This window comes from Microcaecilia unicolor, chromosome 1 (genome assembly GCF_901765095.1).
Source record: "Microcaecilia unicolor chromosome 1, aMicUni1.1, whole genome shotgun sequence".
In the NCBI taxonomy this organism is placed as follows: domain Eukaryota; kingdom Metazoa; phylum Chordata; class Amphibia; order Gymnophiona; family Siphonopidae; genus Microcaecilia; species Microcaecilia unicolor.
The window spans coordinates 254,364,549-254,508,727 of NC_044031.1; the positions used below are offsets into that span (position 1 = coordinate 254,364,549).

The 144,179-nt window shown below is 42.4% G+C and overlaps 2 protein-coding genes and 1 long non-coding RNA gene across 6 annotated transcripts in view; 1 reads left to right on the forward strand and 2 right to left on the reverse strand.

The window, feature by feature from the left end:
- Positions 1 to 14,379: 14,379 nt before the first annotated feature.
- On the reverse strand, positions 14,380 to 94,959 carry NGLY1 (N-glycanase 1). The gene is made up of 12 exons (XM_030205704.1): positions 94,844 to 94,959; positions 87,533 to 87,647; positions 82,588 to 82,797; positions 75,682 to 75,844; positions 72,188 to 72,407; positions 59,918 to 60,039; positions 59,494 to 59,639; positions 57,971 to 58,081; positions 48,523 to 48,687; positions 30,675 to 30,863; positions 18,331 to 18,508; positions 14,380 to 14,832 (listed from the first exon to the last, which is right to left on the reverse strand). Exons 1-12 carry the CDS (start codon positions 94,948 to 94,950, stop codon positions 14,663 to 14,665), a joined length of 1,896 nt encoding a protein of 631 aa, XP_030061564.1. The 5' UTR covers positions 94,951 to 94,959; the 3' UTR covers positions 14,380 to 14,662.
- Positions 86,989 to 121,135, forward strand: OXSM (3-oxoacyl-ACP synthase, mitochondrial). Of its 4 annotated transcripts, none has more exons than XM_030205716.1 (3): positions 86,989 to 87,038; positions 105,604 to 106,619; positions 120,277 to 121,135. In XM_030205716.1, exons 1-3 carry the CDS (start codon positions 87,009 to 87,011, stop codon positions 120,677 to 120,679), a joined length of 1,449 nt encoding a protein of 482 aa, XP_030061576.1. In that variant the 5' UTR covers positions 86,989 to 87,008; the 3' UTR covers positions 120,680 to 121,135. The 4 variants fall into 4 exon arrangements, with proteins under 4 accessions (XP_030061576.1, XP_030061600.1, XP_030061592.1 ...); XM_030205740.1 differs by lacking the exon at positions 86,989 to 87,038 and adding an exon at positions 94,324 to 94,384; XM_030205732.1 differs by lacking the exon at positions 86,989 to 87,038 and adding an exon at positions 94,691 to 94,738.
- Positions 121,136 to 134,934: 13,799 nt separating this feature from the next.
- Positions 134,935 to 144,179, reverse strand: part of LOC115460761 — a 9,518-nt gene continuing 273 nt past the window's right edge. Inside the window, exons 2-3 of the long non-coding RNA XR_003940556.1 lie at positions 139,860 to 139,866; positions 134,935 to 135,016 (exon numbers count right to left, since the gene is read on the reverse strand). This is a non-coding gene — a long non-coding RNA (uncharacterized LOC115460761). The remainder of the gene's footprint in view (positions 135,017 to 139,859; positions 139,867 to 144,179) is intronic.

A 144,179-nucleotide genomic window follows, 5' to 3' on the forward strand; every position in this document is an offset into this window, starting at 1 on the left:
CAAATCATATGTCTTATAGGGGATTAACTATAGAGTACTCATCTCTGTATCACTTTAGGGAATTGTTTAAGCCTTTCCACCATCAGTCCAACTGTTGTCCCAATATTTTCAAGCTTATATAATACTAGTAAAAAAGCCCCGTTTCTGATGCAAATGAAACGGGGGCTAGCAATGTTTTCTTATGTGGGAGTGTGTGTGTCCCTGCCCTCTGGCCTCTCTCCCCTCCCCCCTCTGAGTCCTTCACTGTTACAGAGCCAGCAATTTGATTTCGTGCTCTGCTGTTTTCCTTCACTGACTGTGTTACAGAGAGGGCGGGGCAGACACTCATAGGGAAACCGGATATCTCGCCCCCTTCACACTTCCGGCTGGAGGCTTCATAGAACATTAGTTTTGCCTTTTATATAGAGAGATGTTCTGTGTCCACCATCACAAAGGCATCAATTACGCCCATATTCTTTTCATCAAATAATAAAACTACTACTACTACTTAACATTTCTAGAGCGCTACTAGGGTTACGCAGCGCTGTACAATTTAACAAAGAGAGACAGTCCCTGCTCAAAGAGCTTACAATCTAATAGAAAAGTGAACGGTCGGTCCGATAGGGGCAGTCAAATTGGGACAGTCTGGAGTCACTGAACGGTAAGGGTTAGGTGCCGAACGCAGCATTGAAGAGGTGGGCTTTAAGCAAAGACTTGAAGACGGGCAGGGAGGGGGCTTGGCGTAAGGGCTCAGGAAGGTTGTTCCAAGCATAGGGTGAGGCGAGGCAGAATGAGCGGAGCCTGGAGTTGGCGGTGGTGGAGAAGGGTACTGAGAGGAGGGATTTATCCTGTGAAACTATGTCACCATATGCTCCATTTGCTCTGCTTCAACCAAATTGGAGCTGTTGATGTTCAATAATGTTGAGTGAAATAGTGACGATTCTCCTGAATTGTTCCTCTTTCTTCTTTTGTAGTCATGCTAATCATCGTATTGAATGGTGTTAAATTTTAGGACATGTCATTTCCACCTGAGCATCTTCAGGGGTCAGTATCTCTAAATGGAACAACAGTAGCGATGACAACTTTTTCTTCACATCATTCCATCTCATACAATGCACAAATACGTAACAATATACACAAAAATGCTTACCAGCTACATCAAGCTGTTGAAATCTCATTCATGCCACCACACGACCGTGGGTACACCCAAAATGGATGCCCACACAGATGTATGGCTCACGTCAGGACAGCGGGGTTTAAATACTTTACATCTTATAGGCTAAGCCATTCGATTTCTTTATTGAGACCATGGGGAATTACCATATTCCATAGGAAAATCAAATGTTGTTCCCTTCTCATCAACATAAGGGGAACATTACCACCCCTTGGCGCTGTTATTTGATTAAATACCACAAATCACAAATCTTGCACAGTGTGATCCTACTGGATCCAATGGGAGACCAAGAGGGCTTCAGCACGAGCGGTACGTAAGTTACTAAAATGCTAAGCAATCTGCACCTTAATTTTTCGCATAGTCTGCCCAACAAACCATAAACCACATGGGCAACATATGCCATAAACACATTGTGAGGAGTTACAATCGGTATGCCTCTGCAGCTTATATAGCTTATCTTGCGAGTGGGGACCCCTATCTCCTTAACTTGAAGAGCATACTGACAATATACGCATAAATGACATGCATAATGCCCTCTATCAGTCTCATTGTTTGTAACTTGAGGTATGTCCGCTCTCTTTGAATTCAGCCATTCACCCAAATTCATGCCCCTAATGAACACAAAAACAGGCATCAATCTAAACTGAGTATGCATACCCAATATTGCCCAATGTTTTAAAATAATTTGTACTACCTTTTTAGACATATGAGTGTACGGCAAAACAAAGAGACAAGGCAAGAAAACACTTCAATAGTATTTAACTTGTCTTCTAAAAACCTTACTCCTTCACAGATTAAGGTGTTAAGTTTGGGTTTAACTTTTGTGCCCACTTGTTTTCATAATCCATTTGTTGTGTGGGTAAATTTACAAAAATGTTTCCGTAAGTTATGTTTAAGATTACACTTTGCAGATGTTCAACCTAATAATAATAGTGGGTCTGACCTATCTGCGACCACATTTTTACAGAACTATCATTTGCCTTCTACTTGGATGCCACAGGGTCCTACTGACCCAGTGATATCTAAGTTTCAACAATGGGTCCTCCGTGGTCTCCGTATGGCTGAACTATGTATGGTCAGAGGTTATAGTAATTTGTCATATGAATATCAACAGGTTTTAAATGATTTACAAAGCGATTAATCAATAGTGATTAGGCGGGCAGATAAGAGTGGTGGTACAGGATAGGTGCAAATATGAGCGAGAAGCCCTAAAACAATTAACAGATGAAACATTTTATAAAATGTTAAGTACAGATCCTACCAAGCGATTTCAACAGCAAGTGTTTAGATTAGGTACATCAGAAGCAGAAAGCCTACGAGGGAATCCATGGGACCGTTAGATCACAAAGGAGCAAAAGGGGCACTCAGGGAGGACAAGGCCATAGTGGAGAAACTGAATGAATTCTTTGCTTCTGTCTTTACGGAAGAAGATGTAAGAGATCTGCCTGTACTGGAAATGGTTTTCAAGAGTTATGATGAATTGGAACTGAAAGAACACGCAGTGAGTGGAGGAGTGGCCTAGTGGTTAGAGCACCGATCTTGCAATCCAGAGGTGGCCGGTTCAAATCCCACTGCTGCTCCTTGTGAACGGACAAGTCACTTAACCCTCCATTGCCTCTGGTACAAACTTAGATTGTGAGCCCTCCTGGGACAGAGAAATATTCAGAGTACCTGAATGTAACTCACCTTGAGCAACTACTAAAAAAGGTGTGAGCAAATTCTAAATAAATAAAATAAATAAAAACCTGGAAGATGTACTGAGCCAAATTGACAAATTAAAGAGTAGTAAATCACCTGGACCAGATGGCATACATCCGAGGGTACTCAAAGAACTCAAGCAAGAAATTGCTGATCTCCTCTTAGCAATATATAGCCTGTAGTTAAAATCGTCCGTAGTACCTGAAGATTGGAGGGTGGACAATGTCATGCTGATTTTTAAAAAGGGTACTAGGACTGATCCAGGAAATTATAGACCGGTAAGCCTGATGTTGGTGCTGGGAAAATAGTGGAAACTATTATAAAGAATAAAATTACAGAACACGTAGACAAACATGGTTTAATTGGACAGAGTCCGCATGGGTTCAGCCAAGGGAAGTCTTGCCTCACCAATTTGATTAATTTCTTTGAAGGCATGACTAAACATGTGGATAAAAGTGAGCTGGTTGATGTAGTATAAAGTTCCATATGAGAGACTCCTGAGAAAATTAAAGAGTCAAGAGATAGGAGGCAATGTTCTGCTGGGGATTAGGAATTGGTTATTGGACAGAAAACAGAGGGTAGAGTTAAATGGTCATTTCTCCAAATGGAGGAGGGTGAACAGTGGATTGCCGCAAGGATCTGTACTGGGACCAGTGCTATTTAACATATATATAAATGAGATGGAAATCAGGACAATGAGTGAGGTAATTAAATTTGCAGATGATACAAAAATATTCAAGGTTGTTAAAACAAAGACCTTAGGAAATTGGACGACTGGGCAGCCAAATGGCAGTTGAAATTTAATGTAGACAAATACAAGGTGATGCACATTGGAAAGAATAATCCAAATCATAGTTACCTGATGTGAGGGTCCACCTTGGGGGTCAACATGCAAGAAAAAGATCTAGGTGTCGTTGTAGATAATATGCTGAAATCTTCTGCTCAGTGTGTGATGGCGGCCAAAAAAGCAAACAGGATAATAGGAATTATTAAGAAAGGGATGGTGAATAAGATCGAAAATACTATAATGCCTTTGCATTGCTCCATGGTGCGTCCGTACCTTGAGTATTGCATTCAGTTCTGATCGTAGTATATCAAAAAAGATATAGCGGAATTAGAAAAGGATCAAAGAAGAGCGACCAAAATGATAAAGGGGATGGAACTCCTCTCATATGAGGAAAGGCTAAAGAGGTTGGGGCTCTTCAGCTTGGAAAAGAGACGAATGAGGGGAGATATGATTGTGGTGTACAAAATCCTCAGTGGTGTGGAATGAGTAGAAGTAAATCGATTTTTACCCGTTCCAAAGTACAAAGACTAGGGGACACTCGAGGAAGTTACTTGGAAATAATTTTAAAACAAGCAGGAGGAAATATTTTTTCACTCAGTGACTAGTTAAGCTCTGGAACTCTTTGCTGGAGGATGTGGTAACAGCAGTTAGCGTATCTGGGTTTAAAAAAGGTTTGGACAAATTCCTGAAGGAAAAGACCATAGTCTGCTATTGAGACAGACATGGGGAAGCAACTGCTTGCCCTGGGATTTGTAGCATAGAATATTGCCACAATTTATGTTTGTAGTAGTGACCTGGCTTGGCCACTGTTTGGCAAACAGGATACTGGCCTAGATGGACCACTGGCCTGACCCAGTATGGCTACTCTTATGTTCTTATAAACTGTGTACAGGTCTTAATTGAAAGGGGTATACATAAGGCTTTTCAACAATTACAATCACAATATTCTCTCCCCTCTAAAGACTTTTAAAAATATATATCTTCAAATACGTCACTTAGTGCATTCTCCACCAGTTCGTGAGTGGTTACAGTGTAAATTAGTGCCTTTTGAAGAGATTCTTTTGTTCGGGGCTTCACAAAAGAAACTTATCTCTAAAATTTATAATTTATTTCTGGGAGACCCTAAAACATCTGTAAAGGGAAGACGAGCGGTGATAGTGGGCAAGAAGATTATCCTAAGCAAGTGGCTGCAACCTGACCATCCCACTATACAACATTTGCAGTCCGGCAAGATCATGTTAAGTGCTTTGGAGCATAAAGATTCATGACTTGTCATCACGGCGGGGAACTTGTTTTCTTCAATGCTGGTCCCCCTTTCGGGATACCTTGACCCCAACTGCTCGCAGTAGAATTTTGAATGGTTAACTGTCCCCTTCTTTGGTGTAGATTTTGATTTGGAAAAGATGAGGTACAGGGGAGGGTGAGTGAAGAGGGATGGGGGTCGTTTTGGGAATATTATGTTCTGTTGCAGATCACGGGATGATGGTCGCTAAAATGTAATAAAAGTAATAATGTTGATATTGTTGAACCTTTTATGTATAAATAGAAGGGAAAAAAATATCTGTAAAGGGACCTGGGAACATCTATCTCAGATGAAGGAATGGTCTGTTTTACATGAGAATATTATTTCTATATCATCTAATTTGACTGAACAAGGTCTCAAAACGTACAGATGGCATTTCTACCCTACTCGTTTGTCTCCGTTTCCCCCAACATGCTCTGACCTTTGCTGGAGAGGCTGTGCGCGTAGGGGCACATATTTTCGTCTATGGTGGGTGTGTCCGTTGATCCAAACTTTCTAGACTGTGTGTTCTCAGAAATGCTACAGGGCTACCGGCCCTGAAGCTTTTCCTATTGCATGGGGGACTGCCTAGTCTCTTGGACTATCATTTTAGGGTGCTAGCAGTATGTGTGGCAATTATGCATAGGGAAGTAGCGAGACACTGGTCAACTGCAATCCTTTCTACTTTGCTTCAAGTCAAACTGACGCTATGGCAAGCTTATTACCTTAGTAAATTGATGTCTATACATAATGGACTTTTGGCAGCTTTTAAAAAGCAATGGGAACCCTTCACCACTTGGTACAAGTTGGATTCTTCTTCTTGTCTGGGACATCTTTTCTTGAGGGGCTATTCTCCTAGGTATTACAACCTTTTGGAGACTTTTGAATTTGTCCATATTTGGGTCCAGTCAGCTAGTAATTTTGTGTGGCTGGTTATTTGTAGATACTATTAATGCATGTTAACTGCAAATGTTAACATACAGTAACTGTACGGGGCACTTGGAGAAAGGCATGTTGCTAACGTGAGGCAATGGCCGCCACCTCTGGAAGTGCAGTTAACTGTTCCATGTTAACAGTTAATATGTGCTATTGAGCACCTGTGTTAACTGCAACATTCTCCGCATCTTCCCACACCCTAACATAAAACTCTGTTTGAGATGTTTAACATGGCAGTTAACGGTCCATCCAGTCTGCCCAACAAGATGGAAATGGGACTTGATATACCGCCTTTCTGAGGTTTTTGCAACTACATTCAAAGCGGTTTACATATATTCAGGTACTTATTTTTGTACCAGGGGCAATGAAGGGTTAAGTGACTTACCCAGAGTCACAAAGAGCTGCAATGGGAATCAAACTCAGTTCCCCAGGATCAAAGTCCACTGCACTAACCACTAGGCTACTAACCAGCAAGCCGCCAATTTTCAGCCCTACTTTAGCGGCTACATTTGGCGGCGTGAATAGGTGGGATATCTCTACCAGTTAGATGATAACCAGCTAAGTTTGAATATCAACATAGCTGGCTATCTTCCAACCGGCCAGAAATAAACCAGATATTTAATGCCGGTCACCGGAAACAGCCCAAACATTTAATATCCGGGATTGTATTGGCCCCACAGTCTTTATTAAGCACCAACTATATACAGATCCGACACAGGGCCCCACCTCAGCGGGAATGACACCCGCCCCAGAGGTCACAATAACCAAGAACAAATCACAAAAGCAACAATGAGATGAACAACATGAAACATCTAATATGCAAAACCAAAGGAAAGAAAAATCCGCACAAATGAGATGCTATGTGACTGTTGTGGACAAAATAAAATAGACATTTACACTGCATATATAGAAGATAATGGAAAAAGATGTGATACAATGTGCTGTATTTGCAGAACATTAGCTGTTTTGGAGATCTGTATAAATGGTCTGTTAAAATCAAATGTGGCTTAACAAATCAGCACTTTAATTGACGATAAACCAACATGTAATAATGAAGGCAATGATTCTGATACAGAAGTAACCTTGGACATTTTCCTCCATATTCTATAATGGGCGCTCAAATTTTGGGTGTGATCCTGAGATGTGCATGCAACTAAATTGGGTAATGAGCCAATTAGCATCAGTAATTGGGTGTTAATTATTGATGCAAATTGGCACCAATTTGGATTTGAACATGCATCTTGCTACGTGCTACTCTATAAAACGTAATGTCCAAATCAAATAGAGTGCAACCCAAAAGGGGTTGTGGCCATGGGAGGGGCAGGCACAGGTCAGGGGAAACTTGCATGCAGTGTTACAGAATACTGCAGATGCACGCCTAAATTGTTCGCCAGGAATTACACCCTGTTTCAGAAGGCATTAAGTCCCAACGCCAAAATGTAGGAATGGAAATCTGTACTATACACTATTCTATAAAGGGCTGTCAACCTGGGGTGCCCTTTATAGAATAGTGCTGGGTGCCAATTCTTTCTGGCAGCCATTTACTGAATCTTGTCCTTTATGTTTAGCATTAGAGAAGAATGGACAGTTTACAGAAGTAATACAAATAAACCTTGGGGTGAGAACCAGTTCTAAAGCACTGGGATAAAAAACACAGTTGAGGATTAAAGTAAATCAGATGGAGGAAGCAGTGAGTTTATTAACTTCTTAGGTCTATTTGTGGTTGCATGTAGACACTTGGAGATAGAAAAAAGTAGTCCTTACAATCAGAAATGAAAACAATTCAGCAGCACAGCAGGTAGCAACATTCTGAACTCAGTAATGTCCTAGAAGTGTGAGAGAGGTTTCACATTCTTTGAGATATCTAGGAAAATAAAAGTCAAAGGAATGTAGTTATTCACATGGGCTACCATTAAGATGCATTATTTTAACACTAACTCCTGCTACTTTAGTCCAGGTCCCATTTTATGCAATAAGACCAAACTATTAATAACAGGGGTTAACAGTAAAATTACTGTTCTTAACGGTAGCCCAAACTGATAACTTCTGCCCAACATCTGGAAACAAAGGTATAAAAAAAAAAGAAAAAAAGACATGAATAAAAACCAGTAACTGTTCCAGCTGTGGCCTTTAAATTTATTTTCATTTAAAGCAGCACAACAACAAGTTAATCAAGGCAACTAAATTAAAATGTACTATCATTCATATATGTATAGTTTAGTAATCGAAGTTGTCAAAAATTTCAAAACATAGGGGGTTGTTTACTAAAGCGTAGCTCAAGCTATCTGCAGCAGGGCCCATAGGAATAAAATGGGCCCTGTTACAGATAACTCAAGCTAAGCTTCAGTAAACAGGGGGGGGATAATGTGCAAAAGAATTTAAAGGTAATAAATATAAATAAATCAAAACATAAAAAAGAAAATAAGATATCTTTTTCTATTGGACTAACTTAATACATTTTTTGATTAGCTTTTGAAGGTAACCCTTCTTCAGATTGGAAAAAGACATTTTGTAAAAAGTAGTTAACAGAAAGAGGGATATTTGAATATTTTTTTGCCCTTAACTAGCTTGAAAACTATAGAACTGATTTCTTTCCTGAAATTTTACATGCTGATAATTATGAGTGTGTTTATTACTGTGACTCCTGACACAGGTGCGGAGCGCCGAAATACGGCCCGTGTCGGGTCTTTTCCAAAGATTGTTTTATACAGATTCCAATTTAATAATTAAAGAATTGTGCCCCTCTTTTTAAGGTCTTTGGTGCTGTTTTTTTGCTGTTAGTACTTCTAAATTCCCAATTTCATTTCCACTACTGTTCCTACTGAATGCATTACTCATTCATTTTTATGCTTTGAAGAGGTTCTCTCTCTAAAAAAACCTTTATAGCATACTTTTTTAAAAGAACCTTTCTGACTCTTTCACCCTGCCATTTTCACTACATGGACCTTTGGGAAAAACTGGTAGGAAAACAGTCTATCGAGAACTTCTGGACTTTGGTATGGTCTTATTCTTTCCACTCTTCTATCTCACTGACTCTAATACTCAACTGAGAGTTCTCTACTGTATTCATGCCACTCCACATCGCATACATATGTGGCAGGTACAGTCCTCTCCATTATGCTGGAGGGGATGCCCCACCAAGGGAGATATGGTACATATGTGGTGGACATGTTCACATGTTCAGTCTTTTTGGAAAATGACAGTTACTTATATTTTCAGTTTACTTCAGATTCACATTCCAATGGACCCAGCTTTCATTCTCCCTGGAATGCCTCCACTCCATTTAGCCTTTTATAAATATTTAGATTTAATCAGACAGTTGTTGCTTATTGCCAAAGTTTGCATTGCACAGAAATGGAAAGATCCAGTATTGCCCTCTAAGGGGTCCTTTAACTAAGGTGCGCTGAAAAATGGCCTGAGGTAGTGTAGATGCATGTTTTGGGCATGCGCAGAATCATTTTTCAGTGCACCTGCAAAAAATGCCCTTTTAAATTTTTTGCTGAAAATAGATGTGCGGCAAAATGAAAATTGCTGCGCATCGATTTTGGGTCTGACACCTTACCGCCAGCCATTGACCTAGTGGTAAAGTCTCACACGGTAACGGGTGGTAATGACCTACGTGTGTCAAATGCCACTTGGCGCATGCCCAATACACGCATCTGAAAATAATTTCGGATGCACGTATTGGACGCGCACCAAAAATGAAATTACCACAAGAGCCATGTGGTAGCCGGGTGGTAACTCCATGATGGCGTGCGTTGAGTTCGAAACTTTGGCCATAGTCGGCCATGGGGTTTGGCTAACACTGGGCATCATGCACAGATAAGTTCAGTTATAAAGCTCAATTAGTAGAACTCTTGAATACTTTTGCATATTGAAATTCTAGAAAAATTAAAAGGAGGATGGAGGTTTTTTGTCGATGATGAGAGTGAATGCTCCCTGATATAGTAGGCTGTGCCACAATTACTATGAGGTCTTTTGAGGCTTTTTCCTCCTCTGTTGAAGGATTGTCAAAAACACACATGTAATATGTGATTTGAAGTCAACGGTTAAAACTGATAATATCTGAAGGGGATTATTGCGATCGTATGACTATATACTGAGTCATTTTCTAAATAACTCAGCATTACATTTTAGCACTGTTCACATACAGTAAGTACATACAAGATATCCAATACATTAGCATTTAACTTTCAAAACAGAGACTATGATAAAATGAAAATGGTAAAAAACAACTTAGAGGAGCAGCTGCAAAGATCAAAAATTTAAATCAGGCAAGGATGCTATTCAAAAATACCATCCTGGAAGCCCAGACCAGATATGTTCAATGCATTAAAAAAGGAGAATGGAAGGCCAAACAACAGCTGGCTGGTTAAAAAAGTGAGGTGAAGTAAGCTAAGAGAAAGTATTTCAGAAAATGGAAGAAGGATCTGACTGAAAATAATAGGAAACAGTATAAGGAATGGCAAGTCAAATGCAAAGTGCTGATAAGGCAGGCACAGAGAGATTTTGGAAAGAAGATTGCGTTGGAGGCAAAAATATAAAGTAAAAACTTTTTTAGGTATATCAGAAGCAAGAAGGCAATAATCAGTTAGACCGCTAGATGACCGAGAGGTAAAAGAAACACTCTGGAAAGACCATAGCAGAGAGATTAAGGGTTCCTTTTACCAAGCCACAATAGTGATTCCCATCGCTGCAAATGCAACTAAGCCCATTTAATTCCAATGGGCTTTGTTGTATTTGCCGCGCGGGAATCACTTCCGCGGCTTTGTAAAAGGAGCCCTTAATGAATTCTTTGCTTTGGTCTTCACTGAGGAAGATGTAGGAGCAACATCAGTACCACAAACGGTATTCAATGCTGCTGAGTCAGAGAAACTAAAACAAATCTCTGTAAACCTGGAAGATGTAATGGGGCAATTTGATAAATAGAAGCGTAGTAAATCACCTGTACTGGATAGTAAACATCCCAGAGTACTGACAGAATTAAAAAAATACACTTGCAGAGTTATTACTGTAATTTATCTTTAAAATCAAGCATGCTACTGGAAGATTGGAAGGTATCAAATGTAACACCAATTTTTAAAAAGTGTTCCAGAGGTGATTTGAAAAATTACAGACCGATGAGCCTGACATCAGTGCCGGGCAAAATAGTAGACACTATTATACAGAACAAAATTACAGAGAATATACGTCAGCAAGGATTAATGAGACAAAGCCAACATGGATTTAGTCAAGGGAAATCTTGCCTCACCAATGTACTACATTTCTTTGAAGGGGTGAATAAAATAAAGGTGAGCAGGTTGATATGGAGGGGCATAATTGAACGCCTATCTCCATGGGCATCTATGTCCGAAAACGGGTACGTGAAGAGGCGGGACAGACCGTATTTTCGAAAAAATGGACGTTTTTCAGCTGGGCATTTGTTTTTTTTAGCGATAATGGAAACTAAAAACGCCTAGCTCAAAAACGTCCTAATCCAAGCCATTTGGTCATGGGAGGGGTCAGGATTCGTAGTACACTCGCCCCCCTGACATGCCAGGACACCAACTGGGCACCCTAGAGGTCAGTGCGGTGGACTTCAGACAACGCTCCCACATGCATAGCTCCCTTACCATGGGTGCTGAGCACCCAACCCCCCTTCCCCAAAACCCACTACCCACAAATGTACAACACTACCATAGCTCTTAGGGGTAAAGGGGGCACCTACATGTGGGTACAGTGGGTTTTGGAGGCCTCCCATTTACCAGCACCAGTGTTACAGGTAGGGGGGATGGGCCTGGGTCCACCTGGCTGAAATGCACTGCGGTACCCACTAAAAGTGCTCCAGGGACCTGCATACACACAGGCCTCTAGGACTTGTTGCTGCTATATAACATTGGCACACCAGTTGACACCTGAAGACTAATCTCTCCGAAAACGTCCTTTATTGGAATAAGCACGCTTACTCACAGTTAACTGCAGATCAGAGGTTGTGCCCCACTGGCAACGAGTCTCCCTGGTACTGAGATGAGCAGTAGGTCAGAGCTGGCAGAATGCTGTACAATGCCCTCTTTCAGCCACATTCAAGGGAAGAACTAAGTTCTGTAACGTGGCTAACACGTGAAAGGGATCTAAAACTGGCTTACAAAAATGGCCACTACCTCATGGACTACCGGAAACAAAACAGGGCACAGTAAGCAGGGGGAAAAGCACCATGGGAGTAGAGCCTACCAACTACCAACATCGTAAGCATTTACCACAAGCTAGTGGAATCACGGAGCCCAATACCCTACACCCACGACAATGCATTGCTGATGTGACTCTGCAGTGCGAATAACAGAAAAGGTGTCACGCTCACCCGAGAGCCACATCAGAACCAGGGAAAGGCTGTCACAGGATAGAACACATTCTGCTGTCATGGAGGTGGGTATGGCATTTGAGGCTGGCATACAGGCTGGAAAAAAAGTTTAAGTGGGTTTTTTTTGGTGGGAGGGGGTTAGTGACCACTGGGGGAGTCCGGGGAGGTCATCCCCGATTCCCTCCAGTGGTCATCTGGTCAGTTGGGGCACTTTTTTGTGACTTGTTCGTGAAAAAAAAGGGTCCACAAAAAGTGACCCAAAATTGCGGTAAAAACGCCTTTTTTTTTCGATTATCAGCTAAAGACGCCCATATCTCCTTGGCTGATAACCACGCCCAAGTTCCGCCTTCACCACACCTCCGACATGCCCCCGTCAACTTTACCCGTTTCCGCGACGGATTGCAGATGGAAACGCCCAAAATCGGCTTTCGATTATACTGATTTGGGCGCCCACGGGAGAAAGACGCCCATCTCCCGATTTGGGTCGCAATATAGGCATTTTTCTCTTTCGATTATAAGCAGGATTGTGTACCTGGATTTTTTAAAGGCATTTGATGAAGTACATCATGAAAAGACTCCTGAGGATAAGAGGTAATGTCCTATTGTGGATTAAAAACTGGTTAAAAGATAGAAAACAGAGTACGTTTAAATGGTAAGTATTCTCAATGGAGAAGGGTAGCTAGTAGGGTTCCCTAGGAGTCTGTGCTGGGACTGCTGTTTTTTAATGAATAAATGATATTGAGATGGGAAAAACTAGTGAGATAATTAAATTTGCTGATGATACAAAGTTATTCAAAGTTCTTAAATCGCAAGAGGATTGTGAAAAACTGGAAGAGGATCTTACGAGACTAGGAGACTGGGCATTCAAATGGCAGATGACGTTTAAAGTAAGCAAGTGCAAAGTGATGCATGTGGGAAAGAGGAACCCAAACTATAGCTACGTGATGCAAGGTTCCACATTAAGAGCCACCACCCAGGAAAAGGATTTAGGTGTTCTCGTTCATGATATGTTGAAATCTTCTGCTCAGTATGCAGTGGTGGCTAAGAAAGCAAATAGAATGTTAGGAATTATAGGAAAGGAATGGAAAACAAAAATGAGAATTTTATAATTCCTTTGTATTACTCCATGGTGCTGCTGCACCTCAAATACTGTGTGCAATTCTGGTCATCGCATCTAAAAAAAGATATAGCAGAATTAGAAAAGGTACTTAGAAAGGTGATGAAAATGATAAAGGGGATGGGGCAACTTCCCTATGAGGAAAGGCTAAAGCGACAGCTTGGAGAAGAGATGGCTCAGGGGAGATATGATAGAGATGTATAAGATAATGAATGGAGTTGAATGGGTAGACTTGAATTGCTTGTTTATTCTTTCCAAAAATACTAGGACTAGGGGGCATGCAAGGAAGCTACTACGTGGTAAAAGCAGTTAGCTTGGCAGGGTTTAAAAAAGGTTTGGATAATTTCCTAAAGTAAAGACTATAAGCCATAATTAAGATGGACTTGGTAAAATCCAATGCTTATTTCTAGGATAAGCAACATAAAATCTGTTTTACTGTTTTGGGATCTTGCCAGATACTTGTGACCTGGATTGATCACTGTTGGAAACAGGCAATAGGCTTGATGGTCCTTCAGTCTGTTCCAGGATCTTATATTCTTATTTCATCTTAGTGACTGCTTTTGTGTTCAATGATTTTTTGCAGCTCCCTAAATCAAAACATGAATATAGCAGTAAGTGGTGGTGCTATAAAAGAAACAGTTTATCATTGGGGAAAAAGGAGCTGGTTACAGACAACACAATATGAGGAGATACTTAACTTGAAAAGTTATATGCACAAAAGTATGAAAAGTTGCACATGCTCCAGCAAAAAAAATAAAAAGGAACACTGATATAGAGGTTCCTAAGATGCCCTTATCTGAATAAAAGGTTACTTTTTGTGGCAAAAAAATTATATTAAAAAAAAGAGCAAATTATCAATCATGAGGACAATTTCAAAAAGCCATTTCTATAGTAAAGCAGTTCTTTACCTGCGGGAATGAATTTCTATAAAACTGCTTACCCTGTATGGGGTAAAGGTATATGCACAATGCCATTCTCTACGCACGGTTATGCTCTGTATGTAGATGTTCGTAGGGACACAGTTGGGACATTGTTTGGAACTACATACATACTTTTGCATTTTCAAAAGTATCCACACAAACTGATACGTGCAAATGTGTGGAGGTACTTTTCTTAGTATCATTTTTAAATTAAAAGTAAGCACACAATTTTACTCTGAAAATCTGGCAAAGTCCACACAGTGAAATATACATAACAATTTTCACCACTGCAGGCAGGTATAAAATAATCCCCCCCCCCCCCCCCCCCCGCTTGAAAGGCAGAAATTTGACAAGGTCTCTAATTTTACAAGAGAACTTCTCTTAGATTCCTTATCCGATTTCACTGCATCTGTAGAACTGTGATGCTTGAAGTCATTTGAAGGTCACCAGTATCTCCAAAGGATTTTCTGTGCTGTTATCTAAATTCTGTCTAAACAGCTGACTGTGCTGCCAGGCTGTTGTACCTTCCCCTCCACTCAGTTCTGCTTCTAAAAAAATTTCTGTTGCATCAGAAAAGTCAGGGTAGGAATGAAGGTCTGAATCTGCGGAGAAAGAGGAAATAACAGAATTGAAAGCATGGTCTACAAAATCACCTTATGCAATGCTGAAGTAATTGAGACCTAGCAGAAGTACAAGGTCTTGAAAAGAAGTCAAAGGCTTACAACTTCACAACAACAAAAGCAGGAATACAAAGAGATGTTACTTGATTTGATATATTACATCAGGATATGGTATAGATTGGTATGCAGTGGCTTGGAATCTGCCTACTTTCTTTCCTATTCTCTTTAGTCTACTATTAGTTTCTATTCTTAATATTTTTCCCTCAATTTCTTCTACGATTCCTCTGTCCTATTGATTTGTAGCTCTTTTCAACCTTTTATACTGTAACTTTAAATTCATTGTAAACCGCCTAGATGGCTTCCATGTGCGGTAGATGAAATTTTAATCAAACTTGGAAACCATTCACAAAGCAACATCACAAGCTCAAACATGGCCATGTTTTGTTCTAAAGCCACATCAGGGATGCAAGCTTAGTTTGAATTTATCCAAACTACTGGTTGATGCTGAACTTGTATAAAGTATAAGAATCCCACATTTTATGAGTTCATTCATAAAATGTGGTGAAACTTCTTAGGCTTGGTGATTTTCTTATAAAAATTAGTTCATGAGCCCATGATGCAGCCTTACAGTAAAACATGGCCATGTTGGGCTTGTAATGTTTTGTGAATGGTTTCCTAACTTTATTCTTTATATAATTAAAAATATAATTAAGTCAAGTGACATCTTTGAATTCCTGTTTTCAATACTGCGCTTCTTTCTGCAGGAATACACCTTGTTTGTTTGTTTGTTTATTTTTAATAGAGACTCAAACCTTCTTGAGACACTATCTGATAAGAAACACCCACTCCAGTGACACACTGTTAATATCAAGAAAAATCACAAAAAAGCGGCTACTACAAAAACTTTTACAATTTGTTTCCTCATGTATCAATATTACAGTGGGTTTGCCATGGCGGCTGCTATAGGAGCAAATTGTGGCCTTCACTTATCTTGGTGGGGGAGACTTGACTCATTAAAAATGATGATAGTTCCCAAAATTACATATACTTTAAGCATGATCCATTTATTATTTCCCAATTCTTTTTATAAGGACTTGGAAAATTAACAACTACATTTCTCTGGAATTCTAACCCCCCCCCCCCCAATTTTTTTAAATAAGTTAAAAGCACCTAAAACACAAGGAGGGGTTCATTTTCCAGACCTTTTGCTTTAGCATAAATCTTTCACCTTGCAATAAGGTCTGGAATGGATCTCCCCTACTGATCCATCTTCACTACCTTGATGGGTTCTATTAGACGAAAAATTGACAGAGCCTCTTCTCCTTTCACGTCTCCTTGGTATGCGCCTTCTCAAGTGCTATGCTACTAACCCTATTATCAGAACAAGCATTCACTACTTACCTGCTTAGAAGAACAGTTATCTAATCAATCCCTTTCCCTACATATTTGGAATAACCTTTGCATATTAATAGATAAACAGTAAGTTCTTGCTCTCAGTGGCAACAATTTGGGCTATAGGTGATTTTACTTACCCACTAACTCACACATGGCTATCTTTTTCAGAAATGCAACATAATTTTTAACTGGATGCATCTCATTTTTTTTCAATGGTTACAATTAAGATCCTTACTTAAAAAGTGAAGTTTTGATGCCAAACATTTTGCACAAAGTACCACTATTATTGATCTGGCCAAATAGCCTCTCACTTATATAGATACTTTAAAAGTAAGCTTCCTAGCAGAACGCTTGGATTGTGCAAATGTTGGGAAGAGGATATTATGTCTTCTGTAACTGACACGAATGGGGACAGATTTGGAGCTCCTTACATAAACGTTCTCGCTCATCCTCTAATGTACAATCTATGTATTCTTTTGTTCATAGATCTTATGGAACTCCCCTAAAATTGTATCTTGCAAACTAACAACTGGATCTTTTAAACATATGGTTTTTGATTGTCCTTCAGAAGTTCTGGCTAGATGTTTGGAATATATTTTATCCATATTTCAGTTATCTGTACCTCTTTGTTATAAAAACTTGCTATTTAAAGACATTTAAAGACTGCCCCAATTTGACCACCCCTATCGGACTGTCCGTTCACTTGTCTCTTAGATTGTAAGCTCCTTGAGCAGGGACCGTCCCTCTATGTTAAATTGTACAGCGCTGCGTAACCCTAGTAGCGCTTTAGAAATGTTAAGTAGTAGTAATGCTTAAAGTGATCATGAATGTTTACTCTTCAATACCATGATAACCACCTGCTTTACAAATTTGTTGTTTCTTGGAGATCCCTTGATCAGGTTAATCATAAGTCATGGTGGAATTTATTCTATTCTACTTTCATATTGATATCTCAAAGAAATTGAAAAACTATATAAACTGTAGTAAGAAATGGTCTCCCTTATTATCACATTTGAATTAATCTTAATATACCTCTATCACGTCATGCTTTGTATTCGTGCAAGACCTTTTGTACATGCTGTCACTAATACTCATGTATTTATATCTGTTATTCTTACATTTCAATAAAAATACTAAGACAAAACAAACAAGCAAGCAAGCAACAAAATAAACAACTATTGGCCTAGGGTAACCTTCTTCAAACTATATAATGGAAAGAAGTGGACAGCACAGGTATCTATTGTAATGAACTCCTCTGATTGAAATCTTTGTGGCCATATTTTGTAGTACATAGTCCCATTGCTATATCAGTAGGTGGATTACTGGTAAAGTGTAATAGAAGTCTAATGTTTCGAGGAAAATCACAACTGAGGCTAAAAAAATCACAATAAAATCTTGAAAAACAAAAATACTGTATGAAAACAAAGTTTGAATGGAAGATGTATCTAGGCATAGACTCACCAGAGTCTGAGAAAAGTTTCCTTGTTATACCTTTAGGGGCCCTTTTACAAAGGCGCGTAAGCACCTACGCGCATCCAACGTGCGTCAAATTGGCACTACTGCCCGGCTACCGTGTGCCCCGGGAGGTAATTCCATTTTGGCACATGCCCACAAAACACGCAGTAGAAAATATTTTCTATTTTCTACCATATGGCACATACCTGGTGGTAATCGGCAGTTGACACGCATTGAATGCTTACTGCCTGGTTAGTGCATGAGACCTTACCAATAAGTCAATGGGTGGCAGTAAGGTCTCAGGCCAAAAATGGACGCGTGCTGGTTTTAATTTTGCTGCACATCCATTTTCCGGCACAAAAAAAAAGAGACTTTTTTCCAGGCGCGCTGAGGAAATGAACCAGTGCGCGTCCAAAACATGCGCCTACACCAGCGCAGGCCACTTTTAGGAGCACCTAAGTAAAAGGGCCCCTTAGTTTATTGACTTTGAACAAATCTTATGTCACTGAGCCTGGATTTGTTGCTGATATTCTTTGCAGTTTATTAGTGGCTCTTGAATTCTATTATCTGGACTCTTCTTCAGATGAAAAGTTTTGTTTACTTAATATATTTAATATAAACTATACTAACCTCCAGACAAGTCAGCTTCTACTGTGGCAGAGCGCAGTTTCCACTTCACTCTTCCACTAAGAAATGTCTGACTGCTTGTTCGGACAGAAACATTTTCTATTTTCAGTCCTACTGAAGCACACTCCAGTTTCCAACTGATAAAAGCAGAGGGCGAGCCTTCTCTTCGTGCTAAATAAACCTGCAAGAAGAGACAGAACACAGTTTATAAAGATATTTCACAAACTACAAGTCAAATAATTTTTTAGCCATTCTTAACTTTATACTATTTATTTCTAAATACATTCATTGATACTGAAGAATGCTTTAACATCACAGAATAAGATACAAGTTATTAATCACCTGGCAATTTCCACATGCTCACAGAGCTTTGGAATTGTAGACTAGCCTCTTAAAGATCATGAAAATTGGACGTTTGAACAAAACTCCTCCATGCCCATAAGGCCATTTATAAAAATTAGTATATGCCATAAAAATTTTGGGACCGCTGATTTTTGTCCAATTTCTAATCTCCCCTTTATATTTAAACTTGCAGAGTCTATTGTGCTTGAACAGTTGGAGGACTTTCACGACCAGACTAACACTTTACATCCTTTTTCAGACCTGGTTCAGGAAAAGGTCTTAGTACGGAAACTGCGCTGATAGGTCTTAAAATTACATTCAGCAACATTTTGCCCAGAATGCATTAGTTATACTTATTTCAGTTGATCTGACAGCGGCTTTTGATACTATTAACCATGACTTGCTTCTTAGCCGTTTACAAGAAATAGGAATTTTGGATACAGATTTTGCTTGGTTTGTTTCCTACTTTACTGGACATATTAATGTAGTGCAATGTAGTGAATAAGAGCAAGATTGAGAGTTGTTCCATTGCACTAAACAACTCTCAATCTTGCTCTTATTCACTACCTTGTGGGGTGGCCCCAGGGCTCCCTGTTGGCCCCTGTACTCTATCTGGCCCAGTCTCTGGGCTTTAATCTATATGTATATGTTGATGACATTCAGGGGTCCTTTTACAAAGCGGCGGTAAGCCCAACATGGGCTTAAAATTTGCTAAAAGGAAAGTACCGCTGGGCTACCGCAGCAGCCCAGTAGTAGTTCCCACCCCCAACATGCGTAATATCTGGTGCTACAAAAATATTTTCATTTTTGTAGCACCAGTGTATACCTGGTGGTAATCGGGCAGTGCTGTGCACTGCCCAGTTACCGCCGAGTTAGTGCAGGAGCCCTTACCGCTACCTCAAATAAGTGCTCCCCCCTCCAAAATGGCTGCGTGGCAAGTGCTTCACATGTCGCATGGCCATTTCCTGAAAAAACCCAAAGACCTGCCATTTATCCGCTGTGGTAAAAGGGGGCCTTGGTCCGCATCAAAAACACGCGCCAGTGCAGGTCCCCTTTGCAGCAACTTCGTACGAGGGGCCCTCAGTTACTACATCCTATTGAGTGGAGGAGTGGCCTAGTGGTTAGGGTGGTGGACTCTGGTCCTGGGGAACTGAGGAACTGAGTTCAATTCCCACTTCAGGCACAGCTCCTTGTGACTCTGGGCAAGTCACTTAACCCTCCATTCCCCAGGTACAAATAAGTAACTGTATCTGTAAGCCGCATTGAGCCTGCCATGAGTGGGAAAGCACGGGGTACAAATGTAACTAAAATAAAAAATAATACTAGTTTGCAGGATATTCAAAGTCTTTCTTCAAAATTAGATAGGCTTGCAAGTTGGCTTAGTGCAAATAATTTAGTCCCGAATTCAGAAAAGTCATTGTACAGCATAATCTTGTTCATGAGAACTGGTTCCCCTGAGCTGAAAGAACACTGTTTATGGTGGGTTGTAAAATAACTTTTGGCCCAATGGTTAAGATTTTAGGAGTGACATTTGACCAAAATTTAACCTTTCATACTCAGATCTCTAATGTAGTTCAGCTGGGTTTTTATAAATTATATCTGATATATTCAGTTTGGAATCTCTTTTCTGTTTCTGCCCTTCGTGTTTTAATACACTCCTTTGTAATCGCTCAACTTGATTATTGCAATGCTCTTTATAACGGTATGCGTACAACAGAAATCAAATGGTTACAGATAGTGCAAAATATGGCACTGGCTCCCTATTACTCATAGGATTCGTCTCAAAATTCTTTGTTTGATTCACAAGATATATCATGTAGACATTCCACTTTATTTAACTAGATTTCCGATTCCTTATACACCTATGCGATCACAGAGATCAAGTTCACAAAACCAACTGGTAGTTCCATCATTTTGGATTTTCAGTTTTGAAAAGGTATGCACTAGGATGTTTAGGGTGGCTAGACTGCTTTTCTGGAATGCAATGCCTTTGTATTTGTGACTGGATGAGTCATTAGTTATGTTTAAAAGAAACTTAAATCTTTTTTGTTTCAGGATGCTTCTGGAGTTAGGGCCTCTTTTACCAAATTGTGCTAGCGATTTCCACATGGCAATGCCGACGAAGACCATTCAAAGCCACTTAAACTGAAATAATATACACACTAGTTGTGAAAGTACAGCCTGGAACATTACAAAATTGGGCCTAGTATGATGGAGTTGGACTTTAGATTCTGCAGGACTGTCTGATCGAATCGGCTGTCCTGTCAGGTATCCTGCTCAAGGCAGTAGTGAGATGTAAGTGTGTGGACTGAAGACCATGTTGTAGCCTTGCAAATCTTCTCTATGGAGGCTGACCTCAAGTGGGCTACTACTGTAGTCGTGGCTCTGACATTATGAGCCTTGACATGACCCTCAAGAGTCAGCCCAGCCTGGACATACGTGAAGGAGATTAAATCTGCTAACCAATTGGAAATTGTGTATTTGCTGACGACTACCCCCCCTCATCTGTTTGGGTCAAAGAAACAAAATGCTGGGTGAGAACAATGTTGAGATCCCATGACAAAGTAGGAGGTTTGAAGAAGGGCTTTGTCAACAGCAAACCTCTCATAAAATGAACAAATTAGAGGCTGTACAGAGATGGGCTTACCTCCTACATGGAGATGGTAAGCACTAATTGCAATGAGGTGAATCCTTGCAGAGTTGGTTTTCAGGAGGTATTAAGCAGTTTTTGTGTAGGACAAGTAAGAGGATGTAGAGCTTTGCCCTCACACCAGATGGCAAACCTCTAGTGGAGTCTTTCCTAGAAGCAAGCAAGATTCTGGAGATACCCTCTGGCAGATTTAAGGATGCAAACTCTATACCCTCAACACCCAGGCCATGAGGGCCAGGGACTGGAGATTGGGACACAGAAGGGATCCCTTGTTCTGAATGATGAGGGTCGGGAAAACACTCCAATTTTCATGGTTCTTCGAAGGACAATTCCAGAAGAAGAGAAAACCAGATCTGGCTTGGCCAATAAGGGTGATTAGGATCATAGTTCCCTGATCTTCTTTGAGTTTCAGCAAACTTTTCTCTATGAGAGGTACTGGAGGATATGCATACAGAAGTCCTATTTCCAAATGTAGAAAAAGGCATCTGACGCTTGACGTGAACCTGGAACAGACCTGGGGGACTTGGAAGATCTCGTGGGCTCTGCTCTTATTGAGAGACCACTCATGAGGTTGCATTACCCTGCTTAGTCTGTCCACCATGGTTGTTGTCCTTTCCCACTAGGTATGTGGCTGGCAAGATCATCCCGTGAAGGAGAGCCCACTGCCACATCCCTATTGCTTCTTGACACAAGGAGTAGGAGCTTGTACCTCTCTGCTTGCTCATAGTACATTGCAACCTGATTATCCATTTGTATGAGGATAATTTGGTTCTGTAACCAATCTCTGAAAGTCTTTAAAGTGTTCCAAATGGCCCTCAGCTCAAGGAGGTTGATATGGAGGTCTGTTTCCAGAGCAGACCATGTTCCTTGGGTGTGAAGCAAATCAGCATGAGCTCCCCATCCCAGGTTGGATGTATCAGTTGTCAACATCTTCTGAGGAAGCAGAATTTGGAATGGTAGTCCCACAGTCAAATTCAACCGAACTGTCTCCCAGAGAAGGGAGTAGAGCTGTAATGAATAGTATATTTTACTATTCGGCCAAATACAAATAATAAAAAATATTATTTAGCCAAATACAAGACACCAGGCATTGAGCTTTAACATAACAAATAATAAAAGAAGCAACGTGAAATCAGAGATCAAGTGTTTATTTCAGTAGGATTTAGCACAGTAGACCACTGGATTATTCATATTTGAATTTAAATCACTATTTGTCCAAATACGAAATGTATTCGTGGACAAAAGAAATCGAACACGAATATTTGGTACAGCCCTAGAAGGGAGTGACCCAACTCTGGAGGGGCCTAGATGACATATGCTAGATTCTCAGCTGCCCGAAACCACTGGGAAGCTAGGGTCCACTGGGCGTTTCTCAAATGGAGACAAGCCATGGGAGTGACATGCACTGCCATGTGGCCTAACAATTGTTGCTGCTTCAGACTTGTGAGGTGATTTTTACCAAGGCATTCACTCTCAGGTGAGGCAGAAAAGTCCGAGCTTGGACTGTATCGAGCAGAGCTCCTTATGTACCCCAATTGCTGTACTGGGAGAAGATGGGACTTGGGGTAGTTTATGATGAATCCTAATAGTTCCAGCACCCAAACAGTTCTCTACATTGACTCTGCACCCCTTCCTGCGAAGTGCTCTTGACCAGCAATTGTCCAGGTAGGGAAACAATCTGTGTAGCAACTACTGTTAGACATCTGGTGAGCAGCCTGGGAGCTGAGGCGAGGCCAAAAGGAAGAACACAATACTGGTAGTGGTATTTCCCTACTCGGAATCTTCCAGTGACTGGGAAGTATAATATGTGGGAATAGGCATCCTTCAAGTCCAGAGAGCATAGCCAATCTTTTTTTCTGAATCATGGGAAGGAGGGTGCTTACGGAAAGCTTTTCTTTGACTAGGAATTTGTTCAGGGCCCTTTGGTCTAGAATGTGACAAAATCCCTGTTTTCTTGGGCACAAGGAAGTACCTGGAATAGAATCCTTTCCCTTCTTCCCCTGGTGGCATTGGTCCAACCATACTGGCCTGTAGAAGGTGGAGATTTCCTGTACAAGTACCTGCTTGTGCGGAGTGCTGAGGTAAGTTGCTCTTGGTGGGGACTCTGGTGGTCGTTGATGCCAATGACATGCGTAACCGAGACAGACTATTTGAAAAACCAACCGGTCAGAGGTTACAAGGGGCTACCTTTGATAAAAAAAAACTGATCCACCCTCCTACCAGAAGGTCATCCGGGATGCTTACTTTGACTGTAGCTATGCTCTCCTGGAGCCAATCAAAAGCTTGTCACTTGCTTTGACTGGGGAGCTGGCTGGGGCTTCTGAAGGCAGGGCTGATGAGGGCAAGAATGCAGGAACTGGGGCTGTGGGCAGAGCGAGAAGGCAGCGGAAACCTACACTTTTGAGAGTAGTAGGTCTGTTGCTTAGGCCTGCTTGAAAATCTTGTAGTAGAGGAGGATGAAGCTGGAGGCTGCCAAGAGAGGGACTGGATGGTGTCAGTGTGCTTCTTGATGAGGTCAGTGAGCTCCTTCACCTTATCCCCAGAAAGAATATCTCCTTGGCAAGATACATCCTCTAATATCTCCTGAACCGCTGGTTCTAGGTCAGAGACACGCAGCAGAGACAGTCTGCACATCCTCACGCCCATGGCGGAGACTCTGGAAGCAACATCAAAAGTGTTATAAGTGCCCATGGCCAGATACTTTCTGTACTCCAGCTGCTTACCGGCCAATTGGCAAAGCTCAGTGTTCTGCTCCTGAGGGAGAGAATCCATGAGACTAAGTGTATTGCATAGCAAAAGACTTCAACTAGATGCATGTGTAGAGTTGATAGGACTGGATATGGACAATAAACGTTGAGGCTTTACAAACTAAACCTTCCTCTTAAACACGTCCAGTGTCTGAGCCGGACTACCTGGGGGAGCTGAGGCATGAGTCATAAGAATATAAGCATTACCATACTAGGACAGACCAAAGCGCCATCAAGCCCACCATCCTGTTTCCAATAGTGGCCAATCCAGGTCACAAGTATCTGGCAAGATCTAAGAACAGCAAAACAGATTTTATGCTGCTTATCCCAAACTATGCAGTGGAGTTTTCCAAGTCCATCTTAATAATGGTTTTTGGACTTTTCTTTTAGGAAATTATCCAAACCTTTTAAAAACCCTGCTAAGCTAACTGCATTTACCACATTCTGTGGCAAGGAATTCCAGAGTTTAATTACTTGTTGAGTGAAGAAATATTTTCTCCAATTCATTTTAAATTTACTACTGAGTAGCTTTGTTGCATGCCCCCTAGTCCTAGTATTTTTGGAAAGAGTAAACAAGTGATTCACATCTACCTGTTCCACTTCAATCAGTATTTTATAAACATCTATCATATCTCCCCTCAGCCATCTCTTCTCCAAGATGAAGAGCCCTAGCTGCTTTAGCCTTTCCTCATAGGGAAGTCACCCCATCCCCTTTATCATTTTCATCGCCCTTCTCTGTACCTTTTCTAATTTTACTGTATCTTTTTTTGAGATGTGGTGATCAGAACTGCATACAGTAATTCGAGGTGTGGTCGCACCACAGAGCGATACAAAGGTATTATAACATTCTCAGTTTTGTTTTCCATTCCTTTCCTAATAAACTCCTAACATTCTATTTGCTTTCTTAGCTGCCGCTGCACATTGAGCATAGAATTTCACGTATCATGAACAATGACACCTAGATCCTTTTCCTGGGTGGAACTCCTAATGTGGAACCTTGCATCACGTTTGGGTTCCTCTTTCCCACATGCATCACTTTGCACTTGCTCACATTAAACGTCATCTACCATTTGGATGCCCAGTCTCCCAAGGTCCTCTTGCAATTTTTCACAATTCTCTTGCAATTTAACAACTTTGAATAAGTTTGTGTCATTATCAAATTTAAGTACCTCGCTAGCTATTCCCATCTATAGATAATTTATAAATATGTTAAAAAGCAGCGATCCCAGCACAGACACCTGAGGAACCCCGCTATCTATCCTTCTCCTTTGAGAATACTAACCATTTAACCCTACTCTCTGTTTTCTAACTTTTAACCAGTTTTTAATCCACAATAGGACATTGTCTCCTATCCCATGACTTTCTAATATCCTCAGGAGTCTTTCATGAGGTACTTTGTCAAATGCCTTTTGAAAATCCAGATACACAATATCGACTGTCTCACCTCTATCCACATGCTTATTTACCCCTTCAAAGAAATGTACAGGACTGGATCAGAAAAAAAAGAAAAACTCACTCTGAATGTACACAACCTATTACAGCCGCATCAATTTTGGAATCACTTTCTGCAGCCTGATAGCAATAGCTTTTGCATAAATCTTGTTAATTATGTTAAGCAGTGAGATAGGCTGATACGAGTCACCCAAAAAGGGGAAGGACACACTTTGGTAATTGCTCTTATTAAGATTTCATTAGATGATGAAGGGAGCGACTCCTTTTCAGTGGCCTCCTCAAACACCACTACCAAAATGGGGACAACATGATGCCCTAACACTTTATAAAATTCTGCCAGAAGGCTGTCCAGCCCTGGGGGTCTTATGATTTGCCATCTGTCCCATAGCTGAGTATTTCCATTCCCCATCAAGGGACTATTTGATTTGTGAAGATCTTCCTCTGATAAGCAGGGCAGGCACAACTGATGAAAAAAGGCCTCCTGACTGAAAAATCTCCTGTCACTGCCCGATATAAATTCTGTTAGTAACTTTAAAACATCTGGTTAATCTCTAAGGGATCCTTTTACCAAGCTGCTAGAAAAAAGGCCCTCCGCTAGCGGCGGGGGGCGTTCTCCCCACGTACCAGGGCCCCTTTTACCACAGCAGGTAAAAAGCCCCCAGACAAACATGGTCATTCGGTAAGAGAACTCTTACCACGTGGCAATTCAGCGGGGAACCCTTACCATCACCCGATGGTGACCAGGCAGCGTGCGGCAATTCCTGATTACCGCCACGCAAGTCATTTCCGGGGGATTCTCTTTTCTCCCTGGAAATGGCGTGCGCTCGGAGCAGAACTACCGCCAGCGGTCACGTTGGGCTGGCAGTAGTTCCAATTTAGCATTCAGTAAGCCCGCGTTGGGCTTACCGACACTTTGTAAAAAAAACCTTTAAATTGGTTTGAACTTGTCGCTTTGCTACATCTTTATTGCAGGAATAAATCTCACACCTTCTGCCATACACAAACATGTCAAGCAAATGCCAGATTTATTTCCATATTGAACAAAATGATGTTTCTCATGCATCACAGGCTTTTGCCCTACGATGTAACAGTTTATTCAAAGTTCTCTGAATATTCAGGAACTGCTCTTTGTTGGTCTCCATCAAACCTCTGGCCACTGCAAGCCTTGCTTGCTTCTGCCCTTTAGTAAGTAAAAAGATCTTCCAATTCAATTTTTTTATTCTTAGCTATCTTATATGTGATACTCTCCCCTTGCATTACTGCTTTAGCAGTTGCCCAGTGTCTCTGTAAGTTACTGATTATTTGCAGAATATTCCTCCCATTTGTGAGCAAGAAATTGTTGAAACGTTGCCTCGTCCTCTCGTCTTCTAGGCATTCTCCATAAAAAAGGAAGGCTTCCATCTGGAAATGTTCCATTGAATCAGAACAAGGGAATAATCTGAGATCATGAGTAGCCCTATTTCTGGCTCCAACATCTGGAGAAAAAGGATGATCTATCATTAGGATATAGTCCGACTGACTTTGCATCGATATACTTTGGATATATGGGTATATTCTCTTTCCAGTGAGTGTTGTACCCTCCATATGTCCAATAAGCAGAACTCCTCAGACAATCTGATACCTCTCCATTCTTCCTTCACGGGTCACTTATGAGTTATGGTTAGTTTTGGGATGGCTTTGGGCCTGTAGGCTATAGGGAAGTTAGGTCAAATTAGGCTTTGCTTCCTAGATGTCCAGACCAGGCTTGAACTGCATTTTTAGGAGAATTACGCTGTCAGTATTATTGATCCAGGCAGGTGTACCAAAGAGCACTAAACCATGGAGCTGGACTGTTCACTCTATATGAGATCATGGAACAGAAGAACCATGGTGCAAGGTCAGTAGGGTCACGATGATCTTAGACAATTATGCCCATTCATGAGACAATTGTGCCCATTCATGAAGGTGATCAGAGGGGTAGATCTGCGGAGATTTCCCTTTGATGGATCTATCAGAGAATGGGTTGTGTATGCTTAAACTGACTAGGTCTTTCAACTCCATGACATAATTCTCATTAAGCTGGACAAATCATGAATTGCCAAGCTCCATTACTTCCATGTTAACCTGTCAACAGCCAATGACAGGATATACCATTAATGGCTATGGAGATAAATGCTATATAATATGTGATTTCCTGGATATCAGCCAGAGTGAGAAGAGGGGAGTGTGAGAGTAAGAGTAAAAGTAAAAGTAGGTGAATTGGAGTATGTGAAAAAAGGTGGTCTACAGCCCAGCAGAGGGACTGGAAAGATGTGTGATGGAGAAAGATGTCTCACTAAAAGAGGGTAGCCAGGAGCTCTCCCTAGAAAGAGGTGAGAAATTCCTATTCAAACTAAGCTAACATCAGAAATGCTGTTACAGTGAAATTCTGTTTTTAAATCAGACTCTTTTTGGAACAGTATTAGCCTGACAGCAGATAACACAGTCTAAATCTATTTGAGCAAACAGAGGGTAAGCTAGACTGGAGGAGTAGCCTAGTGGTTAGTGCAGTGGACTTTGATCTGGGCAAGTCACTTAACTCTCCATTGCCCCTGGTACAAAATAAGTACTTGAATATATGTAAACCGCTTTGAATGTAGTTGCAAAAACCTCAGAAAGACGGTATGACAAGTCCCATTTCCCTTAAATATGTGGTACCATAGGAGCCAACTTTTCAAAATTATTGGGGGTGCTAAGCCTAGTGGAAATAACCCCTCCCTAGACACATACAAGGAATTTTCTCAATACTGGGGGTGCCACCGGCTCCTATGTGTGGTACTGACTGTGTGGAAACATTAAACATAACATCTTATTGAAACACAGAGATTGTAAGTTTCTACATATTTCTTTAATCAGACCTTAATTATAATTGTTAATTACTCTATTAATTTGAGCTAAATAAAAGCCATATTTTAAATTCCCAAAGTTGTATTCACTGAGCATCTCTCACTCATATAAAGCATAGCATTAAGAGCGTATTCATGTAATGCCTAATGAGGTATAAACAGATGGTTTAACAATAATCTGCCATACTATTAAAAATCATCACCTATTACCACCACTTTTCCAGACACTCCCATTACTTTTCACAGCACCTGAGCATAAATTTTCTTGTGGTATATTTGAAGCATACAGTGCCACCAGCACAAGTTGCTCCTCATCAACCTCCCCTTCAAACAACATCCAATGCCACACCTTATCTTTAAGAACTTTTTGTTCCACGTGACAGAACAGTGTGTTTTAAGCCTGTGATAATTATTTTGATATTTTCCTGCAATGTATTTCTCTAGTTTGGCAGCAGGTGGTGCATGTTTATGCTTAAAGCTGTTACAGAGAACTGACCTTTCCTTCTTTAGTTAACACAGAGAAAAGGGAAGTGCCTGCTGTGATGTAGCCAGCTATTTTCAAATGTTGTTGTTCTGGGCTCTGATTGACCTGGAGTTTGAAGTTACCCAGAAGCTACTGGCTTTTGCTCCAGTTTCAGCCCAGGAGAAGAGAGAGAGCTCTTTGCTGAAGCCCTGTAAAAACAGTTATATTTGATAACTGGTGAGCAGCTATATGTCCTGATCTCCCCAGGTACTACTTAGATAGTAAACAAATGTTTAGTTAGTGTTATAATTCATCCATATTTCAGTAACCTGTTATTGTTTTGCTGACTGCACTTTTTCTGTTTCACTGTTCACTTTTTCAGACAACAATATTAGTTTGTTGCCTCTGCCTGTCTGGATTAATAATGAATCCTGGTGGTTTGTGTGTTGGGTTTGTGAGTACTTTCTGGGAACTGTGGGACCACTGGGACTGTGGCCTCTAGTAAACTAGAAATCACTGGGGATAATTTGAGAGTGGGAGACTCGCCCAGAGGCAGTTATGACCAAGTCAGTGGGAGGAGGGTGCTAGTGTAAAGCACAAGTGGCAGGTGCAGGCAGACCTGAGCTGTGCGGGGATAGACTAAGTGGCCGAGGGGTAACACTAGGCGGGTGGCTAGGTTTTTCGTGACACTCCACAAATAGAATATTTCTATGAATCAATATAGCCATCCCTGCTTATTTATTGACTGTGCATGTAGAGTAACATTGTCCCCACCATTCCCTTCTCAATTATATATGTTCAGCACCCAAGAGGTGTGTCTCATGGAGTAGCGCCACTCCTATCTGCATTCTCTGTAGAGCTGTTAATTCTTTCTTTCATTTAATTGAAGAGCACAGACCATCCACATTCCAGGTGATTAATTCATTTGGTCTAATCATTCCCACTAATCAGATATACCATGCACACATGACCAAACAAATATTCCTACCTGCTATCTTTGCATTTTATTGCAAGAGAAACTTCTTCATTCCTTCCCATCTTTTTGACAACTCCATTTAAACAATCAACAACAAACTGCAATATCTCACTGATAATTCTCTTAGACCTTCCCTCAGCCTCTTTTCCCACTTCCACTCCCCATCCTTTGTGCCCCTTGCTCTCCAAACTTTCTCCTCCTTCTCCATACCCTTTCAACCTGAACACTCCATTGCTTCTGAGTTCCAATCTTAGCCATGACTCTTTAGAATGCAATATACTTAGTTATTCCCTTCTTCCACAATCCCAGCTCAATATAAATAGCACAAAACTAATATTAGCACCCCAGCTAATATCCCCACTCATCATATATTTAATCCCCTTCACCTCCTTCTACATCAGCCATGTCCAAAACTCATACCCCAGCTAATATTCCCACTCACCAAATATTTAATCCCTTTCTCCTCCTCCCACCCCAGCCATATCCAATCACACTCACCCTTATCTTACACAATCATCTCCAACTCACACAGTCTCTCACTACACTAACATTTAGGCCTGCTCTCGTGCAGGTGTAGATATCAATGCCCACACTTTACATGCTATATCTGTAGGATCTGTGCTAGCATTTTATAAAAGACACAGAGGCACCTACATGTCTTTATGAAATAGGTGTCCTGCTATAAAATTACTCTCCCCGATGAGATTTTGAAAATTTCTCCTTTATGTCTGGATGAATATCCAAGGTCAATGCTACCTTACTTACTTGGTAATTAATTAATTTTACGAAGAACCTTCCTAGGCTGTGTATTGTTAGTTGAAACAAAAGGATTTTATAAAACATAATGTATTACCATTTTCCAATCAGGTTCAACTTTCCTAAACAGAGACTCCATTTTCCAGACACCATTTTCCCAACCACAAATTACTTCATTATTATTTGAAACCCGTGTGTAGCGATCCTCAGCTGTGTTGTAACAAAGGTGAAAAAGCTTGGAAGTTTTCTCTTTCACAGAAGGGATGAAAACAACATCCTTGTTTTGCTGAAGGAGAAAGGAAAAAAAAAATCAACATTCTTTCAAACAGAGAAAGAGGAGTGCATGGTTTTACTTCATTTCTTTGATAAATTTTTACAAATGTAGTACATGCAAAACTAGTTTGTCAGGCAACAATTTGCATCTGTTTCTATACAGAAGTAGCTCTTGGCCCAGTTCTTGGGACACATACAGTCAAATCGAGTTTGTGGAGTAACCATAATAAATATGTCAGATATCAATTTGGATGCACTGTCTCCACTGTATGTAAAACTATATCATGCATATCCATTGTGGCTATCTTTAAAACCAGACAGGCTCGGTGTCTCTACGTAGACAGGGCTGAGAACCAGTGTTCAACAAAAAAAGTGTATACAATAATGTGGTGGGTCTGCAGCATATATACCCCAAGCAAGATGGTATGAATAATATTTCTACTGTGCTAGTAAAAAAAGGGCACAGTTGCAACGGGTTAGCATAGTATTCATGTTGCGTGCATATTTTAGAATTTCTCTCATTCTGCATCAGCAAAGGCCACACTTCAAAAGTAGTTGCTGTTAGCAGCAACCATACAAGTGCTTTAAAAAAAAAAATCCATGGAACTTCTATTTTAAACTTTGGCTGTTTTGTAGAGCAAGGGTGTGCAAAAAAGATATATATATTCAGTGACAGGTAAATAGCACATTTGCTTAAAGTTAAGAAATCTGTTTAAAGGTATACAAACATTTTCAGTGATGGCACATTATAAATATAGGCCCTCATTTTACAAGCCTTATTCTCATTTGATTCATGTATAAAGCAGCACTTAAACGTTTATCCTGCATAAACGTTTAAGTCCCCATTTTACAAACCAAGTGTGTGCAAATGGCAAGGGGGCGTGGTCTGGGTGTCCTTTGGGCAGGAGAAGAGCATGGCAAGTTCATAGACATTTATTCCCTATTTCAGAAGGAGACTAAACGTCTATGTTATTAAAGATCTATGTGGGGATTACACCTACTACTACTAATCATTTCTATAGTGCTACTAGACGTACACAGTGCTGTAAGCATTATATGCAGGTTATTTCTCTGTCCCTATGAAAAGAGGGAATTCCATGACCACAACAAATTGTCTACATTTTTTGCTACTGATGAGCTGCAAAAAATGAATGGTCTTGAACACAGGATTAATTTTGTTTCTTAACATCAAAATAGGCCAAGGGAGGAAATGGAGAAGTGTTTCACCAGTGAACTTGAAATCAAAGGAAAATTAGGCATCCTTACATACTACATGTACTATCATCATCATTTACCACACTCATACAAAATCAATGCCAAAATATATTGTATTCAATCCAGAAAACACATTTCTATTTTATTTTACAGTATAAACTTTATAAACTCTAAGACCACAGGTAAGTAACCTTGGGATATAGTTAGATATGACACAACTCTGAACCCTCAAATTCAGGTAACCTTCAAAAGCGTATTTAATCATCTGTGGCAGCTACACAGTCTCTCTATATATAATCAAAAAAGCAAGTCTGGTTACTGTGGTCCATGTTTTGATAATGTATAACTGGACTACTGAGGTCTGCACCAGTTTAATTAATTCAGAATGCCACGAGATGATTGATAGAAGGTTACAAGCATCAGGTCAATTGTGAAAGCCAGTGGAGCTTAACAGATGTATAAAGGGGCATTTTTGATATGACATCCAAATCAGATTTTGGACATTTTGCAAAAAACAAAAATGGCAAAAATCCAGTGCCAAAATGGTAATTTTTGAACCAGAAAAATGTCTATCTTTTGGTTCAAAAATCACCCTATTTTAGATGTTTTTGTGCTCAGTGCATTTTTCTTTAAGGACCATTTTAACGTCCAAGGGAAAATGCACAAAAAACATGCCACTGGTATGTCTGGGGGCCAGCAGTCTTACTAGACTGTCCATACAGACATCCTAGCAGAGCAGTGGGGCAGCCTTGGGGACACTGCAGTGAACTTCACATAAAAGGTCCCAGGTACATATCACATCATAATCCCCTTAATATTGTATGGTGAGCCCTCCAGAAATAGCAAAAAAAATGTACTGTACTCAACTGTACACCACTACAACAGTCCTTATGCCTGCAGGTATCAGTAGGTAGTTTTTGGGGCACTCACACTTTCTATCACGTGTACCAGTTAGAATGGGATATGGGCCTGGGCTCCTTCTCTACAGTCCACTGCACCAACCACTAGGCTACTCTAGGGACCAGTTTGCTGCTTGCTGCTCTAAGAGGACTGGCCATTATATCTGCACCTGTCATAGAGCCTGGTGTGTACTGTCACTTCTACCTCTTAGGGGGTTCGGAGGGGGTCAGTGACCATTGGGGAATTAAGGGGAGGTCATGCCTTTATCCTATCTGGTCAATCTGGGCACCTTTTTGGCACTCAGTCGTTATTGAAACAGGTCTAGTTAAAAACGTTCTATATTTTGCCCTGGACATTTTTACAATGTGCCATTATCATAGAAAAAAGTCCAATCGTAAACCTGCCCTAGTCCCACCCAAAGCACAACTCCAACACGCCCCTGTGGAGTGGAGGAGTAGCCTAGTGGTTAACGCTCCATTGCCCCTGGTACAAAATAAGTACCTGAATATATGTAAACCGCTTTGAATGTAGTTGCAAAAACCTCAGAAAGGCGGTATATTAAGTCCCATTTCCCTTTCCCTTCCCTTTGACAGTTAGACAAACTGCATAAAAAAAGACTTTAAAATGAGTTTTGAAAATAGTGATTTGGACGTTTTTGTGAAAAAAAACAACAACACGTCCATCTGCTGCTTTGTGCCATTTTTTGGACATTTTTCTGTTTCAAGAATGAGCTCCATAGTATGATTACCACCAGCAGCTATATAAATAACAGCAATACTCAGCCACTATACATATAAGCTAGGCGGTTTAATTTAGGACTGCTTTTTACAGGCCTAAATTAAACTGTTTAGCTCTATGGACAGTGGCTGAATATAGCCATTTTACACAGACCTAGTTGTTTTGTCCCAACACTATGCAAATAGTACCATAGTGGTTAGAGCACCAGCATTATCTGGATAGTGCCACTGAAAATCCACAGATAAGGGACTTATTGATTTAGGACTAAATTCTGTATGTGGAGCCAATAAAAATTAGAACTTAGCGATATTCTATAAATGGTGCTCAGTGTTGGGCGCTGTTTACAGAATAGCTTTTGGCGCTGGGATCCACACCCAATTTTGGATACAAGGATTTATATCAACTGAAACTTGGTGTAAATTCTTGTGCGTCAACTAGGTGCTGATCTCCCTAGTTCTGTAACATTGCACAACTGATTCACCCATGGCTGCACCCCCTTTGCAGCTCCATGTGTAAAGTTTACACGTGGATCCTAGCGCCTAATGATGCATGTGTAAATTTAAATTAATGCCAATTAGCACTGATAAGGAGAAATTAGGTCTTACCTGATAATTTTCTTTCCGTTAGTCCTTCCCACTATTACAGAACCTGTGGGATAGCTGTTTCCATCAACCAGCAGGTGGAGATAGAGAATTGAAAACTGAGCTGAGATATCTCTCTCTTGGCATCCAGCCCAGCTCCTCAGTATTTATATAGACAAGCAGTAAGGATAAACTCAGAATAAATATAACCTTAAACAAACATACCACTACGGAACTCTCTTCCATTAACCATTAGAGTCGAGCGAAATTATTTTCAAATTTCACAAATTATTAAAAACATATTTTTTCGAATGCTAGTAATGATAATATTTGTTTTTAACTATTTGTTGTATTAAGATTGGGTAATGTGTACATTTAGGGTTATTCCCAATTGTACATCACATTGAACTCTTGTTTTAGAGAAAACTGTGATTAATAAGCACAACATTGACAACTCGCTAAGCTAACACTAATCAAACGAGCAAATATGTGTGGACCTCTCTCATCTCTGGACAACTTGTAGAGAACAAAAGATATGCAGGAAGCACCATGGAAGGAGAAAGTTGTTATTTGACCTATTACTTTGCACTGATTAAACATCTCAGAAACTTCGGGCCTCTGGAATAGTAGGGAAGGACTATGGAAAGAAAATGATCACGTAAGACCTATTTTCTCCTTCCATTACGTAGCTTCCCACTATTCCAGAACCTGTGGAATGTTTAAAAGCAATCCTTAGAGTGGATGGAATCCTAGCACTGTGATGACTGAAGCCCCAAAACTGGCTTCCGAGCGCGCCACAACGTCCACCCTGTAGTACTTGGCAAAACTATGCAGTGTCGATGCCTTGCAAATATCTGCCAGAGACAGTAAGGTAGTCTCAGCCCAGGATGTTGCTGTACGCCTTGTAGAATGAGCCCATAACGCCTAAGGAGCCTGCTTCCCTGCAAGCAAATAAGTTGATGCAATAGTCTCCATCTAGCAATTGTGAGCTTGGAAGCCATGAGGCCAAGCCTCTGCTTACCAAAAAGCACAAACAGTCTGTCTGATTTGCAAAACTCATTTGTGACTTCCAGCTATCTAATGAGGACTCTATGTACACTGAGAAGCTTCAAGGAAGAATACTGAGTCTCTTTATCCTCTCTGGTTGAGATGAAGTGCTGATACCACTTTTGGAAGAAAGGAAGGAACTGTGTACAGGGAGACCCCCACCTCCGAAAAGCAGAGAAAGGGATCCCAACAAGAGCGCCTGAAGCTCCGAAATCCTATGTGCCGACATAACAGCCACCAAGAATGCTGTTTTTAGAATAAGGTCTTTTAAGGAGGCCTTCTGGAGTGGCTCAAAAGGATGCATCTGAAGAGCCCAAAGGACTAAATTAAGGTTCCACTCTGGACAAGGCGTACAAAAGGGAGACCACAAGTGGATGCTCCTCACAAGAATCGAACGATAGCAAGGCGAGCTGCAAGAGATATCTTTTGTAGTCAGCCCCCTGAAACAAGCCAAAGCCAAAGCCACAACCTGAACTTTCAGAGAACACAACGCCAATCCTTTCTGAAGATCTGCGCGATCTGAGCAGAGAAGAGAGAAAATCCTTACTCAGAAAACCCTTGCATACACCATGGACGTAGAGTTTTTCTGAGCCTGAACAAAGGTAGCAATGACTGAACCAAAATAACCTTTTTGTCTCAACCAAGCCCTTTCAATGGCCAAGCTGTAAGACCAAAGGGGCATGGATCCTCAATGAGCACCGGGCCTTGATTCAGTAGACTGTGTACCTGTGGAAGATGGAAAGGATTTCCATCCAGCAGTTGAATCAGGTCTGCATACCATGGCCAATCTGGAGCTATGAGAAATATTCAACCCCAGTGCAATCTAATCCTTTTCAACATGCGACCTACCATGGGCCAAGGAGGGAAGACACATAGCAGTGTGTCTCTGACCAGGGCTGCAGTAGGGGATCAATCCCCATCGAGACTGGTTCTTTCCAACGGTTGAAGAACTTGGGCACTTTGGCATTCCCTTTTTATCACCATCAAGTCCAGAAGCAGAGAACCCCATTGGTCTACTATCAGCTGAAAACACTGGCTGGATAGTTCCCATTCTCCCGGGTCTATGGAGTGCCTGCTGAGAAAGATCATCTCCACATTCAAGGACTCAGCAACTACAATGTAAATACATACACATATTCATAAGTAACATCATCCACCTCAGAACCGAAAATTTTCACTCAAGAAGAAACTTATAAACCCACCCAACCTAACTCCCAACCAAACCTACCCACCATTAATTATAGCTCTGTGAGAAGTGCAATTACAGATTTAATCAGGCATTGAGTAAACAGCTTCTGGCCAGCGGTGTTAAACTAGTCCAAAAGGGCTCCCAAGTACTGCGCTTCTTCTTATGAAAGGACCTCAGTACTTTCGGGTCATCCCCCTCCTCAGGAGGGAGATCTCCCACCTCTAACAGCTACTTCAATGATGGCTCCATGGAACAGACCGAGGCCACATCAGATAAGGAAGCAGAAGCATAGTCCTCCAGGAGGGGGCACATGAGGCTAAACAAGGTTACTTAGGATCCAGAGAGGCAAGAAACTGAAGCAACTATGTCCCTGCTTCAGTAAATAGGCCTGGTGTGTGAGAAATATTAACTCCAGAGACAACAAATATCCCAATTCTGCTGAATGTTCTGTTAGGCCCTGAGTTGTAAAATAGTGGCTGTGTTCTGCGCCTGATCACACCAGGCTTATCACTGCTAGTCGGTCCCGACAAAATGGCATCCTTTCCCATGCTTTCTTCCATTAAAGAGAACCTGAAGTCCCCGGAATATTCAGATGCTGTGCCAAATCCAAAGATGTGCTGCTGCAGATCGTTTCCCTCACATTCCATGGAATTCCACGACAATGCCCCAACGCTGGCCAGCGGGTCCCACAGCAGGAAAACCGCTTAACTGCCTCTGCAGGAGTCGCCATTCACACTAACTGGCACAAGTGCAGCACAGCGCAGTCCCAAGCGGCAAGTCAGGTTCCTTCCCTGCATAAAGTAGAACTTGAAGTCCTCAAAGCAGTTCTGAATCAAACTTTAGTTAGACTTACCACTGCCAGCTGCTGCACCCAAGCTCAAAGTCTCCACAAGTCTTACCCCAGAGAAGAAAGGATCAGGAGTGATACTCTGTCCCATCCTCTCTAATAAACCTCTTTCCGTCTCCTTTCTTTTTTTTTTTTTTGGTTGTTGTGCTGGAAAGAGAGAGCTCCACAGGAAACAAGGGAGAGGTGAAGGGAGGGAAAAAAATAAATTTTGTGGGGCACCAGACACAGGGATCTGAAGACCTCCAGATATGACTCTGCAGACTCAAGCCACCCCCAAAGCTCAACTGGAACCCAGTTGACCAAATGAACCAGGAGCAAATCGCTCAGAACAAGAGGCTGAGAAGTGTGTCCATCTACCTGCTGGAGATACAAAATAGCTCAGTTTCCAGTTCTCTGTCTCCACCTGCTGATTGCCCCATGTACCTGTTTTGCCTCATTGATATTTTAGATGTCTATTTTTCTGAAATGGATGTCCATGCCGCATGTAACCAGTGTATGAACTTCCATTTCTTCATGTATTTCAGGGCAGGCCCTACATCGTCAGATCCTGTTCTAAAATACTAGTGGAACTTCAAACATCCTGACTTGGATGTCTAATTTCTGATTTCAGCATCCTTTCTAAAATGGGCTCCACATCTGAAGGAATGATACATAAGATGAATATGGCTATAACCTGTATAAAGGAACTACCTATTGATATCATAGAAATAAATTAGATACAGTGAGAATTATTACTGGGAGACTGCAACCAACGTGGATAAAAGGCCAGAAGAAAAGAAAATAATTCCTCGCTGGAAAAAAATTAAGAGAATATAAAATCATTACATGCAGGGGTATTGCTGAGGAAGGATAAAAACATGAGAAAAATTCAAAATCTGAAACTGATACATGCTACACTAAAAGATGAAGACCTTGAATTTATATCCTCTTATCACATAATAAAAATGACACCTGCAGCTTTTATGCAAAGACAACCTTCCATAATGGAAAACTAAGACAAACTGAAAACAATCTCTCTGACAGAAGACTGTAGTATAAAAGAACTTGAGCAAAAAAGTATATATAAATATGTAGAAGAAGAAGCAACAACAACAACAGTACCGCACAAATTGCGAGAAAGGATCGGTAAAGAATACTACAAAGACTGAAACAGGAAAATGCTTTAACAGTACAGAAACTATTAATCAGCTTGCAGTCGCAGTACTATCGTACAGCTTTGGAAATGTGGGCTGGCCTCAAAGATCATGAAAAAATTGGATGTAAGAACAAGAAAACTCCTACGTGCTCATGAAGCAATCTATAAGAATTGGTGTATACTGAATTTATACATTCCAAGAGTCAAGGAATGAGTGAGCTTTATAGAAATAGATTATACATCTAGAACTAATATCATAGGCCTTCAAGAACACTTAAGAGCATCAGCAGCACCAAATATTCAAAATGTCCTGAAATACAAACGGAAATCGTTTATTTATTTACTAGACCGTTTCTTATTACAGACTAAATCAGAACGGTTTACAATCAAATATAACATTAAAACAATTAAAATACACAAATCGAAAATCCATATGTGATAGAAAAGCACAGCAAACCATCAAAACTAAAAATATACAATTAACAAAAACATTCATATATATCAAAACCAGCAAGGGGCATTAATCCCCCCCCTTTTTTTTCCAGTTTGATTCTAAGCAGTGTTTCCAAAAGATTCTTGAAAAAAATGTGTTTTAAGAATTTTACAAAAATGAATGTAAGAATCCTCAAGCCTAAGTTCTTTAGGAAGGCAGTTCCAAAGTGTTGGAGCCAGAAAAAAAAATGCAGATTTTCGAGTACATTCCCATCTAGCTTTATATGGTGGCGGAATTACCAATCTGTTATCTGTTAATGATCGAAGAGTCCGAGTTGGCGTATAGGGTATAATAAATGGCCAGAGTCTGTCTTCATCCTTTAACCTGGACAGGCATTCCAATAAATGAAAGGAATGAATGAGTGTCAATCAGTACATGGAGGGAAAGAACTAATGGAATTTGCAAAACGAGAAAAAAATATTTACAGAATTAGACCAGCAATCAAGAAAAAACAACTAGCGAAACTACCAATATAGCAGGAAATATAGAGGGGCATAATGGAACAGAAACGCCTATCTCCATGGGCGTTTATCTCCGAGAACGGGTCCGTGAAGGGGCGGGGCGGATCGTATTTTTTAAAAGAAAAAGACGCCCATGTTTTATTCGTCAAGGTGTGAGCTGGGCGTTTTTGCTTTTCAGCGATAATGGAATATGAAATCGCCCAGCTCAAAAACGAATAAATCCAAGGCATTTGTTTGTGGGAGGGGCCAGGATTCATAGTGCACTGGTCCCCCTCACATGCCAGGACACCAACCGGGCACCCTAGGGGGCACTTTTACAAAAACCAAATAAAAGGTAAAAGAGCTCCCAGGTGCATAGCACCCTTCCCTTGGGTGTTGAGCCCCCCAAATCCCCCTCAAAACCCACTGCCCACAAGTCTACATCATTACTATAGCCCTAAGAGGTGAAGGGGGGCACCTACATGTGGGTACAGTGGGTTTGGGGGGGTTGGACGACTAGTAGCATTAAGCAGCACAATTGTAACAGGTAGGGGGGGGATGGGCCTGGGTCCACCTGCCTGACGTCCACTGCACCCCCTAACAACTGCTCCAGGGACCTGCATACTGCTGCTTGGGAGGAGGGTATGACATTTGAGGGTGAAAGTAAAAAGTTGTGAAACATCATTTGTTGTGGTGGGAGGGGGTTAGTGACCACTGGGGGAGTCAGGGGAGGTCATCCCCGACTCCCTCTGGGGGTCATCTGGTCATTTAGGGCACTTTTGGGGGCCTTATTCGTCAAAAAACAGGGTCCAGGAAAAGTGTCCTAAATTCTAGCTCAAAACTGTTCCATTATCGGCGAAGGGCGCCCATCTCTGTTCGCCCGATAACCACGCCCCAGTTCCGCCTTCGACACGCCTTCGATACGCCCCCGTCAACTTTGTCCGCATCCGCGACGGAGTGCAGTTGAAAGCGTCCAAAGTTCGGCTTTCGATTATACCGCTTTATTTGTTTTTGTGAGAAGAACGCCCATCTCCCGATTTAGGTCGGAACTTGGGCGTTATTCTCGTTCGATTATAAGCTGGATAGTAACATAGTAGATGACGGCAAAAAAAGACCTGCACGGTCCATCCAGTCTGCCCAACAAGATAAACTCATATGTGCTACTTCTTGTGTATACCTTACCTTGATTTGTATCTGCCATTTTCAGGGCACAGACCGTAGAAGTCTTGCCCAGCACTAGCCCCGCCTCCCCAAACCCCAGCCCCGCCTCCCAATCTCGGCTAAGCTTCTGAGGATCCATTCTTTCTGAACAGGATTCTTTTATGTTTATCCCACACGTTTGAATTCCGTTACCGTTTTCATCTCCATCACCTCCCGCAGGAGGGCATCCACCACTCTCTCCGTGAAAAAATACTTCCTGACATTTTTCTTGAGTCTTCCCCCCCCCCAATCTCATTTCATGTCCTCTAGTTCTACCGCCTTCCCATCTACGGAAAAGGTTCGTTTGCGGATTAATACCTTTCAAATATTTGAACATCTGTATCATATCACCCCTGTTTCTCCTTTCCTCCAGGGCATACATGTTCAGGTCAGCAAGTCTCTCCTCATACGTCTTGTAACGCAAATCCCATACCATTCTCGTAGCTTTTCTTTGCACCGCTTCAATTCTTTTTACATCCTTAGCAAGATATGGCCTCCAAAACTGAACACAGTACTCCAGGTGGGGCCTCACCAATGACTTATACAGGGGCATTAAAACCTCTTTTCTTCTGCTGGTCACACCTCTCTCTATACAGCCTAGCAACCTTCTCGCTACGGCTACCGCCTTGTCACAACTGTTTCATCGCCTTCAGATCCTCAGATACTATCACCCCAAGATCCCTCTCCCCGTCCGTACCTATCAGACTCTCCCCGCCTAACACATACGTCTCCCTTGGATGTCTACTCCCTAAGTGCATCACTTTGCATTTCTTTGCATTGAATTTTAATTGCCAAACCTTAGACCATTCTTCTAGCTTCCGCAGATCTTTTTTCACGTTTTCCACTCCCTCCCTGGTGTCCACTCTGTTACAAATCTTAGTATCGTCCGCAAAAAGGCAAACTTTACTTTCTAACCCTTTGGCAATGTCACTCACAAATATACTGAACAGAATCGGCCCCAGCACCGATCCCTGAGGCACTCCACTACTCACCTTTCCCTCCTCCGAGCGAATTCCATTTACCACCACCCTCTGGCTTCTGTCTGTCAACCAGTTCCTAATCCAGTTAACCACTTCAGGTCCCTTTTACTAAGCTGTGCGGGTACAGTGCACCTTGACACGAGACTTTCCTCCAGGCTAAGTCCATTTCTAGCACGGCCGTGATATAGGCATTTTCCTATTTGCATTAGCACATTTTAAAAAAATGAACACAGGTGATGGTAAGGTCTCCCACGTTATAGTGTGCTAATCAGTTAATGCGCCAGTAATATCCAGCATGCTAGCTGAATAATGTTTCCAATCCATTCTCCGCTCCTGACATGCCTCCTCCAAAAAATTAAATAAATAAATACTATGCGCTTAGTGTGCGCAAATGACAAAACTAACACAGAATGCTTTAGTGCGACCTGCATTAGGCCATTTTTCCTGTATTAAACATATGTTAGTGCTTAACACAGCTTAGTACAAGGGCTCCACAGAGAGTTAACTTCAGAATTGCAAGTAGATCAAAACCAGACATATGAGCGAGGGCACTCTCTCAAGTCAACAGTGTCCCTGTTTCTAGCAGCCCAGCACTAGCTTCCTGTTGCATATCATTTTAGGATGAAAGCAGAATCTTGAACTGATTGGGCCTTACACCCAGAACAGACCCTTTAGTTGGCAAACTGTCATCTTCCCTATGTTCCATCACATAATTTGTGCCTATCTCAGGCTGCCTTGCTTAGTATACCACCTCCCTCAACAGTTCGACTTTGTGCTCAGCTTTTGCAGTTCTGGCCTCTTCTTTGTGGAATACTCTTCCTTTGGATCTTCAGTTGAAAGCATTGCTACAGAAATTTAAAGAAAGGACTAAAAACTCTATTCTTTCAGTGGGCTTCTGACGAAACTATCGGTTGAACGGGTGCAGGGAACACTGCAGATTTTTATTTTTGTGTTGTCCTCTTTTATGTGTGTTTTTATTTTTGTTGAGGTGGAATTTAATACATTTTAAGGAGACAAGAGAAGATCCTGAAGTAACAAATGCAATCAGAGACCAAGAAAAGGTGTCCGAAAAACATACTTGGAGGGGCATAATCGAACGGAAACGCCTATCTCTATGGGCGTTTATCTCCGAGAACGGGTCCGTGAAGGGGCGAGCCGAACCGTATTTTCGAAAAAATGGATGTTTTTCAGCTGGGCGTTTGTTTTTTTTAGCGATAATGGAAACTAAAAATGCCCAGCTCAAAAACGTCCTAATCCGAGCCATTTGGTCGTGGGAGGGGCCAGGATTGGTAGTACACTCGCCCCCCTGATATGCCAGGACACCAACTGGGCACCCTAGGTCAGTGCGGTGGACTTCAGAAAAAGCTCCCACATGCATAGCTCCCTTACCACGGGTGCTGAGCACCCAACCCCCTCCCCCAAAACCCACTACTCACAAATGTACAACACTACCATAGCTCTTAGGGGTGAAGGGGGCACATACATGTGGGTACAGTGGGTTTTGGAGGCCTCCCATTTACCAACACAAGTGTTACAGGTTGGGGGGGGGGATGGGCCTGGGGCCACCTGGCTGAAGTGCACTGCAGTACCCACTAAAAGTGCTCCAGGGACCTGCATACACGCAGGCCTCTAGGACTTGTTACTGCTGTATAACATTGGCACACCAGTTGACACCTGAAGACTAATCTCTCCGAAAACATCCTTTATTGGAATACTCACAGTTAACTGCAGATCAGAGGTTGTGCCCCACCACTGGCAACGGGTCTCCCTGGTACTGAGATTAGCAGGTCAGAGCTGGCAGAATGCTGTACAATGCCCTCTTTCAGCCACATTCAAGGGAAGAACTAAGTTGTCTAACGTGGCTAACACAGGAAAGGGAACTAAAACTGGCTTACAAAAATGGCCACTACCGCATGGACTACAACAGGAAACACTCTGACCCAGTAGGCAGGGGGAAAAGCACCATGGGAGAAGAGCCTACCAACTACCAACATCGTGAGACTGTAACACAAGCTAATAAAATCACGGAGCCCAATACACTACACTCACCACAATGCAATGCTGATGTGACCCTGTAGTGCACCCGAGAGTCACATCTGACCCAGGGAAAGGCTGTGACAGGATCAAACACATTCTGCTGTCATGGAGGTGGGTACGGCATTTGAGGCTGGCATACAGGCTGGAAAAAAAGTTTTTAAAGTGGGGTTTTTTTGGTGGGAGGGGGTTAGTGACCACTGGGGGAGTCCGGGGAGGTCATCCCCGATTCCCTCCAGTGGTCATCTGGGCAGTTGGAGCACTTTTTTGGGACTTGTTTGTGAAAAAAAAAGGGTAAAAAAAAGTGACCCAAAATCGCGGTAAAAACGCCTTTTTTTCCCCGATTATCAGCTAAAGACGCCCATCTCTCCTCAGCTGATAACCACGCCCCAGTTCCGCCTCCACCACGCCTCCGACACGCCCCCGTCACTTTATTCATTTCCGCGACGGAGTGCAGTTGGAAACGCCCAAAATCGGCTTTCGATTATACCGAGTTGGACGCCTTTGCGAGACAAACGTCTATCTCCCGATTTAGGTTGCACTATAGGCGTTTTTCTCTTTCGAAAATAAGCTGGATAGTAACATAATAAATGATGGCAGATAAAGACCTGTACGGTCCATCCAGTCTGCCCAACAAGATAACTCATTTTACAAGTATTCCAGTCATATTGGATACCATGGCCTGATTTAAAAGGAATTTCCAAGCACAGTTTGATATTTTGTTTGTGCATATTATACTTTATGATCCCCAGAAGGAAGTTCTCTTTGTAGCAATGCAGGTGTTGAGGCGAACATTTAGCAGTAATACTGAGACTGAGATTAATCTTAGTATATCCTGGCATGAGTGAGGTTCATTTCTGTTATAGTATGCACAAAATTAACCCATTTGAAGACATTACTCCTAGACAGCATTTTGCTTAAGTTCCTTTAAATCCAGAAAAGGCTAGAAAATATTAAAGAATGGATCCTTGAGGATGGTCAAAAGAGGAGAGCTTTATGTGCTTAATTTTTCTTCTACTAACGTGTACAAGGGGGAATTTCAGATCTCCTACAATCTCCCCTAACAATAAGTCAGATAGCTAAAGGACAGCATGTTGAAAAACACATACTAAAAATAGTCCTTTTTTCTACTCTGCATTGAAACGCTAGGTGCAGCAAGACAATGAACTGGAGTCTTCATCACATCTTGAAATCACCAAGACAAACAATACATACATTCTTTGACTGACTCTAATTGAGAGCAGCAGTTCTGTTTGGGGATTTTGACCTCTTGCACAGTGTTTCATAATCTGAGTCTTTCTTTGATTGGTTTAGGTCAGAGCTGAAGTTGATGAGCTGGCGTGCCCTAAATGAATGTGTATACCAAGCAGCGACAGTATGAACTAAACTGCAGCCTAAATGGGTGACTTGCATGAAACACTTCTCCCATGACTACATTTTGCTACATTGGGGTGAAAGCAAAAGATTTGTTTTACATGTTGTTTTGCTTATTGTACATTCAGTAAATGGGTTGAAAAACATCATTTTATGGTCATGAATTACAGTTTTGGAGTAATGTTATTGCTTTTTCTTTTGTTGTTGAATTAGGTGGAAATTGGTAGGCGATTAATAAGGAACTTTATCACAGCTTAATTTTTAATTGTTTGGCAAATATGTAGTAGTAACTTTTACTGTTAAACTAAGTTGTGGATGGTATTATATAGAACATGTGTAAAATGATACGATGTATTGTAGAAAAGCATTAGCATCATATCTATGTTATTTTAATGTTCTAATGTGTGCTTATTAGATGTTTTATTAGTATTAGTCCTTTTAATTGGGTTTTACTTTGCTGTTTTCAAGTTTACCTCATTTATTGTATTTATATCTGGTAATTTTTTCCTACATAAGCACAAAACTGTGGAACACACTACCAAAAGCCTTGAAAACGACATACGACCACCCAAACTTCCGGAAATCACTAAAAACCAACCAAAAGGCATACCCTACCGATCCAACTGAAATGCCTAATCTCTGCAACACAACCAAACTAAAGCACGTAATGGACATAACACAACTCTTCCGTTCTCCGATTCCCTAATGTGGCTATGCCACATGAACTTGATCTTACCACAACATCACCCTGTATTTGTTCACACCGGAGCCTGCAAAGGACTCTCCGGTACTATGTAAGTAAGCCACATTGAGCCTACAAATAGGTGGGAAAATGTTGGATACAAATGTAACAAATAAATAAATAAAATAATTTTAACTTGTTATGCTGTTAACAAAATTGTAAAGTTTTATGTTAAACTGTAACTGCACTACACCGCTTTGGGTGAATCTCTTCATAAAGGTGTTTAATAAATCCCAATAACTAAAATAAACAAACAATCCCACATGTTCTGGAATAGGGGGAAGCTACATAATGGAATTGATTATTAGCGCCAATTGGCTTGTTTTTCAATTAAATTGCGCAGGCAAACTGGGTGCATGCTCAAATTTGCACGCATAATTTTAAGCTAGACTGTCATTGAAATGCTTTGATGCTTCACTTATATATACTATCAACTAACACATTTGCTTATTTCCGATCTGACGAAGAAGGGCAACCTTCAAAAGCTAATCAAGAAATGTATTATGTCCAATAAAAAAGGTATCTTATTTTCTTTTCCATGTTTTATTTTGTTTGATTTCTATTGATAATCTTTAAGAGTGGACTAACACGGCTACCACACCTCTCTACTTAAGCACCATATATAAAATTAGGGTGTTACCCTTCAATTAGAGGCTGACAATTTCAATTTCGGCATAAAAAATGACCCATAATTCGGGTTCAGGTTTCCCCAAAAAATGCCTGTGCATTTTCAACTGAAACTGTAGCCCTTCCCTCCACTACCACAAGCCAGCTTCCCCCACCCCCTTGACAGAAAGCACATCACTCCCTCCCCATGGGCCACCCACCACTCCTCCTCCCTCACCTCTCGGGCCTACCTTGTAAAGGCCCTGGTGGTGTAGAGGTGTTTTCAGGGCAGGAGGATCCCAAGTTTCCCCTGCCCCCTTCTGCTGCTCTAAAAAAGTGGCGGCTAAGACTGCCGCAGGAGGTCATGGCTGCCATTTTGGAATTGGGAATGGCGTGAGCAGGAGTTGCTGCTCAGGCCATTCCCAATTTCAAAATGGCAGCCACGAACTCCTGTGGACAGGAGCAATTCGGTTTGTTCCTGCACCAAAGACTCCATTAGACCACCAGGTCCTTTACAAGGTAGGCCTAGGAAGGGTCTACCACTGGGGGGGAGGGGGGGGGGATGCAGAGAGGAGGGCGGAGTGGTGGCCAGCCCAGGAGGGTGGGGAATTTGTTTTTTGTCAGGGTGGTGGGGGGAGGCTTGCCTGCTGCAGTGGCAGCAGCAGGGCCACAGTTCCAGTTTTGGTTCCAGTTCCTGCTGAAACCGAGCTGCGGATTTGGTTTTGGTCGGCCTTTACCCCTAATTCCATAAACTTGGGTACACAATTTTGCAACTAGCGCATAAAACTAACCACGTAAGTTATAGAATAGCTCCTAACTTATATGCTTAGTGGATGCTAATTGGCTTTAACTGCCAATAATGACCCTTAAGAGGCAATAACTAATGCCAATTTGCAGTTCTGCATGCAAATGCACTTAGGCACTATTCCATAAACTCTCAAGTACTGACTTACGCTAGCATTCTATAATGGCTTCATTGTCCCAACTTTGCTGCTATAAAATACTTGTTCGCATGCATGAACTGAGCATTTGCGAGGAGTGTCGACGTCAGCTGCTAGAAAGCATGCTGCCAACTTCTTCACATCACGGGAGGTTTGGGCTGTGGAGCTCTTTGGCATCCCCATCAGCAAAGATAAACGTTTTTAATGGGGGTGGGGGAGTCAGGGAGAGAGCAGAAAGGAATGGGTGGGCCTCAGTCTCCCTCCAATAAAATAGGCTGCTGGCTACGCCCCTGCTTTGCATGTGACTGATGGTGTGGCAGTAGCGGGGAAGCCTAAAACTGTTTGTCCCAGGCCCGGCTTTGTCTCTCGGCAGCCCTGCCCTTTCTTCAATCTACCCCTTAGTGCTGGCTACTAAACATATAAATATGTTTGAATATCGAACCTACTATGAACACATCACACCATTCCTGCAAAAGCCATGCTGGCTATTTGTACTCCAAAGGGCAAATTTAAAATGCTATCTCCGATTTTCAAGGCCCTTAGAAGAAATGGACCAGAGTACTTCAAGGTCTTTACACCCACAAGCAAGTCATTGGAGCAGAGCTTAACCTAACATAAGATACCACTACTGCCAGAAGCAAGTGAAAGCTTTCTCTTCTCATAAGCCCTTAACTGAGCGAGGAATCTCACAAGATGGCCAGACACCTTGATTGAGATCAGCTGCATATATCACAGCAAGTCTACGGGATACACTTTTACTGATATTGATTGTACAAACTTGTACATGGAGTTTATTTTGAAGTTAAGTCACCCACTTTTATCTGTCCTTAACTCCATTATTATACCCTATCTTATTTGTCTATACGTTCTTCGTCCACTTGTCTATTAAGAAATTTTCCTTTGTATTGTGTTGACATAAGTATTATGCCTTTGTTACATGAATGTTACTGTATCAATTTACTATGATTTAATACGCCTGTTTCCAAGTTTATCTTGTTATTCTAATTGTGTACTTTGCTGACATTTGAGCATTGTCACAACTCTACATTTCCTGTGCTCAGTTAATTTGCAGAACACTGCTTTGGGAAATGTCTTTAAAAAGGACAGTAAATCTTAATGAATAAATGAAATCAATACCAGATTGGAATAAGGCAACCAATATATACAGTAATCCTTGACAAAGAACATCCCTGGTTAATGAATTTAATACCTCTAAATTAAGTTCACCTCGGGCTACTCTCCAAGCTACTGATCCAGATGTCCTTCCACCAAGTTCTCCAGGTTTAGGTGTTTTGGGGGAGATGAATTCAACTAGTTCTACAATTAATCTGCTTTGAAGTTCATTCTTTCGGGATTCTGGTATAGACTGTTGTCTCTGTAACAAACGATAGAAAAAACAACAAAAACCTTACAGATTAATTTTGTCTCCTCTACAAATCCTCATTTTTTTAATTCAATTTTGATTCCTACTGATAAGCTGTCTTTGCACTGTCAATTTTTTGTCTTTAGGGTATGGATGGTAAGGTATTTATATTAATAGTACACTACTGCAGTCAAGTAATTCAAAGGAAAGTGAAAAATAGCCACTTTACAGAGAAAGCAAAGAAGATAAGATAGCCCTTCACAAATCCAAGAAGAAACAAAAGAGTGAGGGAAGCCTGGTGACAGTAGCCAACAGCCAGTTGGTGTAGTGAAACAGTATTTTACTGAGTAAAGACTTGTAAAATCCCAGTTAAATGTCCATAGTCAGATTCCAAATAACCTACGATGACCATGTTTTATCTATCTATATTTATTGTAGTATCATATTGATATTTCTTTAAACAAGAATAAAATCAGCCCATGATAATATTTTATTTCAATGTACAAAAGAGTCCCGATTAACTGACCTTCGGTTATCTGCCCACTCTGCCACCCAAAAGTACCTCTTCCTCCAGCCACCCACCCCAAACACGAAATGCCTCCCTGATCTCAGATCCTGCCTCCTTCCACCTCGCTGATCTCAGACCCTCCCCCCCAGCCCTCTTGAGGTCCACCTTTACAAGCCCTGGTGGCCCAGTGGTGAGCTCAGAGCAGATGCATTCCCCCTCACTCCTGCCCATACAGGCTCCATTTTGAAAATGGTTGAACTAATGGTTGAACTCTGAGTTTTTGAGTATGGCTGTCGGGTGGATGCAGTAAGTCTAGGATTATCTGACTTTTCAGTCCTGATTAAGTCAGATAATTGAGACTCTACTGTAATTAATTTAATATGCATTTTGTACCACTTTTACCAGTTATTTGGTTTGAGATAAATATAATAAGCTTACAAAATAAGTTTTCAGTAAGTCATTCCTTCAGTACTCTGAGCCCATCTTAAATCAACTAGCTATGTTGCTTTCTTCAACCTTGTTCCTTATATCTGGATTTCCTTTCAGTCTGCGCCTCTTCACTCTCTCCCTGGCCTTCATGTCATAGCAGCAGCACTGTTCAGCTTTCGCCCCTCCAGCGAAGCCATGGGTGGGAAAGAGCCCATTCACTTTAGGCTCAGGCGGCAGGCCCACCCAAAAGCTGCAGGATATGGGTATAAAGGTCTCTCCCTTCCTCCTCCCTCTCCTGGTGCAATATCTCTCTGTCCACTCCTCTCTGCCCCCTCCCATCAGGCATCTCTGCATCAGACCGCCATGCTCTATTATCTCCCCCAGCCCCTCTTCCCCACCTCCCCTCTATTCCACCCCCCCCCCCCCAAATGTCAGCGGTGAAAAGCAGCACAGTAGTCTGCTTTGTGCTCATGCGCTTTGCAAGGTTCTGCCGGTCCCAGTCCTGCCTCCTCTACAGCGGGAAGTATATATCAGAGGGGGGCGGAACTAGGACTGGCAGAGCGTTGGGAGCAAGGCTCCGCGGGCAGCTATGCTGCTTTTCACCACCGACGTTTGTGGCTTCTTGAGAATCAAAGGTTTGAGAGGAGCTTGGACCGGGGAAAAGAGAGGCTGGGGACATAATAGAACTTGGTGGTCTGACTCAGAGTTTTGGTGTGAATTGACTCATTGATAAAATACTTTTTCCCCCCTCTGCTGATTACACAGTAGCATCACTGGACTAATTATTTATCAGTTTAGGGATAATGTGATAAAGAAAGAGGAAAAACAGTATATGTTGTCATTCAGATGGAGCAATGAAGCTCTTGGCTAGAGCAAATATTTAAACTAAGTGCAGATACACTGCTGCTATTTCCAAGATTCATGGATCAGTTGAGCTAATCCAGCATTACTGAGATCAGCACAACCAGACTACATGTTATGAAGAGGCTTGCTCACTTTGCTGGTATTGTGTGGGCAGTTAGAATGAAATATGGTGGTAGGTCTGTACCAAGGGAGGGAATGTCTTAACCATTTGCAGACAGGACAGAGACGGGTAGAAGCTGGACCATGGGGGGAGATGTTGGATTGGGGACTGAGAGGCCAGAGAGAAAAGAAGACTGCAGAAGAGAGAGGGGGCTAACAGGCAGCTAGTGGGAATGGGAGAAGGGTGGGATTGATAGGTGGTGCAGCAGGAGGTTGAGTTCAGAAAAGGGAAGTGATTTTGGGAGAACAGCCTGATGATGGGCCTGGGTGATGGGGGCTAGGAGCTGACACAGCACCTGCAACTGAGAGAATAGGTCAGATGCAGGTAAGTGGCAGTGAACGAAGGAGGCTGATGCAGGGGATATAAAAAGGTAGAGTAGAACAGTAACTAGGGGCCCAGTGAAGCAGGGGCATATGTAGTGGAAGATGAACATGGAGGAGCAGAAGAGTGGATGCTGGGGGCAGGGAGGAGGACAGGTAGGGTAGATTAATATAGGAGAAGAGCCATGTGCAGAGGAAGGGGGGTATAGGGAAAGAGGTAGAGAATAGATGCTAGGAATGTAAGAGAACAAGAGGAAGAAAGCTGTGGAGATGGTAAGAGCAAAAGGAAGGGGAAAGGTTTTTGAAGGAAGTGGGGAGGATGAAAATGGGGGGGGTGGGGGATGAGAAACTGGGTAAAGTTGTAAGATATAAGAAAGGATCCAGAAGTGTAGAGGGAATGAGTGACAAGGATGGAACTGCAGTTGAAGAGGCTAGCGAGAAGATGAAAACGGGGGAATATAAAATGGCTGAAAGATGGGAATAGGAGGTTGAAGAAAGGAATGAGAGACACAGGTCAAAATGGGAAGACTACAGAGGTAAGCATAGGAAGCGGAGGGAGAATAAGGACTGGAAAGGGGAGACAAATAAAATCTAGTTATAGGAATATAAAAAAGGAAGCTAAGAGAAATGGAGCAAAAAAAAAGATAAAACATAAGTATCAATGTCAGAGTTAGATGTAAGGGATAGGGACACTAAAGTCAGATGGTGATCATGGGGGAGGATAATGGACAGGAGATCCTGGAAAGAGGGTTAGGAAAGAGACACTGGGGCCAAAGCGAATGGGGAAAATGTTCAGACAACAAAGATAGAAAAATATTTTGTTTTGAATTTATTAATTGGAAGTAAAATATGATTCCTCAACAAACCAAATAAAACAGCAAAAACTGGTCTACAGAAAAATATCTCGGATATCTTGGTCCATCAGCAAGGTGAAGGTATTTTTGATGCAGTTTGCACTAAACTGCAAGTTCCAAGACTGACTGCAGGTGAGTTGACTGTCTTGGTTGATTATATTTCTGTAATGAAACCTGTTGCTCAATCTTTGAGCACCCTGCAATCAGAAAAAAAGATGTTCATGGCCTACTTGCTGCAATCCATTACCAGGCTCTGTCAGACACTCACAGGCAAGAAGAAAGCATCAACAACAATAACTTGCAAGCCTCTTCTGACTGCCCTCATAAATGCAATTGATCAATGATTTTCTGATCTATCTGATGACTCAGAAGCAATTGCAGCAACAATCCTGCATCTCAAGTTTTGCACATTCTCTGGCAACAAATTCCAGAGTCAGTGACTCTTAATGTGGAACCTTGCATGACTTAGCTATAATTCAGGTTCCTCTTTCCCACATGCATCACTTTGAACTTGCTCACATTAAACGTCATTTGTCATTTAGATGCCCAGTCTCATAAGGTCCTCTTGTAAGGTACAGTAAGATTCAGTAACAGGTTGGATGCAGTTTTACCACTATTCTTGTGGGAATACTTTGCCTTGCTGGGTATCAAACTTGGCTCCCAAGTACTCCTGAGTCAGAGTCAAATTGTTCTTGAACAAGTTGACCACCCATCCTAAATCCTGCAGCGACTGTACTACTTGGGCCATAGATTAATTGCTTTCCTTGTAAGATTGAGCTCTTACAAGCCAGTCTTCCAGATAGGAATGAAGTAAAATTCCCTCTTTGCATAAAGCTGCTGTGACAACCACCACAACCTTCATGAATTTTCTGGGCGCTGTTGCCAGACAAAACAGAGGACAGCAAAACTGGAAATGCTATCTTAGTATTGCGAACCTGAGAAATTGTTGATATGTCTCTCTGATAGGAATATGCAGGTAAGCCTCCATAAGATCTAGAGAGGTTAAAAAATCCCCTTGCTGTACAGCTACGATTACTGACCTTAAGGTTACCATTTGAAAACTTGGAACCCTGAGAAAGCTGTTGACCAATTTAAGATCTAGGATTGGCCAAAAATTCCTTCTTTCCTTGTTACTATAAAGTAAACTGAATAGCAACCACTGCCCTTTCCTTTAGCAGTAATGGAATCACTGCTTTTAGCTGAATCAGTATTAGAAGGGTCTACCTGATAACAACCACCTTCTGTCTAGATTGGAATCTCCATATAAGAGAGGCCTCCGAAAAAGGGAAAGCAAACTCCATTATATAACCATCATGAATAACTTCTACCACCCATGCATCTGATCTGGGCCTACCTCAAGTAAAACAGCTTGAGATGCCCCCCTACTGCTAACACTGGAGGACAGGTTCACAAACCTTCACTGAGACCTTTTGGAGGCACCTATGGAGGCTCCAGTAAAGTCTTATCCACTTCTACAACCACCTCAAAAGGACTGATCTCTAAAAAGGACATGAGAACACTGAGTACTACTCACTCTATGAGAACTAAATCTCCTAAAACCTCTGAAACAACCTCTGCTAAACCCCTAGCTGAGGACCTAGAACCATCTTCTGGTAATCTAGGCACTTTACTCTCCAAGAGACTCTTGACAAACTTCTCCAACTCAGCTCCAAACAAGAAATCCCCCTCCTCCCCTTGAAGGGTAAATTGCTGAGATGCTTTTCAGAGTAAAACATCACACCAATTTCTAAGCCACAAACCACGATGAGCTGACACCAAAAGCACCATATTCTTAGTTGAAGTTCTAACCAAATCATTTAAGATATCTACCAAGTAAGCTGTTCCCATATCCAAGTGCCCAGAAATAGATGACAAAGACTGTATACACACCTCCACTAGTTGCTCATATCTAATATATGTATGAGCAACATAATTTCCACAAACTGCTGCCTGTAACGCCAAGGACAAAACCTCAAAGGCTTGCATCAACAAAGACTCTGTCCTATGTTCCTGAGGATCTTTAAAGTCCGCATCCCTTCTATCAGGATAGTAGACTTTTTAGCCACCACCAAAACTATGGCATATATCTTAAGTAAGTTAAACCTGTCATTATATTAGGGGAAGCACTTTGATTAAATTACCTTATATGAAAGCATGGGAGCGTGATTTGAATTGTGAAATGAGTGTGAAGGAATGGGAAAGGGTATGCCTAGAGGTGAAAAAGGCATCTGTATGTGTACTAATAAAGGAAAATGCCTACAAAGGTTTAAGCAGATGGTACTACACACCGGATAGGTTAAAACGAATGTATGCTACTGCTTCAGACCGTTGTTGGCGATGTGAAGATCTAGGTAGTTTTTTACATGTGTGGTGGTCTTGTACTCTTGTACGCTCTTTTTGGGAAGAAATAATTATGTGCTTGACCTCTATTTTGGATACACAGGTTCCTGCAGAACCGAAGTGGTGTTTGTTAGGGTGGGGAAATAAAAGGGGCAAGAAATGGCAGAAGCGGCTGAAAAGACTATGTTTGTCAGCCGCAAAGCTGGAAATAGCAGCCCACTGGAAACAGAGAGTGGGCCCTACGATCTCGGAGTGGAAAACGAGGCTCCGAAATATAGTGGGACTTGAGCAACTGACTGACAGAAGGAGGGGTAGATTCGACCCTGGTGCGGAGGAGTGGACACACTTAGAACGTTTATGGACCACTGCTACTAATGCTCAGAGTATTCAGCCTTAAAGAGAAGGAGGGGGGGAGGGAGGGGAGAAAATTCTTTATGTTTTCAATTGGTTATATTGCAGTTCACTCTATTTGTATCCATTGCACAGCAGTTAGCTGATTATGTGTATGTTATTAGGAACGATGTGACTAAATAAAAATATTTTTCAAATAAAAAAAAAAACAACCTGTCATTATCTGGAGACAAAACTGGATATAACTTAAGACATGGACTTCTTGACACAAAACATGGCCTCTGGAGTTTCCTATTCTGCAGATATTATATCATCAACAGTTCTGTGCATAGGAAAAGGCTTAACAGATATCCTAATATCAATCAAAGAGGATCATCTGAAGCCACACTTTCATCTGAGTGGTTCACTAAAATCTTAAGTGTTGCTAATACTTTGGAAATTAAGGAGGTCAATTCATCTCTGCAAAAAAGTCGCAAAAACCTCCTCTGAGTTATGAGATTGTTCTGGTACCTCAAAATCAGGGTTAGCATCCTTCAGAGCAGCAATAGTCCTCCTGATACTGTAACACATCCAGTCTAGGACGTACAGAAGAAACTTCAGCAGCCCCCACAGGCAAAAGAGATTTCAAAAGCTCTCCTGCTGCAACCTCTCTCCTCATACAAAAGCTTTATCCTATATAATAATTCTCACCTCCAACGTTCTGAGGCTGCCTGGGACCGTGGTTTCCGGTGGAGGTGGTAAGCTTCATGGAGTAGATCAGTGACGTCACGCGACCCAGGCAGGGGGAGGAGTAACAGCCAGGGGGAGCAGTTGGCAGCAGCAAACAGCGACCCACACATGGGGAGGAGTAGCAACCAGGGGGAGGAGCACAGCACAGGAATCGCAGCACACTGGCTGCCAACCTCCCGAAGCAGACGTGCCCTCAAAAAAACGCTGCTGCCCTCCCTCTCCAAGTCCAGATTCGGACTGTCAGAGAGGACGAAGAGGGAGGGCGGCGAGACGGCGAGCAAGCACCTCCAGCGACTGTCCAGTGGGTGAGGGCTCAGGGCGGGGGTCGGGGTCCAGTAGTGGCCAGTCGGAGGAGGGGTGGAGGGGAAACAGCTGCTGGTTCCATTCCAGCGCCGCCGTCATCACCGTTCAATCAAAACAAAGCCAGCAAACCTATCACAAGCTGCAGGATGTAATACAAAGCATTGGAACTGAACAAAGCAAGTCTATGGTAAGCAAAGAAGCCCACTGGTTAATCTCTCATTCCACTCCCCTATGCAGCCGTCATTCGTATACACAAAAAAAAACCCGAAACCTAGGAGCTGCTGCTGTTTCTTATTGACGTTCTTTCAGCTGTTTCCACTGGATACACAGTGCCTTAAAAGGTGCAGCAGGACAAAAGGAGGGGGGAGACACACAAACCCTGCAACTGGGAGTGAGGGGGGAAGGGAACCCTGCAACTGGGAAAAAGGGAGGGGAGAGGGGACCCTGGAAATGGGAAAAAAGGAAGAAGGGAGGGAGGGGCACCCTGCAACAGGGAAAAAGGGGAAGGGGGGACTCTGCAACTTGGAGGAAGGAAGGGAGGCAAGGACTGGGGGGGAGGGGGACCCCTGCAAATGGGAGACAGACCGGGGGGGGGGGGGGGACAACCCTGGAAATGCGACAAAGGGGGGACCCTGGCACATACTCTCATTCTCACACACACACTCGCACCCAGTCTCACTCTCTCTCTGTCACACACACACACACTCGCACATTCACTCTCTCTCACACAGTCACTCACACAAACTCTCTCAAACATACACACTCCGAGGAAAACCTTGCTAGCGCCCGTTTCCTTAAAAACAGAAATGGGCCTTTTTTTTACTAGTGTATTCATAAAACAAACTCAGGAGAAAACTACTGTTCAACTTCAGAATTCTTGGCTGTATTTACTTTGCCAACCTCAAAGAAGCTGCATCCAAGGGTAGGAGCACAGGTGGATCAATTGGGCAGAAATTACCAGGATCACATCAAAAAATGCCAGTGGTTCCTGCCGTACAACACACTAGGAAAATTCCCCAGATGATACTGAGCTGCTAGTGGAAACATCGCACAGAAAAAGCACTAAAGTTCCCTACCAGCTGAAATCAGCTTCTCCACTCTCTTCTCATACTCTTGACAGCCAATGCAGTGTCAACTTGCTGGAGTTCTCTGCAATCTGCACAGCACTTAAAACTGCCATATTAGATATTTCAAAGTGCTGGGGGAAAAAACCAGAGCAGATCAGGGTTGCCAGGTGGAAAATTTTTTTCCAGCCCACTGGAGCCCAAAAAACAGCCCAAAAACCGCCCAAACACAAACCCCGCCCCTGACACCCCCACCCCCGCGTCATCACCCCCGCCCCCGCCGTCATAAACCCCGCCCCCGCCGTCACCGGCCCCGCCTCCCACGTCACCGGCCCCGCCTCCCCGTCATCGGCCCCGCCTCTTACGTCATCGGCCCCGCCTCCCCGTCATCGGCCCCGCCTCCCACGTCATCGGCCCCGCCTCCCACGTCACTAACCCCGCCCAAAACGTCATTAACCCCACCCAAAAACGTCACTAACCCCGCCCCCCCGCGGCCGAAAAAACCGCCCGAAGCACAAAAACCAGCCCAAAAAACCGCAACCCGCCGCGGGCAAAAATTTCCCGCGGCGGGTCGCGGAAAACCGCCCAATTGGGCGGTAAAACCGCCCACCTGGCAACACTGGAGCAGATGCTACACGGTGGGGGTGGGGCAGTACAATGGACCAACACAAGCAAACAAACAAAAAAGCCCACCTCTTTCCCAGCACAAAAAAAAAAAGAAATTACAGAGCAGACAGAAGCAAACCACATACTAGCTGAAAGTTTTTTTGAGTATTTCTTCTCTGTTGCAGAAATATTAGCTCAAGCACTCAAGGTTCCCTTTTTGTGAGGAAGGGACCGAGGTACACAACAGCTACCCCTTAAATGTCAAGAAAATGAAGTGCTTGGAGGGGGGGGGGGGGGGGCTGAACCTAGGTCCCCCAGGTGTAACACCCTAAAGCTCCTAGAACAGCTAAGCTCCTCAAACCTGAGCCTCACTCGATAGCTTCTGTCTCTTATCAAACCCAGAAAAACCTAAACATACAACTTTCCTACCATACTTGAGAAGAGGCTGCACCAGTTATCTGACCTACCATCTGCCGGAGACAGAAATACTGACTGGAAAAGGGGCTGCACACAGTTTTTAACTGATTAGATTGTAAGCTCTGTCGAGCAGGGATGGTCTCTTCATGTTCAAGTGTATAACGCTGTGTACGTCTAATAGCGCTATAGAAATGATAAGTAGTAGTAGTAGTATGACATCATAGTTCAGTACTTCTCAGTCTCCACCTGCTGGCAGAGAGCGTAACCTAAGCTTTTTGAGTGGCCTGGGAACAATAAGGAATAATAAAATTTGTATTGGTTATATACAGAACACACACAAAAAAAATTACCATCTTATTTAGAGTATTGATGGTTTCTCGTAGCCATGCTTCTCTGACTTCTGTTCTTCTAGACAGCATTTCTTCATGTTTACAGGAGTATCTCCAGCTGACATCTGTTACCTTATATAGAAGTCAAAACAACAAGTCAGAAAATGCATGCCACTAACAACATTTCAGCCTTCCTCAGATACAAAGCAAATTTTACTCAAATATTTTAGAGACCAATTGAGAAACTGAATTGTACATGCAGGAATCGGGATTCTAATAAAATGTATTCGGCAATAAGGATTCTTTGCAGGTTGAGAAGGCTTTTAATGAACCTACAGAAGCACTATCCAAATATGCATGAGCTTCTAAGACCAAACAAACCTGTACTTTGGGTGACAGACATGAGGCAACCACAGAAAGACCCTATTTTGTTTCAGAAACTCATATATACACAGTCAACCTGGGATTTATTTATTTATATTTCAGGCTCAAGACAGCTTATAATAAAATACATAGAAACAATACAATCCACATACTAAAAACAGACCTCAATTAAGAAACATCTTTTAAAAACATGCCTCTTTTAAAACTGATGTGAACCACTTATTAAGGACTATGAGGGGCATTTTTGATATGACGTCTAACTCTGATTTTGGATGTTTGATGAAAAACGTCCGAAAATCTAGTAGCGAACACGGTCATTTCTAAACCAGAAAAACATCCAGCTTTTTGTTTAAAAAATGGCCATTTGCTAAATGTTTTTGTGCTCAGTGTGTCTGTTAGGGCCATTTTTGGAAAAATAAAAAGGGAAAAGGTCATGAAGCCATTGGAATGTATGGGAGGGGGGCAGCATTCTTAGTAGACTGGCCATATAGACATCCTAGCAGAACAGGGAGGCACCCTTGGGGGCACAGCAGTGGACTTCACATAAAAGGTCCCAGGTACAGTACACATCTCACTGTTACCCCTATATATTGTATGGGGAGCCTCCAAAACCCACCAAAAAACCTACCTAGTGGTTAGGGTGGTGGGTCTGGTCCTGGGGAACTGAGTTCGATTCCCACTTCAGGCACGGGCAGCTCCTTGTGACTCTGGGCAAGTCACTTAACCCTCCATTGCCCCAGGTACAAATAAGTACCTTTATATGTAAGCCGCATTGAGCCTGCCATGAGTGGGAAAGCACAGGGTACAAATGTAACAAAACAAAAAAACAAAACAAACAAAAAAAACCCTCCTAAATGACAGTTTAACAGCATTAATCTATGAAGTATAACATTGTGTTACTTATTTCAAGTATTTTTTTGCTGCTAGTTTGAAATTGTTATGCTTAGTGGCTTACAAAGGTTAAGCATACAAAATAAAAATACTTTACACATAAGTACTTGAGCTTTCAGGCGCTCACAGGTCTCCTCCATATAAAAGAGTCAGTAAAAACGTTAACATCTTTCTTGTTAGTCCTTTAAAAGTGTCAGAACCTATAAAGATGTCAGGCTTCTGATCCCTGTACATTTTCTCTTCGTTGTCTTACCAAATTCTGGTCATACCTCATCCTTGGAGAATGCTAAGATGTAGGACAACTTCTTTCCCCATCCAATCTCATACAGAAGTGGTTTGTCACATACATTCTCGCAAGGATCACAATGAAGCCATCTCTTCTGAGCTGAAGAATATACCTCTGTCCAGACATGATCTGCAGTACAGGAGAGAGAACCACTGAATTGCATCTAAAACTCTGTATGTTCTTTTGATATGGCAGTTTCTTTCTGAATCTTTAGGCTTCCAGCTTAACTACTTCTGGCCTCTGTTGTGCTGCAGTGTCACAAACTTTCATTTATAACTATCTGCAGATTTTTCCCATTTTTGTATACCTATATCACTTAGCTCAGAACCCTGTAATCATGGGTACTAACTACATCAGTCTAGTAGGTGTCACTGTAGCATCCTTAGCACAGGTTAAAACTGAAATACCTGTGGAGTCCCAGATAAATCTTGCGTCAAAGCCCAGAGCTCTGCAGCACAGTGTAAAGCAATTAGCCCACTCTCCACAGCGCCCTCTTCTAGTTTCCAGAAGTTTCTCTGGATCATTATACCTACAAGAATAAAAAAATATGTGATGTTTATTGTGTAACTGGTAGAGCTTATTTAGACATCAAAATGTTTACGTTTTACTGCCATACACAATTACTTCATTTTCCCTCTGAGCAATTGTCAGCTGAGGCATGCTCATTTAAAGCCCAGAGCTCCTGCATTTGATCTTCTGGATGATGCAGGATTCTTAGCTGGATTTCAATACTGCGGCATATACATTTACAGATCACCCAATCTTTACCAGCACAATCCAAACCATAAGTGAAATTTAGCATCAATTTTAGAGTAGGCCACTTGAAGAGGGACAATGGGAAGTGTAGGGGTATTTCCCTGTATGTCTCACCTTGCTGGTCTTGGCCTGCATAATCCTATGACATAAAGATGGTGTCTGCAACTTATGAACTGTACAGAGGTGATGTAGCTAATTCAGCTTTCTGGAAAATCACTAACAAGTCATGTAACAGCCAAGGATATGCTGTGGGCAAACCAGCCCCCCTTTATCTCCCTGAGAAGCTGTAAGGGAGTGAGACATGGCTAGCAGGCCGGGTGAGAAACAGAAAATGCATACTACAATGTAACAACTTGAAGGTCAAGAAATAAACCCTTCTTGCCATGCAGTGAGCTGGAGGAAGCAGTTGGAGTTCCTGCAATCACCGGACCAAGAGGTACTGGGAAGAGCGGGAACAAGAAAGAAGTTAGTGGGAATCCTTGGAAGAAGGTGGAGGTGGAAAGAAGACTAGTGAGACCTAATAAGGTCCACCAACTGATGAACTGTGTATCTGGAGAAAAGTACCGTGTGGTTCAGCTACCTGCAAGGAGTGACCTGTGCCCTCCCTGTCTGCTGCAGAGTACCGGTCCTAGCTCTGACTAAGGCTCGCTGCAATCTCAGCTTGAGTATGTGAAGTATCCTGTGCCCATTCCCGGAAGACGGCCACGGAGGTCAGCCTGGCGAGAGACACGGTGATTTATTTCCTATTAGTCTGGGTTAGTGATTGGTAATTACCTGAGCAAAGTCTGGGTATAGTCATACCGTGATCAGGAGATAAGCTGCTAATAACCGTACTACCTCGTAACATAGTGTAACCTGACCAATCAGTTGTGTAATTTTATCTGGTAACCAGTAAGAATTAGAGTGTGTAGTGTGACAATATATGTGACAATATAGTTATAATTTTACCAGCCAGTATTTTTGTATTCAGATAAGCTTTGCCAGAGTTTCTATTTTGTATACCTTTTCATATATCTATCTATAATAAACGCTAATATATTTCAGCCTGCTTTCTCAGTTTCAGTTCTTTCTCGCGGAAGTAATTGGCTAGGTTCCAAGGTTCCCCCCCCTAGACCGAGTACAGAATAATTTGCTTGCAGATAGTTCTGCTTGGGGAACTTGGGTCACAGATAATTTATTACCTGTGATAAACGATCCTACAGAAGCAAGACAATGAGGAATAAAAGAATAAAGAAGAAAGCACACAAACGGGCATTTTCGAAAGGTCGTCCAAGTATGAATTAGGGCATCCTTACGAAGTCGGCCAAAATCAGGTAGGTATAATTGAAAAAAATAGTATGGACGTCCTTAGACATTCCATTATTGTAGTGTGAAACGCCCAAATCAGGGACGCCCAAAGTATAGTAAAAAGGACGCCCATCTTCCAGAACTGCGAAAGGACGTCCCTAAAACATTCACTGTACTTGCCCATATCAATGCCCTTCGGTGGTTCTACAAGAAAGATGTCCTTATTACTATACTTTGGACTTCTTTGATGTACTTGGTTGTTCCACACGTAGTTGCGCACATCCAGGTACAGGAAATATAAGGCACATTCATAAGTGCAAAGTACAGTAAGGACGTGTTTCTTGCCGAATTGCTGACGGACGTCCATCTTACTAGGCCCGCTGAAGGACGGCAGGCCTGTAAGATGGATGTCCTTTGGCAGTTCTGTGAGAAACATTATCACTATGAATTTTTTTTATATTTCCCGTACCTGGATGTCCGCAACTACATGCACTGTATTTGCGGAACATGGAGCTATGGGAAATATAAGGAACATACATATTTTATTTTGTATATATGAAGAGGTTCGCACACTTGATAATGATCCATATAAGGAAGGTTCCGCACACGTGAACACGTACTCATCCTGATAAGATTCCGCATGTGTGACGGTGGTCCATTTATGTCATGGTCGTCCATGTGCGGACCCATTATATGTGCCAGGACGTCCACGTGCTGACCCGTCCATATATGGAACTGTGCATGTAAGGACGTCCATCACACATAGGCGTCCATATAAGGCGATGCACATTTTCCAACAGTTATTCCCTGACAAACATGTCTGTGCGCTGGGAGCCTAATTTCAGCCTCGCAGAAAATTGTTGTCTGATTGAGCTGTGCCTAAGGCACCGGCGGGTACTATTTATGCACCACCACCACCTGCCTCCCAGGACTGTCTCGATAAGAGCCTGGAGTCATATAAGAGACAGGTTACAAAGTGTTTGTTCGGCCCCGCCCCCCGGTCCTGGCCTATCAGGTCCCCCTCCTGTAACTACACATATAAGAGCTCCCTCAGCAATGTAAGCACTAACTGTAGTCTGCATTCAAGGGTAATCAGTAAGTGCACACCCACATTCATTAATAGAATCAATGTACTAGAAAGGAAAAATATTCTCATTTCCCAACAATACTGCACACAAACGGTACTCTCTGTCCTCATGTCCACCTCAATGGCATCACCTGTACCAATGTTATGTCCCCCCCCCCCCCCATCATCAGTGTTGTGTGTCTCTACAATGTGACTGCCAAATGATTTTATGTTGAGAAGGCAAGAAGGGCCACCCCCTGACTCCTGGTGTACAAACTTGTACCTTACAGACGTTTTGGCATCAGGAGGGACCTGGAGTCCCTGAGATGCTGGTTCCGGCGCATACGGCAGGACCACCCTGATATAATTAGGAGCGTGCGATGGCGCCTCAGGGCTCCATATAGTATTATAAACAGGGCACCCTGTAGTCCTTTGTAAATGTATTTATTTAATAATGCAAATTTCATGTTCAGTTTCCACATGGCTAATAGGCAAATAGTAAGTCATAACACCTCTATCCCAGATCAAGGCCTGAGGTTGCAGCTACCCTCCCATGAGTGTGCCTGTAACTTCCAACTAACCTCCTCTGAGATGAATTGAGATGACATGCCTCACTTCTGTATCCCCCTTTCTGGGGTGGATACTGTTTCATGGTATTCTTGCATGATGTCCTGCTCTTAATGGATGTCATAGCATGATTTGAAAGTAATGTAAAGAAACAGCCCCCTCTTCCCAAAATGGTCCTCCTACCATAGTCACAACTCAAAATGCTAACATTACTACTACTTGACATTTCTAAAGCGCTACTAGGGTTACGCAGCGCTGTACAATTTAACATAGAAGGACAGTCCCTGCTCATAGGAGCTTACAATCTAAAGGACAAATGTACAGTCAGTCAAATAGGGGCAGTCAAATTGGGGCAGTCTAGATTTCCTGAAAGGTATAAAGGTTAGGTGCTAAAACATGCTACCAACACATCTTATAGTGTACTCCTTTTTCAGACCAACTTCCAGGGTTCCCTGTCCCGTCATCTCATGCATGTCACACCCCATGTGTCTAGCCCAGGGCTCACCACTGACCCCACCTTTCCCCATTCTTGCCTCATGCCAGCCAGCTAGCTCCTGCACTATGCAAGCCATATTGAATGTGCTGATCTCAAGGACAATCCTTCTACATACACAGGGCGCCAGGTCTTTGGTGTGGGGCTATGTATATGAATGCTGAAAAACAAAAGTGGGTTATTTTGACCAACACACTTCCTCCCCTTTTGCTATGCAGGTGATGACAGCCAGTCAGAGGAAGAAGCTGGCCCTAGTGGCTACCAGCCCCAGCACACAGAGCAGCCAACCAGTGGGCCTGCACAAGAAAGCACCACAGGACCCAGCAGCATCAGCGCCGGCTCTCCCTCCACCACCCGCAGCCGAGGCTCTCTCTCCACCACCACCAGCCTTTGCCGATGGTGACACTGAAGAAGAAGATGCAGAAGGGGGGGCACCTCCTCAGCAGAGGCCATCCAGCCAGAGAAGGCAGCTACTGCACCTCGCCACACAATTGCTGGGCCAGAATGTGCACATGGAAGACTACCAGTGCCAGAAATTGGAGCTGCAACGGGAAGTGCTCCAGGTGCAACAGGAAGCGGTACAGGCCCAACGTGAAGTGGTACAGCAGCTTCAACAGCTGAAACACAGCATCGAGGGCCTACGCCGTGACCTGAAAGCACCTAGTACAGCCCTGATGCAGCAACAAGTGGTGTCTACTTCCACCACTGCACAACAACCACCCGCTAAGAAGAGGAGCTTGAGATCCTCAGCCTCCCCAGCCACTGGTCCAGCAGCCACCACACCAGTTCCCCTTCTGGGTCCTGTGCCCAGGTTGCAGGGCAAGCCACAGACCGCAAGGTGGCCGGACTTCCACAGGGGAGCAGGCTGCCTTGTGGACACAGAGGAGGACAGTGGGAGCTCATTAGAGGACTCTCAACAGAGTTCCCCTGCAGCACCAGCTGCAAAGGAACACGGTGGGAGGGGTAGGAGGGGACGGGGCCAGGGGAGGGGGCGAGGGCTGGAGGGAGGGGAATATGCACAGAGCGGGTGATGGTGGTAGGAGGGGTGGTGGTGGTGGTGGTGTGTAAATACTATGTCATAGAAATAAATGTCAACTTACTCTCACACAAAACTTGTCTCAATCAGTCTTTGCCTGGCTCTGACCCCCAGCTGGTGTGCACTCTGCTCTGCTCTGTGGGTGGGAGGTGGAGGGGGCTCCTCATCCTGTTCATCTGGGGCCTGCTGCTGTGGTGGGTGTGACTCTTCTGGGAGGGCCTGTCCTCTGCGCATTGCCAAATTATGTAGCATGCAGCAGGCCAGGAATATCTTTGCCACTTTTTGGGGACTGTACAGGAGCTCCCCTCCAGAATGGTCCAGACATCGGAACCTGTTCTTAAGTTGTCTGAAGGTGCGCTCGATGATGCCATGGGTGGTCCGATGTCTACTGTTGTAGTTCTCTTCTGACCCTGTTTGTGGGTGCACTATGGGGGTCATGAGCCAACTTCGCTGTGTGTAGCCTCTGTCACCTTTGGGGAGAAGCAGGATGAGAAAAATGAGTGTGTATTGTTTGGAGTGGGTACCTTGTGAAGGTGGGGGGGGGGGGGGGGGGAATAGTGAGTTGTGGAGGGCTGCCCGGTGAAGGAGGTATAGTTTGGGCAAATCCATGCTGCACTTACCTAGGAGCCATCTGCCGGTAATCTCCCCTCGGTCAAACCTGTGGAAGATTCCCGAGTGCTGCAATATATAGGCGTCATGGGTGGAACCTGGGTATCGGGCACACACACGTCTAGAATCTCCCTCTGGGCGTAATACACAACTTGCATATTGAGTGAGTGGAATGCTTTCCTGTTCCTATAAGTGGCCTCTCATGCCCAGGGGGGTCTGAGTGTCACATGTGTGCAGTCAATGGCACCTATGACTGAGGGGAAGCGAGCTAGAGCATAGAAGTCAGCCATTTTGTTCTGAAGACCTGGGGGGTGGAGGGGAAGGTGATGTACTCAGAGGTGTGGGTAAGGAAGGCATCAAGGAACTGGGTGAGGCAGAAATGGAAGCCTGGGTGAGACCCGTGTTCACAGATAGGACAGACTGGAAACTCCCAGTGGCCAGAAAAGGGAGAGAAGCAGTGATCTTTAGGTGCACAGGGACAGGGTTGTTCCTATGGGTCCTGGGCTGCAGGAGGGGTTTGAGCTGGTCACAAAGGTGCCGAATGGCAGCTCTATCAAAGTGGTGAGATACTGTAGGTCAGTGAGGTCTAGGAAACTGCTACGGGGCCTGAAAACTCTGGGGCGTGAGTACGTCCTGCGGTGCCTCCCCTCTTCCTCCAACATGTAAGCCACCTGTGCATTTAGTGCCTCCATTTCCCCACACTACAGGTGCAATGCAGTGACACCAGTGCTCACCTCTACCTACCAACTTGGTGAAACACAGCAGCAACAAACAGAAGCTGACACTCACTCTCCCTCCACCGACAAACAATGCGGTCACACACAGCAGAGCCACACTGCAAGCACTCTCTGACCCATTACAAACTCTCCTGACACATCCTCTAGCCACTCACTCTACAAGCAGCAAACGACAGTCTTCACAAACAGGCTGCAGCAGTACACAGGACAAAGAGACAAACAGAGACTACAAACAGGTAAGGGAATGAAATATGAACTTGGGGACAGTGAATGGAGAGGGATAGGGAGAGGGGATGGGGGAGACAGAGGAAGGAGTAGTGCTGTCTGGGTTTGGGGCTAGAAGGGGTAGGGAAAGCTGATAAGGTAAAACACAAATGAGGCACGTGAGGGTGAAAACGTTCCGACTACGGCACACAGACAAAGGTAACAGGTAATCAACAAATTTTCAGCTTTCTCTCCGAACAACGATTCAGCTTTCTCTCCCAACAACGCTCTCGCCACTCTCCAACTGCACAAAATCGCTAATGGGTCTAAAGACGACTTCCCCCTTACCCTGGCCGCTTTTATTTCAGGTCTAACTAAGGACACCCATGTCCCCACCCATGCGAAACCATCTCGCTAGCCATTATACGCTGGGGGCACCCATCTCGTAATGCCGCCCATAACACGTCCCCTGTGGGGACGACCATAGATGGGCGTCCTCGTGCAGAAGACGTCCTTACGGCCCTGTTTCGATTATTGGATTTGGACGACTTTCTATCACAGGGACGCCCATGTGCCTTTTGTGTCACTTTTTGGACGCCCTTCTCTTTCGAAAATGAGCCTGATAGAGACAAAGAAGGACAAGAAGAGAAGATATGAAAACCATTATTGTATATATTCTAATCTGAACCAGGAGCTTAACCGTTAAGCACACTAGACGACTGAATAGAGTAACAGCTTCAGGGAAGCAACAAAGAGCAGCTGCAGCCAAAGCAAAACAACACGTCCTGATAGCCACACAAACTCAAAACAACCATCAACATATACTTTTATCTGCAGGAAAGATGAATAATTTTCAAATGACTGAAAAAGTACAAAGGTGTGAAGACTTTTGCAAGCAACGCTATACTTCAAGTTGGGATTTTTTGCTAGACGTAGGACTGAAACCTCATTAGTAGCCTTGGTTAAGAATCTTCAAGAGTTTGGATTCAGGGAAAGACTCTGCAATATTTCTATTATATTTCTTAACCATCTTTTATTCCATCAACCATAACATTCTGATTGATAACTGCTGGTCTTCAGTATCAAAGCAAGGTAAAAACAAAGGTAAAATCTTAAACCAAAGAATTTAAGTGTAACCCAGATTAGGTTTCGGTGCCCTGGAAACTGACTTTTGGTATTTCTTTGGGATCAGTTTGTCTCCCCCTACTTTGATGTTGAGCCTGTTATTTTCAAAGGTCCTAGAGGGAACGATGTGAAGGGGGTGGAGGAGAAGGTTGGCAAAATTTAAAAAAAAATGAAAATAAGCTGTGTGTGGTGAGGCAGAAGAGTCACGGAGCTGCTCCGTGATTGACTCTGCTAAATATTTTGTTATAAATTGATGAACAGTTGATCAGTTTGGAAATTCTTTTTTGAACAGCTTGGAGTGGAGGAGTGGCCTAGTGGAGTGCAGGAGTGGCCTAGTGGTTAGGGTGGTGGACTTTGGTCCTGAGGAACTGAGTTCAATTCCCACTTCAGGCACAGGCAGCTCCTTGTGACTCTGGGCAAGTCACTTAACCCTCCATTGCCCCATGTAAGCCGCATTGAGCCTGCCATGAGTGGGAAAGCGCGGGGTACAAATGTAACAAAAATAAAATAATGCACACATATGTTTGATTGTGGGGTAGATGGTACAGTGATTATTAAAGCTGAGCTTAATCCTTGGATCTACTCTGCAAGATTTTTTCTTGACCCATGATTACTTTTTGACCAATCACATTACAAACTGGCTATTACTTAAAAGCGCCTAAATATTGTTGATTCTGGTTGTTATCAGATCTTTTCCTCCCCAATTTTGAAAAACGATTGTTTGAATAAAAATTATTCTTGAACAATTACTCACCGTCCTGAAATATTACTTTATGGTCCTGTATTTCCACACTTTACGTTATTATTTGACATACCATTGTTTTGTTTAGATTACTCTATTTGTAAATGGTATTTTGATCCTTTTTTTCCCGTTGCTTACATTTAAGGCATGATTACTAGTCTGCAACTACAGTAGATATTAACTAGAATGTGCGTAAATTATAGAACACTATAATTTACACATATTTGCTCAATACCCTCCATGTGCATATACTTTTCTTATAGACAGTATTCTATAAGATGACATTTATGCATGTAAATGACTAGAATATCACTGCCATTCACGCATGTTCCTACTGCCTAAAACTAGGTAGCTCCTTACAGTATTACCCCCTAAATGACTAAATTTTGAAATGCTCCATTTGTAGGAGTTAAAAAGAAACAGGTAGGCTGCTGAGAAAAAAAATTGAATGGTTTATATTTTGGCATAAAATACTCAAAACATGATTAGGTCCTAATCTAAACCTAGATAAAAGATAAATAACTCAGAGTAAAAGGATATATTTGATTACTTTGTGATGGGCAAGAGCTATCAGCTCCCTAAGACAGGTGCAGAAGTAAAAAAAAACAATTATTCCCTGAAGAGTGCCAGCAGGTAAAAGGGAGTAAAACTGGCTTTATGTGAAGGATATACCTTTACAAGGAGGGAATGCTTGGAACCCTTGGTAGAAGGAAAGCTCCTGGTATTTTCCCTTTAAAGGCCTCTAAAGCAGAAAGCCATGGACAGAATATAGGTAGTAGAGGAGGTGGAGAAGCATAACAGTCTTCAGCTCTCTCCCATTCTTCTCCATTCATAGCAGATTGAGGATCTTCCCCAGTACACTAACAACCAGGGGAGGGCTGTGGCCTCCCTTGGACAGAGCTCATAGATGTTACAGCCCAGAACAAAACGAGGGCAGTAGAAGGGCTAAGAGTGGAGTGGAGGAGTGGAAACATTAAACATAACATCTTATTGAAACACAGAGATTGTAAGTTTCTACATATTTCTTTAATCAGACCTTAATTATAATTGTTAATTACTCTATTAATTTGAGCTAAATAAAAGCCATATTTTAAATTCCCAAAGTTGTATTCACTGAGCATCTCTCACTCATATAAAGCATAGCATTAAGAGCGTATTCAAGTAATGCCTAATGAGGTATAAACAGATGGCCTAGTGGTTAGAGTGGTGGACTTTGGACCTGGGGAACTGGGTTCGATTCCCACTGCAGGCACAGGCAGCTCCTTGTGACTCTGGGCAAGTCACTTAACCCTCCACTGCCCCAGGTATAAATAAGTACCTGTATATAATATGTAAGCCGCATTGAACCTGCTATGAGTGGGAAAGTGCGGGGTACAAATGTAATAAAAAATAAAATAAGACTACATTTCCCATGATCCTATAAGGCTTGGGGAGAACCATGAGGAAAGCCGAGGACTCATTATTCCCAATTAGCAACCTGGTCTTCTAAGAGTAGGCAGCACATCAAGAGGGTCTTTTACAAACCTCAGTATCTGATTCAATTCTGGGTTGTATTGTAACACAGACCAATGTTTACAAAGAAGTCTTTTAATATTTATTTATTCATGACATTTATACCCCACATTAGCCCGAAAAAGACTCAAGTTCAAATTGTAATAAGGAGTTACTGTCAGTCTTCTTCTGATATACTGTTGTAGTAAATTGACCATTCTGATAATTTATTCTAAGGTTTAAAAATTACACTCCTTATTACATTTTTGAAGTTTCCATCTGAAATATCTCTACTACTACTTATCATTTCTATAGCACTACTATATGTATGCATGACTGCATACTTGAACATGAAGAGATCGTCCCTGCTCAACAGCTTACAAGAGCTTACAATATAATTAGAACAGACTAACAGGACAAATAAGGGATAAGGGAATTACTAAGGTGGGAATGATAAAACATGGGTATTGAACAATGAGTGGAGCTAGGAGTTAAAAGCCTGTATGCCAGTAAACTAAAATAAAAGCCTGCCTGTTCGGCACTAGCTATACACCCCCTATAACTAGGGCAGGGCTAACCCCTTTTGCCTGTTGTCTCCGCATTGTCTCATCAATAGGCCCAGAGCCCCGAGGTCATGGATCTGGCTTCCTTAGACAGGACAAGCTCAGAGACCCATCACTGCCACAACATGGCAGTGGGTGTTTGGTGTGGCCAGTGAAATAATACAGCCGGACAAAAAGATGAAACACGAAAATAAGTATTTATTTAAAGGGATTCTTGGGTCTGTCCCTTCACATGGCCCTCGTAACTTCTGCCTGCCCAGTTAAGTGCAATTTTATGAAGACACATAAGCCCCTACGGGGGCAACTCTATAACTGGGGACTGCCTATTTTACAATGGCACCTGGACACCAGGAAACAATATGACAAGGTCTGGTTTCTTTCCGGTCGCCTCCACCTCCACCCTCGGGGGGTAGAGGACAGGAGGAAAGAGAGATGCTGTGAGCGACTACATCTGCCCTCCCCCCCCCACCAGACTGTGTGCTGCCTGCCTCATGCCTACTACTACTACTAATCATGATACTAGATGTACGCAGCACTGTACAAATTATATACAGGTACTTTCTCCATCCCTAGAAGGCTCACAGACTTGCCCAAGGACACTGCAGTGGGAATCGAACCATTAGGCCACTCCTCCACTCAAATATCAGGCATGCAGGTGGGCAGAACACAGTCTGGGGAGGTGGGAGGAAGACAGATGCACTCGCAGCCTGTGACTGCATCTCTTTCCTCCTCCCCTTGACTTCATCTTTCTTCCTTCCTGTCCCCCCACCAGCACACAGACCCAGACCTCATGCTGCCTGCCATCTCTCTTCTGTCCCCCACCCCTCCCCCCAGTCCTCCAAACTTTCTTCCAAGTTCCAACTTTCCATAAATATATACCGGCTCACAGCAGCAACAATGAAAGCACCAATATATGTTTGAGAGCTGCTGATCTTGTGCTTCCTGACAGCTAAGGCCCTGCTGATCCTGCCTATGACTCAGAGAGAGCAGGACCAGCAGGACCTTTACGGGATGCCTGCCAACTTGTGGGCTGGCTCTCCTGCACATATTGGTGCTTTGATTAGAGGGAGGGAGATAGAGATTTGAGGGAAAATGCTGAATGGGTAATTTGGAGGGTTGGAATAGAGTACAGTGGAGAAAGGCTGGGTGGTGTTGGGCAGGATTCCTTTATTTTTAATCATAATAAAATTCTTTAATCTAAATGCAGCCCTATAAAATACTAGTGTAAATTCACAATGGCAGGCATAATGAGTGGCATGAAATAGTATTCTGTCTGTAAATGGATGCCCTGCTCATACCCTTCCGGTGCTCCATCTACTTATATGCCCCCTTGCAGTTACTCGCTATTGTACTTAAGCATGCCCTTACTGAATAGTGCATATTGTACTTATGCACACAAGGTGTATTTAATTAACCCTTTACTGTCCAATGTTCCCGTAATAAGCCATATGGGAACAGATTGATGGGAACATTGGACACTAAGGGGCTTAACTGCATGTGCTCAGTTATAGAATTTTCTTTCATGAATCTTTAAAAAATACTAACTTAAGTGGCCTAGATAGTGCCTGCATTCCAGGCACAGACATTTACACAGGCCTGGGAGCTGCTGTAAATATTTATTTATTTGTTACATTTGTACCCCGCGCTTTCCCACTCATGGCAGGCTCAATGCGGCTTACATGGGGCAATGGAGGGTTAAGTGACTTGCCCAGAGTCACAAGGAGCTGCCTGTGCCTGAAGTGGGAATCAAACTCATTTCCTCAGTTCCCCATGACCAAAGTCCACCACCCTAACCACTAGGCCACTCCTCCACATATCTGCATGTAGGTTATAAAATATGCTAATCAATGTGAATACCTGTTAACTCTGCCTATGTTCCACCCAAATCCTGCCCCTGTACACACTGACTGTTAAAAGTATGCACCATTAAATCACGGTGTGCATTTTTATACTGGTCAATACTTTAGTACTCAAGTATAAATTACGCGATAAAATACTTGCCTTGGAAACCTATTGCTGAGCTGGCACGTGTTACAGTAATGATCTTCCACTCGATTAGCTCCCCACCTCAGATCATCTGCAGAAGGGGATAAACCTGTCCTAGATTGGGTCTCTCCTGCACACCTGTTGCATGGAAGATTGTTAACCCATTGAAAAAAATCACTTTTAAACCAATGCAAAAGTTCCAGTAATAGGAAATCCTCCTGATTCATGCTGGTATCTGTAAGAAAATGAAAAGAAAAAGGCATATAACAACAGAGCTGCAAACTCTATTACTCAGTGTTTTAATATCACCACCCATATACTATAGGCAGGCAAAGACTCGGCAAAGATCTCAAATTTAAAAAAGGTATATACTTCAGGGCAGGGATTAAATGCTATGAAATTAGAAGCACAAGAAAGCCTGAAGAAGAGAAGTGACAAAGCATGTGGAATACGGCAGCCTACAAAAGAAGTGATGCAATAATTCTCTATCAACAAAGACAAATATTTTAATTCATGTAACACAGTGTAGGTCACAATATCTTGGCCAAACATTTTCACCCTGAATATGATATTATATTTACTTAAAAGTCTGAGATTATGGATACAAAACGTATTTAATCAATTAGACATCCCACCTAAGGTACTGTACTAAGGAAAACAAACAGCATTGTTCCTCACCTGTATCAGGTGTTTCCGTTTCTTTCTTTTTTTTAACTGTTTTTATTAGCAGGAGAAATGTATAACAAACAGAATTACGCACCACAGGATCACATCTCTCATTCAACCGTATATATACAGTAAGCCATCAAGAACAATAAAATGAGTGCGATAATGTGAGATGATAAACTTCTAATACAAACAACCAGCTGTCCATGTTACCTTCAGAGTCAAATAAAATATAACATATTCCACATGCATTCTCCTTTTTCATTTTTAAAGTGCTTCCCCTACCCCCCTTCCCTCCCTTCCTTTTCCCTACACTCCCCTGAGGCTGATCATCCCTACGATCCATGAGGCTACACCCTTGGTGTTGTTTGCTGCATTAAGCAGGCCTGGCATCTCCACCATATACTAATGTAAGCTTCAACTCGTTTTCGGTTAGGGTTCAAAGATCCCTCCTGCACCCACTTTTCCATCTGTGTCATGGTTGCGTACCACTTAGCGATGGGAGGAGGGGCCTTGTCCACCCAGTGCTGTAGGATGACCTTTTTCGCTAACACCAGAGCTAATCGTAGAGGAAATTAAATCTAAACCAGAAGATGTGGCTACCATTTTTATGATTAGTTTAGTAACCTTTACAAGTCTTCTGCCTTACCCGTATCAGCTTCTACATATTCCTCCCGTTCACCTTTGAGTCTCACAATGCCACTTTTGCACTTCCTGCAATCACTAACATATCTAAAAAAAAAAAAAATCTTCTCTCCCCATTTTACCGCATTGGCAATTTTTTCTTTCACCTGCATCTTTGCTTTCCTGACTACTCTACCAGCTTCTCTTAGCTTTTCCAGATATTGTTGCCTGTCTTCTTCGTTCTGCGATCTCGTAGTTTATAAAGGCTAACCTCTTTTTCCTTACCTGTTCAGTTACAACTTTTGAGAAGCAAAGCAGCCTCCTTTTTCTCTTACTTTTATTTACTTCCTTACAAAGAGGTTTGTTGCCCTTACAATAGCTCCTTTCAGTTTTGCCCACTGCTTTCCAACTTCTTACAGATGTTCTCATCCAGACAGCAATTCCTTGAGGTAATCCTCCACCTGAATAACGTTAGATTTTTTGAAGTCTAGAACCTTCACTTTTGAATGAACACTCTCCACACCTATCTTAATATTAAACCACACCATCTAGGGATTGCTGGAACCCGATGATCATCTATTATAAAATCAGAAACACTCTCCCTGTTAGTAAGTACTAAGTCCAGTACGGCCCCATCCCACATGGGTTTCATTACCAACTGTTTATGTTTATTCCATGCTTGATATACTGCTTTTCTGTAGCTACAGTCAAAGCGGTTTACATATACTATTTTGCTAGAATAGTTTCCCCTGTAGAGAATCCTGGATCTTTCTGCTTCTAAAAGGCCACACAATAGGGCTACCCCAATCAACATCTGGCATATTAAAATCACCTATTATTAGTACTTCCCCTTTCATAGCTACATTTTGTTCAATTAAATCTCTGCCACTTCTTGTTTGTAAAGGAGGCCTGTATATCACACACTAATGTAAATACATTTGCCATTCCCTCTTTCTAGACTGATCCACAGTGCCTCTTCCTTACCCTGTAGGCCCTGCAATTGTGAGGCTTTAACATTATCTTTAAGATAATGCCACACCCCTTCACTTTCTTCCTACCCTGTCTTTCCTGAACAGATTTTAGCCTGGTATAACTACATCCCAGTCATGGTTCTCTGTGAAACATCTCTGTGTTCGTTAATCCTTAAGGAAGGTTCAGACACTAGGTTTCACAATACAATTTACAATTGAGAAAATGAAATACACAGCTGTAAATCAACATTTCTGTACTACAGAAACTGTAATTGATTTTCCCAGCAAAGTGAAGCTGATGAATGAACTTTTCAAACAGAGGTTGGATACACTGATTCCACTTTAATTTGAGGACTCACTGCCCCTCACAAAGCGGCAGAGAGTGTCTTTTTTTTTTGCCAAAACATCCAAATCGCTATTTTCAAAACATGTTTCTATGCAGTGCATCCAAGTCAAAAGGGGCGTGTTTGGGTATTCCCAAAACTTGGATGTTTTTATGCCATAATGGAACAAAGCAAAAACATGCAGGGCTAAAAGTTAGAAATTTTGGTCTAGACCCATTTCAATCATGACAAAAAGGTGCACTAAATGACCAAATGACTACTGGATTGATTAAGGCATGACCTCTCTTACTCTCCCAGTGGTCACTGAACCCCTCCCACCACCACTCAAAGATGTGAAACAGTACATACCAGCCTCTACGACAGCTTCAGACATTATGGCCAAGCCTATTAGAGCAGCAAGCGGGTCCTTGGAGTAACCTTGTGGTCGGTGCAGTGGACTGTAAAGAAGGGAACCCAGACCCAAATCCCACTCTAACTAGTACACTTGCGGTGGAAAGTGTGAGCCCTCCAAAACCCACCAAAACCTACTGTACCCACATATAGGCGACAACTGCAGCCATAAGGGCTATTGTAGTGGTGTACAGTTGGGAACAGTAGGTTTTTGGAGGGCTCACTACACAATATAAGGAAGTAATGGTGAGATGTGTACCTGGGATCTTTTATGTGAAGTCCACTGCAGTGTTCTCTAGGGTGCCCCACTGCTGGGACGTCTGTGTGGCCGATCTACTAAGAATGCTGTTGTTCTCCTCTACACATCCCAATTGCTTGTTTTGGTCCCCCCCCCCCCCCCCCCCCTTGTGTACTAGGTTGTGTAATTGAGTGCATGTTTTAGTAAATTATTTTTTCAATTAACAAAATTTGAAGTAAAAAAATGTATTTAGTTGTGTGATAGAAGTATTATTACCTTGGTCTATTCTTGTGGCTTGGGCAAGCTTCTGTTGAGATCTCTTTTTCAGTTCTCGGACAGGGATAATAGTTAGTGCCTTATCCACAACAGCAGGGTTTTCATATACCAACACATGTTCAAAGTTTGACTGAAGTGTTTTGAAGAACTTCATTTCAGATGCCTGTTGTGAAGACATAGCCGTTTATGTGCAACAGACCTCCAGATGTTAAACCTTCAAATTCAGAAGCCAAACCCATCATCATCTAATTCACCTGAAGTTCATCAGTATGATTATTTGTCTCCAGTTTAGAAGTGCTTTAAACAATTTCTATACTTACATAATCAGAAGATAAAAAAGCATTACTATCAATTAGTCTGTAGTAATTGTTGTTTTCTGTAGGGTTTCCTGTCAAAGGGATTGTTGCACTCTTTTAAACAGTGCTGCATATGGTCAGTAGTGCTACAGAAATAAAGGTTAATAGTAAAAAATTGGATCCCTACAACCAGATTTAAAGTACTTCTTTCTCCAAACTGGCTCGTGTGATTATAGTGCTTATTTTAGGAGCACCGTCCACATTTTGGACATCCATAAACCACTTAGAGGTCTTTGATGCATAAATATCTAAGTTTCAATATTAACAAAGCTGATGACCGACCAAATGGCAAGCCAACATGGTCTGGGTGTGTTTTGGGCATGACAAGGTGCCCCCCCCCCCCAAAAAAAAAAAAAAAAAGAAAACCCTACCCAGACGTCTATTCCCCATTTCCCAAAAACAAGAACATTGGGAGTTAGACATGCTGTCTGGGACATTCAGGTTTCAGAAAAGTGCTCCTACTGAGTAGTGCTTCACTGGAGGGATTAGGGGTCAACTTCTTCATCCCCTAGTGGTTGTTTTGTGATACCCCCTCTGGAACCCAAAACTGGCAAGGGATACTACTAGGCTTTGAGATAGGTTCAGGAGAAATAGATGTCTGTGTTTCTAAAATGGCTGACAATCATTTAAGTTTCAGTACATAAATGTCTATGTTGCCATTTCATAATGAAGATATTCATTTCCTGCCAAAAGAGAGAGAGATTTAAGTTACTGTTTTGCCCTGTTGATATTTTACATGTTTAGTTTTCTAAAATGGATGCTCATGCTGTGTGACACCAGTCCGTTTCACCAGACATTGGTAGATCCTATTCTAAGATAGTAGCAGAACTTCAGAAGTCCGGACTTGGATGACACGTTCTAAAATGCCGCTCATTTACCCCAGATTACCAGACTACTTTGCAAGACTGGAGCCTAGAGGAATCTCTGAAACCCCCCCCCCCCCCAAAAAAAAGAAAGCTCTTTAAACTGTTCTTTTGAACGCTTCCTTGGCCACCCATTTAGCATCTAAAAGAAAAGGGAAAAGCAGCTGAATTTAGAGGAGAAACATTGGATGAACACTAGTGCTACAACCAAACTCTACCATATCTGGCCCCATGTTAGCTGTATTTCACAGAAAATAATCCATAATTTTATGCACAAATCAAACATAAAACTTGCTACAATTTTCCAAACAATGAGTTTAAATAATATGAACATTGTGTCAATATGGAGATAATTTTATAAGCAATTTGAGCATGTAGAACAGCATTTTACATGCTCAATCAGTTACTTATAAAAATTTCTCCAGCATACACGTGTGCAAAAATAAGCACTCAGAAAACAGAGCCTATTCTAATGTATTATATAGACAGGTGTTCCCAGGGCAGAAAGAGAATGGACAGAGCTGAGGTGGGAGTAACTTATGCTTGTATCTTATAAAATAAAATTGAAAAAAAAAAAAGTGCAGATTATTTGGACACACTACTACAGACCCTTTTCTATCTGAAAAACTGGCCATTTAGTTCTACTCTGTTTCCTGTCTTTTAACTAGTCTCTAAACAACAATAGAGCACTGCCTATATCCAATAACTGTTTAATTTTCTGAGGAGTCTATCCTAAGAAACTCTGTCTAATTCCATAACCTAGATGCTAACATTTACTTGAATGTTATGGATATAAATGTTTTGAATGCTAGCATTTATTCACAATGTGCACATTTACGTGTGTAAATGCTAGCATGTCTCCAACTACTATTCTTCAAACACAAGCTATAAATGGCGTGTATTTGCAAGAAGGACATACACAAGAGTGAAGCATGGGTGGTGATCTCACTTACACAATACAGCAAGTTATATGTGTCCCTGCTGCAAGTTATATGTGTCCCAGTTTTAAGTGCAAGTGTCTATGGCTGGCATTAATACTAGGAACAATGATCATCATTATGCTAGTATTCTATAAAGGAATAAAGGTGCCTATTAGATTGTAAGCTCTTTGAGCAGGGACTGTCTTTCTTCTATGTTTGTGCAGCGCTGCGTACGCCTTGTAGCGCTATATAAATGCTAAATAGTAGTAGTACTATGCTCCTTTACAGCACAGCTCCTACAAGGCACCATATTATAGAACTACCCTCCACATCCCCACTGAAATATACTGCTTTGTGATTCAGCTAAAATGAACAGATAGCCGAGGAGGTTCAAAAAATACCCTACCAACTTAAATGCCTAATCTCTGCAACAGAACCAAACTAAAGCATGTAATGGACATAACACAACTCTTCCGTTCTCTGATTCCCTAATGTGGCTGTGCCACATGAACTTGATCTTACCACAACATCACCCTGTATTTGTTCACACCGGAGCCTGCAAAGGCCTCTCCGGTACTATGTAAGCCACATTGAGCCTACAAATAGGTGGGAAAATGTGGGATACAAATGTAACAAATAAATAAATAAATAAATAAATAAATAAATAAATAAATATCTAACTATATCTATTTCTACTAATACAGTGATTAACTCTGTACTGTTCAGCCAGAAGAAGGATCTTAGGCTCTCATAATTCAGATGTTATGTCACCTTGTTCACTAACATTTGGCTATTTATTTCCTAGTTTTGTTTTACTTTATTTCTTGGTTATTTCTCCACATCTATATCTCCCCATGTAATATTGTAGACTAACTCTGGAAGTATTTGGGTAATATTTTCTTCTTAAAATTTATAATTATGTGCATTTATTTAGGCTTGCCCTGTATTTCTGTCAGGCATTATTTGCTTATGACTTAAGTTGAAATGGGAAAAAAAGAAAGTTTTATTTTTTAAAGAAAGAACAGCATTCGAAATATCTTATTTTGTTAGTACAGTACAGACTTGATTATCTGACCTTCACTAGTCTGACCATCTGGCATATCCGACAGACCCCCAGTAACATCACGCAGCTTCTTTTTTTCATTTTCCGAATCTGGGACCCTTCTTTGACTATGTTTTTACTTCCTTTAATTTAAGAGAGGATTAATATGATTCAAGATTGGGCGCAGATTAATATATTGAAAGTAAAACTAAAATGTTATAGTTTAGTAATCCTGGTGCGGAGATAATATCTTCTCTTACACTATCTACTGATAAAATCTTTACAGTAGAGCTTGAATCAAAGAGTCCTGGGTGTACTACTGGAGTCCTCTTTGACCTATGGTCCTCATGTAAATCAATTATGGCGTAAACCTCTTTAAGCGGAGGCAATTGTGCTTAGTTAGATCTTTCTTGCTGCCTGGATGTCTCAGCGCCATCTGAAACTAAACATGACCAAGACTGAGCTTCTCATCTTTCCCCCTACATCAACCTCTCCTCCTCCCCCATTCTCTATTTCTGTGGATAACACTTTCATCCTTCCTGTCTCATCAGCTCGTAACCTTGGGGTCATCTTCCACTCCTCCCTCTCCTTCTCTGCACATATTCAACAGACTGCTAAAACCTGTCGTTTCTTTCTCTATAATAGCAGCAAAATTCGCCCTTTCCTTTCTGAGCACACTACCAGAACCCTCATCCACACTCTTATCACCTCTCGCTTAGACTACTGCAACTTGCTTCTCACAGGTCTCCCACTTAGCCATCTCTCTCCTCTTCAATCTGTTCAAAATTCTGCTGCACGACTAATATTCCGCCAGTGTCGTTATGCTCATATTAGCCCTCTTCTCAAGTCACTTCACTGGCTTCCTATCCGTTTCCGCATACAGTTCAAACTCGTCTTATTGACCTATAAGTGCATTCACTCTGCAACTCCTCAGTACCTCTCCACTCTCATCTCTCCCTACATTCCTCCCCGGGAACTCCATTCACTGGGTAAATCTCTCTTATCTGCACCCTTCTCCTCCACTGCTAACTCCAGACTCCGTTCCTTTTATCTTGCTGCACCATATGCCTGGAATACACTCCTGAGATGGTACGTCAAGCTCCATCTCTGACAGTCTTCAAATCTAAGCTAAAAGCCCACCTTTTTGATGCTGCTTTTAACTCCTAACCCTTATTCACTTGTTCAGAACCCTTATTTTATCATCCTGACTTTAATATTCCCTTAACTCTTGTTTGTCCTGTTTGTCTGTCCTAATTAGATTGTAAGCTCTGTCGAGCAGGGACTGTCTCTTCATGTTCAAGTGTACAGCGCTGCATATGTCTAGTAGCGCTTTAGAAATGATAAGTAGTAGTAGTAGTTCTTTAACCAGCAGGCCTTTGAATTACTGGTTCAAATGTTAATTTTGCCTCATTTATATTACTATAACATTCTTTTTTGGGGTTTAATTTCCAAACACCTCAAAAAGTTACAACTTATTCAGAACACTGCAGCGACAGTGATTTTTAAACATAAGTATAGCAGTGTCTCGGAATTTATTTGTAAACTGCATTGGCTTCCTATTAATGAAAGAATTGTGTTTAAGGCAGTCTACTTGTTCTTTCAGATCCTTTACGGTTTTTACATCAGACTTGTTAATTAATACAGTTTCTTCTTCATTATTTGCATTTTCATCTAGATTGCAAAATCAATTAGTACTATGTCAACCTTCTGATAAGAACATCCGATTCTCTAAAATTGCTAGTACTATTTTCTTAGCTAAGAGGGAATCATCATCAAATTTTTTTTTTGTTACATTTGTACCCCGCGCTTTCCCACTCATGGCAGGCTCAATGCGGCGGGCAATGGAGGGTTAAGTGACTTGCCCAGAGTCACAAGGAGCTGCCTGTGCCGGGAATCAAACTCAGTTTCTCAGCTCCCCAGGACCAAAGTCCACCACCCTAACCACCAGGCCACTCCTCCACTATCCTTCATTAGAACTGAAAGGAGTTATTTAATATTTAGAAAAAAAGGTGAAAACTTTTATTTCCTGATAACTCTAAGTAGATATGATTTAGAAAGTGTGTACTGTTATGATAGGTACATCTGTTTTATTGTGTTAATTTTAACTGTTATTGTACGCTGCACTGAACTCCTGGATGGTGAAGTTTAGCGGACAACCAGAACTATTTTGATATTGATATTTCTGCATTGTTTAACTTCTCTTTCCATTTTCTGAACCCAGCACCCTACTTTTACCAACATTGTGAGCCAGGACCCTGCTTTTACTGCATTTGTTTCTGCATGTTTGAGGGGTTACCATTTTTTTTCCAAATTATCTGAAAATGGGTCAGTCCCATTTAGGTTGGATAATCGTGACTTTACTGTATATAGGTCCTGGTCTTCAAGTGGCGGAGAGGTCCAATTGTAGGCTATAGGGCTGTTTATGTTAAGAGTGTTCCACTTTTTTTTTTTTAAATTTTTAAAGGATAAACTCAGATTTTGAATTAAACAGTATTCAAGCAAGTACACATTTCCCACCAGTTTGGTGAAAATGGAAGTAATTAAGGGGCTTTTTTACTAAGCTGCAGGGGGAGTCAGAGAGGGAGAATGGGCATGAAAGTGCTATTCAGCTAGCACACTACCATTAGCACAAGCTAACTGCATTTATGTAATGGAAGTCATACCCCCCCTCTCTTTTCTTCCAAAAAATATATAATGAAATCTTAAGTCTGCTTCATATACTTTATGGCAAAGACCCTTAACTATTTCAGTAGCCACTCTCTGAATCAACTCCATCCTATTTATCTATTTCAAGTAGTGAGCTCCAGAACTGTACACAGTACTCTGAATGAGGTCTTACCAGAACCACCCTCCTTTGTCCTGTTGATCATTCCTCTCCTTGAACACCCTAGCATTCTTCTTATTTTTGTCATCATTTACCTGTTTGACCATCAGATACAATCGTCCCCAAATCCCACTTAACCCTCTATATTGCACTGTTCCCTTTGCAACTTAAATGCATGACCCTGCATTTTGTAGCATTAAACCTTAGCTACCAAATTCTAAACCATTCTTCAAGCTTAGCTGGATCCCTCTTAATGTTATGCAAACAGTCCAGGGTTGTATACCCTATAGCAGATTCTGCATCTTTCGCAAAGAGGCAAACATTACCAGGGAGCCCTTCCACAATATTGCCTATAAAAATGTAAAAGAAAGAACTGGCCCAAGAACTGATCCCTGCGGTACACCACTGTAAAGCCCTCTATCCTGTGGGGGTTCCCATTACCAACTGCTGGAACAGTTTTCATTGTAGAGAATCCAAGCTCTCCCTATTTCTAGACAACACCATAACAGGAATGTTCCCATCAACATATGGCATACTGAAATTACCAATCAGTAGTACTTCCCCTTTCATAGCTATATTAAGAATGTCTGCAATTAAATCTCTTCTACCTGAAGAGAATGCCTGTATCACCCATGTTAACAGATGTCCCATTCCTTCTTTCCAGATTAATCCACATGAATGGATTTAAATGATGAAAGACAGCAGAGTCCAAGCAAAGTAAAGATTTGAACAGCAAAAGAAGTAGATCTATTTGAGAGCAAAATGGGTACAGTAATTCACTTTTACTGGTATACTGTTGAGAGGTACTTCTTCATTTTGGAAACTGAAGGAAGTATCGCAGTTGTTTAATAGGCTTAAAAGTACAATGAAACAAAATAAAAAAATAAAGACAAATGATTACCAGGAATTCAGCCTGCTCAGGAAGCCGGGCTGGTTGAGCAGGCCGAGCTAAGACTGGCTGCCTGTTGGCTGCAGTCTGATGAGAGGATGCTAGAGTGCGAGTTTCATTTGGTCCATCTGATCTGTTACTCCTTTCTGCAGCAATGATGTCCCGAACTCTACGTAGCTGCTCAACAGATGCCTTTTTGGGAAAGACAAGATGTGTTTCCTCCTGTAATTAAAAAAGTCCACAAATATTTAGCTCATGCCATTAGTACTGATAAACTTTAGTTATTCAACATATCAAAGCAACTAATTTTTGATACTGAAATATTTAAATTATAGGCTTTGCTAATTTTGAGGAATGTTGTAGCATAAACACAATCCTCTCTTAGGAACAAATGTCCTAGGTTGCAAAGTAGCATAGTGCATAGCCATCGGCCTACGTTTTGGAAGAATCAAGCCTACAGGTAGTGACTGTGCTTGTTCCTGAACATCATAAATTGGTCAGAGATTTATGGTACCCAAAATGAATATGTATTACAGTTATGGAGAAATTTGAGCCTATCTAATAATTTAGGCCCTCTTTTACAAAGCCGCGCTGATTCTTGGTGCTGCAAATGAGAGGAAGCCCATTCAATTCCTATGGGCTTCCTCTCATTTGCCATGCAGGAATAGCTAGTGCAGCTTTGTAAAAGAAACCCAAATTTTCTTAAAATCCTGTAGGACCAGTTAAGATAGGTGGGTTTATGCTACCCTGCCTGCAGATGGAGGCAAAGAACTACAAATTTGCCAGCCACATCACCACTGCGGTGCATATAAAGCACTTGCCAGTACCTTCTGTAAAAGCACTGCAATGGAATAAAACTCAAAAAACCTGAAACTTTAACCTGAAAGATCATATAGAAACGGAGGTCACACCTAGCATCCACCGGGGATGTCGGATGAGATACGGAGAAAAAGGTCAAAAGGAATTGAAAAAAAAAACAACCCTCTTCCAAATCCTCCTATACTAGCAGTAAGGAAGTACATGGAGCACACAGGGACAAGACTAAAGACAGCCACTGTTATGTACGTACCTAGTTTTCCCAGTTGCGTTTTGGACTGGCTTAGCAAGATTCAAGGAGGAAGTTAGCAGGTAGGTTCAAATTTATCCTTGGTTAGCATCCTGCTAGACCATTCCAGAGCAGGGAAGTAACCAGGCACTTCTAAATGAGAGCAGGAAGAAGACTGGGCTGCACTGAGAATGCAGATGTCAATACCATCCTCTTCCTTGGCTTGTAAATCTACAGTAATTAGTAACAGCAAGGAGGACCAGGAGGCTGCACTGCAGATGTCCCCTAGGTAAATAGCCCTAAAACCCACTCGGACAGAAGCCTGAACACTGGTTGAATGTGTCCAGTGTTCCCTTCCACACTTCCTTCACTTATTAGGATAGTGAAGATTTGGCTGCTGATTCTCCCTTTCATTGATACCTGAACAGGACAAACTGTCAGACCTTTTAAAGAAATTCACTACTTTCACATATCTGAGAAAAACCTAGTGCATATCTACGTGGTGGGAAGAACTCTCTTTGTAAAAAGTTGGTCAAGAAATTCTTTTGTTTAAATGAATCAGAGATTGTCTTAGGTAGGAAGGATGGTACAGGTCACCAAGGTGGGGTGGCTAAATAGATGCCTATTTTATAAAGACACATCAGTGCCTATGTGTCTTTATAAAACTGCCACATTAAAACAGCTGACATCATACTGATAATGAACACAAATACATTTACACCTGCTCAGGAGGCACAATTGTGATTTTGCTCATGCTCTGTCTCTGAACACACCTACACCCAAGTCACATAAAAGTATGTGCATATTTGTCATTGTGTGTAATTTTACAGAGGGGACGGAAGTGCATGTTTACTGGCAAAGCCAACTCGTGCATAAAAAAACCCTTCTAAAAATCAAAACCCCAACAGAGAAAGGGAAAGGGTTTTTGCAACTACATTCAAAGTGGTTTACATATTATATACAGGTACTTATTTGTACCTGGGGCAATGGAGGGTTAAGTGACTTGCCCAGAGTCACAAGCAGCTGCAGTGGAAATCAAACCCAGTTCCCTGGGATCAAAGTCCACTGTACTAGCCACTAGGCTACTCCTCCACTCCAGGGAAAATCCAAAACAAAAAATTAACACTTTCGAGTTATAGTGACATCCTCTAAATGAGCAACAAAATTATAAAAATTTTAAAACTTTTTGGGATATGTGACACCCTCAGTATCCCTTTCTCCACTCTCTACATTAGAGGGGATAAGGTGAATGTCACAATACAGGTCTACCCACTAGTAGACAATGAGCAGGAAAACTACTGTGTACCATTACACCATCATCGGTACTTCCAATGTGTGCATGAATGTGCCAAAATCATAAAGTGAATGCTATTGAATTTCAACAAAACTCATTCAAGGATATTCTGCATAAGAAGCGCATATCAAAGGAGACTGAAAGACACATGTTCAGAAAAATAATAAGTCCAATTGCACTTGTCTGCACAAAGTGACTATACAGTCTAAAATCCACATATCACTGCTTTATCAGAGCTCTACAAAGCTTTGTCAATAAAGCTTCCTCAGGAACCCCCCTTCAGCATTCTGTGCAAAAACTATCAGCAACACCCTCTTTTTGCTTTCAAAATGGCGACCACTACCAGAGGACACAGTCCTCTGCTATATTGAAACTGATGATGTCATCAAATTAACTTTATTGAAAAAACACTCACAATCAGATGATCATATTCCAAACACAATCGTTCAGTCCTTTAGGTTTGATAGCTTGGAGTTCATAAATCCAATATTATTCACGGAGTTGTAAATATGCCTAACACCCTGATATGTATCCCAAATCTGTTCAATAACCAGTCACTTAAAATCCAAAAATTGATGATTAAATTCTCCGCAATGTGGTTCTATAGGAGATGAAAGAGAAACTGTATATAACCTGCTGCAATGTTCCTGCAAATGCACCTTTATCTTGTGCATGGTGTGTCCTACACAAATCTTACCACATGGACACACTATCAAGTATATAATGTAGGTAGATTCACAAGAAGTGTTCGACCGTAATTTATAGTTCTTTCCCATGATAGGATTAATCCATTGTTGATAATGAATTGACATTTCACAAACAAATCTCCCACATTGCCCATGAGAACCTCCTTCATTATCCACATTCCTATCTTGACTTATCACATCCGAATGTACAAGATGATTAGCCAGATTCCTTGGGCACATCAATGCTATACATTGCTGAATGATCTGATGGGAAGCCAAAATATTCCAATGTTTTTTTAATGTTCATAGCTAACACGTGGGCCCTATCAGAATATGTAACCAGCTAAATGTTGAGATTTGGGCGTCCCTGACCGTATTAGTGAAACGAAAGATGGCCGCCCATCTTGTTTTGATAATACAGGATGCCCCGCCCCTTCGCCGGGGCACCCTTAAAGATGGGTGCCCAGTTCGATTATGCCCCTCTAAGAAACTGATTTACTAAAGTTTCGTGCCCACCGACACAAAATAGAGGGGACGATAAAACCTTAGTAAGTCAATCTCTAAAACAGCTACTGCTAATCTGGGAAGAGTCTGGCGTTCGCAGTGGAGTAGAAGGGTGCAGATAAGAGAGATTTACCCAGTGAACGGAGTTTCCGGGGAGGAGTGTAGGGAGAGATAAGAGTGGAGAGGTACTGAGGAGCTGCAGAGTGAATGCACATGTAAGTGAATAAGGACTTTGAACTATATACAGAAACAGATAGGGAGCCAATGAAGCAACTTGAGGATAGGGCTAATATGAGGATAGCGACACTGGCGGAATATAAGTCGTGCAGCAGAATTTTGAACAGATTGAAGGGAGAGAGGTGGCTTAGTGGGAGACCTGTGAGAAGCAAGTTGCAATAGTCTAAGCAAGAGGTGATAAGGGTGTGGATAAGGGTTCAGGCAGTGTGCTCAGAAAGGAAAGGAAGAATTTTGTTGATATTATAGAAAAAGAAGAAATGACAGGTATTAGCAGTCTGTTGAATATTTAGTCACCTTTTCCCAGAGATGGTCACATAAGTGACTAGAGTCAAAGTCTTCTGCCTTGCAAATCTACAAGAAGGTTTCCCACACCAGGCTACAATGGATGAAGTTATGCATTTGAGGACTTTTTGTCCTGCTTGACAGAGAAATCCCTTTGAAGGAGACTAGAAGGCTGCTTGTTTAATAATAGTTTTTGCTAGTAACAGATGAGGGCAGTCAAATAAAAACAAACTATGTGATACAGTATGTTTCTGTTTATACTGCTCAAGATAAAGATGTATTCCAACTGTTCACTGTAAGCCTGACTGCTTGCAAGATACTGTATCTTATCTAAATCAACGTTTGTTATCTTCCTTCTTTTGTCCTCTACCAGATTGTAAGCTCCATGAAGCAGTGCTGCAAGTACATACACCTGGTATGCACTGTAGACAAAATGTTAATTTATTATCGTTATTACTATTATGGTTGAGAATTCAAATTTTCAGGCTTAATCAACATTCAGTCTTCATTCCACTCCTCCCCTAGGTCTTGACCTCAGCTTCTCAACCCTATTCATTTCACTGCCCTTCATATCCATTCCAAATTTAAGCAGTTACTAGCAAATAGTTGGTTGAATTCTTCAGTGTCTCAAATCTATGCTGTAGTATTTTAAAACATTCTTAATGTGAAAAAAAACCTAAAGAACCCTTGGACACGTTGTGGTTCCCAGGATTCACTTCAATCCTCACTGGTTCCAGTTCATCTTGTACAACTATGGAGACAATTTCATTACTAATACAGTAGTAAATGGTTTATATTTCTGAGGTGTTCTTATGTTTAACTTTATGCATCACTTTGAGTGGTCTTTTCAACGCTGGGAAAGAAGTTTAGAAAGCTTCTGAATAAGTAGATAAATAAAGTAATATGCACCTCTTCAAATCCCATTTCGAACAAGCACTGAACTGCTCCTCTGACGGGCAACAGTCTAGTAGAAAAAGATGGACTTCCAATCCTAATAGATCTGTATTTTTCCTCATTTGGACTTCTGGTGAATAAAGAACACATTAGTATATTACTGACATATCCTACATATACGTACACATTCACATGTATAGAAAATAGATAGAATTTGAAGGTTTACTTCCTTTAGACACACTGGCGAGCCTGTGCTGCATTCAGAGCTCCTTTACCACACACTCTGCTTCTGCACCCTCTACGTCTTCCTCTCCTACCCGCAAACAGCCAGTATGCACATGCGCCTGGGTGTTGATGCTGTATCATCAGCAAGTGCTAGTATATGTATGCTGCAGGCATTGCTGATACTGACAATAAGAAAATCTACTAGCTAAATAGCTTAGAGGGCCAGTGAAGGGCAGAGGAAAGAGTTGAGGACTTGGATGTAATTATGAATCTGGATGTACAAGTTGCAGCATGGTACTGCTGTTAGCCTCACCCCATAGGGAAGGGTCCAGGAGAGACACAGTGAGGGAGGGTGAGTGAGTACCCAGGACATTCTTGTTTCCAGATTCCACAGTATTTGGAATGAAATTAGATAGCCTCTGAAATTAACAAATACTTCCATTTTAGTAGAAATGTTTTATTTAAGTGATTTTTGCATATCATTGTGTTAATTGATTTATCTCATTATGAACGTATTATCCCTCCCTCTTCATTGGCTGCAGGTGTTTTGGCAGATTAAATTTAAGTTGATTTATTTGATTTGTAGTTTTCGTGGATGAAGCACCTTATTATTTCACAGCATCCCGTAGTTTTTATACACTAGTTAGAGCTTTTCGATCAGCTAGCACAAACATATTGCAGTTACCTGCTGCTAATTCTTATTTTGCAGAGACAAGGAACAGGGCGTTTAGCCTCTGTGGTCTATTTGAATGGAATATTTGCCATCAAATAGACCACAAGAATTTGGTAACTAATTGTGTAATAAATCTGATGTTACTGAGTACGTTGGAGAGATGCATGGTTATTATTGGTTATGTTTTATTTAGTATTTCTTATTTTTATGTATGTTTTATTGTTCTCTGCTTAGAAATGTTTATAAATAAATAATACATAAATGAAGTACAAAACTCATATCAAAACAAAAAGAAAGTGGTTAAAAATCTAATGCACATTTTTAATTCAGCCATATTATACCAGCCTGTATATATGCAAAAATGTACAGGAAAGCAAAATGGTATAAGTTTTCATTTAAACATACTATAAGAAACTAGTAAAAAAAGGCCCGTTTCTGCCTGAAATGAAACGGGCGCTAGCAAGGGCTCTCCCCTCCCTCCATTGCTGTCTCCCTCTCTCCCGAGTCCCACACGCTCCTTTCCTGTCCTCAAGGCTGTCCTCCCTCTCCTCTCCCACTCCCCTGTAACTCACCACTTTGTCCGGCGTTCCGGTGGCAGATGGAGAGGGGTGAGTGGAGGGTGGGAGCGGCGTTGACGGCGACGACGACGGCGCCATTTGTGGAGGAGTGGTTGGAGGGTATCTGGGCCTTTGTGGTCACTGTAGGGTTCGTCGGTTGAAGCCATCTCTCTCTGGCCATGTCTCCGCCCTCGACGTCATAACGTTAGACGTGAGGGCGGGGCTAGGAGACATGGGCAGAGAGAGAGATGGCTCTGTTTGGGCACGTCCTCGGGCGGTTTTCTTTGTTTGGCAGTCTGCAGCGATTCGTTCGAAGGGTAGGAGTACTCCTCCCCGTTCGTTCTTTTGTAACCCTCGACGTCATCACGTGTGTCGCGAGGGCGGGGCAAGGAGACATGGTCAGTGTTGTGGCTTCACCACCATGAACTTACGAACCGGTGTGTGAGTGCCTGCAGTGACATCAGTGTCTTCAGAACGTTGAGGGTGAGTTTTAATATAGTAGATAAGTATGCAGAGTATGGCTTATGAAATTCTTTCCACCCCTTTTACGCATGCGTACATGGACAAACCTGTCTGTGTTTGCATCTGCATTGCTACTACATGTAGTTTTTGAAGGTGGCAGCAATAAGGAGGTCAGTTGGAAGGTGGCAGCAATAAGGAGGTCAGTTGTGGAGGGGAGGGAGAGAGATGGACTGCAGGTCAGTGAGGCACTTGCTGGGTGTGAGGAGGAGAGGTTTGGGGGTGGGGAAACCTAGGGCATGTTCCTCACAGCAAAAAGGCAAACCTGCATTTAAAAACCCTAATGACCTTCTAATAGAATTCTTCCTACATGCCAGAAGAATCTGAAACATTATAGGATAAATTTAGGAATACAAAAACTACCCTCTCAGTACTCAGGCTGCGAGAGCTAGGGACCTGATGCTGGGTTGCAAGAGTGTTGATTCTACATGCTGAAAATTGGGGACGCCTCCCATTACAGCAGGAAACAAATCTGTCTCAGGAACAATATCATGGTGGAAGGATGTTCACTGAACCAAAGGCTGGGCACTCCATCTAGGCCAGGGCTCTTTTTAGCCTGCTTTCCAATTCTTGTGTTGGTACTGCAATCTCAGCAGCCATCATTGCCCCCATAGCTGTTCCTTTGATCTGTTTGTAGAACTTTCCACAGAAACAGAAATCATTTTCTGTTATAGCTAATCTGGCCAATTCAAAAGTTGTTAGTTCTACTGTTCAAAATTTCAAAAAATGAGAGAAAGACTCCTCTTGAGGTATGTTGGTATAGAGGGCCTCAATGTCAAATGTTACCCCCAAAATATCAGAAATATCTGCATCAAAATCTTGTAACATTGATCCTTTTGCCTAGGCTTGTAGCATTTCCCAATCTAGCATGCTGTTTCCGAGATGTGCTTATCCTTTCTTACACGGGGGTTTTTCCCAAGAGAAACCACAACCTGATTTTATATGACACTTTCTTCTTCTGCGAGGCTGGTACTGATGCTTTTTTCATCTTTCTTATGTAGCTTCTATGGCAGATTATCTGATGGTAAAGACCAATTATCCTTCCTAATGTAGCTCTTAAAGATTCTTTCCGCTGGGACATCTTGGCCTGGTTCCAGTTGTCTAGCATTTCAGATGAGTGCCAGTGGTACACTTTCCACATACAGGAACATTTTTGAAGCCTCCTGGTGTTTTGAACAGATCATTAGATCAAACTTGATTCTGACGGCAATTTGTGTCCTTGAAAGGTGAGGGAAGAGAGCAAGCAAATTTGGAAGAGATGAAAAAAGAAAATGGAACGAGAAGGTAGACCATTTCTTTCAGTGGCAAGGAAATAGTCGTGCTTGGAAAGCGCAAAAACTACTTAGACAAAGAAGCTCAGATAAAAACACTAGTGATCTTTGCTAGTTTTCAAGTGGGGGTCATTTTGGCAAAAAAAACAAAACAAAAAACTTCAATGTGACAGCCAGGCCAGCAGACTGGTCTGGGGTAGGGGGATCCCCATTCCAATGATATAGGATACTCAGTGTGCAACTAGAGCAAATTCTACTCCTCCAGTTTAGCCCTTTCCCCACACACTCGCTCTTGCACAACCTCAGGACCATAGCAAGCTACAGTTGTGCCCTGTGTAACCCACTGGTGCCCCCTGCCTCACCCACTTTCCCACTGTCAATGAGAGGAGATGGTGAGCTGGGAAGATATTTTTTCACCCCTCCATATCTGTGTCCTGTGTGGCCACACTGCTCACACGGTATGGCACTGTCTCAAACACTAGCCACCTACTTTCAAGGCAGCCTCCATTGTTCTGTTTCTCACATTGGCCCATCCAGTTTGCCTAGAAGGGTAGTTAGGTTTTAATTTCCATTTTATACCAATGTTTAGGGCTGCAGCACCACCTCCTTCTTCAAGCTGGCTCTTCTGCCTGTTTGTTAACTTCCATTACCTTCCCTTCACTTCTCTAGAGGCCTATTGCTAGCATCACATCCAGAAAACCTATACTAATTTGCTGCTGCACCATGCAATGTCTAAACTTCATACCATTTTCACAGTCTCACCAGAATGGCACACGAGTTCAGGCACCATGTGATTCAAACCCACTAGGAGTCACACAGTGCAGCAATAGTTACAAACCTCCAGACAAATCAGGAGAGAGTATATTTAGGAAAGAAAGTCAGGGATCCACACTCAGCCACTACTGCCTACAAAATAGGTCAGCATTTGCCAGCTTTCATGTCCATGGCACACTTACATTTTCAAACGGTTGTGCAGTGCAGCACATCAATTTATGCAAAATAGGCAGTGTGGACATGGGCAAGAGCCACAGCCAAAAGAAACACTAGAGAAGCAAGGTTCCGTCAAAGGTTGGAGGAGAAAAAAAAAGTCTCCGGAAAGGAACGAGAAGGATGTATTGAGTAAGCTGGCTGTGCTGCTCACAAGAGAGCACAGATATCTGTGCTTCACATGCTGGCTATTAGTTCTCAATTCCAGGACTCATTCTGTATCTAGAATGGAAACGGACACATGCAACTACATGTGTGCTTAGAAATGACGATCAGAGTCCATAGTGACTTTCTTCAGTGACACATGTAGAGGCCGACTGAATTTCAGTTTTGAATACAGCACCAAAACTGGCTCCAAATCCTTTTTCTGCACAATTTTGTTTTAGCTGAAAGATTATTTTAATTTTCACCCATGTTTTGGGGTTTGGCTAAAAACGATCATCCCCCTGATATTCAGTTCTATTTAACTGGTCAGAAATGGCCGCTGTTTAAATAGCGTTTCTGTGGCTAACTGCAAATATTCAGCGGCAGATAACTGGTTACCTCCCGCTGAATATTCACAATTAGCACCTACCGCTAAACCGGCTACGTCATGCAATTTAATCGGTTAGGCACATATATTCAGCGCCTAACCAGATAAGTTTAGCACTTAAACAGAAGTCCTATCTTTAACTGATAACATCTTAACCAACCAGCACTGAATATCAGCTTAACCAGTTAACTCTTTAGCAGCTAAACCCCCTCCCCCCAAAAAAACAGATATACAATGCTGGTAGCCGGTTATAGCCCAGCACTGAATATTTGGGTTTAATGCCGGCAGCTAAGTATTGGCTCCCATCTGTTTATGGTGGATACCAAAAATCTGTGCTTTGTTCCATTTGTCTCCCTTCCCCCTACTCCTGGACCCCTCTACCCATAGGCCGTGTAGTCAGGGCAGGAGCGGCCCTTAGATACTCCTGTCCACCCAGCTCCACTCTCTAAATGGCAACTGTGATTGGGGCATCGCTCCTGCCTTAAGTACACCATTAAGCTACCAGGGATTGTAAGGTAGTGTGGAAGGGAGGGGAGAGAACCGGCTACTTTTTGTATTCTTGACTTCTTGTACTGCGATTGCAAGCAATGCAGTTATGATCTTGCACAATAGTTAACTTGGTAAACAGAGTGCTCCAAATAAATGCATTTGGTACAACATTTTAGCAGGAACTTAAGTATGTAAATTTGGGATAATAAACTCGTTAGGAATTAGTTATGTCAGCTGTCACTCTGAGTGCGGTACAAAGTCAGTCACTATAAAAACATCATGGTTTTTAGTTTAAGTTTTTATTAGCAGTGGTCCAAGGGTATGGAGGTTATTTTGCTTGGAGGTAAAATATGGCCTTTCATTATTTAAATTATTATATTCTGGCTTGGATACTGTGGCTTTAGCAGAGGGATGCAAACTAAAAGCTCTGACAATCCCCAGCGGTCATCATTCATTTATTTAGATTTTGCTCACACCTTTTTCAGTAGTAGCTCAAGGTGAGTTACACTCAGGTACTCTGGATATTTCTCTATCCCAGGAGGGCTCACAATCACTTATTCACAACCAAACTTGAGGCTTCGATTTCAGCCAAAAGCAGGTGATGAGTTTTGGCTGAAAGTTTTCAGATAGTTTCAATTGGTCTCTAGACACACCTGATAAGGCTATGAAGACACTAATTGGGAAACAGTGCAAAAGGAATACAAAGAGAACTTTACAACAAAGTAGAGGTGATCTTCAAAAATCTTCAGGGCCGCCAAGAAACTAGGCCAGACCCGGGGCTAGGCCGCCTCCCCCCCACTGCTGCTGCAGTCCGCGGTCTCACCTGCCTGCCTCCACGGCTCCGGGCCCCCTGCATTCAATGCAGCAGTCGCAGATCGCCTCTCTTCTGGCCTTCCCTCCCTGTGTCCCGCCCTCGTCTGATGTAACTTCTGGTTTCCGCGAGGGTGGGACACAGGGAGGGAAGGCTGGAAGGGAGGTGATCTGTGACTGCCACTTCGAATGCAGGGGGCCCAGAGCCGAGGAGGCAGGCAGGTGAGACCAGGGACTGCAGCGCCAGTGGCCTGACCCCGGCGCCGGGCCCGGGGAATTTTGCCGCCACCCCCCCCCCCCTCGGCTGCCCTGCCCCTGGTAAATTGAGTGGAAATTTCTTCAGGGGATTATTAGACCTGTTGTAGAACTCTCCAGAATCACTGGAAGGAGGGAGAACAATATGGATGGGAGGAGTAGAGCTATAGAAATGATTAGTAGTAATAGTAGTAGGAGAACCCAGCCCAGAATGAGGATTTGCATAGAGTGACTGACAATAGGTGTGATAGTGGGGTGGACTTGCCCTGTACCATTTTATCCCCACCTCTTTAATTCCCTTACCTCTTAGTTGTTCTTTCTGTCTGTCCTATTTAGATTGTGAGCTCTTTGAGCAGGGACTGTCTTTTCATGTATGGTGTACAGCGCTGCGTATGCCTTGTAGTGCTATAGAAGTGATAAGTAGTAGTAGGATTAGTGAGCAGCACATAGTCTTTGGTTGCCTTCACCCCAGCCCAGCTCTGTCAGGAGAGGGGGTGTCCTGGACAGGCCCAATAACAAGGAGATTTTTGCCCAACAAAAGCACTGAGTGTGAGTAGGGTTACCATATGGCTCCAGAAAAAGAAGGACAGATTGAGCCAGTCTGGGTTTTACTTCCATTGCTTTCCAGCAAGAAATAAAACTTCTATATAGAAGCTTTACTAAAACTGAGAATGACATAAAGCACATATGAACCCTGCAGGCACACCGGTAACTAAAGCGCTGCGGCTGCCCAAAAAGATTGAATACCAGAGACCCTCTTTTAGCCCCGCCCCTCCCGGCGCATGCACTAGTAATACTGTCTAGTACGCAAATCCCATCACAGGCACCAAACCACGCGCATGCGCATACCACGTCTGTCGCCTAAGGGTGCTTGGTTTCGCTATCTCGTACTTAACCTGTGAGGTAAATAGCGCCCTTCCCTCTCTCCCATGTCAACCATTAGCAGATCGCCAAACACAAAATTACGCAACGTAACGCGCGCCGGCAGACGTTCGCTATGCTGTTCACCTGAGTATATTGTCTGCATAGATGAGCAGCAGCTTGGAGGCATCCAAGAACACGTCCCGGCTGTTCTGGCAGAGCTCGCTCACTGCAGAAGAGCGAGCAGCTGCCATCCTCGCACAAGCGCGCAAATACGAGCTGCGTTCTATTCAAGAATGTGCAAGCGCGCCCCCGGGCAACTGAACAGCTTGTAAAAGCGAGTGCTAGTGGCCTATCATGGCGCATGTCCGGAAGTTCGTGGTTTCTGGATGTGTGTGAGGTTGAACTTGGGACGTTTCCGGATAGTGTGAATGTGAAGGCAGGTTGGTTGGTGATGTTCCAGTGACCTGGGGTCAGTTTAGAAAGATCCTGAATTAACAAGAATAGCCTTCCTCATAATCCGGAGGAGACGGATGAGCTCGAATACTGTTGATGGATTATGTCAGATATATTAAGCAAAACGGGACTAAGCCTTTTATGTATCTGGCCCTAAAATGAGTCGCAGTACATGAGGGTTGTAACTATCTCTTTTTCAGGTTAGCTTGAGAACTTCAGGAGATTTTATATAAACGTGGCTCTGAAGGATGGATAGTTTTTTTTTTTTTAAACTCTGAGCAGATATAGTGAATAGTCCAGTAGTTTCCAAACTGGGGGTTGTGTGACCTTATCAATAATGGGGTCACAAAAACAAACTACTCCCCCTCCTTCTGGACCTACTACTACTACTTAACATTTCTAGAGCGCTACTAGGGTTACGCAGCGCTGTACAATTTAACAAAGAGAGACAGTCCCTGCTCAAAGAGCTTACAATCTAATAGAAAAGTGAACGGTCGGTCCGATAGGGGTAGTCAAATTGGGGCAGTCTGGATTCACTGAACGGTAAGTGTTAGGTGCCGAACGCAGCATTGAAGAGGTGGGCTTTAAGCAAAGACTTGACGGGCAGGGAGGGGGCTTGGCGTAAGGGTTCAGGAAGGTTGTTCCAAGCATAGGGTGAGGCGAGGCAGAATGAGCGGAGCCTGGAGTTGGCGGTGGTGGAGAAGGGTACTGAGAGGAGGGATTTATCCTGTGAACGGAGGTTACGGGTGGGAACGTAAGGGGAGATGAGGGTAGAAAGATAGTGAGGGGCAGCAGACTGAGTGCATTTGTAGGTAAGAAGGAGAAGCTTGAATTGAATGCGGTATCTGATCGGAAGCCAGTGAAGTGACCTGAGGAGAGGGGTGATATGAGTATATCGGTTCTGGCGGAATATGAGACGTGCAGCAGAGTTCTGAACAGACTGAAGGGGGGATAGATGGCTAAGTGGGAGGCCGGTGAGGAGTAAGTTGCAGTAGTCCAGGCGAGAGGTAATGAGAATCGTGGACGAGAGTTCGGGTGGTGTGTTCAGAGAGGAAAGGGCGAATTTTGCTGATGTTAAAGAGGAAGAAGCGACAGGTCTTGGCTATCTGCTGGATATGCGCACTCCACTGTGATTTACGCCTAGTAAGTTTGGCTGCGTGTGAATCGGTGAATATTCATAGGACCAGACCTGAAGCTGAGTTAGATGTGATTCAGTATAGCTGGGATTCTTTTACCCAGTGCGTTTTTTTCTAGCGAAAAAGGTGCCAGTACTTAAATGCCAAGCCACCCTTCAGGGGTGGGGTGATCACCGAGGGACCCCTGCAACCAGTAACAGAATCTGTGACAAGGCAGAATTGTTGTGTAGAGCCTGAGCTCTTTTATTAAAACTTGGGGACCATGAGTAAATTTTAACAGACATTGGAAAAGGTGCCGGTACTCGGTACCCCCTCAAAAAAAAGCCCTGCTTTTAGCCCTACTTTAATTTTCTGTGTGGAGTTATACAGTATGGGTGTCTGTGAATGCACATTGGCACACACAGTGCCTTGTACTACTAAGGGCTATTACTGCTTCTTCTGTTGCCTTTTCGCTTTGGTAAGTAACAGTGGAAGGAAGATGTGGATAACAGCAGGGAGGCAGTGAAGGGTTGCTGTTTTGTTTTCATCATCTAGAATCATATGAATTTTAAAATACTAAACTAGGTTCATATTGGATAAAAAGTGTAGGAAGCACTGGAATAGCCCCTTCAATGAGAAATTCCCATCATAAGGAATACAGCTTTCTGACACTGTACCTGTTGTTGGCATTCCAATCTATTCATGTTGTAGTGGAGGGAGTGAAATGCCTGATGGTTGTTATGTTAAGCCCCTAAAAACTAAGAATTTTGTTGATACACAGGGCACAAGTAGATCAGTATCCTCAACTGACGAAGTGCTCAGATTTGATCGTTCTAGGGATTTTAAGGTACTATACTATTGGAGGGTATTGCACATTAGATTTTACACAGAACCTAAGGGTGCTTATTCTTAATGCAAGAGACACTTTAGATCTTGTTTTTCATTATCTACAAATGAATGAGGGACTGCTATCTTTTGGTAAAGCTCAAACATTTATATGAGGGGGTGGGTAGAGGTAACAGGTGAAGAATGTTACAGAAGGGCTTCCCTTCTGTGCCTGGATTAATTTTTGTTATTGTGTTTGATAGCAAGTTGGAAGGGAAGTTGTCTTGCTGGGAGTGGAAGATTGAGAGATGCTACAGAATCAATAAACTACAAACTTCGTTCTTTAGCAAAATATTTTTGAAATAGCCCTAACTTCAGAGCATTTCTGAAATGCTTGTGAGATGTCACGGACCACAGGAGAGAATTCCAAAGCTCAAGGACTCGTAATTGTTTGCTTTATTGAGTTCTATTACATCTCAGTCTATGCATTAGGATGTACAGAGTTAGTAAGTCACATAGTTGCCATATCCCACTAATTTTGGCACCTCGAGGTGGGATACGGCAACCCTGTATTTGTGGCAAATGCACTGGCTGCCAATTCAGGCAAGAGCTATTTAAATTGCTTAAAATCTGCATGGTTTATCCTCGTTCAACTTAGTGACTTACTAACTCTGTACATCCTAATGCGTAGGCTGAGATGTAATAGAACTCAATAAAGCAAACAATTACGAGTCCTTGAGCTTTGGAATTCTCTCCTGTGGTCCGTGACATCTCGCAAGCATTTCAGAAATACTTTGCTAAAGAATGAAGTTTGTATTTTATTGATTCTATTCACTTGATTGTAATCCATCTTGAGCTCTTATTAGGGTAAAGTGGAATATAAATATTGAAAATTAAATTTGAATAGGTTAGCCTCTTGTACAGCTTCAACAGGAAAGCTTGTACCATGGGTAACTTTGGCATTATCAGAGATAAAGAGGAAAAAAAGGAGAATAGAATGAAAATGGCATAGGAATGGGAGGCAGAATTTTTTTTTTCATGGCAAATTGTACAGTCTTGTGACAAGCCGTGAAAACTTTCTAGAGTAGTTAGCATATTGGAGTGTTTGATATAGGTTAGTAAACAGTTATTCTCACTGTTTTCAGCAGAAGCAATGGACTATTAGAAAAGAATTATAAACTGCACTAATTGCTGTCCATTGGAGATAAAGCAAAGGCACATAGTGATACTTTTCTAAACAATGACGAAGAAGGGCAACCTTCGAAAGCTAATCAAGAAATGTATTAAGTTATGTCCAATAAAAATGGTATCATCTTATTTTCTTTTCCATGTTTTATTTTGTTTGATTTCTATTGATAACCTTAAGAGTGGACTAACATGGCTACCACACTCCTCTACTAAACAATGTACAAACTGAGATGAGCAAAGCTAAGTTGAATGTGGTTCAGTATAGCTGGGATTCTTTTACCCCTACTTTAATTTCTGCCTTAAAAATGTTTTGTCAGGGTTTTACGTGACTGGGTGAGAAGTGGATAATTTGCCCAGTTAACCTTCTGATGAGAGCAAATCAGAGCTTTAATACAGAAAAGTAGGCATTAGGAATAGTTTTTTTACAGTTAGGGAGAATTCCAACAGTTCTGAAAACAATGGTTTTCTCACTTTTAAAGAAACTTTAGTTGGCTCCAGATGAGAGAACAACTGAGCAATAGCACAAACAACCATTTTTAGGGAAATCTTGGAGAAAGAGGTTACTTTGTGATAAATTTTCTGAATATGGTACTTTTGGACAAATTCCAGTACAGAGACTCTGCTGTTATTTTAGGTTTGGATAAAGGGGAGAATATGTTGGTTGGTTGTTCTGTTTGTCTTGACTATTCAACAGCCTTCAATGTGAATACATAAGTACTTAAGTATTGCTACACTGGAACAGACCAAAGGTCCATCAAACCCAGCATTCTGTTTTCAACAGTGACCAATCCAGGTCACAAATACCTGGCGAGATCGTGAAAAAGTTCAATACATTTTATGCTGCTTATCTCAGAAATAGTAGAGTAGAATGGGAGAATATGTATGGTGGAGTTTTTTTTAGGCAAGGTCTCATAATCTAGTAGCAGCTGTTGTCAAACTTCTTCATTGCTGCTATCGTTATACTCATTGACTCTTGCCCACCCTCCTACCATACCTAAAGCTATCCAGCACGCTAATATTTTTTGACACTTATATCTCTTGTGTTTTTTTATAATTTTTATGTAGCGTGCTGTAAGCTAATTTGTTATGTACTAGCTAGAGATGGCTTAAGTAATTCATTCTTAACTTATCTGTATGCCGATAGACAAGCACACCCCGACAGGAGCCTATTTCGCCCTCCTGGCTTTATCAAGGGGAGTTTAGCGTACAGTCTCTGTAAAAAATAGCAAACAGATATATAAGCTCTCTTCTTTGCATACTCCCATATGAAACAAACAAAAATCCAGAACTCACCAGGCTATCAGATATTTATCACCAACCTTCTGCCAGAGATTGAAAATGATGGCGGCGTCTTTTTAGCTACTATCTAACCGGAAGCAGCTGATTCTTCCGGTTATGCTTCACATGAAACAGTTCCACTGAATATATGTGTTTAAACCGCTCAGTTCCAAAGTGTTTAGATGATATACCCAATATGTTTCACGTTGCAATAAACTCCTATCGTAATTCCCTCCTCTAGCTGTAGGACTGATGTGATCTATAACCATGACTCGTAAAGCTTCTACATGATGATTGAATTGCATGCAATGTTGCAGCAGGGGAGGACTTTGTACCTGGGCTGTTATCCGTGAGCAGTGTTCTGTCATGCATTCATGTATGGACCTACTTGTTTTGCCTATATACACTTTCTTGCATGGACATTCTATGTAGTAGATAACACCTCGAGTCCAGCAGGTTGTATGGTGTTTTAGATTATATCTTTTACCTGCATGTGTAAAGAATTGTGCTTCCATTGTAATATCGCAGGTCTTGCAGTTTTTCTTGCATTTATAATGTCCTGTCGGCATGCTTGTACTTTTGCTGACTAGATCTACTAATTCCGCTGCACTTAGCAGCTCTTTGAGGTTTCTGCCTCTTGAGAATGCCGTGCACAGATCGCATTGTGTAAAGGCAGGATGGGTTTTAATTATATCCCAATGTTGTCTGATTATCTTTGTGACTACTTCACCCCCTGGTACATATCTCATAATATATGTCATCAAGGACGTGCTATAGACGTAATCTACTTAGATTTCAGCAAAGCTTTTGACACAGTTCCCCACAGGAGGCTCTTGAATAAACTGGACGGGCTGAAGATAGGACCTGAAGTGGTTAACTGGATTAGGAACTGGTTGACCGACAGAAGCCAGAGGGTGGTGGTCAATGGAATTCACTCGGAGGAGGGAAAGGGGAGTAGTGGAGTGCCTCAGTGATCGGTGCTGGGGCCGATTCTGTTCAATATATTTGTGAGTGACATTGCCGAAGGGTTAGAAGGTAAAGTTTACCTTTTTGTGGATGATACTAAGATTTGTAACAGAGTGGACACCAGGGAGGGAGTGGAAAACATGAAAAAGGATCTGCAGAAGCTAGAAGAATGGTCTAAGGTTTGGCAATTAAAATTCAATGCAAAGTGATGCACTTAGGGAGTAGAAATCCACGGGAGACGTATGTGTTAGGCGGGGAGAGTCTGATAGGTACAGATGGGGAGAGGGATCTTGGGGTGATAGTATCTGAGGATCTGAAGGCGACGAAGCAGTGTGACAAGGCGGTGGCCGTAGCCAGAAGGTTGCTAGGCTGTATAGAGAGAGGTGTGACCAGCAGAAGAAAATAGGTTTTAATGCCCCTGTATAAGTCGTTGGTGAGGCCCCACCTAGAGTATTGTGTTCAGTTTTGGAGGCCATATCTTGCTAAGGATGTAAAAAGAATTGAAGCGGTGCAAAGAAAAGCTACGAGAATGGTATGGGATTTGTGTTACAAGACGTATGAGGAGAGGCTTGCTGACCTGAACGTGTATACCCTGGAGGAAAAGAGAAACAGGGGTGATATGATACAGACGTTCAAATATTTGAAAGGTATTAATCTGCAAATGAATCTTTTCCGGAGATGGGAAGGCGGTAGAACTAGAGGACATGAAATGAGATTGAAGGGGGGCAGACTCAAGAAAAATGTCAGGAAGGATTTTTTCACGGAGAGAGTGGTGGATACTTGGAATGTCCTCCCGCGGGAGCTGGTGGAGATGAAAACGGTAACGGAATTCAAACATGGGTGGGATAAAGGAATCCTGTTTAGAAGGAATGGATCCTCAGAAGCTTAGCCAAGATTGGGAGGTGGGGCTAGTGCTGGGCAAGACTTCTACGGTCTGTATCCTGAAAATGGCAGATACAAATCAAGGTAAGGTATACACAAAAAGTAGCACATATGAGTTTATCTTGTTGGGCAGACTGGATGGACTGTGCAGGTCTCTTTCTGCCGTCATCTATTATGTAAGTATCTCACATGGAAGGTGCATTTCCTAGTAGTGGTTACATTAGCCAGAAAAAATGGTGACTTTCAGTCCTTGCTCATATATCAGCATATACTCCATTTCATCACAATAAGATACTCTTATTGTGGACCCATCAAAATTCCTGCAAAAGGCTGTCACATTTTTCCATGTCAGTGAAAGGAGAGTGTTGCTTGCTATTAGTCAAAGCCAAATAAATAACAGTATAATAAAGCTCTCTGTAGGCTGGACTGTAAACAAGTGCTCATATATTAACTGAAAAAGACAGACTCTATAGCTATTTGTCTCCTTTGACTTTAACAAACTTGGGGGGGGGGGGGGGGGTGTCCTTATACTAAGTGAGCTGCTTCAGTTTAAAAGGGCTTACTGCGGGATATGATGAGGTGTCCTGCTGTACGTTCCAAATTGGTGTATGCTACGCGTGCACAAAAAAATATTTTTTAATTTTTTTTTTTTTTTGGTTGAAGGGCTTATTTGTACTAATCAGTTGGCATACGGTAATGTAGATGCTCTAACTGGTTAGTGCAGGATTACTGCATGAGCCCTTACCACCTAAAAAATGAGTGACAGTAAGTGCTCCCCCTGTAACTGTGTACCACTAGAGAGTTTTCAATTTGGCATGTTCGTGCTTTTTTGTTGGCATTTTAGTGACCTAAGAATTGTCCTTCTCCTTTGAAGGGTTGCTATAATTGAACCTTTCACATTCATAAGACCCTGACGCAGGCAGTTTGGCCAAAATACTGACCGTGTCAGGTCTTATTAATAAACTTTCTGAGTTGATTCCCAAATCTTGGCCCTTTGTACTTTTGTGTCTGGTGACAGTGCATGGCCATTAATACAAAAAATATATAAAAAATCGGCCATTTTATTGTTGCGGGAAAATCTTGTGTAGGGGCACGCTAAGGCTACTTTGTCGCAGCTTAGCAAAAGGACCCTGTGGTGCTTCAATGGCAAAGTGTAGTTGGTAATTAGCTATCTTTATGTATCTACTTCTATTGCAATCAAACTGATATCTCTTTGGCCAGAGAGTTAAACCACACAAGACCAGCGCTAATGCTGCTGCTGTAGCTCTATTGAAATCTGTGGATCCAGAGAGCATCTCCAAAGCATGATTCTTGTTCCATTACTGTCTGGGCCAGTCTTCCATTTGTCAAGCATTACTAAGCAAATCTGTCCATATAAACAATTCAGCTTTTGGAAATATATGTGAGTGGGATTTTCCTTAACATTGGGACAATTCTGTCATACATTGGAGCAACCCCAAGTTGGAAGTCACCCACTTATATGCTTGATTCAAACTTGTGTGTTGCTGGGGATATAGGGGTTCTGTGTAGATAGCAGAATTAATTAGGCGCACAATCACAACTCTGAGAGTTTATTCCAAGCTTTAAACTTACAGATGAGACTGAAAGGAGGAAGAGCCATGTATCCTCATAATTTTACAATAGTTCTGTGCTCTGGGAGAACTGTTCTGTCCTGGTACTACCAGATGTCACCCACTTCTGCACCTGATTAATCCTGTCTGTGGAGAACATCTCTTATGGGAAAGCAACTTTACTATTCATATCTTCTTTTTTAACTTTATTGAAAAAAAAGTTTTCATTAAAGTTCTGCAGGCTCCCCGTGGATATATTTAAACTATGCAACCATCTTGAATGCGGCCTAAATTATATTTAGATGTTTATATGACAAGTAACCAATACCGATCTCTCTATATAAAATGCACCTCCAGCGTTCTAATGAAGCCGGAAGTTGAAGCTCTGTAGATCGCTTTTGCCCATGAGTGTCTGCCCTGCCCTCACGTCACAACGTGATGACGTCGAGGGCGGAGCAGATCAATCAGATTGAAGGCAGCAAAGTGCGGCGGGGTTCCTCCCTCTAATTATAGACACTGCCCCTCCCCCCCCCAAAGAACTCCATCTTCTCATTTCAACAACTGCCTGACTGCCCTGATGAATTTACATTTCTGTCTCCCACTGACACGCACAGACCCATACAGACAACCAAACTCCCCAACCCCCACACCAACATACACACACTGCCATGGACAGACAGCATCTCTCTTTCTCACTCACAGAGACACAGTCCCTCCCCCAACCCCATTAATACAAAAAGTGTAACAGTGAAATTCAACATCTCTCTCTCACACACCCACAACCCCCATGCCAACATACACACACTGCCATGGACAGACAGCATCTCTCTTTCTCACTCACACACACACAGTCCCTCCCCCAACCCCCTCAATACAGAAAGTGTAACAGTGAAATTCAACATCTCTTTCTCTCACACACCCACAACCCCCACACCAACATACACACACTGCCATGGACAGACAGCATCTCTCTTTCTTTCACCCCTCCCCCACAACAAACCACAGAAACACACTCATACAGAACAAACCTACAGTACCCCACAAACAACCCCACCCCCAAAATGGCACCACTAATTGCTCATGCAACTCACACAGTACATAACAAAACAATACGATCAGCCAACCCACACCCCTTCTTCCACTACACGGCTCATGAAAGATAAATAATTGTCCCCCATACAAACAGTCTAACACAAAGAACCCACTACCCTCTCTTCCCCCCCCCTCCATATCATACACAAACTATGCCACGCTACCCACCCCCAACAACATCTCTCTCTCTCTCACACACATACAGACTCCCCCCCCCCCCCCCCCCCACCATACTTCTAAATATACAAACTGTAACAGCAACCCATATCATACACAAACTGTTGGAAGGAGACGGCCTGGCAGTGGACAGGAGGGAGGGAGTGAGGAAGGGAACCAAGACAACACTGCAACTGTGAGCAAGGGAGGATCATGGAACTGCGAGGTAGGGAGGGAGGTAGGGGGGATCTTGCAACTGGAAGGGACACCATGATAAACCTGGACCTGGAAGGCAGGAAAGGAGGGAGATAGCTCGCAATACTTTGGTGGGGGGCCTGTTACATCACCTTGCGGCGGTACAACAATAAATAAAAAAATTTCAACATAAAAAAACATTTATCATAATACTTCCATTTGAAACATTAATGGCAGAAACTCAACACCTTGCTGGCGCCCGTGTCATTTCTTTTGGAAACGGGCCTTTTTTACTAGTATGCTAATAAAGTGATGTGAAATTTTTTTTTATTCTCCTTCTGATTTTCCCCTATTATTGCATGTATATCACACTGAATGGTTTCTGAAAACAAAATGTAATATTAGACAGTGAACCTGAGTAAACACATAGCAGGTTTTAAATTATTATGCCATTTATTTAAGGAGCAAAGTTTTCCAACACCCATATCACCCATGTGAAAATGTGACTGCCCCCTTAACGTAATAAACTGGTCGCACCAACTTTAAGTGGCAGTAATTGCAATCAAAGGTTTCCTTTATCAGTCTTTCACATCACTGCTGAGGAATCTTAGCCCACTATTTTTTGCAGAACTGCTTTAATTCAGACACTTTTATAGGTTTTCATGCTTGTTTCAGGTCCTGCCATAATATTCAGTTTTCTTCCTTTGTTCCATTTTCTTTACTTTTCACGTTCCCTATTTGTCTCGGCGGCTTCTCTGTATATCCTAATTTATCCTTTGGCCATTTTTTTTATCCAGACCAAACTGATCTCCTCCTTTTCCTGTCTAATGTTACTTGTTTCTTTTCTGAATTGTCATCCTTCCCAACCCAGGTTAGATCTCTTCCTCGGATATCTTTTCTTAACTCCCTAGCAACAACTTTTTTCTCTGTTCTCTAGCTCCCTGGGGCCTTTCTCCTTTGTGTGCACCCTTATATTCTGGTTCAAGGAGGCTGTGGTATGTCTCTGCTAACGGGAAGGAGAGGTCAAATAAGTTTATCAATAATCAGAATGGGTTCCACTTAAGTAGTCACTTTTAAATATAATGGGTGTATATTTTAAGATATGAACATTTTCACAACAAATTTGGCAACTATTGCAGTACATAAACCATTGCAATCCATAGTATCTTGCTTTCCTTTACAGGCAAGAACTTCAGGCAACATTTACAGCATCATGTTTCCACATTACTCAAAGGATTTACTGTACATCATGAGGTTTTATCATCCGAATGCAAAACTATATCAGCATTTTCAAAATAACATCAAGTCATTCAACACTGTGTCTCTTTCCAGACAGCGAAGGAGAGTAGTCATCACGGGGATTGGATTAGTGTCTCCACTTGGTGTTGGGACTGAATTGACGTGGAATCGTCTTCTTCAGGGAGAGTGTGGGATTGTGGCTCTTGAAGGGGAGGAATATGAAAGTGTTCCATGCAAAGTTGCTGCTTGTGTGCCTAGAGGAAGCACTGAGGGACATTTCAAAGAAGAAAACTATGTTTCAAAGTCTGACCTTAAATCAATGTCATCAGCCACAGTTATGGCCATTGGGGCTGCAGAATTAGCAATTAAGGATTCGGGCTGGAAACCAGAAGGGAATGAAGACTGCTTGACCACAGGTGTAGCGATTGGCATGGGAATGGTTCCACTTGATGATATTTCTGAGACTTCTGTGATATTTAAAACAAAGGGCTACAACAGGGTCAGCCCTTTCTTTGTACCCAGGATTTTGGTTAATATGGCAGCAGGTCACATCAGTATTAGATACAAGCTCAAAGGCCCTAATCATGCTGTCTCAACTGCATGCACCACGGGAGCACATGCCATTGGAGATTCTTTTAGGTTTATTGCTCATGGTGATGCAAATATGATGCTGGCTGGCGGAACAGAAGCCTGTATTAGCTCTTTGTCACTGGCTGGATTTGCAAGAGCACGAGCACTTAGCACTAGCTTCAATTTAAACCCTAAAATAGCATGTCGGCCATTCCACCCTGAGAGAGAAGGGTTTGTGATGGGAGAGGGAGCAGCTGTCCTTGTACTAGAGGAGTATAAACATGCTATAGAAAGAAGGGCCAAGATCTATGCAGAAGTCTTGGGCTATGGACTTTCAGGTGATGCCTGTCATATAACTGCACCAAGTACTGATGGAGATGGTGCTCTCAGGTAAAATTTGGTTGGAAAATTGTATTTAAGTTAAACCTGGTTTGAGACTATTTCTTCTTCTAGCATTATCTGTTGCACAGAGAACTTTTACCTCTAGGGGGTTTCAAACTGTCATATGAGACAGCTGCCAGAGAAGGAGTGAGTGAGGATCGCTCCTGCTACTCTAGGACCCATCTCCTTTGTTCCCCCTGGATCTCTCATTTCCTGTCTCTCTCCTTCCCCGGGCTTCTATTTCCTTCCATCTTTTTATTTCTACCCTCTGTACTCACTATCCTCCTCTCACTCATCTCCTTGACACCCCCTTCATGTCCTCTACCACAAGGTTCCACTCTTTCCAACATCTTCCCTCCTCATAACCTTGTAGCCCAGCATCTTCTCCCTCTATTTTCTTCTCTCCCCCCTTATAGCCTATCCCTTCGCCTCCCAAGCATCTTCCTGTCCCATTATCTTCCTTCCTGACCCTCCTGTGGTCCAGCTTCTCATCACTCTCTTCCCTCCTTCCTTTATCCAGCATCTCATCTCTTCCTTCCTCCAACTCAGGGTCCAGCCCTCCTTCATCTGGTTCAGTATTCCCCTCTCTTCCCTCCACTCCTGAGTTTGGCAGGGGAAGGGAGCGGGTGGGTGGAAGAGAGAATGTGGCGTGTGAAAGCACAGCAGTGAGAGCAAAACACACAATTGCCGCTATGGAGGCTGAGCCGGTGACGCAGGCTTTTAGCACCCTGAGACAGTGCCTCACTTGATCAATACCTTGAGCCAGCTCTGAATGGAGCCATGAGAAATGGAAACATCCCAAACTCATTCAACCAAGCAACCATCACTATTCTATACAAAGGATTATGCAAGGCCTACTGCCCTATATATATATATATATATATCCCTGCTCAATTCGGATTCAAAAAAACTTATCACCCAAATACTTGCAAGAAGACTAAGGTAATTACAAACCTGACAGATGGTGACCAAAGTGGATTTATAACTAGCTTCTGCACTTGTTGAAAATGTGTAACGAGTGTAGAGGCTGACAAAAACTGTTTTTTTTCAGTTTTGGTTGAGACTCATCACCAGGTTTAAGCCAAAACCGAAACTTCAGTGTGTGAATGTGAGATAATGAGGGCTGCTGTGGATTGTCAGAGCTTGCAGTTTGCATCTCTCTGCTAAATCCACAGTATCCAAGCCAGAATATAATAGTTTAAATAATGAAAGACTACATCTTACCTTCACGCAAAATAGCCTCTACACATATTGACCACAGCTAATAAAAATTTAAACTAAAAACCACGGTGCTTTTACAGTGGCTGAGTTTGCGCCACCCTTGGAGTGACAGCTGACATCATAACTACACTTGAATCTAATTCCTAAGGCGCTTATCCCAAATTTACAGGCTACATTTAGCTAAACTTTTGTATCTGGAGCATTTGGAGCATTCTATTTACCGTATAAATGATTATGTAAGATCATAACTGCATTACTTGCAATCGTAGTACAAAAAAAAATACAAAGAGTAGCTCCTCCACCCCCAGGACAACCTGGTGGTATAGTTTGGGCAGGAGTGATGCCCCAGTCATGACAGCCATTTTGAGAGCAGAGCCGGAATGAGCAGGAGTAACTGGGGATAGCTTCTACCCAACTACACTTCTAGATAGCCAGGGATTGTAAGGCCCAGGAGGGCCAATGGGTGGGGGGATGGAGGAGGGGCAACTCTTGTTCAGGGGGGGGAGGGAGGGAGATAGACAAACGGAACAAAGCACACATTTTCAAATTACACCAAAAACACATGGGCATAATCGAATGGGGCGCCCAAGTTTTCCTGAGGGCGTCCTCTCAGGACGTCCCCGCGAAGGGGTGGGGAAACCCGTATTATCGAAAGATGGGAGTCCATATTTTGTTTCGATAATACGGTCGGGGAAGCCCAAATCTCAACATTTAGGTCGACCTTAGAGATGGTCGTCCCCGGTTTTCGGTGATAATGGAAACCAAGGACGCCTATCTCAGAAACGACCAAATGCAAGCCAAAACCCCCAAAAGCCCACTCCCCATAACTGTACACCACTACCATAGCCCTTAGGGATGAAGGGGGACATCTAGATGTTGGTACAGTGGGTTTCTGGTGGGTTTTGGAGGGCTCACATTTACCACCACAAGTGTAACAGGTGGGGGGGGGGGGGGGTATGGGCCTGTGTCTGCTTGCCTGCAGTGCACTGCAGTACCCACTAAAACTGCTCTAGGGACCTGCATACTGCTGTCATGGAGCTGGTTATGACATTAGAGGCTGGCAAAAAATATTTTAAAACTTTTTTAGGGTACGAGGGAGTTAGTGACCACTGGGGGAGAAAGGGGAGGTCATCCCCGATTCCCTCCGGTGGTCATCTGGTCAGTTCGGGCACCTCTTTGAACTAAGTAAAGTCGCCCAAGTGTTCGTCAGGGACACCCTTCTTTTGTCCATTATCGGCCGAGGATGCCCATGTGTTAAGCACGTCCCAGTCCTACCTTCGCTATGCTTCCAACACGCCCCCGTGAACTTTGGTTGTCCCCGCAATGAAAAGCAGTTGAGGACACCCAAAATCGGCTTTCGATTATGCTGATTTGGGTGACCATGGGAGAAGGATGGCCATCTTCCGATTTGTGTGGAAAGATGGGTGCCCTTCTCTTTCGAAAATAAGCCTGGTCGTCATTTTCAGCTGAAACCAAAAACATGACTGAAAATTTAAATAATCTTTTGGCTGAAACCAAAACTGGGCAGAAAAAGGATTTTTGAGCCGGTTGTGTTGCTGTAACCGAAAATGGAATTTGGTCAGCTTCTATACGAGTGCTCAATCTAATAAAAACAATATTACCTCCATACAACCCTACCCTGTAGCATTCCTGGCACTTGATACAGAAAAAGCTTTTGACAGGGGGGAAAGGAACTTTCTATGTACTAGAAGCCATGAACTTTGGAACAAAATATATCACCGCAATAAGAGCCTTATGTAATAATCCTGTGAGGCTAAAAATTAATGGAATATTATCCCCACCCTTCACCCTGAGAGGAATTAGACGAGGGTGCTCCCTCCCCCCACCCTTTCCCTGTTTGCCCTATCTGTGGAACCCTCTGGCACAGACTATAGGACAACAGGAAATCCAGGGAGTGAGGTGAGGGGATCACAAGATAACACTATATGCAAGATGATGCATTCCTATTCTTGAAACACCCGAACACATTGATTCTAGCCCTTCTGACCCAAATTCAGAAGTATGAGAACATCTAAGGATACAAAATTGTTGCAAAATAACTCTCCTCTCGTGTGTCTGGGCAAAAAACTCTTTATTTGGGAGTCAATCCCCTTCTTATATACTCTATGAATATTCATGGATATTACATGTATTATCATTACTATTGGTTACATTTTGCTTACACAACCATGATCATGCATTGCTTACAAGAACAACTCTACATGAACAGCTCGTGAACCTGCTCAGGAATGTACAAACATCACCTGCTATTCTGCTACTTTCTCAGGAAAGAACAAAAACATCACATGCTAGATTCTCAGGAATATACAAAACATCATCTGCTGCCTGTATCCAAATACATTCTATCTACATCTCCACCTTTTTTTTTATTTTTTTTTTTTAATGAAATCTCCGTGGTGTGCCAGCTGGAGATGGAGGTGGAGATGTTTGTAATAGCTTATAAACATATTGAGCAGAGTGACGTGTTGGAGCGAATGGACGAGGAAAACATAAAGAAAAAAGGTTAGGAATGCATTGTATACAACAGCAAAAAATAGTGAAAACAAAAATACCAATGACTAAATACTGGATAATAGGGCGGAGCCAGGTCCAAGGGATCCATTGCCACAATTGATCCCATACATCAGAGAGTAGGTTATTATGAATAGTAATATGAGTAGTTAAATTCCGTAGGAAAGCTAATTGTTTGTCAATGGCCTTTGAATTGTCAGATAAATTAAAACAGCACATGTCCTGAAACTCTTCGCAACCATGATGGTTAAGTAATAAAAGATAATCAATGGCTGCTCGATTTTGTAAAACTCCATGACGTAATTGCTGTTGCTCAGCATTAAGTAAACTAATAGCAGTGGAGGTTGCATTGATTGATTTAATTGCCCAACAGGCTAATTCACGAATATTTTTTGCATTTGCCGCTGCCAATGCAGGGACACCTATTAATGAAAATGCAAGTGCCAGATATTCAGTTTGACTCAGAAATTTAACATTATCATTGCAATTGGCAGCAAGGGTCATACGCTTGGATCGCATATGTGAGGAGTTAGAAAATAAAATATGTTTACTGGGAAGTACCATAGTGAGTCGACTTAGACAGCATGTAGTACCATCAGATATATTAGCTGGAATATAATTAAAGGTATACATTCCACATGACCAAAACCAGCCAGGGGGTAAATGAGTAAATTTATAAATATATGAAACATTTTCGTAGGAGCTACAATTTAACAAAGTTGGTCCAAAATTAACACAATTTGATCGGGTACAATTAACCATACGAGCACATGTCATATTGATACTAGCTATTTGATTGGTTCTCACATGCATTGCCAAAGTAGGCGGCAACAGGGTTTGTGTTCCCCAATTATGGTATTCATAAGAAGCATTTCGATAGGATGAATTAACAGGAAGCTGTGAATAAAACCAAGTATCATTTTGCATATCTTTAGGATCATGACATACTGGAATCAGGCAAGTTGCCAAAACTTCTCCAACTGCCTTTTGATGAGAAAGACAGAAATCAGTTTGGTTCAGTGAAATTGCAAACGCTTCCCAAATATTTTTTGTGGGAAGTAATTGTGACTGTCCACAAGGTATGTACAAACAACAACACAGTAGAAGCAATGTAATGGAATTAGCATTAAGCGCTGCAATAATAGCCACTACGAAGTTATCATCAGTCTTTTCAATATGAGCTTTTTCTAAAGTCTCTGTAGCTTGTTGACTCAAGGCTTTAATTTGTCCCCAAGTAACAGGAGCATTAGGTTGACGAGTCACTGACCGTTTGCGTGTTTGCATCTGCGGTCCTTGAAGGGTGAGTGTGAAATTGGGAATTGGGTTGTGAAGACCTTGATGCCACGACATGAGGTTTCACCCACTTTGCTGGAATCCACACCGGGCCAGAATCTGTTTGAACAGCAGCGTAACCACGACCCCAGGTAAGGAGAGGCACAGGGGAACTCCACTGATCAGAAGGTAGTTGTCGGTATATGACCAAAGGACGAGATAAAGGTGGGGCAGGAGTACGAAAATGTTGTTCAAATCTGGAAGAAAAAGTTTTTGTAGCAGGATTATTGATGAGATTGAGATGATTCAGTGTGTAAAGGATTTGTGCTAAGCATTCATCAATGCTTACTCTATGACGGAGAATACCGTCTTTTTTTGTAGTCAGATTACTTAAAGCAGTTTTCAGTGTGCGATTAGCACGTTCAACAATAGCTTGACCAGTGGAGTTATAGGGGATACCAAAAAGGTGCTCAATATGCCAGAGGGTCAGGAACTCCTGTAAGGAGGTGGAAGTATAAGCAGGGGCATTGTCTGTCTTGAGAGTTTTAGGAACACCCATGACCGCAAAAGCTTGGAGAAGATGAGAGCGGACATGAGATGTAGTTTCCCCTTTTTGTGCAGTGACCCACAAAAATCCAGAATGAGTATCAACAACCACATGAAGCTTAGACCATTGACCAAAAGGGGGAAAGTGAGTAACGTCCATTTGCCAGAGGCTATTAACTTCCAGACCACGAGGATTAACTCCAGGAAAAAAGGTAGTAGGAGCTGAAAAGGAACATTGTGGACAATTTTTGATAATAGCTCTAGCTTCTTCTAAAGAAATTTGAAACTGGCGAGCTAGGCTAGGTGCATTTTGATGATGAAGTTCATGACTGCAGTGTGCTGTGGAGAAAAAATGAAGATGGCGATCCGCTCGAGCATTCCCTTCAGACAGACCACCAGGAAAAGGTTGATGACTGCGGATATGACCTATAAAGAGAGAAGAAAGGCGATTCTCCAAGTAACCTTGGAGGGTTAACAGTAAAGCATAAAAAGAGGCATCCATTTTGAATGATACATAACTGTCGGGCATGCGACGGACAAGATTAGCACAATATTGACTGTCAACAATAAGATTCAGTGGTTGATCTGAAAATAAAGAAAGAGCCAGGATGATGGCAGCAAGCTCTGAACGTTGAGCAGAGGTTTGTGGAGAGGTAAATTTGACGTGCCATTTGTTCAGATTGTACCAAGTAACCACCCCACGAGTGGGACTACCATCTGTAAAGACGGTGAGAGCAGTAGGGAGTGGACGTAAAGAAATGGGATCATGAAGAGTGATTGGCAAAATGGATGTGCCCTGTATGCGAGGGTCTTTAGGATAGTGGCAATCTATAATACCAACATAAGTGGCTAAAATAAATTGCAAGTCGTCGGAGAACTGAATCATTTTTTCCCACTGCCACAAAGAATGAGGAATGATGAGTTTAAGAATGTCGAAACCAGTCATGAATGTTGCTCGCTCTCGAGCTTTAGTAATCAGCAAGGCTAGTTGCTGGGGCCATTGTGTAATAGTAGAATGGAGAGTATTCTGTAAATAGACCCATTCTATCAATTTCGGAGGAGTTGTATCTTGATATAAGACACCAAACGGTTGTCGGTGGGTGGGGTCTTTGAGAACGCAAAAACAAAAAAGGGCAAATGCATCTCGTCTATCTGTCCATTTTGTTTGTAAGATTTGATCCAATTGTGACAGAATTGTTTGTTGCGATGCAGTGAGTGTAATTAATTCAGCAGGTGTTTTATGACCTTTTAATGCGAGAAACAGGGGTTGTAAAAATTCTGTAGGAAGTTTCAAGTAGGGACGTAACCAATTGAGATTTCCTAAAATCTCTTGTAATTGATGTAATGTCGTGGGAGACTGTAAATTGAGATGAGGAGCGACAGGTTGGGCTGCAGCTTTAGTCATACGGAAACCTAGATATACATAGGGTTCCTTTTCTTGAACCTTCTCTGAGGCAATTGTTAATCCTGAGGAGGCCAAGATAGAAATTAAAGTAGATTTCCAAGAAGGGGGAAGAGTTATCCCTGCAATTAGTATATCATCCATATAATGATATACCAAAAGTTGAGGGAAATAGGCACGAAATGGTTGCAAGGCTTGATGAACATAGTATTGACAAATAGTGGGTGAATTTAACATTCCCTGGGGCAAAACTTTCCAACAATACCTAGTAGTAGGGTGTGCATTATTGTAAACAGGTACAGTAAAAGCAAAGTATTTATAATCTTTTTCCTGGAGAGGAATTGAAAAAAAACAATCCTTCAGATCTATAATAGCTAATTGATAATCATAAGGAATCAAATTAGGATTTGGAATACCACATTGTAACGGGCCCATTGGTTCTAAAATCGCATTAATAGCTCGTAGGTCATGTAAAAATCTCCATTTTCCGGATTTTTTCTTGATCACAAATACCGGAGTATTATATGGAGAATTGGTAGGCTCAATGTGATTTAATTGTAATTGTTCTTCCACCAATTGATGTAAAATCAACAGTTTTTCTCTGGTAATCGGCCACTGCTCTACCCAAACAGGTTTGTCAGTTTTCCATTCCAAAGGAAGAGAAAAAGACATATTTATGAACTGTTAATCAGGTAGGATCAATGATGCATCTAATTGTTCCAAAAGGTCACGACCCCATAAATTAAAGGGTACTTGTAAAATACAGGGCTTAATATGTCCTAGAACCTTGGTATCGTTAGGATATGTAATAGATAACCATTGAGAACTTTGGGAGGCTGACTGAGTTCCCCCTATTCCTGTCACATGTGAAGTATCTTCAATGGGCCATTCCACAGGCCATTGTTTATAAGCTATGACAGAAACATCCGCCCCGGTATCTAATATACCAACAAAGGGCTTTTGTTGCAATAAAAATTGAGCAGTGGGTCGTGCATTAGAAACCGGTTTTAAAACTGCACTTACCTGTCGCGTAGATCCAAAGCCCCCTGTACGAGAGACAGTAGAAGGAATAGGTGCTGTAAAATATGGTAAAATAATTAATTGTGCCCACGAGTCCCCGGGAGAAATTGTTAAAGGTGATGAGGACCATACTTGAATTTTAACAATGCCTGTGTAATCAGCATCAATAACTCCAGGGATAACATGAATACCTGCCTTCGATGCAGAGGAGCGAGGTAATACTAAACCTACAGTAGCCGCTGGAATGGGTCCTTTAAAGGTAGTATTATATACCAAAACTTCATGAGGTAAGATGGCAGTTTTACATTCCGCTGCAATAAGGTCAATTCCTGCACTACCTTGTGTAGCAGTAGTACTATGAGCAAAAGACCCTTGCACTCCCTTTGGACCGAGGTTAGGAGTTAACCCGGAGCAAAGTTTTTTGGGGGTGGCGGTGTGGAATTAATTGGATTAGAGCGACATTGATTGGCCCAATGATATCCTTTTTGACATCGAGGACATTTTCGAGAAGGTCGAGAAGGTCCTTTTGCAAAGTTGGCACCCCCTCCTGGGGCTCTACACTGAGCTCGAAAATGTCCTGGTTTCTTACAATTAAAACACGTCCCCTGTGGCTTATTACCTTTTTGTATAGCTCCTGCTAACAAATTCATAGAATAACCATGAGTCCCCACATCTGCACATGCGCTCAATAAATCTGCTAAAGTAATTCCTGGGCGATGAGCTACAGTCTGCAATGCCTTTTTGCAATCTGAATTTGCATTTTCTTGGGCTAATTTAATCAATAACTCTGTTTGCGCATCAAGATTATCAATTTGCCTAGTTACAGCTTCCTGCAATCGATTAACAAATTGAAGGTAAGATTCGGTTGCACCCTGTTTAATTGATGCAAAAGATTTTGTTGGTTTATTCCCTTCTGGTGTTCTTTTAAATGCTCGCAAGATACAAGTGCCTATGGCTTGAAAACAGGTATCGTTTTGTTGAATTTGCATATCAAGGGTTGAAAATGGTCCCGATCCATAAATTTGATCAGGCACCAAATTAGTCCCAGTGATAAGTTGTGCTGCTTGCTTATATTCATTATCCCACACTACATATTGCGCAGGAGTTAACAGCATACGGAAAAGGTCTTTCCAATCTTTTGGAGTCATTAAGTAACCGTTACTAATCCCTTCTATCATGCCTTGAACAAATGAACTTTTTAAACCTGATTCTACGATAGCTCTACGTAATTCTCTCAAAACTTGATAAGGTAGAGCAGTCCATTCTGCATGATGTGTTTCGTTCCCTGCCTCTATTGTTGTAGTTCTAGTAACTGGGTATAAATTAGGATTAGGTTCCGAATTATCCCATAGATCATCGTTCCAAATGAATTCACCATTTTTTCGTGCTTGCTGTATACCTAATTGAATTAAACTAGGTCGTTCTACGCTCTTTGGTGTTTTGGTAATAATAACGCTATCATTAGCGTTGTTGTTTTGGATATTTTCAATTGGTTTATTAGGGGTAGTAGTAGTAAAGTCAGGAGTTTTGTTTTGCTCTTCCCTTCCCATATCGGTGGCCAGCCGACAAGAAGGAGGAGAAGGTGTAGGTCCAAGAGTCGCGGGAGGTAAAAGAGACCAGGTCTTGCCTGGCAATTTGTTGGATATATTTTCGTTAGTAATGCCTGTCAATCCAGAAGAGAGAATTACTATAGTAGAATATATCTCTCTCCAAGTCAATAATATAGGAGTCGAAACTCTAGGCTCTAAACGAAACTGCTGCCCTATCTTTTCCCATGTTTGAGGATCGAATGATCCCTTCTCTGGATACCAGGGACATTGACAAACTATTTCCTCAATTAAACGCTCTATATCTTTAAGAGTTATTGGATTTCGGGAGGAACCATATCTTTGCGTTATAGTATATAGCTCCTGTGCATGTTGTTTATGTGATGATGTTAAATTTCCCCCCATACTTACAGTGTTCCGTAGAAGGAATGGCGCGCTGACTGTTCCAGTCGTAGTAAGTACGTCACGTTTTCACCGATCACGTCGGGGATCACCAGATGTTGCAAAATAACTCTCCTCTCGTGTGTCTGGGCAAAAAACTCTTTATTTGGGAGTCAATCCCCTTCTTATATACTCTATGAATATTCATGGATATTACATGTATTATCATTACTATTGGTTACATTTTGCTTACACAACCATGATCATGCATTGCTTACAAGAACAACTCTACATGAACAGCTCGTGAACCTGCTCAGGAATGTACAAACATCACCTGCTATTCTGCTACTTTCTCAGGAAAGAACAAAAACATCACATGCTAGATTCTCAGGAATATACAAAACATCATCTGCTGCCTGTATCCAAATACATTCTATCTACACAAAATAAACCTGGAAAAATCCACAATCTTCCCCATAAACATCCCAGCAAAACTAAAGACTCCCTGAGATTAAAAAAATCCTTTGAATTGGAAAACCAAAATCAGATACTTAGGTATATATCTATGAGCCAAAGTCATAGAACTCTATCAATCCCATTATTCCCCCCCCCCCCCCTCCTGCTGGAAACCATAAGACATGACCTGTCCAACTGGAACTTTTTAGCCATATCACTGCTTGCTCAGATAAATGTGATCAAACAGGATTGAATTCCTGTTTATAATGATCCCACATGCAGTCCTCAAGATGTTCTTTATAAAACTAGACACTATAATTTCTCAATTAAGTTAAAAACCAAGAATACTGCTGAAACTATTACAACTCAGCAGAGCTGAGGGAGGACTATCTTGCCTAAAACTTGAGCGCTATTACTGGGCCACGCAAATGCGAACTGTAGGCACTGTTATGTATCAGAAAATCACTCAGACAGCAATTACTCTGGACTTCTTTGGCTAAGGATATGATCAGTACCTAAATGTGGCCCATAGATTCTTGTCAGGCTGTCCACCAATGAAAGGAATAATGCCAAAATGGAAATCTATTATTTTTAATAAATAATATAGCAAAGCGCTATACAAAAATAAGGATCATCAATAGATTATATAAATACTAGTAAAAAAGGCCAGTTTCTGACAGAAATGAAACGGGCACTAGCAAGGTTCCTCAGAGTGTGTATGTTTAAGAGAGAGTGTGTGTGAGAGATGGAGTGTGTGTGTCAGAGAGAGAATGAAAGACAGAGTGTGTGTGTGTGTATTTCTGTGAGAGAGAGAGTATGTGAGAGTGTCTGTGTGTGTGACAGAGATAGAGTGTGTCAGAGAGAGTGTATGTGAGAGACTGAGTGTGTGCCCCCCCTTCTCGCAGGGCCCCACCCCCCTTCTTGCAGGGCCCCTCTCCCCTGCCCCTCCTGCAGCCACCCTTGTCCAGCGACCCTCCCCTCCCCCCCAGCACGTCAAATCCCCTCGCCACTCGCAGCTGCCACTGGTAACGCTGTCCGGCCGCTGCTGCTTCTCCTGTTGAACAGCAGCGGCCGCTACAAAAAGAAAGAAAGCAATAAATGTTTTTAAACATCAAGCGCGGCACCGCAGACAGCCATCAGGCATTGGCTGTCGGCTCTGCAGCCGCTCCTCATCTTGCCTCTCACGTCGCTGCACTCCTCCGGGGTCTTATTCCAGGGGCAGTGATGTGGAGGCGAGAGGAGGAGAGGCTGCAGAGCCGGCAGCCAATGCCTGATGGTTGTGTGCGGTGCTGTGCTTGATGTTTAAAAACATGTATGGCTTTTTTTCTTTTTGTAGCGGCCGCTGCTGCTCAACAGGAGAAGCAGCAGCAGCCGGACAGCATTACCAGTGGCAGCTACGGATGGCAAGGGGGGTTGATGTGCCGGGGGGGGGGGGGGCTTGGGTGATGCGCCGAGGGCGCGAAACATTTATGGCTTTTTTTTTCTTTTTGTAGCGGCCGCTGCTGCTCAACAGGAGAAGCAGCAGCGGCCGGACAGCATTACCAGTGGCAGCTACGGGTGGCGAGGGGGGTTGATGTGCTTGGGGGGGGAGGGGTGTGTTTGATGTGCCGGGGGGGGGGCTTGGGTGATGCGCCGAGGGGGTATTTGAGTGGTGCACTCACAGCTGATTTCCAGGCAGGGGGAGGAGTAGGGAAACACACGTAGCAAGTTGCTCCGCATGTTTCCCTACTCCTCCCCCTGCCTGGGAATCAGCTGTGAGTGACGTCAGCCTGGCTACAGAGCCTAGCTCAGCAACTCCAGGAGCCACGGACACAGGCAGCTACTTCAGAACGTTGGTGGTGAGAATTATTATATAGGATATATGTAAATATGTAACCACACAACTATAAGCCACATTGAGCCTGCAAAGAGGTGGGAAAATGTGGGATACAAATGCAATAAATAAATAAATAATAAATCCTGAGAAGAGATTACTGACTTAGCAGCAATGTTAGGCTACTGACCACAGGTCCTGAGACAACCAGGCCTTCACAGGCAAAAATCACAACTAACTAAACCTGAGCATAAGAGGAAAAGTCCTGCATCTCACCCTCTCAGTCTGTACAGCTCTGGAGTCCAGCTGGGGTGATCGGCTTTTCCTCCTCCAGGCTCTAGCAGAATCCACCTGTGAGCCCCTTTATGATCAGGATTTAGTCCAAGGTCCCTGCTCTGTGCAGCTGGTTACTCCGTTTGTAGAAAGCCACAGGTCTGCTTCTGAACTAGACCTTGGCTGCTCTTAGCAGAAGAAATTACAGTTCACGGGTGTTTGGCAAATCAGTCTCTAGCTCCTGAGAGAGATGCATACACCACAAAATCTTTCTCTCGCCTGTGTTCTCTTCTGTCTCTCCCATGCCCAGCTTTGGCACTCCTCTCTGAGTCTACAGATGACCATCATGGACCAATCGCATGCAGTCCAGGTCACATACATTCATGACAATGAGGGGCCTTGTGGGCTTCCAGCAAGAACATCTTATCAGGCTCCCCTCCATAGTTCACAGATGTACCGGAGACTGTCTATGAGGCATGCTCCTACACACCTTCCTAGGAAATAACTAGAAGGCTAGTGCATGTAAACACATGTCCTTCAATGGTGAAGTCACTAGCGCATCTGTGCCAAGAAGTAGTTTTCGTTTGAAAAGCTGGTTCATGTTGTATTGCGGTCTCAGGCTGCAGAATCCATATTAGTTCAGCAAAGATGGTTCACCAGCAAAGGTGAAACAGCAGGAAAAGACCCCTACACCACTGGATTCTGCAAAACCCAGATCGGCACTGGGCAGAAATAGAAAAAGAGGACCTAATGGAGTCTTATTAGAAACATTACTGTAGAAAGGAAAAAAGGATGAGTGAGAGGCAGGGCTTTTTTTGAGGGGGTACTCAGTACCTGCACCTTTTCCTTTGCCTGCTAAAATTGACCCATGGTCCTCATATTTTAATGAAAGAGCTCAGGCTCTACATACAAATTCTGCCTTGTCAAAGATTCTGTGACTGTTTGCAGGGGGCCTGGCTTTTGTGGGGTGGGTCCCTCAATGATCATCCCACCCCTGAAGGGTGCCCTGGCATTTGAGTACCGGCACCTTTTTCGCTAGAAAAAACGCGCTAGTGAGAGGTGATCCCTGACCAAGGATTTGCACAATACTGGCTCTGCCCTAGTCCTGCAAAGTTGATATTTTAAATGATCTGAGTAGCTTTGTTGCTTTGAGCAGTCAGTGAAATGTGCTTTAACATAAATCTGATTTTATTGTTTTATTAGGTGTATGTCAGCAGCAATTAAAAATTCTGGAATAGCCATTGAAGATGTTTCTTACATCAATGCTCATGCCACTTCTACACCACTGGGAGATGCTGCTGAGAACCAAGCCATCAAGAGATTTTTTAAAGAACACGCCTACTCTCTTGCAGTTTCTTCCACAAAGGGAGCAACAGGGCATCTCCTGGGAGCAGCGGGAGCTATTGAAGCAGCTTTTACTGCATTGGCCTGCTATCACAGAGTTTTACCACCCACCCTAAACCTGGATAGGACAGAACCAGAGTTTGATCTCAATTATGTTCCACTGACTGCACAACAGTGGAAAACTGATAAAAGACATATAGCTCTCACTAATTCATTTGGCTTTGGTGGTACTAATGCAACATTATGTCTTGCGAATGTGTAACTTTATTATAGCCTTGTTCTGTGTGTGTGAAAAAGCCTAAACTGGACTGTTGTAGGGAAGGTACAGTATGAAAAGGATGACTGAAGCACAGGTGTGCGAGTAGCATTCTCTTCAGCAAGTGCTGTAACTATGGGACTTGACAGTTCTCCCTGTCCTTGAGAACTGGTGTGAAACAGACCCATGATTCCTTCCTTCCTTTAATTCTACTTTGTCTGCTGTTTCAAGCTTACAACCCATTTCTGTATCTTCAGACACATAAGGGTTTAAATATCAGAAAAGAGGCCCCTCTGCTAAACCTTTAACAGTTGGAGTCTTCAAAGGAAACTGACTGAGCTCTCTTTTTATAATGGTATCCCACCCTCTTAAAATGTATGTGTCTATCAATGCTGTGTGTGCATGTTGTAACTATATGTGCCATTTGGCACACAGGTCAATAAAACACACCTCTGTGCTTTATATGCAGAAATGCTTTTGAAAATTACCTTCCTGTGCTGAATTAAAGCCCCATGACTCAACATTGTACAGGACTTGACCAAGAAATTATTAAAAGCCATGGAAAGCATGATTCATCAGTGATACCTCACTGAGATTTACTATGTGAAAATTAAATTATATTTAGCAAAAGCAGTACTTTTAGGATATAATAATATTTTGGTCTTATTTACTGCCATACATCTAAACAAGATTAAGCAGTGGATTGCTGATAGTCATAAAATATGGATCCATAGATACATGATAAATGTTCATGTTAGATATTCATTTATTTTGGAGTCATAGAAAGGCTGGTAAATTGGCACTTTAGATGGAAATGAAGCTTGACAGGCAATAAAGTGTATCCATAAAAAGATATTTTGAGAACATTGCCTTTGGGATAATACAATGTGTAATGTAATGCCCAAATTTTCCATTTATACCAGTGGCCCCAGGTTCCTAAAGAAAGATTTTTATGTTTGCAAATGGTATTAAAATACAGTAAATAAAAAGGAAAATTCAGTCAGATAAGAAAGGTTTATGCCTTTTTAACTATGAAAAAATACATAGAAATTAATGGATACTAAATCTGAAAATAGAGATTCTAGAGGTAATAGATAAGCGGCAATGTGCAGTAATATACTAAATTTGAAAGGGGCTAGGGAGATATTATAGAAAAAATATGTTTCTTTGCTTTAATATGAAAGAGTGTCAAGAAAAAAAGGCAAATGAGGGTCTGAATTGCACTGTTAGAAGACTGGACTATAAATCAAAGGCAGTGGAATCATTACGGTTGAACATATTTTAGACCTCACTTAAAATGGTGTTGACACTAATTACAGTACCTTGCAAAAGATGCCATTACATTTGATGGAATGATAAAAGGAAAACCTTTGACAAAGACCTCAAATACATCTCAGAATCAAAAAGCAACAAGTGAAAACTTTAGAATAAAAGCTATTATTCTGACTGCGCTAATTAAATAAGAGGCAGCTACATATATGATTGCTATATAAAGCCAGAAAAAAAATACATGAGGGGTAGCAAACTTTCAAAGCATCCCAAAAAGAGCATGAAACATGCAGTTTGCTAACATGATGGCTAACCCAGACTGTGGGAAGCTATGAAGAATCTCACAATTGAAACAAACGCCTTAAAGAGCAATGGTCTGACAAAATATGTTAATCTATCCCCTAAGGGGTTCCCAGATATTATCATTGGCCCCACTAAATTATCTCCAGAAAAAGAGCAACAAAAAAACTCCCAAAATGGAGAAAATAGTTGCTGAAGAAAAATAGCCAGAACCCACACGGTCTATTTTAATCAGCAAAGACAAAAATATCCACATAAAATCCCCAAAGTTCTGACACACACCACTGGTAGTTCATGATTTAACTTGACTGAAGAGGTATCTTTTCCCAATATCAGCGCCTCACATTGCTACTATTCCAATGCATAAAGGAACTCTTCAAGTGGTGCAGTACATGAACAAATTTCAGCTGTCCAAAACCCCGACAAGGGTCACTTGTTTCAGGAACCCGCTGCTTCAGGAGGTGGAACATGGCCACCAGCTTTTATACCAAACACTCAAGAACAGCCAGTCACTGGCAAGACAATTCTTAAGGTAGTAATGTTTAATAGAAAACTTGCCACTCCAAAGACATTTCAACAGTATTAAGAGAAAAGATCCTGCATTGTTCTTGCTATCCAAGTATTTTATGCTTGCGTGTACTTTGCAAGCTTGGCTGAAATGCTCTTCATCAGCAAATGTACTTATTGTTTGAGTATTAATATGTTCATGTCATGAAGCTCTTTGAACTGGCAACATAAGACCTTCATCTGCAATTTAATACTTTGGGAGAAAAGTAATTATTCTCATACACAGGGAAATGGCATCGCAAAAGAGTCAGGACAGAAAGAAAAAGAAGCTTATGATCCAATACTGTTGTCAAGAAGCTTCACCTCTAATGAATAATTTTTAAATCTAGAACTGTTAGGAGACTGAGTATCTGTAAATAATGAGTTGGCAAATTTGTTGCAAGTGACATGGAACTCAATATATTTATACAGGGCTTCTTTTACAAAGCCGCTCTAGTGATTCTTGTGCGGCAAATGAGAGGAAGCCCATAGGAATTGAACAGGCTTTCTCTCATTTGTTGCACCGAGAATCGGTAGTGCGGCTTTGTAAAAACCCACAGTCATTAGCGTTAGATATTACCCTTATGGTTCTCATTTATCCCTCAGGATACCAGGGAACAAAAAGGCAGTTAAGTCAATATATTTTTTTTTCAGTAATGTATTTTTTTTTTAAAAGAAGGAAGGGAAAGGGACTTGATATACCATATTTCTGTAGTTGCAATTAAATCAGTTTATATATTATATTATACAAGTACTGGTTTTTTGTACTTGGGGCAATGGAGGTTTAAGTGAGTTACCCAGAGTCACAAAGAGCTGCAGCAGAAATCAAACCCAGTTCCACTGGTTCTCATGGCACTTTACTAGCTGATTTGGATTTGCTATAACAAAGGGCATGAAGATGTATTCAACTAAGGCTATGGTTTCTTTTATTTTTGCATCGCTCTGTGTAGCCCCTCCCAGCAGCATGACCTTTCTAATGATGGTTTCCCTCTCTTTGAATAGACTTCTGAGGGAAACTATTCCTGAGGTGAGTATTCTAGCAGTGCATCTGACCCCTTTTATCTGTGAGCCAGTGAAGACATCAAAGTGAAAAGACAGAATATTTATTATTTCAGGAATCAGAATTGCAATAAGAAAGCTGCATATGAAAGGTTAACTACAGAGAACACTAACCATCCCTACAGAATGTAGATTAGTTTCAGCAGTAATCTGGCCATAGGACTCTAAACTATGAATAATGTATCTAAGTTTATATGTACTGGTGTCAAATACTTTAATTTACCAGTGAGCTCATTATAACCCCGTGATCTGTGGGCCGGATTTGCTGTAGGACAGAAAATGCATGTAGATGAACAGAAAAACATGCTATAAAAGTCACATCTGTTCCTCAGGTCATATGTTGGGGACCCCCTATGTATAGAATCCAGACTTCACTCCCATATAGAAAAATTGTTTGAATGATGCTGTCAAATAGTTTTACTGGGTGATTGGGCCCAGCTCATCATATTCATTGTTTTTGTGCATAAAGACCCTTGGGACTTTTTCTTGTAGTGTCTTTTAAATTTAATTTAAAGACAGTTGGGGTGGGGGGCAGTATGTGGAAATGCCACTTTTGACTTTCCCTCTTCCATATATAGCCTGCCCTTTGGTGCCTCCTAAATACTTCTGTCTATAGATACTTCTCTCAGCAGAGCACCATACCTGTCAGACTGTTGCAGGATGGATGAGGAAACATCCTGATTTTCTGGCCTGCGGTATGCAGAGTGTGTAGTTCTTCTAGGTTTTCGGTTCCAGGGAAGGAGCAGTACAAGAACCATAAAGGAAATGAGGTGGGGTAGTACCCTTCCCCCAACAGTGCCCTTTTAAAAAAACTTTTATCAGAATTTGATGGGGAGGGGATAGGACGTATGGGTCATGTCCAAGATCTTGTAAATACCTAGGAATACTTCTGTTAAAGGGGATGGAACACAAAGGACAAACAGGTTAGGGATCATTAGCATGGAAAAGAGATGAAGCAGAGGAGATATGATAGAAGGGAGTGAAACAGTTAAATGGGGGCAATTATTTTGCCTTTCAAACAACACTAGACCAAGAAGACATTTCATGAATCTAATAACTAGCAGATGGAAAACAAATTGTAGAAAGTATATATTTTTACACAGTGCACAATTAATTTACAAAATATATAGTCTGCACTTTACAAACAAAACTTTTGGACAAGGAGGTTTAAGACACTTATAGGTAGAGTTATTAAACTGACTTAAGTGATTTGTATTAAAGTACTGGGTAAATTTGCTTGTAACGTGCCTTATCTTAATATAGCAATCCTTATCATTACCCAGCTCCAATTACTCCTTATCAATATCCTTTACATAATACTTAAAGGGTACTGAGTATTGGATCCATCAGATAACCATGTCACCACCATTCAGGCTATATATATGAGCCAGGCATTTTGTTATGGTGGGCATGTATTCGTCATTGATCCATAATCTTTAATATTTTACCTTTTTACTTTCACCCAATAACTTAAATTTCCAATATTCAATTTTATGATTTCAAATGCACTTAGCTTAGATGAAGTTTCACTGTTCTTTTTTTCTTTTTCCTTTCATTTTATATTTATGTCTTATAAGAATTATTGATCTCGGAGACATCATCTGGTCCGACATGAAATCATGTTTCACACAAAATGCTGTGTCAAGGAACGTCTCCTCCACATAAGCTGGAGTTTCCAGCATGGTTATCTGATGGATCCAATACTCAGTACCCTTTAAGTATTATGTAAAGGATATTGATAAGGAGTAATTGGAGCTGGGTAATGATAAGGATTGATTTATGAGAAACCCCCTCCAGTTAATATAATTTTGATACTGTTTAAAGTAGATTATCTTAATATAGTGCACATTATTTGAGTGTTAGCACAAATGAGATGGTAGTTTTCTGAAATCAGAAAGGACATTCTAACACAATAGGGGGAGACCAATGTAGTGTTTGTTTTTCTGACTACACCTTTTGAGTTCTAGTTAAATTATCATGAGCATAATCTTCGCATTTTTCTAACCCATGTGACCTAAGTGTAGGAACACCTCTGACATACTCGATTATATAAAAGGCTGCATTCCCAAAGGATGTGTGAGTGCTGCAGGAGGTTTTGTTAATACAGGCTGTTAAATGTAAATTAGTGACCACAACATCAGGAGTATCAGCTATCCTCTCCTATTCAGGTACCTCCTCATGCTATCTTCCCTGTTCAACCTACCTGTCTCAGGATGAGGTACTGAACAGGTAATGGTTAAGCTCATAGGCTATCATGAACTTCTGTGAAGTCCTGAAGGAGGGCATGGAACCCCTCACCAGTGGTTCTTAGGCCGTCTCTGGACTTGTGAAGCTACTATGGGCATTTCATATGCTGACCTATGGTTCCTTCAAGAAGACAGTGGCCAATGGGGCTTGAATGTCACAAACCACCTTCTCCAGGTGCTTCTGTCAGGTTTTGAGAACTATGCATTATAAAATCAGGATTTATACTTGCTTTCTTAAGGACAGATGAGAATGGTTGGTACTGAAGGCAATCTTTTATAACTGGGGTGCCCAATATGCTAGGTGCCATAGACTGCACCCATATTACTTTAGTGTCACCTGTGGATGGGTAGGAGTCTCACCAAAACTGCATGCACTACTATTCTACAAATGTGCAGATAGTCTGTAATGTCCATAAGGTCATAACCGATATGTGGTGGCTGCACATGTGATTCTTACATCCTGTATCAGACTGCTCTGTTCAGAAATTTTGAGGAGGGACAGTACAAGCATGGAGGCTTGACCAGTAAGTACTTGCCTATCCTATGCCAGACACATTCATGGTTACACTGTAGTATAGGTAGGTCTCAGAGGGTCCTTCAAACAGGAGGCTTCCTAACCCACAGACCTTCAAGCTGCATGGGGATATCTTCAGCACAATGTCTTATAGCAGTCAGCTATGTTTGGACTCCTCTGAGGCCCATGCCCTCTGGGACTAGGCATATAGATCTCTCTGCCTGAATGTGCTTTAAATCCCAACCCATGGCTATTTGGATTTCAGACTAAAAGCTCATGTTTGGACCTCTGTCTTTATCTGTTCACAAGCACCCAACACGATTGTTCTAGGGCTAGGGGAAGCAGGCTCACAGTTAGGCGTGTAATGTTCACACCAACACCATTCTATGATCTTCTAAAGGCACACTTTTAGCCAATACCCTACCCTGCTTGTATGTTCCACTCCTAGAATAAGCTAGTGTTCATCTATGGAAAGGAGCTCTCAGGGAGGGCTGCAATCAACCCTAAGGAATAATTATTGCTCAGAATTCCCAGGTGATGCTGGATATGGATGGAAATGTTGGCTGTTGACATCTGTTGCTATCCCTATCATAACATCAGAGAGGAGGTACAATGAGGCATACAAGATCATTCTCACCATCATTGAGTGCAACGTTGGTGGTTTGAAAAGCTATTTCAGATGTATGGCTTAGACTGGGTGCATCTTAAAATATAAACCTCTAAGGCTTGTTCAGATAGTGTTAGTCTGCTGCATGTTGTACAATATTGCTGTGTGATATTAGGTGTCCATGAAAATCAACTATGAAATGGAGGAGGATCCCTCATGCCTCCTACTCATGCCATGGAAACTGCAGCTGGCAGCCAGGTTCATGCTTGAGTGATCCAGAAGTACTCCGTCTCAAACATCACCATCAAGTACTATGGAATTGTGCGGCTAATACATATGTTAAATAAATAAATACATACATACATAAATCTTGTCAGGCATAGTTGGTGACAGACCTATGGTTGTGACCCCTAACAGTTCACTAATGCATCCTTCTTATTGGGTTAGGATGCCATGTCACATTTCTACCCTCTTTGCAAGCTTTGCTGCAACCATAAGCTATCATAAAGGCTCAGGGAAGAGGAGGACCACGGGGTGCCTGCCTAGTGTGCTTTCTGGGGCTTTGTATGAAAACTCAAAGTAGGCATTGGGAATGCATCAACTCTAGATGCTGGTTGGACAGCTGCTAATGCTGGCGTCATGGATGCATTCAGGGTTATATGAGGAGGGAGTCATGGCATTCCTATTCCTCTTATGGTGACCTGTTAGGTGGGGAAAGAGGGAACAACTAGGGACAAGTCTGTCTCTTGGTTCTAAACTCAGCAGTCATGGAATCCTGGATAATAGGTAAAAGCTCATATGGTTGCAAGGTCCAAATGATCATGTCTGACAGCTTGCTGTTGAGCTTTCCATCTTTGAAGTTGAAGAATAAATGCCAGGTCTGATGATTGCATCATGAGGCACATTAGACCATCACTAATATAAGGCTCCTTATCTAGTCTAACATCTGGAGGAGGCTTTACTTTTGTCTCATAACACACAGAGGCAGAGTGGAATGGAAAACCCTATGGTCAGAACTTCACTAGTTGTGGCCAGCAAGCACTTGAGGTGAATAACACTATGGGATAATCATTTTCTTATTGATAGGTCATGTAGTCAATGGCATATTGTCATTTATGTTTCACAGCCCCTGCATGGCATTCTTTGTCCCTCTATTTTGGAGTGGATATGGCTGTGAGAAGAAATGAAGGGTGGATAGTACCAGGTATGTTATGTTGATATACTGGGTTCCTCTACCAAAAGTTTGACCTGAAGCAGTTCATAACAATACCATAAAGATATCAATAAGTGATATATCTATATTACAGGGGACTGTTCATAAGTCATTTGGAGAATAATAATAAGTTGGGAGAATAATCATAAGTTGGACCCTTGGGAAACAGGAGGGAGATAAGCCTCCAAGGGTGGGATGCTTCTTTGTATTTTTTGGGGGGTGGGTGGGGGTAACAGGTCTATTTTGCTTTGAGGTTGAGGATGGCCTTCTGGTTCTCTCCACAGTGGTGCCAGCTGTGGAGATGGAGAGGAAGATGGTTTTCATGGCTGAGAATGTTTGGGACAGAACAGCCACAGAGATAGGTAGCATTCAGATCATTCACAGCAGCTTTAGGTTAGTAAAGCTTTGGGACATGGTGATAGTATGGTGGTCCACAATTTGCTGCACATGCTATAAGAGGTATCATCACACTTTCTCCTGTTCAGTGCCATGAAGGAAGTAGCAAAGTGAACTTATGCTTCAGTGGACAAGCTGACCAGAATTGTTTGAGGCAGCTTTGGTGTAGGCTGTGTTTGTGACTCCTTTTGAAGCTCATGCTTAGGGGTGCTGGCATATGGAGGCACTTCAAAGTCCTCACCTCAATCACAATCCATGGCCTCTCCCTCTTTGTTCAACCCAGGTATTCTCTGACTGTGCTAAAACCTCAACTACCACCTGCTGAGAGGGCTGGGCCATGGACTTAGGGGTAGTGGGAACAGGTGGAGCCTGCGTTCATGGTTTCTTGTGGATTTCCACTTTTTCAGCTGATTTGGGTCTTCTTCCTGGGTGTCTGTACCTGTGAAAAGGTGACAGTAATGGCTAATTAGATTCTTCAGGCTTCCAGTCTAGAAGGAAATAACAGGCCTGGATATCACACTCAAAGCAATATGTAGATTAGAGATTTTCTCTCTTGCTCTAAAGGCGATGGAACTCCTCTCATATGAGGAAAGGCTGAAGAGGTTAGGGCTGTTCAGCTTGGAAAAGAGACAGATGAGGGGAGATATGAATGAGGTGTACAAAATCCTGAGTGGTGTAGAATGAGTAGAAGTAAATTGATTTTTTACTCGTTCCAAAAGTACAAAGACTAGGGGAAGTTACATGGAAATACTTTTATAACAAATAGGAGGAAATATTTTTTTCACTCAATGAATAGTTAAGCTCTGGAACTCTTTGCAGAAGGACATGGTAACAGCAGTTAGCGTATCTGGGTTTTAAAAAGTTTGGACAAATTCCTGGAGGAAAAGTCCATAGACTGCTATTGAGACAGACATGGAATGCAACTGCTTGCCCTGAGATTTGCAGTATGGAGTGTTGCCACAATTTGGGTTTCTGCCAGGTGCTTGAGACACGGCTTGGCCACTGTTTGGAAAACAGGATACTGGGCTAGATGGACCATTGGTCTGACCCAGTATAGCTAAAGGCAATGTAATCTATTACAGACAATGCTTAACATATATACATAAACAATAAACAGCCTACTTCCATGCAAATGGGGGTAGAAGAGAGGATGTTCTCTGGCAGCACCTGATAAAATAGTGATGCACATGCTATTTTAGCGTAACATGTAGTAGGCATATGAAACAATGCAGATCACATGTGTTTTATTATGGCACAGATCATACCCTCCCCCTTCCCCCTCAATAAACTTGCATGTTATTTTTGTGCCTTTTGAAAACGCTATCTTTTATAAATATAAATATAAATCAAGCTAGTTTAAAACAAACAAATAAAACTAAAACAAAAATAAGCCTCCCCCTCCCTTTAACAGATTACAGCTTTTACTAGCTAGTCCAGTGCTAAAATTCAATTCAAACTCTTTTTGAAGATGTATAGTGTTTCTATTTACTAGGTGCGTCTTTTAGGTGTGCGCTAGGCCATTTTATACTGTGACTAAGAATAAAGCTATTTTTTAATGGGTCGGGAAATGGGCCTGCACTGATATTAAAACTAGCGCGTGCCTTACCGCCATCCATTGACCTAGTGGTAAGGGCTCATGCGCTACCCACGTGGTAACCATGCAGCACACGCCAACGTGGGCACGCTGCCGGTTACTGCTGGGAATGCCTCATGTGGTAGAAAATAAAAAATTATTTTCTACTGCAGGATTTGGTACATGCCAAACTCGGAGTTACCACTGGGTCCACGCACTACCCCAGCGGAGGTGCCGATTGGGTGCGCACTACCCATGTCTTAGCCCTCCTGTGCCTTTATAAAAGGACCCCTTGAATCTTAATACACCATCTTTCTGTGGTACAACCAGAGCTGTTTACATATTCCATACAGATACTTTCTCTGTCCTTAATGGGCTCATAATCTATTTTGTACCTAGTTCTAACCAGCCTCTTCATTCTGACCAACAACATTATCCAACTTGTGTAAATGGCCATTTTTAAAGATGTTTATGAAAGATAACCATATTCCTTCATTTCTTTATTTTTTATATGCAGCCGATTCCAAAGGGGGCACTGTACTTGAAAAGACATTTTTGTTGAGTCTGAACTTTACAGATTAAGCTGTGGAATCTGTTGCTAGAGGATGTGATCAAGGTGACCAGCACAGTGGGATTCATTTGGATAAGTTCCTAGAGAAAAACTTATTAGCCAGGTAGAATTGAGAAAGTCATTGCTGAACCTTAGAAATGAACTATTAGAAATAGATCTACGTTTTTTGATCTGCTGAGTTCTTGTGATCGAGACTGGCCACTGGAGATAGGATGCTGGGTCTTATGAACCTTGATCCGAATCAGCCTGGTTTATCTTGTTCTGATGCTCTGGTCGGCAATATAGCAATGCCCTCACCCCACTACCACAAAACGCACACATGGCCCTCTTATCTTCACTGTATAATTCCATCTAATGCTCCATTTTCTGCAGCTCTGTGTGCTTCTGTGTGTGTTTTTTGTCAGTTGTCAACCGAGTGAACACTTGATGCTGGTTTCATAATGGACACTTTACTGGCACAATCCATTTCATATCATCATAGGTTCATATTTTGTAGACCCCTGATGGAGGTGTTCCACTGAAACACGGCCCATGTCGGGTCTGTAAATAAAGATTTCAAGTGCCGATCAGTTTTTGAAGGCTCATTGTTCTTTCTTTTGATGTTTGTCTACAAGTCTGTAGCTATAATAGGCTAAAACCAGAACTGCATTAGACTGTCAGGATTAGGCAGGGTTTAGTGGCAACTCCAATTGGCAGGCCTGCGTTTTCTTTCCATTCTCTGTTTTAGAGGGAGAAAACCATTGATAAACTAACTGGCTGTAGTATCTTTAAAAACAGCGAAACAGCAAAAATGGCCCACATTGCTAGAAGCCACCAGATGGTGCTAATGGTTTACGGCATTTTCTGAATGATGCCAGAAAAGCAAAGATCTGTTTAAATGTTCCAGAGGAATTACTGATCTTTTCCCACTGAATCTGGTTGTTCGTTGACTAGCTGTGCTCCCAGAGTAATTCTTGCTTGCTAAAATCCAATCTTTGAGCTGTTTGCAGATAATAAAATAAAAAAAATGGATGCAGATAATAAAATAAAAAATGAACACTGGGTATACAAACACCGTGTCATCGTACTATACAGTAGAAAGATCAAGAAGACAAATGCTGAGCTGTATACATTCAATAACAGCAAATGAGGATCAACACTTTGTATTATTAATAGAATATCCAAATACTTATTTTTATAATTCAAAAGCAAGAGAAGTGGAAAAATAGGCAGCTTGCGTCATGCTAGAGTGATGAATTTATGATCTGACATGACACAGGCTTTCACTGATGTTTTCTCTTGGATTATTATACTGTACACACTCAGGGTATGATCCTTGATGTCACAGATAGATCTGGTTTTAAGGATGGCTAAAGTTTGGAAATTAATTTGGTTCCTGGCTGAAATGCACAGAGCTATATTTCATAAACAGGGATTCCCTGTCCCCACCATATACCTCCTTCTCAGTCTCCTCCTTTATATCCTCTCCCCCCCCCCTCTCCACCATCCTCCAGCCCTCTGATGCTCCTCCACTTCTTTCCTCCAGTTCACTCATTTTCCTTCTTCCCTTCAGTCTTCTCACTGTCTCCCCTTTCCTCCCACCTACCAGATGCATCCATTTTAAATATCCTTCTTCCCGCCCTGCTGCTGCACACTATAGCTGCCGCATGGCCTCAGTTAGGGGGCAAAGATAGCATGATCTCCTATTGCTACAAGTTCAATGGAAGCCAAAAATACGCCAACTTCTTCTAGCCCCATTCAAATCTACCTAAAGGCCATGAAAATCCACTCACTCCAGGCAAGTGGAGGATTTTTGAAACCATTGTAGAAATTGTAAAATGCAGACCTGTTTATAGCTACGAGAACCATTGTTTACTATCCCTGAACTATAAGCAGTATCTAGCCTTTCATTCAGCAAGCTCTAGGCTAGAAATATTACTGAAGTATTGGTTTCTCAGCTGCTAAGGGCATTGTGCTTCTTATTCAGCCTGTGCTGACATAATCTATAAGAAAATAAGGGAATCAACATTTTTTAAAATTTATAGAAAATACATTTGAGTGGGTTTTGTTATCTTAAAATGAAAATTCTGAATGCAGACCAGGATATTCACTGCAGTACGTCCAAGGCTGTGTTTTAATTTGTTTTCAAGTTAATCAAAATATGCAAGCAAAGCAGATTATTAAATTCAATGTACTCAGATATATTGGATTAATAATTGTGTATACTGTAAGTAACTCCCTGTGTCCAATCACCTTTCTGATTCATCCCTAGGTCTGGAACCATCTTGGCATTAGCTCCCTTAGGCAAATCCCGTTGGTCCCTTGTTCCATATACTTCCATCTGGGGAAGGAGGTAGAACTTCCCTCCCTTCCCTCTGGAAACCTCTCAAAAATCAAGTGCAACTGTGTTCAGGGATGACTGTCGGTATTTACAAGTTTTATTAACTTATACAACTATAGCTTCACAGAAAGTATCAAGAGTGCATTTAAATATTTTGGATATTAATCCCCATGACCCTTAACTATTTAAGGAAAAAGAATCTCCTGTGTTCTTCTACAAGGTACCAGATAGCCCTTTAGGTAGTTGGGGTATTAAACCCCACAATGTATTACTATCCAGATAATGAAAGGAATCTCTTATTTTCCTATATTTTCCTATTGTAATCTTCCCCCCTTTCTCCTTCCCAATGTATTTCAAGTCTCATCCGTATGTGAGGGGACCTTACTATAAAGAGGTTCCAGTCTCCTGGAGTTTATAAACAGCTGGGTATTTTAGATTTACCAAATTTCTGGGGTTTTTCTTCCTTGGTTGGAGTAAATTCAGAGCAGAGACATTGCTGCTTGTGATGGGACTCAAAGCATACCCTACAGGTACATAGGCCTTGATACTCAAAAGTTGCCGTTAAATATCGAGAGCATCTATATCCACTGTTGAAATGATCCATTTTGAAACAGCGATCGATGCTCAAAGGAAATCACAAGCAAACTCTGCAAGTGGCTCAGTAGAGAAAGCACCTAGCACCAGGGGCGTATCTGCGTGGGGCCATAGGGGCCTGGGCCCCCGCAGATTTCGCCCTGGACCCCCCTACCACAGACCCTCTCCACCTCCCCCTCCCGCCCGCCCGCCCGCCACCAACCCGTCGCCGATCTTTGCTGGCGGGGGACCCCAAGCCCCCGCCAGCCGAAGTCCTCTCTTCCGTGCAGGATGCAAGTTTCAACGCTTCCTGTTCTTCTGAGTCTGACGTCCTGCACGTACAACGTGCAGAACGTCAGACTCAGAATTTGGAATTCAGTCTGACGTCCTGCGCGTTGTACGTGCAGGATGTCAGACTCAGAAGAACAGGAAGCGTTGCAACTTGCAGTGGCGCAGCCTGCATGGAAGAGAGGACCTCGGCTAGCAGGGGGTTGGGGTCCCCCGCCAGCAAAGGTGACAGCAGCGGGGGAGGGTGTCATTGGTGGCGAGGGGGGGGTCCGGAAATGGCGGGGGGGGGGGGGGGATCGGTGGCGCCGGGGGGGGGGGGGGCTAAAATGTGCCCCCTCCCTCTGGCTCTGGCCCCCCCTACCGCCCGAGTCCAGATACGCCCCTGCCTAGCACATGCACAAAACAGGTTTGCGGTCAATGTTGATGTTCTACGCATACCCAGGGGAAAAAAGGCAACAACCATGTCATAGGCATGCATCCAGTGATGTCACATGGATTTTTCTTTTTTTTCCATAACAAATTTGTAACACTACTGTTACATGCGGGACGCACACATATACCTGCAAATTCTATATAGTGCGACTAGAGTTATGTGTGCAAATCTGGGCATATTCTTATTTGTGTGGGCAGCTCAATTGGTTAACAAGCTGTTAATCTGGTCGTGAGCCCTTGAGCCCAGGCCGAGGCCTAGTATAGGGTTTTGACCAAGTCCTAGGGTAGACCGAACAGGCCCTACACACCACCCCACCCACCAAGCCCCGCACACACACAACAACCAACTCGCACCACCAGAAAATGGAAGATAGAGCATTCAGGCAGGCCTCATGGCCTAACGGGAACCCACTTGCACAGAGGCCAAGCGTGCGGGCTTCACTGCTGAACAGGAACCGACTTGTACACTGGGAAGGGAGAAAGAACAATGAACGGTCCCCCAAGGGACTGGAGCACAAGCAGCGCACACAGCACTGGTTAGAGACACAAGGGAAAGGGCAATTGACAGGAGCCTCTAAAGGAATACACACGGCTGTGCCACAGGGCAGACAAGGATACAGGAAGCCCCCCAAGGGAACACTCTAGGCTGTACCATTCAGCACACAAATGTAAAGGGAAACCACCTATAAGAATACACAAAGCTGGCCCCATAACACACAGAGATAAAGGGAACTGCTTATAGGAATAAACAAGGCTGTGCCACACAGCATTCAAGGTAAAGGGAATCCAAACACAATACACAAGGCTGACCCCGCAACACAGAAGGGAAATGCTTATAGAAATATACAGGGCTGTGCCACACAGCACACAAGGTAAAGGGAAGAGTAAGCAAACAGAGAAAGCTGCCTTAGCATACACAGATCAGACAGATACAAGGACATGGGAACTGCCAAACGGAGGCAGGACCACAGGGCGCAGAGCCTAAGCTTAGCACAACAAAGGGAACAGAGAGAGAGAGAGAGGGAACTAATCAAACAAACAAGAACAATACCAGGCAGAAGCTTACCACAGACAGCACAACACTAGAGAAGCGGAGAACAGACCAGGTGTAGTGAAGTGAGGCAATCAGGCTCATGCTGGGAATACCCAGCACACACACACACACACACACACACACACACACATATCTCTCTCCAAACATTTTTTAAACCCCGCTAAGCTAACTGCTTTTACCACATTCTCTGGCAACGAGTTCCAGAGTTTAATTACATGCTGAGTGCAAAAACATTTTCTCCGATTCTTTTTAAATTTACTAGTTTGTAGCTTAATTGCGTGCCCCCTAGTCCTAGTATTTTTGGGAAGAGTAAACAAGTGATGCACATCTACCCGTTCCACCACTCATTACTTTATAAACCTCTATTATATCTCCCTTCAGCTGTCTTTTCTCCTAGCTGAAGGGCCCTAGCCGCTTTAGTCTTTCCTCATAGGGAAGTCGTCCCATCCCCTTTATCATTCTCATCGCCTTTCTCTGTACCTTTTCTAATTCCACTATATCTTTTTAAAGATGCAGTGACCAGAAGTGAACACAAAATTCGAGGTGTGGTCACACCAAAGGCATTATAACATCCTCATTTTTGTTTTCCATTCCTTTCCTAATAATACCTAACATTCTATTTGCTTTCTTAGCCGCCGCCACACACTGAGCAGAGGGTTTCAACATATTATCAACGACGACGCCTAGATTCCTTTCCTGGTAAGTGACTCCTAATGTGGAACCTTGCATTACGTAGCTATAATTCAGGTTCCTCTTTCCCATATACCTCACTTTGCAGTTGCTCATATTTAGCATCATCTGCCATTTAGATGCCCAGTCTCGTAAGGTCCTCTTGTAATTTTTCACAATCCTTTCGCGATTTAACAATTTTTGAATAACTTTGTGTCGTCAGCAAATTTAATTACCTCACTAGTTACTCCCATCTCTAGATCATTTATAAATACATTAAAAAGCAGAGGTCCCGGCACAGACCCCTGGGGAACCCCACTATCTTTTCTTCTCCATTGAGAATTCTAACCATTTAACCCTACTTTCTATCTTTTAACCAGTTTTAAATCCACAATAGGACATGACTCTCTAATTTCCTCTGGAGTCTTTCATGAGGTATTTTGTCAAATGCCTTTTGAAAATCCAGATACACATTACTGACCAGCTCACCTTTATCCACATGTTTGTTCACCCTTTCAAAGAAATGTAATAGATTGGTGAGGCAAGATTTTGCTTCACTAAATCCCGCCTTCCTATGATGACGTATTTCCTGTTTCCATGAGGGCGGGACACTGTCTGTGAGGGAAGGGAAAGGCTGGAGGTGAGCCCGCTTGCTGTTCTGGTTTATTCACTGTCATCGCTGCTGAAAATAAAAGGTTTAAACGCGCGGGGGGGGGGGGGGGGCACGAAGGAACACAGATGAGGGCTGTCAGGGAGAGAGGAGAAATGACTGGACATGGAGGGGAGGGCAGGGGCAGAGAAGAATCGCTGGACATGGAGGGAAGGGGCAGAGGAGAATTGTTGGACATGGAGGGGATGGGAGGGCAGGGGAGAGAAGAGAAATCACTGGACATGGAGGGGAGGGCAGAGGAGTGAGGAGAATTGCTGGACGGATGGCTGGAGGGGGCAGGGGAGAGAGGACATTTGCTGGATTTGGATGGAGGAGAGAGTAAGGGAGAATGGAGAGTTGCTGGACATGGATGGAGAGGAGGGAAGTAGAATTTGGGGACTGAAAGGGGGAGCTGGGGAATTCACTGGACATGGATGGGAGGGTGGGGGTCAAAGGAGAATTGTTGGACATAGATAGGGGGAGGGCAGAGGAGAATCGCTGGACATGGATGAGAGGGGAGGGGAGGGCAGGGGGAGAGAAGAGAAATCGCTGGACATGGAGAGGGGAGGGCAGGGGAGAGAGGATAATTGCTGGACATGGATGGAGGGGCAGGGGAGAGAAGAAATTTGCTGGATATGGATGGAGTGAGGAGAGGGCAGGGGAGAATGGAGAGTTGCTGGACATGGATGGATGGATGGAGGGGAGGGAAGGGGAGAGAGGAGAGTTGCTGGATATGGATGGAGGGGAGGGAAGACAGGAAGGAGATGCACATGGATGGAGGGGAGAGCAGGGAGAGAGAAGAGAAATCACTGGACATGGAGGGGAGGGCAGAGGAGAGAGGAGAATTGCTGGACATGGATGGATGAATGGAGGGGGCAGGGGAGAGAGGAAATTTGCTGGATATGGATGGATGGAGGAGAGGGCAGGGGAGAATGTAGAGTTGCTAGACATGGATGGATGGAGGGGAGGGAAGTCAGGAAGGAGATGCACATGGATGGAGGGGAGGGAAGAGAGGAGAAATGCTGGACATGGATGGAGTGAAGGGCAGGGAAGAGAGGAGAAATGTTGGAAAAGGATGGAGGGATGGATAGACAAAGGAAGGAGATGCACACGGATGGAGGGGAAGGAAGAGAGGAGAAATGCTGGACATGGATGGAGGGGAGGGAAGACAGAGGAAGTATATGCACATGGATGGAGGGGAGGGGAGCGAGGAGAAATGCCGGATATGGATGGAGGGGAAATTGCTGAATTTAAGGGCTGGATCGGAATACTTTGAGGGCAGATGCTGAAACTGGACGAAGGATAGGGACAGGGCTACAGATGGTAGACAAGACACATAAGGACACAGGAAGGATGATGGACATGGTGAGAGAAAAAATATTAAACGGAAAGAAGACACTGCATAAAACAGAAGACACTGGGACCAAAGCGAATAGAAAAACTAAATGACCAGACAACAAAGGTAGAAAAAAGTATTTTATTCAGAATTTATTAATTGGAATATGTCAGCTTTTAGAAATGTGCATCTGTGATATTTTGCATGTAAGTTTCAATTTTTCTAGTATTGCTGCATGCCGAGTCTAACTTCTTGAAGTAACTTTCCAGTTCAGTATTTTGCCTTCATATTTTTATTTCTAGTTCCTTGTGTTATATCTGTTGTCATGTGTTTTTCATGTGTGATCAAGGTGCAGTATTCTGCTAGTGTGTAGTATTCGTAGCCATTTTTGGGTTTTTTTTTCATTAGGAAGTGTACTGGTGTTTTAGAGCCCGGTCTAATTACAGTGCTGCCTTTCCACGCATAAGGTTGTAGCTCGTCCTGTCCTTGGAATTAGTGCTGTTATGGTTTGGTAAGGTTATGAGTGTGTTTCTGCACAAGTTTGTGTATAGTGTTTTGCAGTGGAGAGATTGTGTGTTGGCCTTACTGAGGTGGCACCAAAACATCAGAAAGGGTGTAGAGCCTAAATCATGACACACTACCTCTTGAAGGATCTACATATAGAGCTTATGCATTTCTAAGGTCTACACTGGCATGGTATGGGAAAGAGGGTGGAGAAATACTACTGGAGAGAAGAGGGAGTACTGGGTAAGGAAGAAAGAAGGAAGGAAGGAAGGGAGAAAGAGCTGGCTTTTTTGGGAATAACTGTCACCTCTGTGGCCGTGGCCACCCTCAGCCTTACCTTCTTTCTGGGGGTCAGCAGCTCTGTTGGCTTCTGTCTGTGTTTGTGTTAGTCTTGTCTCTGTCCTGGTGTGCTGGCTGCTTTCAGCATGAACCTGATTGCTTCACTAGACCTCACCTGTGTGGGCTATGTCTCTCTAGGGAGCCAGCATCTAAGATGGCTGCCACCGGCTCTGTGCCAGCTTCCAAGATGGCTCCTGCTTGTCTTTCCTGTGGGCTCACTTCCTATGTGTGTCAAGCCTCTCTTTGGGGTCAGTGTACTTCCTGCTTCTGTCCTACTGCTGATGTCTCATCAGTGAGAGCCTTCATAAGGAAGTGCTGTGCTTGCAGTCAGTGCCTTTGCATAAGTGTTATGCTCTTAGGCCAGGTCAGATTAGTAAGTGTCTGCTGCACTACTGCTTAGCCTCTCTCTGGGTTCCAGCCCAGTTTCTTTCTGTGTCTGTGTCTCTGTTGTCCTTCCGTGGGGGGTCTTCCCTGCCACTGTCTGACTGTGGACTGCGGGTCCTTCCTGGCTTACCCTGTGTTTGGGGTGAAACCTCTGTTCCTGGCTTATCCTGTGTTTGGGGTGAAGCCTCTGCTCCAGGCTTACCCTGTGTTGGGGTGAAGCCTCTGTTCCTGGCTTACCCTGGGTTGGGGTGAAGCCTTTGTCCGGGTTTGTTCTCTGTCTGTATGCGAAGCCTCAGCCTTTGTGGGTTCCCCAGTCAGTGTGTGGAACGGCTGTGGCTTCAGACCCTTGGTCTGTTCTTCCTGGTTACTCTGTTTGCTCTGCTGCCAGCCCAAGACCCCTGGCCTGTTCTTCCTGGTTTGCTCTCTTTACCCTAAGTCCTGCCTTGCCTAGCCTGTGTGCCTTCCCTGCTTGTATATCCTGAATCCTGTTTCTGTCTAGCTAGTGTGTATTTCCTGGGTGGTTATTCCTGTATCCTGTCTCCACCTAGCTAGAGGGTTTACCCTGTGGGTATTCCTGGATCCCCGTTCTGCCTAGTGTGTTGCTGCCCTAGTCCTTGCTCCTGCTAGCTTCTGTACGCCTTGTGTTCCTTGGTCTGTCTTCTGGGCCTTGCTAGTGGCTGTGCAGCAGCACACTGTCTGAGTCTAGTTCCGTGCCCTGTCGCCCTCTTGTATCCCAGACCCAGGGTGGGTCCTCTGGATCTTCAGTTCCTGCCTTATCCTGCAAGTCCTGCCGGCCACCTGCACTTCGGAGCTCAACTCCGGAGGAACGGTGGCTAAGTGCAGGTGAAGCTGTTCCTGTTTCGTCTGTTCTAGTTGCCTGCCTTGTACTACTCCAGTCCAGAGTTCCAGTACTGCTCTTCAGGGTATCCAGTTCCAAGGTGGTCTTGCCTGCCGCTGCTGCTCCTCGGCAGTGGCCCAAGGGCTCACGAACTCCAGTCCTGCCTCGAGGACCTGACAGGATGCCAAGGCCCTCGAGAACGCAACAATAACCATAATGTATATGTATGCGATATCTCATACATATTTATTATGGTTATTCCCAAAAAAGCCAGCTCTTTCTCCCTTTCTTTCTTCCTCCATATTAGCAAATTCATTTGCATATATATATATATATATATACAAATGAATATGCTAATGTCACCACCCTCCTGCGCTCCGTTGTATCTGTGGTGGTTTACCCAACACCTGTTGTTGGTAGTCGTGGCTAATGTTGGGTACCACACGGAGCTCAGGGGATGGTGCAGGAATACTAACGTCATCCCACCCTTTCAAAAAGATGTGGGAGGAAAAATAAACTAAATTGGATACTTTTCTAAATTAACCAGAACCACCACACTGTTAAAATTTTTAAACAATAAGTCAACTTTAATTTCAGAAATTTCTATAACAAATATTATAACAATTAAAGTAAAACATAGGTTTAAGACAATGAGCAGATAAACCCTTTTGCTGTGTTATCTTACTTTCTTTTGTATCTCTTTTCCCTTCTAGGTACCTCTTACTCACGTCAGGACATACCCAATATCAGATAAGTATAAAAAGAACCATAACAACCTCAATTATTTTATGTATTTTCTCTCTCTCTCTGTATTTCCCTGAATTTGATTCTTTGTGGTTTCTTTCCTCTTCTCAGGTCACTGTAAGCAGCTCACCTCTCTCATCAAGGTAATAAGGTAAGTATTGTTTTTTTTCTCCCTATTAGTCTTTCACTATTTACTTCTATTTTTTTTATATGTCCCAAAATGTCACTTAGCTGTCGTTGGTTAACTCTCCGTTCCTGTCGCCGTCTTTCTTGCGTGGGGGCCCGTTGACAGCAGATGCTCTACTTCTTTCTTCCTCCTAAACCATTCTTTAAGCAAATGAACAGGAGGCAAAACCCTCTCTTCCTGCTTCGTACTGGAACTCTAAAGGATTTGTTCAAAAACTGTGGCCAACTTTTCTTTAAAATCAAATTAACCAAATGTTCCCTATCTTCCAGATCTAAACTTTAGTTTTGTTCCCTGAACTTGTGGTGAGAGAGATTGATTGTCCCTTTCACACAATCACTCCCACACAATTCTTTTATTACACTTATTCAAACTCTTATTTCAACTCGCTACCCCTTAAGCTATAACTCTACTTCCATTGAATTAAACTTTAAATTTATTCCCAAACCCTTTCCCAAATACTCTTTAAGCTACTAATACTATTACACTAATAACCCTCTCTTATCAAATTCCCCTTAACTCCTACCCTATTCCTACATTCACCCTATCCTAATAAAATTTTAAAACTTATTCTATAAATCACACCTTCCTTACACACCTCACTTTCATTCACCATCAATCACCAGAAACGTTTCCCAATATCCTAACTTTTACCATTAAAACCCTCCTCTCACTACCAGCACCTCCTCAACACCTCCACTCTCTCTGACCAACAATCTCACTCTCACCAACTGCCCACTCCCCGGTTGCCTTGGTAACCAGCCTTGGCTTGCGTTCCAAGACCCTTTCAGCCAATCCCTGACTATTACCAACATTCTAATTTCCACTGCTGACCAGCGGAATTCTGGCCAGCAGTGCAAAATCCCCATTTTAACCCCATAGAAACTAATGGAAAAATAATAAAATTAAATAAAAACCCTATAAAACTATATCCGAATCACCCCAAAATTTCCATACCAATTAAACTTCCCGTTCCCTATTAAATCCTGCTTTTAAAATTTAAAAATACCACTTTTTACAGTCCGCCCGCAATAAGCTCTCTCCTAAACCCCCCTCAAAAATCCCAAAATAATTTGAAACCCCCTCTAAAAATTCAATCCCCCTCCTCTTTACCTGCTACGTCGAATTTAAAAATTTACAATGTAATTAACCCCTTAAAACCCACACTTTCCCCAAACACCCCTAAAAAATATTAAAATTTAAAATGTAACCCCCCACAAAAATAAAGAAAAATACCCTGAACCCAATTATGCAAAAATAAATCCAATCCGACAACCCCCTGATTTTTAAAAAATAAAAAACCCAATTTATGCAAATTTAAAATTAACAAATTAAAATCTTGGATTTTAAAACCCCTTACCTTGTTGTAGAATTTCCCCTCACGTTAAGCCTTCCATCCGTTCTGGTCTCCGACGTCCTGGCGCGAAAACAGAACAAAAATTAAAATCGTCCCCAAAAATAGCAATTCTTCTGGAGCTCCGGCTTAAAAATCGAGGCCCCGGCTTGTAGGCCTCGCTGGAGCTCCTACCCAAAAACTGTTCGTGCGCATGCGCACCCCCGACACACCCCTCAGCGGCTGGGGACGTGCCCAACCGTCCCCGGCCCGCAGAAAACTCCCGCGCCGTCTCTCTTCACTCCCGGGGACTCGCCCAATCGTCCCTGGGAGCCAAAAACAGCAGCACCGCATCGGGAAATCGCAGCGCTGCCCCAAAAACCACAGCGCTTCCAGCAGCGCCTTGTTCTGGCCCTCCCCTCTGCCGCAATCTCTCCTCCACCTCAGGCCCCAAAATCCATCGGGAGCGCCACTCTCCCCCCGCAGTGCTCCCGTCCACAAAACTGGGCCCAAAATCGGCCCCGAAAATCGCCGGACCCGCCAAAAACTGGGCGTAAAATCGGCCCCGCAAAACCTCAGAGCCCCCAGGTAAGATTTTAAAAAATATATTTTAACCCTTGGTTACACTAATATACCCCGCCCCATCCTTTGCTCACCTCAAATGAAACAGTCAAACTACGCCCATGACTTCATAAAATGCTACCCTAGAGGTTCTGGATTTGAGCTTTCTACCTAAGAGCCTAAATTTGGCTTCCAGAACCTCTGTCCCACATTTTCCTATGTCATTGGTGCCCATATGTACCAAGACAATTGGCTCCTCTCTAGCACTATCTAAAATTCTATCTAGGTAATTCATGAGGTCTGCCACCTTTGCACCAGGTAGGCAAGTGACCAAACGATCCTCACATCCAACAGCCACCCAGCTATCTGCATGCCTAATAATTGAATCACCAACTATAATAGCTGTCCTAACCTTTCCCTCCTGGGTAGTAACTTGAAGACACATCCTTGGTGCAAGAGTCTATTGCATCCCCTGGTGTGCTGGTCGTGTCTACAGGATTACTGCCAGCTGCACCAGGCTGATGCTCTCCTTTTAGGAGACCTCCCTCCTCCAAGGCAGCACAGGGGCTGTCAGACTGGAGGTGGGACGTCTTTACAATGTCCGTGTAGGCCTCCTCTATGTACCTCTCTGTCTCCCTCTGCTCCTCCAAGTCTGCTACTCTAGCCACAAGAGAATGGACTCGTTCTCTGAGAACTAGGAGCTCTTTGCATCGAGCACACACATATGACCTCTCACCAACTGGGAGATAATCATACACGTGACACTCAATGTAAAAGACTGGATAGCACCCCTCTTGCTGCTAGACTACTGTCTGCATCTTAGTATTACAGAGTTGTTTATTTAAAACTTCTCAAGTTACTAGGGATATCAGATGAATAAAAAGAGCCTTAAGATTGGTGTCATTTGTTCTCAGAAACTAGTTAAGTGTAATTAAAACTCTAATGAAAACTTCCCTCTTGTTGTCCTAATTAGAATAATTGACTATAAATGAAAGAGTTGAGTT

Bases quoted from the DNA above. Each gene is read 5' to 3' on its own strand.
- OXSM (XM_030205716.1), top strand. From the start codon at position 87,009: ATGAAGCAGTGCTGCAAGTACATACACCTG. The intron at 87,039-105,603 runs GTATGCACTGTA...TTTCCTTTACAG, and splicing joins GCTGCAAGTACATACACCTG to GCAAGAACTTCAGGCAACAT. The intron at 106,620-120,276 runs GTAAAATTTGGT...TTGTTTTATTAG, and splicing joins GATGGAGATGGTGCTCTCAG to GTGTATGTCAGCAGCAATTA.
- NGLY1 (XM_030205704.1), bottom strand. From the start codon at position 94,950: ATGGCAGCTGCTCGCTCTTCTGCAGTGAGCGAGCTCTGCCAGAACAGC. The intron at 75,845-82,587 runs GTAATCATTTGT...TCTTCACAACAG, and splicing joins CTGAGCAGGCTGAATTCCTG to GCATCTGAAATGAAGTTCTT. The intron at 59,640-59,917 runs GTATTTCAGTTT...CCTGTACTGCAG, and splicing joins ATTTATCTGGGACTCCACAG to ATCATGTCTGGACAGAGGTA.